Genomic DNA, 144,179 nt, shown 5'->3' with positions numbered 1-144,179 from the left:
TCTGTAACCATGAATCACTCGGTTATAGGGACAGCTTGAGCAGAACTTGTCTTGCCGCCTTTCTCCAAGAGGGTGACGTAGACAATGTGATTGCTCCTTATGTAAGCTGCACTCTGCCTGCCAGTCTGCCTGTTTAAGGAAAACTTGTTTACTGGGTTATTCTGTTTGCTGGAATTAACTACCTTAAATATCCATTACATTCTGCAAGATTAATTTGTGTTCAGGTTTTTCAAGGCTTTGGCCATGAAATCAGAGGCAGGAGGGTTTTTGATTTCTATTCTTGGGGGCCTCTTTCCCTGTTTACTCCTCTGGTAGGAGTCATCATGCCTCTTCCTTTGAAGCTCAGACAGGAGGATATGAATAATATAGCCTGTAAAGACTGAATGTCACCCACTCATTTCTTCAGGCCTGCTGTGTTTACAGCATCCATCCATTCATTCAGTAATTATTTAATGAGCACCTACTCTATGCTAAGCGCTGGAGATAACCACAGTGAACAAAAACAGTCTCAGCCCTCAGGAAGCTACCCTCTAGTGGAGCAGATAAGTGTGGAATGTAATGGGTGCTGTGAAGGAAGACAAAGCTGGATTCAGGATGAGACAGACATTGGTGGGGAGGCCTTACAAACAGCCATGAAAAGCAGAGAAGCAAAAGGCAAAGGAGAAAAGGAAAGATATACCCATTTGAATGCAGAGTTCCAAAGAAGAGCAAGGAGAGATAAGAAAGCCTTCCGCAGTGATCAATGTAAAGAAATAGAGGAAAACAACAGAATGGGAAAGACTAGAGATAGCTTCATGAAGACTAGAGATACCAAGGGAAATTTTCATGCAAAGATGGCCACAATAAAGGACAGAAATGGTAGGGACCTAACAGAAGCAGAAGATATTAAGAAGAGGTGGCAAGAATACACAGAAGAACTATACAAAAAAGATTTTCATGACCCAGATAATCACGATAGTGTGATCACTCACCTAGAGCCAGACATCCTGGAGCGCGAAGTCAGGTGGGCCTTAGGAAGCATCACTACGAACAAAGCTAGTGGAGGTGAACAAAGCTAGCTAGGTGAATTCCAGTTGAACTCTTTCAAGTCCTAAAAGATGATGCTGTGAAAGTGCTGTACTTGATATGCCAGCAAATTTGGAGAACTCAGCAGTGGCCACAGGGCTGGAAAAGGTCAGTTTTCATTCCAATCCCAAAGAAAGGCCATGCCAAAGAATGTTCAGACTACTGCACGATTGCACTCATCTCACACACTAGCAAAGTAATGCTCAAAATTCCCGAGCCAGGTTTCTACAGTACGTGAACCACGAACTTTCAGATGTTCAAGCTGGATTTAGAAAAGGCAGAGGATTTAGAAATGATCAAATTGCCAACATCCGTTGGATCATTGAAAAAGCAAGAGAGTTCCAGAAAAACATCTACTTTTGCTTTATTGACTATGTCAAAGCCTTCGACTGTGTGGATCACAACAAACTGTGGAAAATCCTTCAAGAGATGGGAATAGCAGACCACCTTACCTGCCTCCTGAGAAATGTGTATGCAGGTCAGGAAGCAACAGTTAGAACTGGACATGGAACAACAGACTGATTCCATATCGGGAAAGGAGTACATCAAGGCTGTGTATTGTCACCCTGCTTATTTAACTTGTGTGCAGGGTACATCATAAGAAACACTGGGCTGGATGAAGCACAACTGGAATCAAGATTGCTAGGAGAAATATCAATAACCTCAGATGTGCAGATGACACCACCCTTATGGCAGAAAGTGAAGAAGAACTAAAGAGCCTCTTAATGAAAGTGAAAGAAAAGAGTGAAAAAGTTGGCTTAAAGCTTAACATTCAGAAAACTAAGATCATGGCATCTGGTGCCATCACTTCATGGCAAATAGATGGGGAAACAGTGGAAACAGTGGCAGACTTTATTTTGGGGGGCTACAAAATCACTGCAGATGGTGGCTGCAGCCATGAAATTAAGGCGCTTACTCCTTGGAAGAAAAGTTATGACCAATCTAGACAGCTTATTAAAAAGCAGAAAATAAATTTGCCAACAAAGATCCATATAATCAAAACTATGGTTTTTCCAGTAGTCATGTATAGATGTGAAAGTTGGACCATAAAGAATGCTGAGTGCCAAAGAATTGATGCTTTTGAACTGTGGTGTTGAAGAAGACTCTTGAGAGTCCTTTGGATTGCAAGGAGATCCAACCAGTCAATCCTAAAGGAAATCAGTCCTGAATATTCCTTGGAGGGACTGATGTTGAAGCTGACACTCCAATCCTTTGGCCACCTGACACGAAGAACTAACTCATTGGAAAAGACCCTGATGCTGGGAAAGATTGAAGGTGAGAGGAGAAGGGGATGACAGAGGATGAGATGGTTGGATGGCATCATTGACTCAATGGACATGAGTCTGAGTAAACTCCAGGAGTTGGTGATGGACAGGGAGGCTTGGGGTGCTGCAGTCCATGGGGTCACAAAGAGTCGGACATGACTGAGTGACTGAACTGAACTGAACTGGTGGGGAGATAGAATGATCAGATGGAATTCTCTGAGGACAGAATGACATGAGGTGAAGAGGCAGCCCAGGCAGCCAGGAGAGCCAGCGCAAAGGTCGGAAGCACAAGGGTCCTCGTGCTCATGGAGTAGTGCTGCTCTCATACCAAACAGTGTCACTGAGAATTTGGCAGGACCTGGTATCTGACAGTTACCTGAGCAGACCTCGTAAGTCCACGAGTTCAAGAGGACTGGCCCAGATCTTGAAATTCCTCTGTTAGTCTTTGGGTTTTGCCCACAAAGGCATATAGGTCCCTGAGAAGTGGCTTTTGTGATTATCATTATGTCCTGGGACTAAATTTCAGAGTCCTAAGAACAATGGCTTCAGGGAGTCAATTCAGTATCATGTTGGGAAGGCAAAACCACTTTGCGGCATGTACTATCTGGGAAAGAAGGAAAGGACAGGAAATTGCAGAGTTCCTGTGTTATAGTGGATCATTTATCTTCTGCTGCCTCAGTTTCCTTAATTGTAAAAGATGGGAAATAATACCTACTTAGACAGTGAAAGCAGGAAAGTGCTTGGGACATGTAGGTATTTGACAAATGTTTGTTCTCACCAGAACACTGACGTTTATCTAAGAATTTTATTTTAAGGATTTTATTTCTAATCACCTTGTGGAAATAGGATGTTTTTTAAGAGAAAGAAAACTAAAGTTTAAAAGTGTTAATAGCTTCTGAGAACTTGAGCCTACCTCCAAACAAGAAAGATGAGGAAAATACCCTTATCTTCTTTAATAAGTCTATAAGCAAGAACCACAGAGGTGGTCTGGACCCATGTTTGAATTTGTCCCCATGAAACCTGCATTTTGTATTATCTGATTGTTTAAAACCAGAGTTTGAAAAATAAGCGCCTCCCTAGCAAACACTGATACAGCAGAGTTACTTTACCAGCTCAAACACAAGTGCACTGGAAACTAATTAATCCTGGAAAGTAAATTCCTGGAAGCCATATTGTCCATAATCAGGAATAGCGTTTAAAGTGAGAAGCAGCTGAGCTTCATGGTTAAGAGCACCAGGTCTGGAGTCAGACCTTAGTGCAAACTGTTTGACCTTGGGTTTAACCACTCTTAGCCTCAGTTTCCTCACCTGCAAAGTAAGGATGATAAGAATGTCTCATTAGGTGGTTCTGATAAGTAAATGAGATCATGCATATAAAGCATTTAATATAATTCTCAGCACTATAGTAGGAGCTTATTAAAATGTTATTAGTGTAACCTGAGTGTACTGCATTCTGCAACCTTCAGGAGAGTGATACTGAGACAATGGGTCAAAAAAAGCCTCTCGAGAAGGTGAATTTTGAGTCAAGCCTTGAGTGATGCAAAGGACCAAATAGGCCTTGTGAGGCTCTAGGCAGTGACTCAGAGTACAGGCAGAAGGAACAATAAGTGTAAAGGCCACCCCAGGTGTGCATAGAGGGCCAGCAGAGTGCAGGGAGTGTGGTGAGGGAAGGGACTGTGGAAGAAGATGCTGTCTAAAGGGTAACGAGGAAACTTGCAAGCAGGAATGAGAAATCTCGATTTCATTCTAAATATGATGAGACGTTAAAGCCTGGATTTTCAGACACCTTGAGTCCGAAATGCTCTTTGGATATTCAGGGAAAATGTTCCAGGCAATTGAATATTGAGCCTGGAGCTCAAGGAACAAGTAGGTAGGGGGTGCTCATGCAGATGTATGACTTATCAGCTTTTTATTAACACTTCAAGCCAAAGAACTGAATGGAATGACCGAGGGAAAGATTATAGACCGAGAAGAGGGCTGAGGCCTGGCCAGGGGCTCTTTCTGTCTTTTAGAAGACAGAAAGAAGGAATATTCAGCCGAGAAGACTGAGAAGGAGCAGCTGATGGGGTGAATGAAAACTTAAGGGTGAAATAACCTGGAATCCGAGGGTTGAAAATGCCTTCGGAAGGAAAGAAACTGCACAGAAGCTGAGTCTGATGAGGACGGTGTTGTGGCGTCTGGATTCAGCAAGATGGCGGCTAACGGTAACGGGTGAGCAGGTCTGGCGGATTTGTTGGTGGCTATGGAATGCTGACTGGACTAGGTTCACAAGAGGAAGGAAAATCCCGAGAGAGACTAGGAGAGGAGAAAGCAGAGGCAGAACGTCTAAGTGTATTAATTTGCTAGGGCTCATAACAAAGTGCCACACACTGGGTGGCTTAAACACTAGACATTTATTTCCTCACAGTTCTTGAGACTTGGAAGTCCAAGATCAAGGTATAGGCAGGCAGGGTTGATTTTTTCCTGAGGTCTCTCACCCTGACTTGCAGATGGTGGCCTTCCCTCTGTGTTGTGTCCTAATATTTTCTTCTGGTGAGGACACCAGTCATATTGGACGGAGGCCCACTCAGACTGCTTCCGTTTAATCACCTCTTGAAAGGCCCTTTTACGAATGTAGTCACATTCTGAGGTGCTAGGGTTTATGGCTTCAACATATGGATTTCAGGGCAAGGGGGCACTTATCACTAAGCAATTCCTTTTCAGGAATTTTGCTGTGAAGGAGAGCAAAGGGCTGCACTGGAGGTGACAGGGGAGACAGGGAGGTTTTGTCTTTATTTTGGATTTTTACTCTGGGAGAAGTTCCAGCCACTGGTACTGCTGGTGAGAAAGGCACGACAGAGAAGCTGAGACCACTGTGAGGGAGAGAGGGGGTCAGTACAGAGTCCTCAAAGCTCTGAGAGGGGATGGGATCAAGAGGTGTGAACTGACTTACCCAGGTCACTAACTTGTGAGTGGTGGGGCTTGCACTCGACCCAGAGACTCATGGTCTCGCCAGCTACATTTCAATACCAGCAATAACTGTAGGAATTCCCCAGGAAAGGAGCAGAGGATCACGATGGAGTAAACACAAGCATTCGTGGACTTATAGCTGTCCCAGCTACCTACTAGGCCTGCACTCAGGGGTTGGCTGAGTGGTCTTGGGTCCACGGAAGGGGAAGGAGAAGTAGGTGAAGCTCTGTCCGACTGATCAATGAGCTGAAACACCCCCAGAAAGTCCAGTTCCACCGTGGTTGAATATTTGGAATCTGTGACCCAGAACTGGCCTATTTAGTTGAATTGAACTGGGCTTCAGGTCACCACCAGTTTCAGCCAGTTACATCATCAGCTTTTCACATGCAGATTGCTACCCTCTTTCATAAGCCCAAGGAACCGGTGGCTTTGTGATTTTGCTTTTACAAGCTCTCTTATCACAGCATGTGTGTGTTGGAGTCCAGATGTTAAACAAATCAATCAGTAAATAAACCTTGGCTTCACATTTTGTACAAAGTTAACTGACACATGGACACACAGTCTCTAAGCTGCTCATAGCCTCTATGTCACGGGGTCTCTGAGTGAAAACACTTCATTCTTTTTTTTTAAACTGCTTTATTGAAATATAGTTCAACTGTCATAAATTTCCCTCATTTAAATTGTACATTCACTGATTTTTACTGTATTCACAGAGTTGTCAGCACTTCCTTCCTGACACTGTGGTTTTCACCTGAGCAGACAGGTCACACCCCCAGTGTGACACACACACAGTGCTAGTACACCTCTGCTATTTTAATCATGGCCAGTTCCTACCCTGAGAAGGTTATCTGAAGGCAAATGCAGATCTGACTGTGACTTCCCTGGTGCCTAGTGAGCAGCTGATGAACTGGCCAGGTTCACTGGTAAAGACCACTCAGTGTCTGTTACATGAGAGACTGTTGTGGAATAAATAGATTGAGTGAGCAGGTTTTACTACAGGGAGGCATGGACACTCTACTTGGAACTCAGACAATGAGGTCTCAGTATGTTTAATCCAAACGGCAGAACACCAAATCCCTTACATTTGTTCCACATCTTCTTACCAACCCTTTCCCCTAAATGCTCCATTTCATTATCCTCCGAAGTATTTGTTTTGAAAGTACGTATGTCCTCCTTCCTCTCATGGAAACCACCTGTAGCAGCAACCACTGGGACTGCTGCAAACATTTGTTTTTGATAACAGTGTATTTTGAACGTCTGTGGTTTCAATTTCTATTTTTGTCCCTTACTGTCATAACTTTTCGATCTTTTTATGCCTTTTATGGGTAGTTTTGCTTTTCCCAAGCATTTGCAATCTGCTGAATGTGTCAGCTACATAAACTGTGAACTAAGAAATTTATAATTTCAAAATCAGTATAACTGTCCATGACTTACAGCTCTCAAGATGTTTCCATCTACACTATTTAAGTTGATCCTCACCACAACTCAATGGTCAGAAAACCAAGGTTTCCTGGCTGGTCAGCAACAAAAGTTATAGTAAGAAATGGGTGATCTGAATTCTAGTCTAGGATTTTCCCCTTCTAGAATACTGGCCATCATATATGACTATGGTTCTCCAACTTGAGCTGAATCAGAATTGTTGAGGGAGCTTGATACAACAAAGATTGTGAGCTCCACCCCCAGCATGTCTGATTCAGTAGGTCTGGGCTGAGAGCCAAGAATGTTATTCACATCCAAGCTCCTCCAGTTTCTCCCCTGCCTTCCCCTTCTAGCTTCCCTTGCAGCTAGGGGTGGTCATGTGACATATTCTGGCCAACGAGATGTGAGGAGAAGTCTGGGAAAACCTGTGCCTTCCTAATGTAAAGGGACACACTTGGCCTTTCACCCTTCCTGCTTCTTGTTTAGAACTTATATGGAGTGCTTGGAGGTACAACAGCATTTATGAACAACACACTGAAACTGGGAGGACAGGAAGATAGGAAGAGGCTAGGTCTCTGACAGCCCTCGGTTGCTTATCTCCAGATTTCTCTTCAAGTGAGAAAAACAAATCTCTGTTTAAGCCACTGTAGTCAGGTTCTCTGTTACTTGTAGTCAAAAGCATACCTACTCAATACAGAGAAAGAAGGAGAGAAGGGTGAATGAGGATCTGGGGCACTGCACTTAACAAGCATTTGTGAGGCTCTATTCTGTAGCTGACATTGTGCCAGGTGAATGAGACGTGGTTCCTGTTGAAAAGGCCGCCATGTAAATACACAAATAATAACACATGTGAGTATTACTCAGCCGTGAAAAGGAGCCATGTTGGGTCATTTGTAGAGATGTGGATGAACCTAGAGTCTGTCATACAGAGTGAAGTAAGTCAGAAAGAGAAAAACAAACATTACATGTTAACGCGTATGTGTGGCATCTAGAAAAATGGTACCGATGAACCTATATGCCAGGACAGGAATGAAGACAAAGGTGCAGACAACACACATGTAGACATGCAGAAGGGAAGGGGAAGGTGGGATGAATTGGGGGATTGGGGCTGACATACCTACATTACCATGTGTAAGACAGCTAACTAGTTGGAACCTGCTGAATACCACAGGGCGCTCAGTTCGCTGCCAAAGGGGTGGGATGGGAGGTGGAAGTGGGAGGGAAGTCCAAGAGGGAGGGGATATATATGCACATATATATGTGTATGTAAACATATATGTGTGTATATACTTTCATTTCATTGTACAGCAGAAATTAACACAACACTGTAAAGCAACTATACCCTGAAAAGTTTAAAAAACAAAAACATATGACAAGCACAAAGGTAGAAGCAAAATGTTTTGGAAACCCAGACAAAGAATGTTTCCTAGGGAGGTCAGTGAAGGCACCTAGGAGGTGACATTTTAGCAAAGTCCTGAAAGAGAAATAAAATTGCCAGAGAAGAGGGAGGAAAGAAAAGCTCTATGCACTGTGTTGCTTCTCACCCTTTACCCTTGGGGGCCAGAGGCTGGCCCAGCTGCGGATATATTGGGACAAACTGCCTGCGGAGTCCACAGCTATGCAGGGAACTCAAAGTCCAATGAACCAGGAGTAAAGTTGTCAGGATTGGCAGGAACTCCTCGTTGCAGTTCAGGGAGCCAGAAATCTGGGGCTGAAAGACCAGAGCAAGAGATCAGAGGGCACATGGGCAAGGGCAGGGCAGGAACCCAATAAGATGGGCAGACATTTGCTTCTCAAGCAGGTAAGAAACTCAGGGCACCAAACACCCCATTTCATGATTTCTTGTCATTCAACTTCATTTTCGCTCTCAGCCCCCATCCTGTTAGGCTTGCAGGAAATTCAGTCTTAGTCTTTCCTGTGGCTTCCCCCTGCACCCCAGGCTCTGCTGAAATCCTGGTCTGTTACTCAGCCAGCAGGGCCCCGCATCCCCCTTTGCTGCTGTCTCTGTGACACATGAACCCTGGCTGCAGGACCCCGTCGCCCTGAGATATCATGACTATTTCCACCAACTGCCCAGTACATCCTCCGGTGCTTCTAGAAAGCAGGGCTCAGGTCCCTGCTGCTGGCAGGCCCCGGAAGCCCCTCTCTCCTCTCCCCAGGCCCAGCCATCACTTCTTGGTTTGGGGGAAATATCTCTCTCTGGTCAGTTTCCACTAGGGATGTACCCTCCCCACCCCCACCTCATTCAGCTCAGCTGACTTAGGGCTGGGGAAAGATGAGCCAGGAAGGGAAGTGTCTGCAATCCAACCCTGTTCCCCTGAGACCGGAGCAGACCCTTTTAGAATGGTGAGGGCAAAAGTGGAAATGCAGGGATAGAAGTTTAAGTTTTCAATTATTGGGCCACATATTAATGGTGGTGCTGTGGTATAATGGACGGCGCACACACATCCCAGGAGGTGTGGGGACAGAGTCAGGGAAAGCCTGAGATGTCTGGAGGATGGTGAGGAGGACCTGGGGAGGGAGAGGGGACACCTTGGAGGACCGTTCGTAGAATTTGGATTTTATTTGTAGGCATCAGAATTCAGGGAAGGCCAATATGCTGTGTTGACACAAAACTCTTTGTTTTTCTTTTGGTCATGCCACAGCATGTGAAATTTCCCCAATCAGGGATCAGACCTGTGCCCCGTGCACCACCAAGATCTTTTTTTCTTGTTTGTTTTAAAGGGGCAGCTCTGATGGAAAACAAGTTGTGGAGAGCCTGTGCTTGGCCACAGGAATAAGCCAGACAAGGCCGGGTGAGAGTTTAAATCAGGGAGACAGAAAAGTGCAGCCACGGTTCTGGGATAAAAGCAACAGAATCTGGTCACTGGTGGGCTTTGATGGAATAATGGGGGAATAACAGAGAAGTTGAAGGAGAGTCCAAGGTTTCTAGCTTTGGAGACAGAGTAAAGCCATTTACCTGGTGGTGAGAGGACAGAAGGCAGAGGAGAGGGTGGGAAGGGTGACGGGGAGGAGGTAACTAAACATATTTAGTGCTGGTTTTATGCCAGGCATTGTTTCTGTATATTTTTGTCATAAAAACCTACTTATGAAAGTAGTGGTATTATGCTCATTTCACAGGTGAGAAGGCTAAGGCTTAGAGGCGCTGCTCTTCCTCCAAGCTTGCTTGGAGAGTGAGTCAGGGCTAGAAATGACACCTGCCTGACTGCAGAATCCTTGCCGTCCCCACCTGCTCCTAAGTGCCCCCCAGTGGGGATATCTGAGTCCCTTGGGAGCTTGGGAGAGAGGCAGAAGGTGCAGGCATCATTTTGGGAGTCTTTATGATGTAGATGGTTCCTGAAACAGTGGGAGCAGATGAGACCAGCTGGGAGAAGTGTGTGGCACAAAAAGAGAAGAAAAGGACAGACCCTGGGGAAGTTCACAGTTAAGGGTTACATCAGCTCCACTACAGACAACAGATTTTAATTTTCTCATAACAGAAGTTCTGATGGGGCTGTCTGTATGTTGGCTTCATTAGAGAGTCAGGCACTCGTTTTTCCTTTCGCCATATTTAATGTGTGCATTTCCTTCTCAAATTTACCTCAATCACAAAACGGCCACTTTAGGTCCCACTATCCCATTTCAGGCAGAGGGAAAATGGAAGAGGCCAAGAGAAAAGTATATCTTCCTGTCAAATGAGTCTGCTTTTAAGAAAGTCCTTCTAGGAGACCTACTCCATAATTTCTGCTTACATTGGCCAGAATTTAGTCACTTGACCTAGCTTCAAGGAAGGCTAGGTGATGCAGTTCTTTAGCTAGGCCTGTTACTGCTCCAACTAAATTGTGGTTCTTCTTAAAAATTTTTTTTCCTTTTTGGCTGTGCTGGGTCTTCACTGTTGCAAGCAGGTTTTCTCTAGTTGCGGTGCTCAGGCTTCTTATTTCTGCAGTTTCTTTTGTTGCACAGCATGGGATCTGTGGTGTGCGGCCTTCCGTAGCTGTGGCTCTCGGGCTCTAGAGCGCAGGCTCAGTAGCCATGGCGCATGGGCTTAATTGCTCCATGGTATGTGGTATCTTAGTTCCGGGACCAGGAATCAAACCCTGAACTGGAGGTGGATTCTTAACCAATGGACCACCAGGGAAGTCCTAAATTGTGGTTCTTTTGGTTGAGAAGAAGGGAGAATGGAAACTGGGTAGGCAACTGTAATCTGCTGTAATGAGTTAGGCAGAGGAAAGAAGAAGATAAAGAACATTTGGGGGCATGGGAAAGAATGACGCCATAAAAAATGTAATAGTTAGGATGCTTTTAGTTTCAAGTTATTGAGAACTCAGCCCAAGCTAGCTTAAACTTTGCTCAGATAACCAAAAAAATGAAGAGTAGAGCTCGTATGTTGGTTGGGGCTCTGGTTTTGCGTATTTTCCTGGCTCTGCCCCCTCTTCACTGACTTTGCCTCCTAGTTGGTTTCACAAAGGGTAGTAAAATAGCTGAAATAGTCCCAGACTCACACATGCACGCCACATTGTCCAGAACAAGACAGGCCATCTTTTTAGCACGAGTCCCGAAATTCATTCATTCACCCAAAAATATTGCTGGGTAATGTGGTATGCACTTTTCTAGATGTTGGGGATAATGTCAATCAAGCAGATGGATTCTGGCCCCAATGGATCTTGTTTGAGTCATCTATTGCTGTGTGACATATTCCAAAACTGAGTGTCATAAGACAGCTAACATTTGTTATTTCCCGGTTTCTGTGGGTCAGAAATTTGGCCATGGCCTGACTGGGGGACTCTCCTAAGGCTGTAATTAAGATATCAGCTGGGGCTGCTGGGGGGACCTGTTTCCTGCTCATTTGTGTGCTGTTTGCCTCAGGTCATCCCTGACTGTCAGCCAGAGACATCAGTTCCTGGCAATGTGGGCCTGTCCTCTGGGCTGAGGGTTGAGGTGAGGGGAGGTACAATAATTAGTGGTTTCTGTAACCTAATCTTGAAAGTGACCTCCCATCCCCTTTTCCAGGCTCCATCTGTTTTGAAATAAGTTGCTAGGTCAAGCTTACACTTAAGGGGAGGGCATTACCTCAGGGCTTGAATACTGGAAAGTGGGGGTCATGGAGAACCACTTTGAGGCTCTCTACCCCAGGGCTGTATTCTAGTCAGTGGAAACGGACAGTAGACACAGTATATCCTGTGTAAGTGACAAGTGTAATGAAGGAGAAAAATAAAGCAGAGTGAAGGAAGGTGTCCCTCATGAGACGACTCGAGTAGTGTCTAAAGCAGCCCAGGCAGGGAGCCATGGATGTCTGTGGAGGAGCGTTTCAGGCGCAGCCGAGGGCAGGAGCAAACTCCCTAAGGCGGGAGGGTGCTTGGCACCGTTAAGGAATCACAGGACCAAAATGGCTGGAGCTGCGTGAGCAAGCAAGGAGAGGGAGGCAGGGTGGGAGACGGGTTATGGACGGACATACGGGGCACAGTAAAATCTTTACTGGAAGGTTCTGAGTGGTGGTGTGACAGGATCCACCTTACTTTTTAAAGGCTGTGTGGTGTGTGAAACAGATGATACAAGGGCCAAGAGTGAAAGCTGGGATTCTACAGCAGGAGCTCGGGTGGGACATGATGGCGTCTCGGGTTGGGTGGAAGTGGGCAGGAGTGATTGGATGCCAGACATGTTTAATAAAGCTTGTGGATAGACCGGATTTAGGGTATGGCAGAGAGGAGTCAAAGAAAACTCGGGCTTCCAGCGCGAGCACCTGTGAGGATGGGCTTGCCATTTGCTGGAATGTGATCGGAGGAGCATAAACGAAGGATCTACTTGCAGTCATGTGAAGTTTGAGGTGCCCGTTAGATATCCAAGTGGAGGTGGTTGCGGAGGAAGTTGGAGTCTGGAGTTCAGGGGTGAGGTCCAGGTTGGCGATAGAAATTTGAGAGACATCAGCATCAAGTTGGCGTTTAAAGCCGCGGGACTAGATGAGATTGCTCACCTGGTGTATATGTCTCAATGGACAAGACATCCCTCAGAACTTTTGCACATGGGAGAATGAGGAGAATCTGGTAAAGGGGATTGAGAAGGAGAATCTAGTGAGAAACAGCGGATGGTGCTGGGGAGGTGGGCAGCAGGCTTCATGCCGGTGGCCACAGAAAGTGGTGCTCTCCACCTTCCAGATGCCTCCAGGGAGTCTGGGGGTGGGGGGCAGTGGGTGGGCCACAGGACTTGAAAGGTGGTAGAAGGTCATTGATGATATTAGCAAAGGCAGTTTGCAAAGCATCCTGGAGTCAACAGCTGGATGATGGTGAATTTTGGAAAGAGTGAAGTTTAGGAAGAGACCCATTGGGACCCATGGGGTCCCACTGGTGTGACCCTCTCTTTTAAGAATTTCAATGTTAGAAACAATAACAGCATGAGGGAAAACACTCATTAAATTATAAAAAATTGGTTAATGTCTCTATCAACAAAAACACTGTAAATTAAAACAGCCCAAAGGAAGAAGGAAACCTCTTAGTAAGTATAACAAGTATTAGAATCTTTATAATGGGAAAAAACTCATGCAAATTGATAAAAAAAATACTAAGACCCTAACAGATAAATGGACAAAGGACTTGAACAGGCTGTTCACAAATGAGGAAATATAACAAGTAAACAAAGATAAAGAAAAATGTTTGGCACCATTAGCCAGGAAAGAAATACAGAGTAAAACCACAGGATGATGTGTTTTAGACTATCAAATTAGTAAAAAACTGTTTATACCCTTTAACCTAGTAATTCCAGTTTCAGGGAATCCTAAGAAACTAAGCCAAAATGCAGATGAAAGAGCCGGCCATAGCTCTATTTACAGTAGTTAATAAGAGGAAATAATCCAAATGCTGATACCAAAAGAATGACTTGGAAAATTTTGGTACATTCATAAGTGGAATATTAATCAACCATATATACCATATACACCCAAAATGAGACAAATTTGTGGCAACTGTGTCTTAGTCCCTGTGGGCTGTTAGAGCAAAATACCAGAGACTAAATAGTTTACAGACAACGGAAATTTAACTCTCACAGTTCTAGAGGCTGGAAGCCTGAGATCAGGGTGCCAGCATGGGTGGCAGAGGGGGCAAGATAGTTCTTTGGGCCCTCATATGTAAGAGCACTGCGCCCATTCATGAAAGCTTTACCTTTGGGGCCTAATCACCTCCCAAAGGACACACTCCCTGATGTCATCATTTGGGGCATAGGTTTTCAACATACTGATTTTGGGGGGAGGGGACACAAACATTCAGACTGGAGCATACTGGATAAGGCCTGTATCGTGTTAACTGAAAAAAAGAGTAGGACTTAAAATGGTGCCTATCTTATATTCTCACCTAAGGGGAAAATATTTATAGAAAAAGGGAAACCCACCACAGTGTTGTCACAAAGGAAGCCTGGCTGCTTTCTTTCCTGCAGCACACCTCTGTTGAGCTCTGTGCTGATCTCTCTTGGCCAAGTCCTGGGATTACAAAGATAATTCCGAAAATCTGCCCTCGAGGAATTTGCATCAAAATTTAAAAACTGTCTTGTGGGAGTTAACAGTAAAGTCTTAAAAAATATGAAAAGAATTGGGGGAATTCCCGGGTGGTCCAATGGTTGGGACTCCATGCTTTCACTGCATGAGGGCCTGGTTTCCATCCCTGGTCCAGGAACTAAGATCCAAAAAGCTGCACGCGGCAAGGCCAAGAAGAAAAAAGAAAATGAAATATTGGCATCTCAAAATATCACAGCACAAGTGAGTCCAGCCACAAATTGAACATCAGCCACATAGATGGGCCTTTGGTGGCCCCGTCCAGACCTGCAGTTCCAGGGTTAAAGGTAATAGGGCATTGGGCACGCAGACTTAGCTGTCAGTTAACAGAGAACCAAGTGCTGGAGTTGATATGGCCTTGACCCCAAGAGAAGACTCAAGGAACAGCTAATGGAATTGGAAAATGAAGCTGATGCTTCCTAGCAGGACGTGTTGTTTAACTTCCTGCTCTAAAAGGCCTGGTGCCCAGGAGTACCTGAAACCAAAGATGAGTCATTATTCTTCCCTCTGGGGTTGCGTCTCCATCCCACCTGTTTGACAAAGACTGGCTTGGAGTTCTTACTCTTCTGTCGGGATCATTTCTGCTGGAAATGTTACTGTTTTCAGGTTTCTCATGGGTGGAAAAGACAGAGAACCATACCTTCTATTTCTACAGTCCTTTACATATATTTCAAAAAAAATTCTGACTCACCAGCAAATTGAAGAATGGTGTCAGTGGTTGTGAAACCAATTCTGTTATTTATTTTCTGATAGGGCCATCTCAACCTTGAGTCCTTCACCTATCAAATTGCAGCCATTTGACAAATACTAAATAAGAAAAATAATGGCTCTGATGATATCGGGCAGAAAGCTCTCCTGGAAAGCTGTGTTCCGAAAAGGTGAAAGAGGTTATTTTCAAAGTGAATAAGTGTTTTAGTCCTAGCAAGATCGATTTAGAGAGCAAAGGCAACATTGTTAAAAGAGTCCATCTAAAGGAAAATGAGTTGCTGTTTGTAAAAGTAAGTTGAACTGTCAGTAATTATCATGTAATGAGGACTCAAATGTCTAAAGACAAACTGCCTGGGTTCAAATCCTGGCTCTGCCTCTTACATTATATTGATAGCTGTGTGACCCTGAGCAAGTTACTTAATTTCTCTGTGTCTCAGTGTTTTCCTATAAAATGGGGACAATGATAGGACCTACCTCATAAGGTTGTGGTGGGAACTAAATGAGTATTTTGTAAATAGCTCTCAGCAGTACCCGATATGACACTTGCTGCATAGTGAAAGTGAAAGTTGCTCAGTCATGTTCGACGCTTTGTGACCCCTCAGACTATATGGTCCATGGAATTCTTCAGGCCAGGATACTGGAGTAGGTAGCCTTTCCCTTCTCCAGGGGATCTTCCCAACCCAGGGATCAAACCCAGGTCTCACACATTGCAGGCAGATTCTTTACCAGCTGAGCCACAAGGGAAGTCCAAGAATACTGGAGTGGGTAGCCTAGCCCTTCCTCAGGGGATTTTCCCAACCCAGGAATCAAACTGGGGTCTCCTGCATTGCAGGCGGATTCTTTATCAATTGAGCTCTCATGCTTGTTAAATAAAATCATGAATAAACTAAAAGTAAATGCTATTTTTTCTTGCTATCACTTGTTTAAATAGCAATCACCCCCAAAACAAGCATATGAAATACTTCCATAACAACAATGTATTGAAGTATTATTCATCTAGGTTTCTTCTTCCTCTAGCTGTCCTGTTCTCCCCCTTTCAAGCAGGTAGCCTTGCTCTCTTGTGTCTTTGGCCAGAGGGATTCATTTGGAGCAGGAAGCCCAAGGGATGAGAAGGTGACTGAATCCAGGGGCTCTTCCAGTCTTTAAGGAAAGCCTAAGCCTGTTGAAGTGATGGGTGATACTGAGTATCCCCAGAGCGGTGGAGGTGGGTGAGGCCTGGGAGTGTAAGAAAAGAGGAGGTGGGGGAGAGTTTCTGGAGATTGGCCTAGCAGCTGGGAGCCAGTGCAGGGCCTCAGGGGTGGCTGTTCCTCGGGGAATGGCTGTTCTGTGTGCTGGGAAAGGTAGCACCATCTTCCCATGCCGCGTGGCCCAGAAGTTAGGCACTCCAGACTCCTGGGATCCTGGACTAAGATAATGTCGGCCTTGACTGTGAGAACACAGTGGTTAGTGCTGACCAATAGAAACAATCCGAGCCACATTTGTAATTTCAAAGTTTCGAGCTATAGAATCTAGCTCCACCTTAAAAAAAATCCATGTTAATAAAAAAACAAAATTAAAGGACACAGGTGAAATTAATTTTAATAATATATTTTATGTCTAAAATTTTATCCTTTTGACATGTAATCAAGCACTACTGAGATATTTTACTTTTTTTTTTCCTGTGGGCCTGTGAAAGCTGGTATGGTGTTCACACAGCGTGTCCTCATCCAGACTGGCCCATTTCCAAGTGCTCAGTAGGCACATGCGGATGATGGCTACCATGTTGGCCAGGCCAGGCTAGAGGCTCTTGTTTTCCTGGTTGCAACAATTTCCTGGATTCTAGTATGACCCTGACAGGGAAAAGGACTCTGAATTGTTTACCCAAGAGGTATTTATGGAATGCCTACCATGTGCTAGGCCCATCATTCCCCAAATGTGGGTCAAGGAACTCTTGAAAGCTGCAGTGAACTCAAGGAGGCTTCAGGGAGTGTTCTACATTTTTGAGGGAAGCCTTGTCATTAGGCCAAACTATAGTCCTCTCAGATGCCATCCATCTTTGCAAAGCTGGGTTCTCAGCAGCTGCTGTGATAAAATGCTCAAGTTCTATAGGGAAATCAGTGTGAAACAGGAAAGGAGGGTGGAAATGAATAGGGCTTGGGAATCAGAGTTAGGTTGATTAAAAGGGAATTTGAGTTTCCCTGGTGGCTCAGAGGGTAAAGCATCTACCTGCAATGGGGGAGAACTGGGTTCGATCCCTGGGTCAGGAAGATCCTCTGGAGAAGGAAATGGTGACCCACTCCAGTATTCTTGCCTGGAAAATCCCATGGATGGAGGAGCCTGGTTGGCTACAGTCCAAGGGGTTGCAAAGAGTTGGACATGACTGAGCAACTTCACTTTCACTTATTCATAGAAGGTGATATTTCTTACATGCCAGACTTTATAGACATTAATTTATTATACACCTATGCTGGGCTGTGAGCTGTTATTTTAAGAGAATATTTATTTTAAGGGGTGCTTGTGGAAGTGAGGAAAGAAGATATCTTCACGGGAAGTCCGGGAGGTCCTTTCATTAGATCTCAGGGCTAGAATAGGACACTGGTGTCTCTGCACCTGTGGAGACTGGTCACTGGTCAGGAACTGGAGATCACCTGGGGCATGGCTTGGCTTTCCTGACTGGGTCACCTCCTTTGCACCAAGAATGAGCTGCTGTCCAACCAAATCTGTGTCTTTTCTGAGTGTCTTTTGGTTCTGTCCCTGAGAGAGTCAATTCCTAGGCAGGTTGATAAGTCTGGGGTCCTTGAGGAGGAGAAAATGGTCTGGAGTTCTCCAGGAAGAGAAAAGTTCAAACCTCTTTTTCTTTAAGCACAGAGCTGATCATTGCACAACAAAACAACTCATCTTGCTCGAGGATATGTTTTGCCTTAAGCTCTGTACCAATGATTATATAACAACAGTGTATACTGCTTGAGGACATGTTTTTCCTTCTTGAGAACCTTCTGACTAATCCTGTCATCTTAAAATGTATATTACTAGTGAGTCTGGTAAGATCTTTCTATTGTTGGTCCTAATTCCATTATCTCGATCTGATCTCTGGTTCCTCTGCCAAAAATTGCCAACATCCTTAGGATTATCGAAAAAGCAAGAGAGTTCCAGAAAAACATCTACTTTTGCTTTATTGACTATGTCAAAGCCTTTGACTGTGTGGATCACAACAAACTGTGGAAAATTCTTCAAGAGATGGGAATACCAGACCACCTTACCTACCTCTTGAGAAATCTGTATGCAGGTCAGGAAGCAACAGTTAGAACTGGACATGGAACAACAGACTGGTTCCATATCGGGAAAAGAGTACATCAAGGCTGTATATTGTCACCCTGCTTATTTTACTTGTTTGTAGAGTACATCTTGAGAAACACGGGGCTGGATGAAGCACAAGCTGGAATCAATATTGCTAGGAGAAATATCAATAACCTCAGATATGCAGATGATGCCACCCTTATGGCAGAAAGCAAAGAAGAACTAAAGAGCCTCTTGATGAAAGTGAAAGAGGAGAGTGAAAAAGTTGGCCTAAAACTCAACATTCAGAAAACTAAGATCATGGCATCTGGTGCCATCACTTCATGGCAAATAGATGGGGAAACAATGGAAACAATGGCAGATTTTATTTTGTGGAGCTTCAAAATCACTGCAGATGGTGACTGCAGCCATGAAATAAAAAGACACTTAATCTTTGGAAGAAAAGTTACGACCAACCTAGACAGCATATTAAAAAGCAGAGACATTACTTTGCCAACAACGGTCCATCTAGTCAAGGCTATGGTTTTTCCAGTGGTCATGTATGGATGTGAGAGTTGGACTCTAAAGAAAGCTGAGCACCAAAGAATTGATGCTTTTGAACTGTGGTGTTGGAGAAGACTCTTGAGAGTCCCTTGGACTGCAAGGAGATCCAACCAGTCCATTCTAAAGGAAATCCATCCTGAATATTCATTGGAAGGACTGATGTTGAAGCTGAAACTCCAATCCTTTGACCACCTGATGCGAAGAACTGACTCATTTGAAAAGACCCTGATGTTGGGAAACATTGAAAGTGGGAGGAGAAGGTGATGACAGAGGATGAGATGGTTGGATGGCATCACTGACTCAATGGACATGAGTTTGAGTAAACTCCAGGAGTTGGTGATGGACAGGGAGCCCTGGCGTGCTGCGGTCCATGGGGTCGCAAAGAGTCAGACATGACTGAGTGACTGAACTGAACTGATTTATTTTAGAATAACTAGAACTATTTTGAAAGAGTCATGTAGGAGGACTCAGTCTAAGCAACTTCAATGTTTATTTAATAGGTACAATAATAAAAATTGTGAGGTATGGGTGGAGGCATAGCCACAGAGATAACTGAAACAAAACAGAGGACCCCAAAATAGATCCACACAAGTTGGGCCAGCTGATGTTTGATGATGATGAGAAAGCAATTTGATTGATGAAAGGTAATCTTTTCAACAAATGATGTTGGAGCAATTAGACATCTTGAAGGAAAAACCCTCCCCAAACAAACAAACAAACAAACAAAAACACTTGGGCCTATGCCTCATACCTTATACAAAAATAAACTCAAAATTGATCATGGACTTAAAAGTAAAATGATAGAACTTTTAGAAAAGAGTGTAGGTGAGAAATCTCAGAATCTAGAGTTAGACAAAAAGTTCTTAGACTTAACACCAAATGTAAGATCCATAAAGGGAAAAATGGGTAAATCAAAATGACAAACCTGCTCTGAGAAAGGCCCTGTTAGAAGAATGAAAAGAGAAGCTACAAATCAGAGCATACTGCAAACTGCATATCCTACAAAGGACTGGTATCTAGAACATATAAATAAGTCAAAACTCAACAGTGAAAAATCTAATTAAAAAACAGTCAAAGCACATGAAGAGACATTTCACCAAGGATGATATACAGATGGCAAATAAACACATGAAAAGATGTTCAACCTCATTAGTTATTAGGGAAATGCAAGTCCCACAGTGAGACAGTACTACACATTTATCAGAGTAGCTTCAATAAAACATAGTGACAGTCCCAGATTCTGGTGAGAATGCATAGAAACTGGATCACTCATACATTGCTAGTAGGAATGTAAAATGGTACAACAACTCTGGAAAACACTTTGGCTGTTTCTTTTAAAATTAAACATGCAACTACTATGTGATGCAGCATTGTCCTCCTGAGCATTTATCCAGAGAAATGGAAGCTCATTCTCACACAAAAACCTGGACACGAGTCTTCGTGGAAGCTTCAATTCTTAACAGCCCAGAACTGGAAGCAATGAATATATCTTTTGATGAGTGAACAGTAAGCAAGCTGTGGTACATTCATACTCTGGACACGACACAGCAGGGCAAAGGAAGAGGCTGTTGAAATAGGCAATGACCTGGATGAATCTCCAGAGAACTATGTTGAGTAAGAAAGTTAGTGGTGAAAGATTACACATGGCAGCATTCCATTTATGCAATATTCTTTTTTAAAAATCAAAGTATAGTTGATTTACAATATTGTGTTAGCTTCAGGTGTACAGCAAAGCAATTGAGTTACATACCTATATTTTTTCGGTTATATTCCATTATATATTATTACAAAACATTGAATATAACCCCCTGTGCAGGTGTGCATGCATGCTCCATTGCTTCAGTCGTGTCCGACTTTTTGACCCTGGGGACTGTAGCTCGTGAGGCTCCTCTGTCTATGAGATTCTCCAGGCAAGAGTACTGGACTGGGCTGCCATGTCCTCCTCTAGGGGATCTTCCCAACCTAGGGAACGAACCTGCGTCTCCTGCATTGGCAGGTGGATTCTTTACTGCTGAGCCATGAGGAAAGCCCATAATTCCCTGTGTTATACAGTAAATCCTTGTTGCTTATTCTCCATAGTAGTTTGCAGAATAATCGCGTAATCTAATTATCCTCCGGAGAAGGCAATGGCAACCCACTCCAGTACTCTTGCCTGGAAAATCCCATGGATGGAGGAGCCTGGTAGGCTGCAGTCCATGGGGTTGCAAAGAGTCGGACACGACCCTTCACTTTCACTTTCAGTTTTCACTTTCATGCATTGGAGAAGGAAATAGCAACCCACTCCAGTGTTCTTGCCTGGAGAATCCCAGGGACGGGGGAGCCTGGTGGGCTGCCGTCTATGGGGTCGCACAGAGTCGGACACCACTGAAGCAACTTAGCAGCAGCAGCTAATCATCCTATACTCCGTCCCCACTTTAATAACTGTAAAATTTGTTGTCTATGTCTGTAAGTCTGTTGCTGTTTTGTATATAGACTCATTTGTACTATTTTTTATATTCCACATATAAGTGATATCATATACTATTAGTATTTCTGTCTGACTTAATTCACTAAGTATAATATTCTCTAGGTCTACCCATGCTGCTGCAAATAGCAATATTTCATTCTTTTCAATGGCTCATTTATGTAATATATATTAATATATACACTATTGATATATGTTCTATGTCAGTCATCTGTTGATGGGCACTTGGGTTGATCCCATGGCTTGGCTATTGTAAATAATGCTGCTATGAATATTGTGATACATGTATCTTTTCCAATTAGGGTTTTCATCTTTTCTGGATACATGCTCAGGAATGGGATCGCTGAACTACATGCTCACTCTTAGCTCTTTCAGGAACCTCCATGCTGTTTTCCATGAAGGCTGCACCAATTTACATTCCCACCAACACTGTAGGAGGGTTCTCTTTTCTCCATACCCTCTCCAATGTTTATAATTTGTAGAATTTTTTTATATTTGTAAAACATTCCTGAAATGACAAGAATGCAATTATAGATATGGAGACCAGATAAGTGGTTGCCTGGGGTTAAGGAGGGGATGGAGGGGAGCATGGATTTAAAAGGACAACAGGAGGGATCCTTATGATGATGGAAAAGTTCTGTATTTTGACTGTATCAGTGTCACTGTCCCAGTTCTGATCTTGTACTACAGTTTTGTAAGGTGTCACCACTGGGGGAAACTGGTGAAGGACACCTGCTATCTCTGTATTATCCCTTAAAACAGGTTGGATGCATGAGACAAGTGCTCAGGGCTGGTGCACTGGGATGACCCGGAGGGATGGGATGGGGAGGGAGGCGGGAGAGGGGGTTCAGGATGGGGAACACATGTAAATCCATGGCTGATTCATGTCAATGTATGGCAAAACCCACTACAATATTGTAAAGTAATTAGCCTCCAACTAATAAAAGTAAATGGAAAAGAAAAAACTGCCTGTGATCTCAAAATTTAAAAAGTTGAACCAAAAAACTTATTGCTAGGAATGTCTGCTATACTTCCAGGTAGAAATCTCACGCAGATTAATGGGTTATCAGTGAGGGCCTGGCCCAGGACCCCTCAGATCCAAGTTTACTGGTGGATGGAATTTTTCAGAAGGTCTTGTTAGACTCACAGTGCTAGTGGCCTTCCAAAACTAAATTTACTCCCTTTATCATTGGCAAAATGAAATCCAGAGTATATAAGATATCTGGAGAAAGCTGCATAAATCCAGATGATTTTATAGCCCTAAAAGTGGGAATCAATGGAAATATGCATTATACATATATGCATATTTGCATATAAATATGCAAAATATATGTATGTAGCAAGAGTTCACGGCTATAAAACAGTTTGGAGAATGCGTCACCTGTGTGTTTCAGCTCTCAGTTCCCAGAGAGAGAGCAGCTTCCGGTTGGTAACTGAGACACGGTTGTAGTGGTGGCTGGTTCCTTTGGAAGGCAGAGTGAGTGACCATCTGTTGATCCCCTCCCCTGCACTAGCGGCTTTACATTATCTGGTTTAATCTTCAGCCCTGTACTAGGAGGTGGGTAATATTACTCCCAGAGCAGACTCTGAGTCTCTCAGTGCTTCAGTGAAGACATTTGCCTCTAGCATTGCCCTGAGCTTCAAACCCAAGGTGTTATAGGATAAAAAGGAGTAAGTGCCAGCCTGAAAGTCAAACCTAGGCCTCCAGAAAGCCAGCTCCTTGCTGCTACCCCTCCTGCCTACCAAGATCATCACTTGTGTGTATATGTGCTGTCATAACGGTGTAATCCAAATGCTGAGTTACTCCTAGGAGAGGGCAAGTGCTTCTCTGCCCTCCTACAGCTGCTGGGGTCAGGCAGAGACAGGGAGGAGGGTGAGATGGAGGTCCCCCTTTCATTCACACTCTTCAAGTGGTTTCTTGAGTCATAAAGCTGTCTTAATTCATCATTTTAGCCTCACCTCCTAGGGTAAGGTGGGGAAGGAGAAAAGAAAAGATGGAGGCACAGTGAGATGTCTACTGAACTATTCCTTCGCCCAGGGTCTCCAGGTGTACCCTCACAGAAAGTTCCAGAGATATCTCCCAGGCCCCAAGTTCAAATCCTGCCAAGACTCAGGCAGAGATGAGCCAGAGCAATGAGATAGAATTCACAGATCTCCCGTGACCTGCAGCTTCTGGTCAGCTGGAAACTTTCTTTGTTGACCTTGTCCAGACACCACACTTTTGTGTGGTGCTCTGTACCTACATATACACGGTGTAGGGCAGGATTAGAGAAAGGGAAGGAGAGAAGGCAGGAGGAAGAAAGAGGCTGAATGAATTCAGCCTCTGGGAAGTTAATCATCTGAAAAGACGACCATCAAGGTCATGTCCAGTCTGATATTCAGAACATTATTAATTTTTTCTGTCAACAATCATTTATTTTCATCATCTTTAGCTGATTCTTGCTTATGATCATCTATTGTCTCACAGTCTCATGTTTTCATTTCATGGAAATAATTCCCAGCAGCTGAAATCAACCTTGGCTGCACATTGCAGTCACTGGGAACACTGGAAATACTGATGCTTGGGTCTAATCCCAAGGAATTCTGACTTCACTGGGCGGAGGTAGCAAGGTCTGAGAAGTGACATTGCTCAGTCGTGTCCAACTCTTTGCCATCCCATGCACTGTAGCCCACCAGGCTCCTCCGTCCATGGTATTTTCCAGGCAAGAGTACTGGAGTGGGTTGCCATTTCCTTCTCCAGAGGATCTTCCCCACCCGGGGATTGAACCCAGGTCTCCCGCATTGCAGGCAGAAGCTTTACCGTCTGAGCTACCAGGGAAGCCCACCTAACGAGGTCTGGGGAGCAGGTAAGTCAGGTCTGGGGAGCAGAGGACAAGACAGCTCCTTGGTGATTCCAGCATGCAGTTGGGGCTGTTGTCTACGAGGATCTGAAACCCCCAATTTTCGAGTTCTCATTGAGCTGCTGATTGTTGTCTCAGGTCCAGGTTCCTCCTTGTGTTGAGGTTTTTGGATGGTGTTAGCCTTTTTCAGAAGCTGGGTGAGCTCACCTTCCTCCCCCTGGGTTATACCTCTGCCTACACCTCTGTGGTTTGACTGCATCAATTCCCATGTAGACGTTATTTCATGGCGTGTCTCTGCTTACCGTGTGGTTTCCCTTCTCCACCTCTTCAAGGACTGCTGCTCAGCTGTTATGGACTGGGCCCTTGCTTTTCTCCAAGAGCGGCTCTGTTATCTTTCACTTTCCCCCTTCTCCTGCTTCCATCCATTCTTTCCCTCCTCCTGACTTCCTTCTTTCTTTCCTTTCCATACTTTTAAAAATTTCTTCTTGGGGTCTTATGAAGAAGTGGAGATTTCAGCATGAGTTTAGTCCACATTCTTAACATCTGGTGATTTTACTTTTTAACCACATGCACTTCCTGTGTTATTTCCCCACAAATGTATTGCTTTTGTAATATCTTTTAAAATATTTTAATATATATATGCATAAAGTCTAGGTAATAATCTGTAAAACTGTTTATGCTAAGGAAAAAAGAAGAAATACGTGTAGGAGGATGACAGCATGAAAATAAGACAGTGACATAAAACCAACTTTATGCATGGAAGACAGACTAGGATGAAATAACATAAAAAAATAGTGGTTTTGTTTACATGGTGAGAGTATATAATTACTTTTTTATTCTTCATGTATTTATATATTTTATATATATATATTTTTAAAGAGCATACTTTTTTCATAATGGGTGGGAAAATTGAACCACTCATTTTAAAGGAGATTAGTCCACTGTAGAAATAGCCCGCTTTAAGAAATGACCTGTGGGAGACACCCAGGCTCAAAGAAGCTGACTGGGGTGTCTCCTGAAGGCGGTGTGTCTCAGAAGAAAACTAACACCCTCAGCTGTACTGTAATGTCTCGGGCATGAAGCCCTGGTTTAGTGGATATTTGTTTGCCTCTCTTCCCCATTTTTCCAGCAAGAGTGCCTTTTATCTGTTTGGGCATCTAGCCCATCATCAAACTACAAAGTGTCTGGGCTCCACCTTTGCCTCAAGAGTCACGGCACACGATCAAGGCCCACAGCAGTCAGCGTGTTGCATTCTTTTTGCCTCGTGATTGGCCAAAAGTGAGCAAGTGATTAAACCAGTTAAACTGAAGCCACTAACTACTAAGAGGCTCTTTTTCCCCAGGTGGAACTTGAACTTGAACTTTGTTGGTTGCAGGAGATATAGCCATCCTGCTTCCCAGTGGAGCCTGAGAACTCAGCAACATACAGAGAGGAGGCGATGATCTGAACCCCAACTTAGCCTTGTTGACGCTGGCCCTTCTGCCCTTAGATTTTTCATTTACGTGAGTCGACACATTTCCCAAGTCATGCTGAGTTGGGCTGTTAGACACTTATAACCAAAATAGATCTACAAACTGTGCTTGTGGACATGCTCTTTAAAAAGGAGGACTACAGAATAAAAATGTGTTGCCATCTATCCACTGCTTTCTTGAGAGAGCTGATTCTCTGATTCCTGACCCCTATTCCTTGGGCAGGTGTGTCTCCCCCGTGGAGAAACAGTTATTCATTTGGTTAGCCTACCTTGATGAAAGTATCTCACCATGGCACCCAACTCCGATTTCTGATCCCAGATTTACTAAACTGTCCTCTGATCTGCCCTTTGGTCCCTTGACCGGGCTGACGACTAGGTAGGCACTCTCCCATTGCCCACAAACACACTGGCATGACGTGCCCGGTCAGCCTCCACTGGGTTCGATTAAGCAATTGGTTGCTTAACCCTGATGTTCTGACTACAAAGCTGAGAACAGTCCCAGCTTCGTGATGTTCCACCATGACACAGAGAAGCCAATCAACTTAAGTCTCCCTTTATCCACTGTATAGCACAGGGAACTATATTCAACATCTTAGGATAAACCATAATGGAAAAGAATGTGTATAAAAATGTATAAACCTAACTCACTTTGTTGTATAGCAGAAATCACCACAACTATGTAAATCAACTATAGTGATAATAAAAAATAAATTTAAAAAGTCTCTTTACCGTATTATCTCTTTTTAACTTTGACAAGGTCATTCACATAAAAAGTGGACAGAGTGTGACTATCTAGTATGTGGCCCTGACAACACATGTGGGTTCTGGAGCATGGTAGACTTGGGTTTGATTCTCCTGTTTTTTGTATAGTCTTGGGCAGGACCCCACCCCCCTAAACCTCTGGGGTTTTTTGTTTGTTTGGTCTTTTTGGGCAAGCCATGCAACATGATGGATCTTATTTCCCCAACCAGGGATCAAACCCATGCTCCATGCAGTGGGAGCACGGAGCCTTAACCACTGGACTGCCAGGGAAGTCCCATAAACTTTTGTTTTGATTCCTATACTATAATGGAGATAATATTCCTCATGGGGTCATCACAGAAACAAAATAGAACAATATACACAAAGCCTGAGCACAATAAAATAATAGCTACTTAGCAGAGGATTTTCTAGAAAGCTAATAAAAATTCAGGGCCCTGGGGAGGGATCCTGGTAATGTGTTCATATGAGCATATGTTTATGTAAAATTTGCAAATTTAAAAATGTGTTTGCAATTATTTATCTTAAATCAGGTCCTCCCAATCTTGTACTACTATTATCCCATTTAAACCTCGACACAATGCTGTGAGATAGATAATATTGTTACTATCATTTTACAAATGAGAAAAACTGAGGTTTATGGATACTAAGTAAATTTTCTAAGACCACACTGTGAGTGGTGGAACCAGAATTTAAACCCAGGCAGCCTGCATTCAAGGGTGTCCAGGGCCCATGGCTTAAGCACTCTACCTCGTTTCCCAGACTTGCCTGGGCTAAAGAGTCACCAGTGAGTGAAAGTGACAGCGTCAGTCGCTCAGTCCTATACAGCTCTGCGCCACCTCATGGCCTGTAGCCCGTCAGGATGCTCCATCCGTGGGATTCTCCAGGCAAGAATCCTCGAGTGGGTAGCCATTACCTTCTCCAGGGGATCTTTCCGACTCAGGGATCGAACTCATGTCTCCTGCATTGCAGGCAGATTCTTTACCTTCTGAGCCACCAGGGAAGACCCTATTAAAGCGCACGTTCAGGGCTTACCACAGAGTTAGCAAAATAGGATTGATCTCTTGGGAAGGCACTAGGGAATTTATTTTTAACACGCCTCCCAAATGAATCTGGTGAGTGGGCAAATTACTGCTTTTCAACCTGTTGCCTCCATATAATAAGGGTTCAATACTAGTTAGATAAGATTGTAATAAAAAGTTTTTTTTTTTTTAATAACAGCAGCCTCAAACTTGAAGGTTTCACAGTGGAGGCAGAATTTAATCTAAGCCGTGGGGAACAGACAGAACTTTTCAGAGAGGAAACAAGGGAGGAAGCTACACTCTGTTTATCTGGCACAAAAGAGTGTGATAAGACGCCGCCTAAGCAGTTCCCTGTTTATTAACCGAAAAGACATTTCACTTAGATCACTTGAGCAGTTGTTATCTCAACTAAAAAAATTTTGTTAACTGTTGCTGCCAAATTTGGGTGACAGTTGAATCAAAGTTATTATTAATTTTTAAAAATGAATGTTTTCTGGCTTAGTTGAGCAAATGTGGATCCCGCCTGACAAAGGCCCAAAGGGCCAAGGAATTATCTAATTGAAAGAAAACAAGTGCTTATCAAAAATGAACTTTAGGACTTCCCTGATGGTCCAGTGATTGGGACTCGGCTCTTCCACGGATGGGGTGGGGGTGGGGGGGCAGGTTTGATCCCAGGTCAGTTAAAAAAAGAAAGAACTTTATGATGAACTAGGATAAGTTCACACACTACACTGGCACTCTTTTGTCCAAAGTAAATGGAAGACTGAAGCTTCATTGAGCCTGGGGAAGCAAAGAAGAAAACCCTGCCACGGGGCCTGCAGATTTTGTGTCTAGACTGAGTGGAAGTTAATTTCCAATGGGCAACATCCCACTTGAATGTTTACTATACTTTTTCTTAAATTCATAGCCTTTGGCTTCAAAGGTTCTGAACATGGAGAACAATTCATATTTTATTTAAGGAAATTCTAAACATAGACAAAAATAGAATAGTGTAGTGAATTCTCCCATGTACCTTTCACCCAGTTTCAACAATTATTAACTTTCAGTAATTTTGAGAAGCTGTTTAAAAATCCATAAAAATCAGTGCTTAGAAGTTAAAGAATTTGAAATGGTTAAAGCAGTCATTCAAATAATTGGGGGGAGGAAAATAATGACTTTTTGGTAAATTCCTTACATGACTTGGGTAAGAAACAGAATAAAGAGAACATTAACCTTTGGGGTAGCTCTTTAGTGTAGTATCACTTCTTTCAAATCCCCCGCACCACCACCAAATGAAGGGAAATGTTTTCTATTACACTTCCTTCTGCAGCCCAGAGGATAAAACGGGTTCACTCGCCAGACTTGAGGCTCTGCAGACCCCGTACTAGACCCCATGAGGAGTTCCCTAGCTATGGCGGACTGAAGGAAGAGTCGGGAAGTTTGACCACTTGTTGTCTCTGCTGACAGAGTAGTGTTTGAGTGACATTTAAAAGAGTGGACTCTACAACTAAATGCAGGTGTGGAAGGAGACAGAATCCCAGGCTGAGGGAACTGTGTACAAAGATGGGAAGCAGGAAGTGAAGGTGAGTTTGAGGGTGTGGTTATATTACAGTGTTTGTGATGGAAGGCAATTTAAGAGCTGGAAGAATCTTAAGTTGACATCATGGGGCAGAGGTCTGCAGACAGACCTGTCTGGTTACCTTATGCCTTGTCTGACACTGCTGGTTGCCTACCCAAGTCATTCCCAATGTGTTTTCCTTGCTGGTAGAACTGCCTCCCTCTCTAAAGGCTGAAATTGCCAGATATTCATTACTAGACTCTCCTGCAGCTAAGGTATAGCCATGTGATTCAACTCTGGCCAAAATGGACTGAAGGGAGATCTGCAGGCGGACTTACGGAAAGGAAGTTTCTTACTTAAGGAGGAAGTTTCCTCCTTAATGAAAAAGACTAAAGCAAAAGCTTCTTTTTACCTTTGAACAAAGTTGTATGACAGTGTGAGGTTTGGAGCTGTGGCAGCCGTCCTGTGACCACGAGGGCACAAGCTGTGGATGAAAACCAAGGTGTTGAGGATGTCAGATGAGGAAGATGAAAAGTGACTTAGTCCTTGAAGACATCATTATGCCACTCTGTTTATGATACCCTGTATTTGGAAGCTTATGTTGTGGATATTGACACGTTTTCCATATTAAGTCATTTTGATTTTCTTAACACCTGGATTAACATCAGCCCAGAAAACAGGAAGAAAATACAGTTGTCCTTTGTATCTGTGTGGGATTGGTTCAGAACCCTGCTACGCCCAAGCACACACACACATACACACATTCCATTACAGATACCTAAATCTGTGGATGCTCAGATTGTATAGAACCTACACACATCATCCTGCACACTTTAAATACCTCTGGATTCCTTATATTACCAATGCAATGTAAATGATGGTACATGGTAAACTCAAGTTTTGCTATTTGAAATTTTCTGGAATTTTTTTTCAAATATTTTTGCTGCATAACTGGTTAAATCTGTGGATTCAGAACTGTGGATATGGAAAGCTGACTATAAATAATTCCCCAACTTAGATTATTTCTCTTTTGCAGCCTTAACTTTTTTAACTGAATATTTAGAACATATAAGTATGCATAAAGCGTAATAACAATTCTTTTGCATTTTTGAAAAATTTCATGTCTAGCCAAATCATGCATGAAAAGTACAAGTGTTTATGGGAAAAACAGAAAAACTAGGAACAGGCCACTCAAAATCTTAAGAAGTTAGCAAGTAGAGCCCTGATAAAAATGATAACCATTCAGAAAACTATCCTAGCACAGTTCTCTCTCCGTTAACATTTGCAGTCAACCACATGGCTGCAAAAAAAGTTTGCAGCCTTAGAGTCTGGCTCCTCCTTAAAGACCGGAGTCCTAAATTTGCTTCCAAAGGGACTCTTTTCTCCCAAACGAAAAATATAATCTAGAGGTAGCGTTCTTAATTCACATTATTTAAAACTAAGGAAAAATGTCTTCATCACTTTCTCATCTGTACTCCTAACTTCCCTAGACGGATTAAAAGAGCGAAAAATGTAGAGGCTCTTAAGCCACTAAATCCACCACTAAAGGAAGGTGCTTCTGTGGGGTTTCTAGTTCCCCCCTGTGGTGCTCAAATATGATGAAGGCTTTCTCTTTGCGGGAAAGCCTGCCCCAATGACTTCAAAATAACAACATACTGGAACAATCGCACATAAACCAGCTTGGTTTCTGTGTTATATCATCACCACTCCTTACACATCTATCACATGTGAGCTAGTACCGTTAAAACAACTTCAGTGTGGTTAAAATGGTAAATTTTATGTCACATATATTTTACCACAATTAAAAAAAAGACTAACCAGGCACAAGAAACAGACTGGGGACTAAACAGAGCTCTTGTTGATGTGGGTTATATCTATCAGTGTTTAGTAGTCATTAAAACGAAGAAATTAAAAGAAATAGACATCGCCGTGAACAGATGGTGCCAATAACACCCATGTGTCCACCACTCAGTTTCAGAAATGAAACTCCCAAATGGTGTTGAATTCCCTTGTGCGTCGCTCCCTGAATGCATTGCTTCTCTGTCACCCAGAAATAAAACTACTCAGGATTGAAGACTTATTATTCTTTCTGGTTTCCTAAAATATATGTGCTCATGGTCAGTCGCTTCAGTTGTGTCTGACTCTTTGCGACCCTATGAACTGTAGCCCACCAGGCTCTTCTGTCCGTGGGATTTCCCAGGCAAGAAGACTGGAGTGGTTTGCCATGCCCTCCTCCAGGGGATCTTCCCAACTCAGTGATCGAACCCACGTCTCCTTCATCTTCTGCACTGCAGACAGTCTCTTTACCACGAGCCACTGGGGAAGACCTTCAAATACATACATACATATATAATCTGTATATAGCATTTATATACATATATAAGATATATATATATATATATATATATATATTTATCTGTGAACATATAGTTAAAAAATTTTAAGCCACTGTGAAAACTTTTATTAATTATTCTTGATTTAAAAGGGCTTCCTAGGTGGCACAGTGGTAAAGAATCCACCTGCAAATGCAGGAGATGCAAGAGACACAGGTTCTGTCCCTGGGTCAGGAAGAACCCCTGGAGGAAGAAATAGCAATCCACCCCAGTATTCTTGCCTAGAAAATTCCATGGACAGAGGAGGTTGGTGGCTGCAGGCCGTGGGGTCGCAGAGTTGGACACGACCAAGAGACTGTGCACACGCTTGGTTCATTCACCCTTACAGGTGCCCTTGGCCACTCATTCTTTCCAAATCGGAGCTGTGTTCTTATCAGCACTTAATTAGCATGCCTTGATGCCTTGCTTCCAGTTCCTTCCAGAAATTTTATGGTGGGACACTGTGAGATAATAGAAAATATACATTGGTCTTTGCCCCTGGCTTCTGACACAGAGCTCCTGAAATATCTGTAATTTCCTGAATGCCGGGATCGTCTCTTGTTCTAATGGAGCGACTCTGGGTGGGCTCCTGGGTGGTTCCCGGTTGACAGCCGGTCACCTGAAAGAACAAGCCATGATTAGAAGCTTGGAATGTTCAGCCTGGCCCCCCATTCTCCTAAGAAGGAGGAAGGGCTGAAAATGTAGTTAATGATCCATCACACGTATCCGATGAAACCTCCATAAAATTCCAATAGTACAACTTTCAGAGAGGGTGACACACTCCAACTCCATAGGAACAAAAGCGCCTGTGCTCAGAACCCCCCTAGACTTCGCACTAGATATCTTCTCATTTGACTGTTCATTTGTATCTTTTATCATGTCTTTAACAAACTGGTTTATCTAAGTGTTCCTGAGTTCTGTTGAGTTGCTGTAGCAAATTAACTGAATCCAAGGGAAAGGGTCATTGAAACTTCCAAGCTACAGCCAGTTGATCAGAAGCACAAAAAGCACTTGGGTTTTCAGATGACTTTCAACTGGAGTGTGGTGTTGTGTGTGGGTGTGGGTGTGTGCGTGTGTGGTGAGGAAGAGAGGGCAGTCTTGTGAGACTGAGCCCTGAACCTGTGGGATCTGACGCTATCTCTGGGTAGATGGTATCAGAGCTGAGTTAAACTGTAGGCCACTCAGCTTGTATTGGAGACTTACTCGTTGTGGGGAAAACCCCACATGCACTTGGTACCCAGAAGTGTCAGAAGTTGTTCTCTGTGAGTAGAGAAAGAAATACACAGGAAATAGACTGAACTGAGATTTTCCCTTAAAATAGGAAAAGGCTAGAGTTTTCATTTTAGACACACAGGTCTCCCCACAAACCCCACCCATACATACCCTTCTGTTCTTTCCCTGGGAGTTCCCCCCTGAAGGAGGTCTGTTGTCCAGAGGTGCTTGTCTGTAGATGCAGTATGTCCCTAGTCATGCCAAGACGGAGCATTCCATTAGGAGACACACTAGAATGAGAAAATGTTTACAATTAGATCTTAGCACACACATTTTCACAGGAGGGGGCGTAGCCACTATCGATTGGAACAGTCCTGGCTGGTGGATCTGCCCAGTTTTAGGCTGGTCAGCTAACTGTGGTTCTGGAAGAAGCAGCCCTGGTCTCTCTGGTGAAGAGAGGAAAGCTGGGGACAAAAGAGGAAGTGAGAGTTGAACTGCAAAAACTCACTGAGGTTGAAACCTCAAACTGGTATTCTGCACAATAAGGTCGGACAATGCTTTTCCTGTTTATCAGCCTCCTTTGCTTAGCCTGACTTTCTAGGCTGGTATTGAGTTTTGAATCTTTTGAGTTAATTTATTCACCTTCATTATCCTTAGTATATGATATAGATTGAATGTTCCTGTCTCCTTAAATTCATATGCTAAATTCTAATCCTCCCATGTGATGATATTTGGAGGTGGGGACTTTGGGAGGTGATTAGGTCATGAAAGTGGAGCCCATATGAATGGAATCAATGCCCTTATGAAAGGGACCTCTGAGAACTCCCTTGCCCTCTTCTGCCATCTGAGGGCACAGTGAGAAGATGGCCATCTATAAACCCTGATGAGGGTGGATGCTCATCAGACATTTGATCTGCCAGCACCTTGATTCGGGATTTCCTAGACTCCAGAACTGTCAGAAATAGATTTCTGTCATTTATAAACCACTCAGTCTATGGTATTCTGTTACAGCAGCCTGAACGTATCTTCATAGTACTGTGATTAATGCATTTAGATTGTTTTCCTAGTATTTCCAGTATTGTTTCATTTATACACACATCGGTTTCTATAATGTACAACATTGGTTAACTATTTACAGAGGACTCATCACCAGGCACATTGCTGCATGTTACAGAAACCATTTTTAAGACTCAAGTGACTACATAAAGCTTATGAAGAAGTCTAGGTTGGTTTTATTTTATACCATATGGGGTGAAGAAAAAGAAATGTCCATAGAGCTCATTAAGGGTGCTCTTGCCAGCTGCTGAAAATAGGAGTTGGCTGATCTTGGAATTTGGTTTAGAGTTGGACAGATTTGCTCTGTTATAGGCTCAAAGTTTTGTCTGAAGTGATTTTCTTTTAAAATTGAAAAAATCTCTGTATATAAAAAAATTTTGTTTCATTATAGTAGCTTCCATTAGAATATCCCCCTGCTAAGGGCCTCATCTAAGTGTATAAAACTATTAGAGAATAATCAGGATGACATTCATAACATTTGCATGTGGCCTGTGGATTCTGGAGCCGGTGTGTTAGCAACTGAAGCTGAGTAGTCAATTCTGATGTACTCTTTTTTTTAAAAATATTTATTATTTATCTGGCTGTGCTGAGTCAGTTGCAGCATGTGGGATCTTCAGTCTTCATGGAGATATGCAGGACCGTTAGTTGCCACACGTGGGATCTAGTTCCCCAGCCAGGGCCCAAACCCTGGCCCTCGTCATTGGGAGCACAGCGTCTCAGCCACTGGACCACCAGGGAAGTCCCTGTTGTTCTCCTTTCTAATGAGGACCTACTCTTCCTCTCTCGACTCCTACAGGCCCGTCCTAATGACCTATGACTTGTACACAGACAACAATAGAGAACAGAGACATAGACTCAGAGGAAGGGATGTGGTGTTGGTGATGGCTAGGCTCTACAAAGAACCATGCTTTTTGTTTGCTTTAAACTTTTTATTTTGTATCAGAGTATACCTGATTAAAATCACAATATTATGATGGTTTCAAGTGAACAGCAAAGGCATTTAGCCACACATATACAAGTATCTGGGATTCCCAGGAGGCACTAGTGGTTAAGAACCTGCCTGCCAATGCTGGAGATGTAAGAGACGAGGGTTCAATCCCTGGGTGGGGAAGGTCCCCTGGAGGAGGATATGGCAGCCCACTCCAGTCTTCTTGCCTGGAGAATCCCATGGACAGAGGAGCCTGGCGGGCTACAGTTCATGAAGTCAAAAAGAATCGGACATGACTGAAGCGGCTTAGCACACACCATACTATAAGAGTTCTCCAGGGATAATTGGCATTTACAGAGACCCAGAGAGGCAGAGCTGCTTACAGCTGTGTGTGTGAAGGTCAGCTAGAAGGGAGCCGTTTAAAGTTCATGAAAGTGATGAGAGGAGAGAAGAACAGCTCGACTGCATGCTCCTTGAGGTCAGGCATTGTTTCTTGTTCTCTTTGTAATCCCCATGCCTAACAGAATATCTGGCTCAGTAAATGTGAATAAATGAATAAATAATGAAGAATGAATGATGACACTAATGAACCGAGGGTCACTGAATGAAAATGATGAGATGCCTTCACTCAGTCAATAAACCATTTTACCAGCCAACACATTCAGTTTCTTGCTTTGATACTGACAGTGACTAGGGGTTTGGGATTTGTACTTACTACACTGCCAAAGGAGGGCTAATTCTCTTTAAAGTGTTACAGATCGCAATAGCTCTTGTTTCTTCTCAAGACTTTGGAGAAGGAAAGTCTTACTCTATCAAGATTTTGTCAGCGTCATGGCTAAGATTCACTTTATCTTGTATTAGTTGTGATGAGCCAAGGAGAGGGTTGGACTTCAGAACAAAAGCATCATAAGATCTGGTCTGTTATGCTGGGAGCGCTGAGGGCTTATGGGGCAAGTTGGGAGGTTTCCTGCAAGATGAGAGCAAGGCATTCACAAGGTGGTTTGGAGTTAGAGCAACAATTTTGGGTGGTCTCAGCATCATGAGTCACTGTGATGGAGACAAGAGTCACAAGCTTTGGGGAAAAGCAACTATTCTATTTTTCCAGTTTTGCCAGTTGGGAAAAGACCCACGAGTTTGGCCCAAGTTGGCCTCCTGGCAAACCAGTGACACTTGGAGCTGAAAGCAAGGGGGAAAGTAATCCAAGGAGAGAAATTTCCACTTCCTGCTTTGTTTCTTTGAGACTCCCCCCTCTTTTTCTTGTTAGAACTCCCAAAGCTCTGATTAGAACCTCTGTGAGGGACCACTCAGGTCTTACAGGAAACAACCATGACCATGTGACTGAAGGACTTTAGGATCTGTATTGCTCAGAGCAAGAACTGCTACGCTCAAGGCCTGGCTATTTCCATTTAGAAAATAAATCTAGCTTAAGAAAATTTCCTCCCAACAGGGCAAAAAAGATACAATTAGTTAAGGAAAGATCTAGAACACACAGTGTAACTTAACTGGGTGCCAGAACCTTCTCACAGATGGAGGAACTACAGATTTTTTTCCTTTGTACTCAGATAATCCAGGAGACTTGGCAGCAATGATAGCAGAAGCCTTATCCAGGAAGGGACCTTTCTTCATCTTTTATTTCCCTTCCTACACCCCTAGTCACTTTCTTGGACAATGTGTTCAGGAACTAAATAGCATAAACCCTCAATGTCAAAAGCCTCAACAAAAAATTACTTGCCTACGGAAACTGTACTACCAAAAAAGTAGATTATTTTCCATCTCCTCCTCCACTTGCTTATTCCAAAACAGACATCGGAGAAGCTAAGAAGCCAACAAAGGAACAGATAAACACAAACTGCCTTTAAAACCAGTCTACTTAGTAAAGACTCTCTCCACATCCCTGGGCCCTTGTTTGTGTATAAACACCTTAAAATATGTTTGGCTGTAACTTTTGATTATCCTGCCTTAGAGATCATTCATTTTAGATTGTAAATCTGAAGCCCAGGAGGGCCCGTGTTTATTCAGGGGACAGTCTAAATGATGTTACACCATGGGTTTTGGAGTTAGGCGGTTACGCTGGAATGAGGCTCCATGTGTATCAGTTGTGTAAGCTGATAGTTGGGCAAGTAAGTTACTTAGTTTAATTCTAATCTTCATCTGTAAAATTGGGATAGTATTACAATAAAACTGGCCTCAGATTTGCTATACGGATCAAGGATACTGTGCATAGAAATGAGAAAATAACCAAGAATAGTCCCACCTAAGTTCCAGTCTACACTCTTCTCCTCAGATAACCAATTCTATTTGTTTTCTTATCCCTCCAGAAGGTTTTTATGCAAGCATATGCACATTAAATATTTATATATAATATATACATTATATATATATAAAAATCTATATATATCTGTATAAAGAAAAAAAATATATAAATATAAATATATATAAGTGTAGTCTTCTTTTGCCTCCATGCTTACATAAAAGGAACACACAGCTGCTCTGTACCTTTCTTTTCACTTAATCTATCTTGGAAATCTTTCCAAATCTCTACAAGAAGAGCTTCCTCATTCTGTTTTTTTTTTTTTTTTTTAAACGGCAGCATGGAGATTCCATTGTGTGACTCTAGCACAATTTATCTAACCATCCCTTATTGGAAGACTCTTGGATTATTTCCAGGCTTTTCTCATAACAAATAAAGCTACAGTGAATATCCTTGTACACAGTGTCATTTTGCAAGTGTGTGAGTACATCTGGAGGGTTTAGACCTTTGTAACTTTTTCAGAGAACTTTATTGGTATATGACTTAGGTTATTATTATTATTACTTTGCCAAATTGCCCTTCCAGGGTCTGTGCCATTTTGCATTCCTGGCAATGTTTGAGAACATGCACTAAACTCCTAGCAGTGAGTACTTGTAGAAGGTAGGGGTAGAAGGCCCAGAGAGGATCTTAATTTTCTTTCTTTAAAGATTATTATATGTTAAACATTTTTTTGCATATGATATTTTATATTCTTATGGTGAAATATTTTAAGAAGTAGAAACACATGGTAAGAATGTAAAGTTCTCCTCGGCCAACACTGTTTTCTCCTTGCAGCCAGTGGCTCCTTCTCAGCCCCCTCCTCCTTGAGATCTCCAAAGATCTCTTCCCAAGATGCTCTCCTACTCTGGCCTCTGCGACATAAATATTCTTCTGGTTTTCTCATATTTGCCTGATTTTTCACCACCTTGTCTGGCTTCTCTTTCTTCTCTTGCCTTGAAAGATGGCCTAAAAACAGACAATATTTATTGAATGCTGATAATGCATATGAACACCAGAATCCCAAGCTAGAGGGAGCTTAAGATCTCAGGGGTGTGGCGGGTTTTCAGAAAAGGTAGTGGCCCACAGTTCCTCCTGCCTCTTTAAGTGTGTGCCTCCGCTAAAGCTGCCACAACAATACCACAGACTGAGTGGCTTAATCAGCAGGAATCTATTCTCTCACAATTCTGGAAGCTAGAAGTCTGAGATCAAGGTATGAGCTGGTTCTGAGGCTTCTTTCCTTGGCTTATAGACGGCTGTCTTCACGTTCACGTGGCATTCTCCCTCTACGTCCTAATGTCTTCTTCTGTGTCCTAATCCCTTCTTCCTGTAACTGGGAACAAGGCTACCAGTTACACTGCTTAGAGCCCCACCTGATGGGAAGGGCATCAAAGTCAGCTGTCAGTGAGCACGCTTACTGTTAGGGACCGAACTGTGCACCCACACAAGTCATATATTGAAGTCCTAACCCCCAGCACCTCAGGATGTAACTGGATTTGGAGAAAGTCTTTAAAAGAGATACTTAAGTTAAAAGGAAGTGTTTAGGGTGGGGTTTAGGGTGGGCTCTGACCCAGGATGACTGGCATCCTACAAGAAGAACAGCTCTGCACACAGATACAGAGAGAAGAGCACGTGAAGACACAGAGAAGCTGGCCATCTCCCAGCCAAGGAGACAGCCCTCAGAAGGAACTGACTGTGCGCACACCTCCATCTTGGACTTCCTGCCTCCAGAACTGTGAGAAAACTAGTGTTTGTTGTTTAAGCCATCTCCTTGGTTATGGCAGCCCTAGCTAGCTAATACAGAGAATTATGCCATTTGCTATACAATAAATCAAGAGAAGAACTTACTGTAGAAAAGAACTTAAGTTAAAAAACATGAACCAAAAAGGACCATCTCAGGGTCCCTGTCTGAAAGTGAACCCCGTTTAGGGTTCATCCTCTGGGGAGATAAGCGTGGCCGATACAGTGGAAGGGAGTCAGTTCCCCTGTGTTTCCACACACAGATACAGGGCAGGCCCCAACCTGGGGCCAAGGTCACCCCGCCAGGATTTCAGGGGAAAAAAAAAAAAGAAGAAGAGAAAGAAAGAAATAGAAGAACAGAAAAAGAGAGAGAGAGAGAATGCAAGAGACAGATTTTGAGCATACAATGTAAAAGGGAAAATGATCTTTTCTTTCACTAACAGATTTTTATCACCAAAACTTGGAACATATATTTTAACTCAGAATCATTTCAGTGACTTTAGCAGAGGACGTTTTGCTGGGTTTTAAAAAGTTTGCAGATCTTCTCAGCCATTCTTGTTACAACAAGTAGAGTAGCTGGCTTTTAATTAGTTGTCTTATTAAAAGGATTCACAGGGCTACCTATTATTAGCGTATATTATTTTTCTCAATGCTTCAGACACTTTGGCGTTTATTTTACTGTTGCCATAGAAACCCAAGTCTGTAATAAGCAGCTCTTTTAATTCTGACAATTAGGCTTATATAAAAGAATATTTTAATGAGATGAAGAATTTGGAGGGCCCAGCCAGAGGACTGGCGGAAGAACCTTGTTTTCCAAAAGGCTACAAAATTGATTTAGATTATCCTTTGTTACAATTGCCTTCTTCAACAACTGCTGAGTGTTCATTAGTCAGGCCTTCGTAGGATCTGCATTTTTCCTAAAGATTGGAGGTTTGCTTATTTCATAAAAACTGTAATTCCACCCACCCCAGTCTCCCTCTTATACCCAGACAGCTCTCTGGCTTAGGGGAGATGCCAATTCTTTTTGCTGTAAATCAGAAAATGTCTAGTTTTACCTTCAGCTTCACAGAAGAATAAAGGCTTTTAAAAAAATATGAGTCAAAATAAAAAAATATCAGTCAAGAAAAAATAATTATACCTTTATCAGTTATGGATTATTTAGAAGCCATAAATCTTGGTTTTCTCACATTCATTGCTTATAAAAATATTTTGGAGTAATATTTATTCATTAATTATAGTGCTCTATAGTCCATGCACATAGCACAAAAATCAAGAGACAGATAGTGAAATATAAGTCTCCTTTCTATGCCTGTCCCCAGGTGGCAACCATTGTTACCACTTTCCTTTGTATTCTTCCAAAGCTATTTCTGTGGGCGCACACACACACACACACACACACACACACACACACACACAGGTGGGCAGTATACATTATTATGCCTATTGTGCTATATCTTGCTTTTTTTCACTTATTACTGAAAATCTGGATGCTCAAATTTGGGTGTGATTCTATTTCATTACACAAGGAGCTGCCTTGTTCCTCACAAAGGCCTTTCCCTGTAATTATTTGATAGTCACATACTGAATGTGGTAGACATCGTGTGAGACCCTGGCAATGCGAAGGTGAAGACCACAAAATCCACACTTTCTGGAGAACACACTAGTAGAAGAGGTGGCTGCCTGTGAAGGGATCACTGCCCAGAGCACAGCTCTGCGATGTGTCAGCTGGAAGCAGGCAGGAGGGGAGGCAGGAAGAGGGACAGAGGGGTTCATAGGAAAGATGCTTGAGCAGCATCTTGAAAAGTAAGCTGGGGGATGAACTTGTAAAAGAGAAAGAGACTCACAGACTTGGTGGTGGACAGGTACACACTGCTGTATTTAAAACGGATAACCAACAAGGACCTACTGTGTCGGACATGGAACTCTGCTCAAAGTTGTGTGGCAGCCTGGATGGGAGGGGAGATTGGGGAGAATGGATGCGTGGATATGTATGGCTGAGCCGTGTCACTGTTCACCTAAAACTATCACAACACTGTTAATCAGCTATATCCCAATATAAAATGAATTTTTTTTTTTTTAGGTAAGCCAGGAGCCCCAGGCAGACAAGGCCAAGGCCATGTCAGGTAGAGGGAACAGTAAGTGCCAAGTCCTCTAGAGTAGAAAACAGCCTGATGTTTTTGGGGAACTGACAGTGCTTTGTTATGGCTGGGACAGCAGGGTGTGTGTGTCTAAGTTGAACTAGATCAGTGACTCTCAAGCTTTTTGACCACAACCCCAAGTTAAGAAACATGTTTTACTTCATCACAGTGTGTGCAAAACGGAAACAAAATTTTATGAAACAATTCCCTTATTATATGTACTCTGTTTTTTTCCTACTGGATTCTATTCTATTTTTTATAATGCCAGTCATGATTCACTACACTGATTTCACAAACCACTAATGGGCACTATCTGTAAGCTGGGAAATTATGGAGTATTTAGTGTCTAAAGACTCTGATAGTCTATAAAGTAGTCAGCTTTCCCTGATCTACGTGACTGTGTGCGTGCGCACAGTTGCTTCAGCTGTGTCAGACTCTTTGCAATCCTGTGGACCGTAGCCCACCAGGCTCCTCTAGTCATGGGATTCTCCAGGCAAGAATACTGGAGTAGATTGCCATGCCCTCCTCCAGGGGATCTTCCAGACCCCAGAGTCCAGTCCTCGTCTCCTGCACTGTAGGCAGATTCTTCACCCACTGAGCCACCAGGGAAGTCCTGCGTGACTGTGAGCACTTGTTAAATAAGACCAGATTGACAAGAGTCAAGAAGGCTATTTATTCAGCACCTACGATGTCTTAGGTGTTGGACTGTCTGCTGGAGGTGCAGGGGCAAGGGAAAACAAAACATGGTCCTTACCCTCACAAAACTAAAAATTGTTCTCACAGACGAATTATTTGCTGCAACAACTTAAAGATGCATGTTTCATTATTAAAGTAAAATATGGCTATTAAAAAAATTCAAACTATGGAAAAGCACATAACATACAAATCCCCTATTCTCATAAGCCAAATAGAAAAAGAAAAAAAAAATCCATTTACTTTTTCATGCATAAATTTCTGTGTTTATTTCATTAGCAAAGAAGGACTAAATTTCAGGCTGGTTCAATCTCTGACCCTTTGGGAAATGTTTTGGGGAGTGCAACCTGGTTTCTCAGAGCTTGACTACCCCTACTATGATCGCTAATTTTATGTATCAGCTTCACTGGGCTAAAGGATGCCCAGGTAGCTGGTAAATAATTATTTCTGAGTATATCTGTGAGGGTGTCTCTGAAAGAGATTAGCATTTGAATCAGCAGACCGAGTAAGGAAGATCACCTTCACCGATGTGATGGGCCTGAACAGATCAAAAGGCAAAGGAACAGATCAAAAGGCAAAGGAACAGATCAAAAGGCTATCTACTTTCTCAGCTGAGATAGTCATCTTTCCCTGCCCTTGGATACTGAGGATATTGGTTCCTGAGCTTTCCGACAGAGACGGGGACTTGCCATCAGTCCCTCCCCCATCCTCAAAAGCCAGTGGGCTCAGACACAATTGTGCTGTCAGCCTTCCCTGCCCTCTGGCTTGCGGACTGTAGACTTCTCATCTTCCAAAGGACATGAGCCAATCCTTATGATAAATCCTCTCTTACATGTTTCTATATATCCTGTTGGTTCTGTTTCTCTGGAGAACCCTAACATAATTCTCTTGAGAGAGTAGGTCTAATGAAGTTTTTGCTCCGGAAAAGTTGAGGCCCTGAGCCTTTGGTGCTTTGCCTTGGTAATGCCGCTTTGCTCAGTTCAGTTCAGTCGCTCAGTCGTGTCCGACTCTTTGTGACCACATGGACTGCAGCATGCCAGGCTTCCCTGTCCATCACCAACTCCCGGGGATGGGGCGGAAATGCCACTTTGTGATGACATCCTATTAGGCAATCAGCCAGCTGGTTCCTCCACATCTTAACTGCAACAGGAAGGCTTTCAGGCAACAGAGGGCACCGAACAATGCTGTAACTACTGACATGACATAATCACTTTGGGTGTCTTTGCCCAGATGCGTTTTGCCTGATTCCCCCAAGGCTTCTAGAGATTAGACTAAGTAGGAGTCCTGGATTCTTGCATAAACTTTTACTTCCATTTGGCTGTCCGGGACTAGACTCTTAAACTTCTAAAGAGGGCAGAAGAGGAAATAATGTGAGGAAGTTGGATATGATCACACCTTGAGAGGGAAGATTTGGTTTGAGTTGTTCACCATGCAACACTCATTCCTAAAACAGCTGCAGACTGCCAGTCTCTGTTTGGGGGACTAAGGGTACCTCAGGATTGAACAAAGTTCTACCACCCTATTTAACTCAAAGAGCTGGAATAGTTGGAACAATGTCAGCTTCAACTAGGGTTCTCCACTGTTCTCCGGAGAAGCAGAGCATTTTACAGCCGTTGTGTCTACCCAGGGTGAGACACACACAGAGGATCAACTTATCCTGCCCTTATTTAGTTGGAAAGAAATTTGGAGATGATGAAAAGAGGATTTAGTGCCTCCTGCAGTTGCTAAATTATGTTCAGGGAAATGTCGTGTTGGACTTTATTTACGAAGCAGTTTTATATTTCCAGTGTATTTGGTTCCTGATCTATTTATAAAATGTTTCCGAGCTTGTTCCGCATTCTTTTGACACTTTCTGATAAAAATATCTTTTGCTCTCAGTCTAGAGCTTTGTTTTTCCATAAGGGATATATGTTACTTTCTTTCTTTATTCATTTTCTATTCAGGCCAAAGCAATTCACAACATTAACTGAACTTGTGCCGTGAGCATCTCAGAGCAGAAAGTGAGTCTCATCTATCTTTCTTTTTTCTGTCTGCACAATGGCTGGCACACAGGAATTCAGTTTTGAACAGTTAACTTTTATTGAGTTACTACACAGACTTAAATCCTACCTCCAACTCACTTGTTCTCTGATGGGAACAGATGACCAAGAACACAACTAAAATATGCAGCAGAATCTATAAAGTGCCACCAGGAGTCATGAGTGATCACAATTGATTTGGGGGTTTGGTAAAATTTTATAGAAGTAAATGAAATTTAAATTGGACCTGGAATGATTCTTAGGGTTTTAACATTTATTTTGTGTTATTGAGTACTCTTTATGCCAGGAGCTGGGATACAGTCTCTGTATCTAGTTGACGACCTACAGTCTAACAGAGGAGATGATGCATATCCCTCGAGACCTGGTTAGGGGCAAGTAAACAAAACCAGCTCATGCCACCTTGAGGAGAAGAGGCACTTGAATGGCATGTACAACTGTGAGGCCCAGAAGGGCATCAGGGATAAGTGGGTCTCAGAAATCAAAGAATGTAATCTCTGTTTGGGCCTCCTCTTTTTTCCCCATTACAACTGGGCTTCCTCTGTGTGGTAATGGTTAGAAACCACGGTGTGCAAACTGGTCACAGATGATTTCTGCCTTGCATCATCTCAGCTAGTAGACCTAAAGAAAGAGAGAGCTCTTCACCTTCCACAGACATGATCCTGCAAAGAGATGCTGACTGACCTGGTTTGGGTCATGCACCTATAATTATACCCAGAGAGTGCTGGTGCCACACTAGATCCACAATGAATGAAGGAGGGGTCACTTTTTAACTACAGGGTAAATTTGTTACCAAAGGGAGGGAGAGGCCAGGGAGGAAGAGATGTTGAGAAGATGAACACAACAGATAACCTCCACAAATGTTAACAAAAAACTACAACCAAATGTGCTGTAATAGAGACGAGTGTTTAACACCACAAGAACACTGATAAAGGAGGGATTTATGTCATGGAGAGAGCATTCCTGAGGGAGCAAAATAAGTAAATGAAGCCATAGAAGTAAGAAAGCACTAGAGATACTTATTGTCCAATTTGGTTCAGCCCTGGGTAGGTACCCCTGGTGGCTCAGCTGGTAAAGAATCTGCCTGCAATGAGGGAGACCTGGGTTCTATCCCTGGGTTGGGAAGATCCCCTGGAGAAGGGAAAGGCTACCCACTCCAGTATTCTGGCCTGGAGAATTCCATGGACTATATAGTCCATGGGGTTGCAAAGAGTCAGACATGACTGAGCAACTTTCACTCAAAAACTCACTCAACTGGGAAGGTATACCCAGAAGAACAGAAGGGGTTGAAGATAATGGTGAAGGTTTTGGAGATATGTCTGAAGTGGTGACCTTAGGCCCTTTGGGAGACAGGCTTTAATGCAAGCTCAGTCTATACTTAAGTTGGTGGGTTCAAAGGGAGTAATGGGGTAGGAATCATAATTTGAAAATGCTCCCCTGCCAAGCATGTGCGGCACACATCAACGCTCTATGCATCCCACCCGCTGACCCCTGCCTGCCACTCCTCCCCCACCCCCAGAGCCCTGGGCCCCCAAGGAACCTCCCCGTGGCCTCTGCCTCTTCAGCTTTAAACTCTCCTGCACCTCCAATTCCATATCACCTGGGAAAACTCTAAGCCAGGACAAGCCCTTCCTTCTGTGCTTTCCGCATATCAGACTCCAGGAGCTGAGCAGTGCTTCAGGGCAAACTGGGTGCAAGATAAATTCAAGATGGCCAGCTTTCAAAGAGCCCTTTGCATGGTCAGACAACTCACCTTTGCTTTTCTGTTCATTTTCTTACATGTTGATCTCAACTCTCTTCTATTATCTTAAACCTTTATCCTCCTTTCTAATCCTCTGCTACCTCCGGCTAGTGGATCTCACCTTTCACTCCAGAGAACTGAATCTTCTCAGCTTCCCACCTCCCTCATCTCTCATTCTCTTCATATGACTTTAGCAGTGCATTTCTCTTGCTGTCCCAAGCTAACCCCTGACCCCAGGCTTTGATCTCTGCTGCCCCACCTCAAAGTTATGAACCTATGTTCATAGTTTTCCAGACACTATCTATCAGATCTACCCACCTCAAGCACCTTACCCTTAGCTGATCCCTTCATTCTTATGCAACTACTCTTTTTAAACTCTTTCCCTTGAACATCAAACATGTTCAACTCTTTCCTCTTACAAAGGAAAAGTCCCAGGTCTTTAGCCCCCTCCAGCCACTACCTTATCTTATTCCTCCTTACTACCAAGCTTTTTGAAGGACTTATCTGCAACCATACTCTTTCACTTATTTTCTCCTCTTTCACTTATTCCTCAACCCACGGCATCTGACTTCTCCTGCCATCTTTCATTGACTAGTTCTTGCGAAGTGAAATCAGTTCAGTAATTCACCTTTAACATTCTTCACTGCTTCCTCCTACCGGAAACTTTCTTTTCTTTGCCTCCACAATGTCACACTCTTTCTTTCTTCCAACTTCTCTGTTATCTTTTTATTGTAGTAAAATGAATGCAAAATTTGTGTTTTTAGCTATTTTAGGTGTACAATTCAGCGGTAATAAATGCATCCATGATGCTGTACAACTATCGCCACTAACTCTTTCCATATTTTTAAAAAATATAAATTCTGTACCCATTAAGCAATAACTCCCATATCTCCCTTCCCTAATCCCTGGTAACTTCTAATCAACTTTCTATCTCTATGAACTGGCCTGTCCTAAACACTGTATATAAGTGGAATTGTACAATATTTGTCCATTGTGTCTGGCTTATTTCACTTACCATGATATTTTCAAGGTTCATCCATGTTGCAGCATGTAGTAGAAATTTATTTCTTTTTATGGCTGAATAATATTCCATTGTATGGATATATCACATCTGTTGATGACCACTAGTGTTGTGTCCACCTTGGGTTATTGTGAATGGCACTGCAGGGAACAGGAGCATGCAAGTAGCTGTTTGAGTCCTTCTTTGCATTTCTTCTGGATATACACCTAGGGGTGAAACTGCTGAGTCATATGATAATTTTATTTTAGCTTTTTGAGGAAGCTCCACAGTAGCTGGGCCATTTTACAATCCCACCTGCAATGTATGAGGGTTCCAGTTTCTCCATAACCTCACCAACACATATTATTTTCCATTCTTTAAATTATAGTCATTATATCGGTTTGCTTGAGCTGCCATAACAGAATGCCACAGACTGGGCGGCTTAAACAACAGAAATTTGTCTTCTTACAGTTGTGGAGGCTGGAAGTCCAAGATTAAGATGCCAGCAGGGTTAGTTTCTGATTAGGCCTCTCTTCCTGGTTTGCAGAGAGTACTTTCTTGCCCTATCCTCACATGACCTAAAAGGCCTCAAGTCTAGTGTCTCTTCAGGGCTACTGAGTTAAGACTGCACCCTTATTACTTCCTTTAACTTCAGTTACCTCTTTAATTACCTCAGATAAGCAGATGATACCACTCTAACAGCAGAAGGTGAAGAGGAACTAAAGAGCTTCTTGATGTGCGAAAGAGAAGAGTGAAAAGCTGGCTTAAAACTCAACATTCAAAAAACTAAGATCCTGGCATCTCCATCACTTCATGGAGAACAGAAGGGGGAAAAATGGAAGCAGTGACAGATTTTATTTTCTTGGGCTCCAAAATCACTGCAGACTGTGACTGCAGCCGTGAAAATAAAAGACACTTGCTTCTTGGAAGAAAAGCTATGACAAACCTAGACAGTGTATTAAAAAGCAGAGACATCATTTTGCCAACAAAGGTCTGTATAGTCAAAGCTATGGTTTCTCCAGTAGTCATGTATGGATGTGAGAGTTGGACCATAAAGAAGGTTGACAGCCAAAGAATTGATGCTTTTGAATTGTGATGCTGCAGAAGACTCTTGAGCATCCCTTGGACTGCAAGGGGATCAAACCAATCAATTCTAAAGGAAATCAGTCCTGAATATGAATATGCATTAGAAGAACTGATGCTGAAGCTCTAATACTTTGGCCACCTGATGTGAAGAGCGGACTCACTGGATAAGACCCTGATGCCAGGAAAGATTGAAGGCAAAAAGAAAAGGGTGCAGCAGAGATTAAATGGTTAGGTAGCATCACTGACTCAATGGACATGAATCTGAGCAAACTCTGGGAGATAGTGAAGGACAGGGGAGGCTGGTGTGCTGCAGTCCATGGGGTTGCCAAGAGTCAGACACTACTTAGCGACTGAAAAACAAAAGGCCTTATCTCCAAATATAGTTACACTGGGGGTTAGGGCTCCAACATATGAATTCTGGGGGACACAAGTCAGCTTAACAGCCCTCCTAGTAGGTGTGAGATGACCTCTCACTATGATTTTCTTTAGCCATTTTTCTATCTCCTTTGAAGATTTAACCTCCTCCACTGTTGCTGGCCAGTCTCTAAGTTGTGTCTGACTATTTCACCCCGGGGACTGTAGCCCACCAGGCTCCTCTGTCCATGGGGTTTCCTAGGCAAGAATACTGCAGTGGGTAGCCACTTCCCTCTTCAGGGGATCTTCCCGGGTGAAGGATTAAACCCACATCTTCTGCATTGGTAGGTGGATTCTTTACCACTGAGCCACCAGGGAAGCCTTCAACCTCCTCTTCCAGCTATTAAATGTTGGAGATGTCAAGACTAGGCCAGAAGCCCTGTCCTCTTTCATCCCACACTTTCTAGGCCAACGTGCTCTCCTCTACAATGTCAGTTACTTGTCTGTGACTCCCAATTTTAGAACGCAGGACTGTCTTCTGAATTCCAGACTCCTATAACCAACTCTATTCAATATTTAGATGCTTTATGTATTTGTATACATTTAAATAAACTCTTCTATAGTGTCTACTATGTGACAGGCACTGTTTTAAGTTCTTTACAATTAGCTCATTTGCTCCTCATAAGAACTCCATGAGAAAGGCAATATTCCTAGTTACAGTGAGGAGACTGAGGCTAAATGATTTAAGCTAACTTGTGTGCGCTCCCACAGCTGGTAAATAGCAAAGCTAGGTCACTCCAGAGCAGATGGTTCCGTACTGTAGTCCATGCTCTCAATCATTTTGCTATACTGCTTCTCAAATAGCCCCTTCAGCTCCATTTCTTCAGGGTCAAATTTCTGATTTTCATGCCTGTATTAGTTTGTTATGGCTACTATTACAAAGTCCCACAAATTGAGTAGTGTAAATAACATAAATATGTTGTTTTACAGTTTTGGAGGCTAAAAGTCCAAAATCAAGGTGTTGGCAGGCTTGGTCCCCTCCAAGGGTGATGAGAAATAATCTGTTCCATGCCTCTGGCCCAGCTTCTGGTAACCTCAGGCATTTCTTGGCTCATCAACGGTGTTCTTCCTGTGCTTTCACATGATCTTCCCTCTGCACATCTCTGTGTCCAAATTCTCTGCCTTTTTTTTAAGCTGCACTGCGTGGGCTTGTAGGATCACAGTTCCCTGACCAGGGGTTGCATCAGTGCCCTCGGCAGTGACAGTGCAAATTTCTAACCACTGGACTGCCAGGGAATTCTTTCCCCTTTTTAAAAGAACATCGAGTCATTTTGGATTAAGGCCCGCGCTAATGACCTCATTTTAACTCTGTAAACAAATAAGGTCACAATCTTTAACCTAATAGAGAGACTAAAGTCCTCACCCTGAGACCTACATTCAGAGGTACTGGGGTTAGGACTTTAGCCTATCTGTTTTGAGGACACACAATTCAACTGATAACAATTTCCAAATCTGGCCTACCGTGTTTCCCTAGCTCAATGAATACCTCAATCACTCATTCAAGTCCTGGGAGTCATCCTGACACTTCACTTTCCTCAGCCCCACGCCCAGTGCCCCGCCGAGTCCTGTTATGGGTGCGTAAATCACTCTTAAGATCTTCCCTGCCCTTCATCTCCACTGCCACCATCACAGGTCGTGAGCTCACTCTCTCACCTGGACTTGCATAACAGCCTAGAGCTGATCTCTACCCGTCTTCCATTCAGCCTCCATATTGCACCCAGAGTAAACTTCCCAAATAGTTCTGACATCTGACTTGTGTCCAGCCCTATCCTTGTTCCCTCCCTGCGTGAAAACTCTGTTGGTTTCTCACTTGCTGTTAAGGTATAAACCAAAATCCTTAACCTGGCCCATAAAACCTTCCCCGTTGAGCCCTGGGCCCACTCCTGGTTTCACTAAAGCCACTGTCCTTCCAGAAGGCCTGTCCTCCACTGCATGTCTCTCGGTTCCCTGGATGAGGCTTTCTCCCTCCCACCATGAGCAGGGAGGGCACTTTGCCCACAGTGTCTTCTGCTTAAATATGCCCTCCAGTTCCTACCCTCCACTCTAATCTCCTCCTTTGTCTCTCAGATACTGTCCCTTTCTTGAGGAAGCCTTCCTGACTCTCAAAGTTGACTGAGTGTGCTCCACTCTATTCTCTTATTGGACTGGGTTCCTTTTCTTCGCAGCTCTTCTTCCATTTGAATGAGGCTCGTTTGTGTTTTGTTTGATTTTTTCTCAGTGGCCTCCACCCAAGTATAAGCTCCACGGAGGGAAGATCCATTCTGCTTACTATTGCAGCCACCGTGCCTATCATGGACCTCACATCCAGTACATATTTGTTGAGTGGATGACCAGAGAGCTGGTTATTCTCCATTTGTTGCTATTTGATTCATTCTGCACAGGGAGGCTGACCCTTGCAGATTTCAGACTTGGGGCTGGCTGGCTTCTGAGTCCGAGCAGAGTGCTGTACCAGCAGATCAGAGAGAAAGAGAAGAGAGGCATCTTAGCTGCCTGCCTCCGTGACTGTAGCTCCCAAGGGATGGCAGATCTGGAACAAGCTGGCCCTAGGCGTGGTCATTGCTTCCCACTGCTGCTAGTTTCTGAGTGTCTCTGCATTACTTAAAAAAATTTTTTTTTACTGTGTCCGAAACTCTGTGAGTAGCTCTCCTTTGACCCTAGCTGTAACAGATAGAGATCAGTTTTAAATCTATTGTCCAAGCAGCAGGGAGTAAGGGCCTGAACAGAGGAGACACTCAGAAAAGAAAGATGGGGATAGATTATGATAAATAAGCTCAACAAACTTTAGTAACTGAGTCCACATATGAACTATACTTTCTGACAGCAGGCATTATATTTTGCTCATTCTTTATGTCAATGCCTAGCTTGTAGTAGGTACTCAATAAATATTGGTGAAATAATTGACTGGAAGGGTTGAAGATGACTCCATATTTCAATCTTGGGTGATTCCCCTTAAAGAAAGGAAAAGTCTGGTTAATTTGCAAGCAGTAGTTAAAATACCAGCAAGAAAGACACAGAATGATACTGAAGAAAGAGTATGGACCCAAAGTCCAACTTTCCTACTTGATTTTGGGTAAATGACTTGAGATCCTTTCTTTGAGATTGTTTCATTATTTGTAAAATGGGAATAAAAATCCCCAGCTCACAGTGCTGCTAAGAGGAATACTTGAGATCATATGTATAGAACATATATCCATCCTGAGAGGGCCCTTCACCTTCACATCATATACTGAGATGTGACACAGAGATCCAAAAACATCAGGGACCATTTACAGGGAATTTGAAGTTGTTCCTTGTCGCCATAAACCGGGCCCTTAGTTACCTGTATGTGTTATACTTTTTCCTGGACTCACACTGTGGATTTTTAAAATCTTACTTCCACCTGTATTTTGTGTAATTCTAGAAGGTTACAACTTGTGCTGTTATTACTCAGTAGATCCTATTTTAGCATTTAGGACTCTGGACTCCCCAGGGTGGACATGAGCCTTCCTCCTTGTATTGTGTTTTCACTTTGAGCCCTTAAGACCATCAGGAATACACTGCCCCTGGAGCAGCGATGAAGTTCAGACTCGAACATTCCTTTCACCCTTGGTGCCCTTTGTCTCTTCTCTAAATGTCTCTAGACCAACTCCTATTGGTCTCAAAGATATAGTTTCCCCCATCCAACTAGACAGTTGGCATCGTATTTCAGTCCCAAAATGGTTGTTCCCAACACTCTGTACTGGATTTGCTGAAATAACTATGAATGCTTCCCCAGCAGTTTTGGGAACTGGGCAGACAGAAGGAAGAAGTTCCCTTTCAATATATTTATAATTCAAATGACCTCTGTTGACCTCCTACCCAGAATTAACCTTCCCTTCTAACCCAGAAGAGTTGACTTTCCTATTGTTTTGTCACTCCTTTCTCCTTTAAGGCATTTCTGTAAGACTAATCTTTTAAAGAATCTTACATATCCGGTTTTATTTGAGCACTCCAGGCCTCAGGGTTCAAGAACATTTTTCATCATGCAGTTTACTCTGATTGAACATTCACAACTTCTCACACATGCTGCTTCTCTAAGATTACCAAGACTAGTTAGTGACTTCAAATTGAGAATGCATGCTTTAAAGACGCAAATATTGAATATTTTAAATATGTATTAAATAGGTTGTAATAGTACTCATGGAAGCCCATAAAATTAAATGTGAAGGAAAAACAAAAAGATATGTATTGAGTCTTCATTTGGTGCATGCAACTCATTTTTTCCTACAATTTCCTTATTTCCAGATTTCTTAGTCATAGTATCTTAGGGTTACGTAGAAATGTTCCTGCTACATCATGGAAATATTTGCATTCTAACCAAATAATTTCAGAGCTTCTCAAAAGCTGAGGGAGATCCTGGTTGCTTCCATTATTTTTTGAGGTCCCCAGAATATTAAACTTTTTTTTTTCTGGCTACGCTGCACAGCTTGTGAGATTTTAGTTTCCTGACCGGGGATCAAACCCAGGCCCTCTGCAGTGAAAGCATGGAGTCCTAACCACTGGACTGCCAGGGAATTCCCAAACTTTGTTTTTCCCTAATAAAAGTTGGTGGTGTTTTGAATGTTCACATTTTAACAATTGATGCCTTTAATACAAAAGAAATTATGACACAAGACAGTTGTGCAAGTCAGAAGGTAATGAAAAGATTTAACTTTTTAACACAAAAGGTGGTGTGGTTTAGTCAGGGATCTCAATTTTGAATTTGGATGGGGGTGTCTTCTTTCAACCACTCTATCAGAATATTTTTGTGTAAACTCCTTTGGAGGTGAGTCAAAAGCCCAAATTCCAGGCCTTTTGTAAACATGGAGCCTGAGCCAGAGAGTCTTCCAGCTCTGTGTCCTTTCCTCTTCCTCCTTCTCTCACTCACATTATTATTTAGTAATACACCATGAATTAAAGATGATGATCATCAAGTCTTATCCATGTATTCAGAGGTGTAAAGAAAAACTTTGAATAATCCTAGCTTGGGGAAATTTCAACAAAGGGCAACTTCTAAGGCTAGTTTCTCCCCCAAATGTGGAAGCCTAGGTTTTTCTGAGCTAATTTTTTTAGGTGTTGGCTTGACATGTCTTGTTTAGATCACAAACTTTTTACAAGGAAACTACTTATTTTGAGCTATTACTAAAAATAGCAATGAATATTATTGAGTAATTCTTATTTGAACTATTTAAGATTGAAACAGGAAAACAACTTTCCATTCATGATATGGGCAACACTAACATTTATGCACATATGTTTATAGATGTTGGAATATCCTATACTCCATGATTCTGAATAGACACCATCACTGTCATTGAACATATAATATACATATATATGTATATTAGTAAATATTCACTCAAGTGATTGCCTTTGACTTAAAAAATGCTGTCTCAATTTTAGCAGCACAGAGAAGATAACCTGACCGTCTGCATGTAATTCGTAGCTGAAACCACCCTTTTGTGTAGACAAGTTCTATGGTTTCAACAGAAACCAGATATAGGTGGACTTAGGTCAGCAGCCACCTTGCCCCGGGAGCAGTGGGTCAGTGGGTCACTGGAAGGGAGAGGGTGGATGGTACAGCAGACTCTCAAAGCAACGACTGAAAGGTGTAGGGACCGCGGTCTTCCTAAGAGGCTGAGAAATCTCATCATAACCTCATTTGCCCCAAGCTGGCCCAGGTACAAAGTGGATTAATGAAGGTGAAGCAGACTGGGGCTGAAGGGGAGCTCCTACTTTTTTCAAAATGAGAAAGAGACAAGTGGAGATGTAATTTCAGCAGAGATGGCAAAAGAGTGCAGAGAAAAGAGCATTTAGAGAATAAAGGGAATTGACAAGTATATTCCCTTAATAAATACTCAGAGAAGCCATTTCAAATGTCAGCTTCCTTGTTGATAGATTTAAAAGTTTATTAAACAAGTAACAACTATTTATTGTTTCAAGTTACACATTTCTGAGCTTGTTTGCTCTTCTTAACAAAACTCAGAACGCCCCTCTCCCAATAAATACACTGCACTGAATTCATGATTGCCTCACAATTTCCTCAGCACATAGACCTAAAAGGCCAAGTGGCCTCGTGTGTTGTTTTTTCTGAAAATGAAAATGGAACTGTCCTTTCAACAAATACAATTGGTGAGTTGAAAACAATGAAAAGAAAAATACATTCAGTTGAAAAAAACCATAAGATCCCAAACACTGAACTTTATCGTCTACTTCAATAACCTAAGCGCTAGTTTATCTAGATGGGAGTTACCACCTAGTATTATAGTCATTCTGAATAATACAAACACAAGTTATAATCACTTGGAATGTTAACTGTTTTTACTAAGATGGTTGCAAAGCTGTTTTTTGTTGTTTACTTATTTGCTTTTGTAACTGGAAATCTAGATTACAACTTTCAGTTGCTCTATGGACCAACTCTCTGGTGCAAAGTTAGGAGCTTTATTTAGAATAAACTAGGAGGTCTTTGTTTTATTCTGAAATTAGGTTTCCATTGCTCATAAAAGGTACAAGTTTTTGTATCACCATTTGCAGGTCTTCTCCCCCTAGAATTTCTCTCATTTCTCTTTAACAACAAAAAAGGAAAGAAATATGTTCCTAAGGAAAAGTACGATTGTTTACTCAGACAAAGCCAGTTGTCTCTGAAGTTAAGCAGTGACTGGGTGGCACAGGACAAACCGGCAATTATTTGGTTTTAATTCCTGAACTTGAAATTAAAGTGAGAAATGGTTTCTTTCAGAGTCTAAAAAAAAATCCCACTGGGTTAGAACTTTGGCAGGGGCAAACGAGGGGTCTCTGGTTGCGCCAGTCAGCTCTCCCGGGAGCAGGTGCTGACAGAGGGAAGTGGGGAAGGGTTTCTGCGGAGGAAGAGCTGAGAAACAAAAGGGAGGGAAGCCATCTGACCCAGGCTTCGCTTTGTCAAAATGAGAGGCGCTCCGCCTGTTCAGTACAGGGGTCCCCTCTCTGGTGGAAATAGCTGGGCCCTGGCCGCCGCCTGCCTCAGTCACTGCTGGGGGCTGCCCTGGAAAGAGCCAGCCCTCACTCCAAAGCCCGGAGTGGCCGGGGCAGGTCTGGGGAGAGCACATTGTCGCATTATGGGAGCACCACCCGGTCTCCAGCATCCTGCTAGACCCAATTTCATCCCCCTTCTAGACCCAATTCCATCCCCCTTCTAGGGGAGGCTTTGCTTTCCCTCCGAAACCCCTCAAATCTTCCTTGATCTTCACCTCCTCCTTACCCCTAGGAAAAGTCGAGGTTCTTCTCACTTCCTTATGCAGAGCACTTCAGTGTGATAAAAATACCTTTTCTTTCTCAGTGGGAGGAGTCATTTCTTCTATTCAAAGAGGGCTGCCTGGCATTTTCCCTGGATATGTTATAAATATACTTATTAAGCCACTCCCCGAGTATGAGAAAATGGTTGTGGCAATTCTTGCTCTAACCAGCACTTTCCCCTTTTTAATTATAAACAGAAACAACTAGGGATGGTTAGAGCACAGCGTGAAATTTGAGAGCAAAAGCTGAATTTACTGCCCAGTGTTCCTGCCCATTTGACTTCTCACTTTCCAAGCTCACCTCTAGAGCTAAGGGTTTACTTTCATCAGAGACTGGTTTAGGGTGGTTTAGACTGGTAGAAGCTAAGAGTGACTTTCTTAAATATTCGTGACTAAACAGAATTAGGGAATCAAACAACATTCTTTGCCTCCAGTTGATATTTGATAAATGTTGCTTCTGCTACTTAATTGATAATTAATTCTTTGAGAGCAGGAATTTTACTTCACAAACTCAAAAGTACAAAAATATCATATTCCTGATTTGTTTAAAACCAAATGAGATCCCTATGTCTTTCCTATATTGAAATTCTGAAGCCTTATTGATATATATTATTTTGAAGACTGCCTATTTTGTAGGAGAGAAACCTAAAGGTAGGATTTTTAGGTCAAAAGGTCAGTGTATTCTGAAATTGGACATACAGTTCCACATACGATCCCACACTCAGAAGTTTGAGAGTGCCTGGTTGTTCACACCCTCACCAGCCTGGAAGTTATCAATCTTTTCAACTTTTGCCAAGCAGATGGGCAAAAATTCAATTTTGCTATTATTTTAATTTGCATTTCCCTGGCTACTGGCAAGATTGAGCAACCTGTTATGTTTATGCGGCATCTGCACTTTCTTTGATCTACTGGGTCACCTGTCTTCTTATTTATTGATTTCTAAAAATTAGCATTATGTAAGTAAGGGCTCTTAACTCTTTGTGTGTGTGTGTGCGTGTGTGTGTGCTGCAAATACACTGATAGTTAATTAATCACTTGTTTTTTGACTGGTTGTGGGTTAAAAAGACACAGACCCTACCCTCAGCTCATATTCCAATGGGGGCATCAGATGAAAGACAGATAATGATAACACAACTGGACAGAGTTGTACCTGAGGGGGCACCTCTAATATCTGCAGCAGGCAAAATTTGCTTTCGCATTAATATTATTTTTTAGTGATGAAAACAATGTAACTTCATTGAAGGCCACCGGCATACTTTTATCATGAAGTCAGACAAAACGATTACTACTGCAGGATTTTACCAGAGCTTGACCACTCATAAACTTGTTTAACTTCTACCACTTCTCACATGTCCCCTCTCAACCTACCACTCCCAAATTCCATTCTTCCTTAGAGTGTTTCTGTCCACCCTTCTATTTTCAAAGGAATGGTATGTTAGTTTGTGACAGAGATTTTTTTATAGATCTCCAGTAAGTCTTAGACTCTTTAATACACGTATTAAAGCCATCTGAGAAGCTTTAGTTTCTTCAAATAGCTGACTATGCACAAAGAAGTTTCAGACTTTATATTTTAAAATAGGAGAGCCCATTTTCCTATGTAGTATTAACACATTTAACAAATTTTGATTGCGTACACCCTATATACCAGGCACTGTTTTAAAAACTGGAAAAAAGTGGGAGAAGGTGAGGGTGGGATGATTTGAGAAGGTAGCATTGAAACAGGTATATTATCATATGTGAAACAGATCGCTGGTCCAGGTCTGATGCATGAGACAGGGTGCTCAGGGCTGGTGCACTGAGGATGACCCTGGGGGATGGGATGGGGAGGGAGGTGGGAAGGGGGTTCAGGATGGGGAACACATGTACACCCATGGCTGATTCATGTCAGTGTATGGCAAAAACCACTACAATATTGTAGAATATTAGCCTCCAATTAAAATAAATTAATTTTAAAAATCTGGAAAAAAAACCCAACTGTGGATATAATATTACATCTACATGCTCATGGGACTTATGTCCCAGTTGAAGCAGAGAAAGGCATTAAATCAGTATAAATGTAGTTTATAATGACAGGTATATACTATAAAGAAAAATAAGATAGCTTAAGAGGAGTGTTATGGGATGAATTCTGTCCCCTCGAAAAGATGTTGAATTCTCAGTACCTGTGAATGCGACCTTATTTGAAAATAGGGTCTTTGAAGATGATCAAGTCAAGATGAGATCATTGGAGGAGGTCCTAATCCAATATGACTGGAGTCCTTACAAAACAGGGAAGTTTGGATACAGTGACAGACATACACATGGGGTGAATGTCATGTGAAGATGAAGGCTGAGATTTGGATGGTGCTTCTATTAGCCAAAGAATGCCAATGATTGCCAGCAAGCCACCAGAAGCTAGGAGCAAGGTATGGAACAGATAGTCCCTCACAGCTTTCAGAACAAACCAACTCTGCCAACATCTTGATCTCAGACTTCTAGCTTCCAGAATTGTGAAACAATACATGGCTGTTGAATCAAGCCATCCAATTTGTGGTACTTTGTTGTGGAAACTAATACAGAGAGGAAAAGTAAGATTTTTAGATGGGATGATGAGGGAAGTTCACATATGAACAGAGAACAGAATATAGTCAAGCAGGTAAACTGGGAGAAGCTTGTACCAGGGGAGGAAATGTCAACTGCAAATAACCTCTGATGGCAGCATGCTTGGCCCTTGTGAGGATCACCAAGGTCAGGATTCCTGATGTACAGTGAGCGAAAGGCAGGGAGAGTGGGAGGAGGTCAGGTCAGACCATGTAGAGATCTACTGGCCATGTGTGTGGACAGTTAGCTTTTTTCTGGGCACCATAAGAAGCAATTGGAGGGCAGTGGGCAGATACATGATGTCATTGTTGTCACAAGCAGCAAATTTAGTTTCCTATTAAGCAGAATACAAGGTCCAAGTTCCTAATTTATGATTTCAGTTATGTATCTGTATTAGCCAGTGCTCTTGGAGTTGTAAGTAACAGAGGTTCAACTGAAACTTGACTAAACAAGGGAGGGAACTTAACTAGATCACAAAACCGAAAAGCCCAGGAGTAGTTTAGGCTGGGCTGGGGATCAGCCCTGAGCATCAAAAATCTGTTTCATGTTTTCCTTCTTTCAGTTCGGCCTTCCTGTATGTTGACGTCCCTCACAGACAGGTTTTTTGTCTTTATGTGGCAAAAGGACTTCTCGCAGCTTGAGACATTTATGCTTCTCAGAGCTGGAAATCCCGATTTATATGTAGTCCTACAATAAGTAGCGGTGATTTCTAGAGATAGTTTTTTGATCAACTGGCTTGGATCATGTGTTCACCTCTTTGGCAAGGGAGCCCGTGCACAGCCTGAATGATACGGTGCATGAGAAGCATTCACCAACAGGAAGGGTGATGTCAGGGCCACCATGCTGCCCAGCTTCAGAAAGCTAATTCAGGGTGTAGTGCATGTGAACGGGCCCTCCTGGAGGCAGGGAGTGCACAGCCCAGAGAGGTCACACATGGCAGTCCTGGCTTCTGTAACCTAAAGAACGGCAAAGGATGTTGAGCAGGCAAAAGGAGCAGGTATCCCCAGTACATCTAATTATAACTTTAAGAAAGTGCTTTTTTTCTTTCTTTAGGACTGTTTATGACAAGTTCTTGGCTGGGCTTTGCCTTATTGGAACAAAACGTGACTCATAAAGTGCAAATCTACAGTAGATAAGTAAATAGATTTATTTAATTTGTCTAGGGACAGCCTCTTAAAGTTAAGGAACACAAATAATCCATCTTTGATGACAGTACTATAAATGGAATTATAATTCATAAGTGCAGTGGCTCTTCCTTTCTCAGAACTTCGTGCATTCATTTATTTCACGACTATTGGTTGGGCCCCTGATATTGATAAGGAATTCAAATATAGTGGGAGAACCAAACAAAACTGATTGCCAGCCTCATAGGTGACATGGACATTGGACAATGAACATAGGTATAAATAAACACTTTATGTTGTGATAACTATGGGGCTTCCCTGGTAGCTCAGATGGTAGAGAGTCTGCCTGCAATGTAGGAGACCTGGGTTTGATTCCTAGGTCAGGAAGATCCCCTGGAAAAGGAAATGGCAACCCACTCCAGTATTCTTGCCTGGAGAATCCCATGGGCAGAGGAGTCTGGCAGGCTACAGTCCATGGGGTCCCAAAGAGTTGGGCATGACTGAGCAACTAACACACACAGGATTATGATAAAGGAAAAGAACTGGGTTCTATCAGAGAATTGACAGGAGGTTAATTTAGACTTGAGGGTTAATTTAGACTTGGATCAGAGATGTATCTGAGGTTGTGACATTAAAGCAGTTTGCTGAAGGATAAATGGGAATTAGCCAGATGAAGAGTGGGAGAGGCAGGCAGAGTATTCAGACAGAGGGACCAGTATTTGTGATGGCCTTGAGGAATTGTGGGTTTTACCAGACATCCCTGGCCAGGCCCAGGGCATTATCCCAGACATTTCCATTTCTACTGATTGTTGCTTTCCATAATATTTCAAATTACACCAAATTACACACATTCCCTTTTCATCATTACATGGTAGAATGAAAGTTTAGATTTCCCCCTCTGATGATTAAATATTTGTATATACTAGTGTACTAATACATGAGGATCACAAGCTGATCAAAAGTCATCAGAAGGTAGAATTTGTTAAAGGAGGACTGTAATTATTGCATGCTGACAATATGTTTTCAAGTGTTTCTTAGTAATTTAACATTTCAGTTTATATGACTCTGGCAGAAAAGAAGATGATGAAAAGATTTAGAAAAAAACAGAGGACACCAGGTACCTACAGGAGTTTAGTATTTAAAGGGAATTCTCTGAAGTTCTCTCCTGGCATCTGCTAAGTGAAGGAGAGAAACATGGGTGCTAACCATTGGTGAGGAGGTAAATCTTAGATGTCATGGTTCAAGCCTTGATTAATCAGAATCCCAAAAGAAAACAGATGGCCCACTCAGAAGAGGCTAAATTGGGATGTTTTATATACAAAGGGACTGTTTTCAAAGCTGTATGTGTGCAGGCTTAAGGCACTTTTTAATGAGCCTGTAATACCCAGGCCCACAGGGATGAGAAGAAGAGATGTTTCCTGGATCCAAGAGAGAGACAGAGAGAGACAGAGACACAGAGTCGTGTATCACTGCCACTCTATATGAGAGAAGCAATGACCTTTAGTCGAGGGACACTGCCAGCTGGAGGCAACTTTATAGGAAGGAAACAAAGGGATGAAGCAAACTGACCTTCTTCTTCTTCCCTTCCTCTGACTTCTAGTTGAACCCAACCAGAAGGCAGAGTCACGAGCACCCACTGATGTGGTCCATACGGATCAATATTCCAGGAAGAGTGCAGGATGGAGAAGACAAAGAGGAGATCTGACCCCAAGGAAGAAACAAATATTTTGCCACCGTTCTCAAGAGGCTTTCCATCAACCCCCAGGTATACAGCTAGTCAACACCATGCTGCCTGGAATCCATCCAGTTCTTGTTGACCATGTTTCATTGTCATGAATGTGCATGGATGTGTATTAAAAAATACCAAAAGTGCTTATCTGTTCATTCCTAGGATACCTTGCAAACTGGACAAGTAGTATCAACTCCTGCTTTTCAAGGTTTAGACCTATTTGCTTTTTTTTTTTTTAAGTGCAAGCCAGTCAATCCCTAAAAATGTACAGCCAAACAGACTTCTGCAATCAGGTGCCTTTGGAACAATTCCCTAATTAAGTGATGAGATCCTTGAAGAAAGACATTTCTATCATACTGCTATCACCTTCATTACTCATCTTGGTTTTTAAATATTACAGAAATTTTCAAATATGAAAAATAGTATAAAGATCATGTATACTCATATCTACTACCATAATTTAGAAAATGTTAATATTTTGATGTTTATTTCAGAAATTTTAAATAAAATATCACAGGGTGGAAGGCTTCTTGTCATTTATTATCTCTATTCATTCAATAACTTTCATTTTAAAAACATGTATTGAGCAACGACTTGCTGCTGAGGCTTAGTCGCTTCTGTTGTGTCTGACTCTGTGCAACCCCATGGACTGCAGCCTGCCAGTCTCCTCTGTCCATGGGATACTCCAGGCAAGTGTACTTACAGTGGGTGGCATGCCCTCCTCCAGGGGATCCTTCTGACCCAGGGATCCAACCCGGGTCTCCTGCATTGCAGGTGGATTCTTCACCACTAAGCCACCACGGAAGCCCAAGCAACTACTTACTCTACCATAAATCCAGGGAGTAAAAACAAGTAAGACTGAGACTTGTTTCCTTTCCTCAAGGTGCTCCCAATCTAGTAGTGTGGGAACAGACAAGGAAACACCTGGGAAGATGTGTGGGAGTGGAAAAGAATTTAGATCCTACGACTGAACGACTAAGAACAGCCCAGATGCCGCACACAGGTAAAGATGCTCATTAAATATAAATTGTATTGAACTGATCTTGGAAGTTGTGGTTGCAAAACCTAATGCAAGTGCCAAAAGAGAAAAGAAGAAGAGAAGAAACAGGAGGAGATGGAGAATGAAGGCAAGAAGAGAAAGAAGTGACATCATAAGCTCTTGGGCTCCTATTTACCCCTACAGCAAACTGGTTCCAAATAGGAAAAGGAGTACATCAAAGCTGTATATTATCACTCTGCTTATTTAACTTATATGCAGAGTACATTATGAGAAACGCTGGGCTGGAGGAAGCACAAGCTGGGATCAAGGTTGCTGGGAGAAATATCAATAACCTCAGATATGCAGATGACACCACCCTTATGGCAGAAAGTGAAGAACTAAACAGCCTCTTGATGAAACCGAAAGAGGAGAGTGGAAAAGTTGGCTTAAAGCTCAACATTCAGAAAACTAAGATTATGGCATCTGGTCCCATCACTTCATGGCAAATAGATGGGGAAACAATGGAAATGGTGACTGACTTTATTTTTCTGGGCTCCAAAATCACTGCAGATGGTGATTGCAGCCATGAAATTAAAAGACGCTTACTCCTTGGAAGGAAAGTTATGACCAACCTAGACAGCATATTAGAAAGCAGAGACATTACATTGCCAATAAAGGTCTGTCTAGTCAAGGCTATGGTTTTTCCAGTGGTCATGTATGGATGTGAGAGTTGGACTATAAAGAAAGCTGAGCGCTGAAGAATTGATGCTTTTGAACTGTGGTGTTGGAGAAGACACTTGAGAGTCCCTTGGACTGCAAGGGGATCCAACCAGTCAATCCTAAAGGAAATTAGTCCTGAATATTCTTTGGAAGGACTGATGCTGAAACTCCAATCCTTTGGCGACCTGATGTGAAGAACTGACTAATTTGAAAAGACCCTGATGCTGGGAAAGATTGAGGGCAGGAGAAGAAGGGGACGATGGAGGATGAGATGGTTGGATGGCATCACTGACTCAATGGACATGAGTTTGGGTAAACTCTGGGAGTTGGTGATGGACAGGGAGACCTGGCGTGCTGTGGTTCATGGAGTCGCAAAGAGTTGGACATGACTGAGCGACTGAACTGAACTGAACTGAACACTACACTGAAAAGCATGATGCATTTTGGGCTTCCCTGGTGGTTCAGATGGTAAAGGATCCACCTGCAATGCAAGAGACCCAGGTTCGAACCCTGGGTTGGAAAGATCCCCTAGAGAAGTGAATATCTACCCACTCCAGTACTCTTGCCTGGAGAATTCCATGGACAGAGGAGCCTTGTGGGCTAGAGTCCATGAGGTCGCAAAGAGTCAGACATGACTGAGAGACTCACACTTTCAATACTCTCCAAAATCAGGTAACTGGAAGGCTTAATGAAATGAGTTGTGGAAACTTTTCACAAGGGGAGCTATTCTTTTCAAGCTCGAATTTCTTCACATTCTGCCATTCTTAAAGTGGCGGGTTAGGTTTTCCAGTAGCAAAGAGTGCAAGTCTATATAGCATCTTGGTGCAAATTTGGAGGAGTCCCCCCTCGAGGCTCATGCAGCCCTGCCAACTTGCGCCTCTGGGTGAGAGCAAGGCACCCTTCACACTTGGCAGCCCGAGACCACCACTTACTCCCAAGCCCAGGCATGTTTGTGCAGTGCGCAAACTGTACAACCAGGTACCTTGATTCCGGTGCCAAAAAACATGGCTTCAGAACAATGCATGGTTTCAGAACAATGAATGCATGGCTTCAGAACACCTCCCAATGCTGGGAACTCAGCCAGGCCCTGGAAATAAAAAGAGGAATAAAACAGAGTCTACTCTTGGAGCCTGGGAAGAGGGCCATGTAAACAGATTACCACAATAAGACCAAATAACGTGATCAAAGAGAAACACACACACATCGCTACTGAATCACAAATTAAGGAACCACTCATTTCTCTTGAATGCAGCTGTGGTCAAGGAAAGTTCAGAAAGGAAGAGGCATTTGAATGGGGATTCAGTGGGTGATGAGTGGAAGTCTATGGGGTGGGAAAAGGGGATTGGGATATTTGGTAACGAGGGTAAAGCTTGAGTTTCTTCTGCTACCCCAAACTCAGGAAAGCCTCAGTTGCAGCTTTATCTCTTGATCTAGGACTTGGGTCTCACTACTTCTGTTGGGTTTGTCTATGTCTTTTTTTGGCCTCTGGGGTGATCCAGACACCTCGGCAGTGGGGCTTATATAAACAGAGTAATAGAGAGTGCTTTTGCCAGCATAGCTCTGTCGAGCATCTGAGGAGGCAGGAGGTGACTGGTCAAATGCTGGATTTGGGAGCATGGCCAAATGGCCTCCTTGTAGACGTAGCGCACAAGGACGTTCCAGGAAGAGGGCACACCGTGATCCCACAGTATTTTGTTTGCCAGATGGAAATCTCCTTAGTGACAAACATGTAATTTGCCTGTAGGTGTGACCTTTGGTTACACAACAGAATTGTGAATTAGCTAGAATATCATGTTTGAAAGACCTAGACTGCTTATTTCCCTAGAAGGATCAGTTAGTTTGGCCCAGAAAAGCTGTTCCAAGACCACAGATAACATTTCTGACTCTAGTGAATTTTTTCCCTTGTTGGCACATTGCTACTGGTTGCTAGAAGACACGGCACCTCACAAGCCATCATCACTCTCAGAGAAGCAACTGTGTGTGTGTGTGTGTGTGTGTGTCCTTTTGGCAGGAAGTCAGAGGCATCTTTTCTGGGTTGTTAAGGGAGAGAGTCATGTGCAGGCATCAGATAGTATTGCGGTACAAGGGTCAGAGGCAGGGAGCTTTCAGGGAGCTTTATTTCTTCCCCTGCAGTTAGGCACTGTGACTTTGCTGTGATGCTCTGAAACACCCTTGTCCTCTGAACCTGTTTGTGCAGTTCAAGGCAGACAGGGAGCTTCACTGGGCACTGGTCTGTGCAATCGCATCGTAATAATAAAGTTGCTGACGCTCTTTTTTACTGATTAGCTCCAAACTAGCTATTCCAGGCCACACACTCATAAACCCCGTTCTCCTTTCAAGACCGGAATGTTGAAATAAAAGGTGGTGGTGAGTTATATAGCACCAGCCCTCAGGAAGTGCCCGAGGGCCCTCCTTGCAACAATCTGATAACCAGAGAAAGCACTGAGGACTGCCTCGCTGCCTGTGTGTGTGATCCCCTGGTGCCCTAAACCCTGCTCCCGAAGCTCCCAGTGACTGAGAAATGGAAAACTCTAGCCCACATTCGCACCTAGGAAGAAGTCATCAAAGAGAACGTGGGGCAAGCTCAAGCGTACTTTGTAAACCCAAAGAGAACATTCCTGCAAAGTAGGCAGGCACATTAAACCATGGCAGGCCAAAGAATGAAGACAAAGTGCTGTGCCAGCCCATATTCAAGGATCCTGTTGAAGGGGGATCCCATGGTGATGAATATCATTGGGAAAGTATCACATACCAAAATTCCCTCAATCACCCTATAAAGAATTCACATTTTTTGGTTCAGGAATGTGAAAAGGATACCCTCATTCCATCAGCTGCTTATGTCAACAATCTAGGTCATTATTTATTTCTCTCTTTTCTCCGTTACTCCCCCTGCCACCCATGATTCTGTCTGTAAGTCAACTTCCAAATTAGATGTTGATCTGTCCACCTCTGTTTATCTCTAAGCCATGATCCCAGTCCATACAATAATCTCATGCCCAGCTGATCTCAAGAGGTTTCTCCATACTTGCTCAGCCTCCCCTCCACCTCTGATTTCTGTGTGGGAAGGTCTTTCTAAGTATAAACAAATGTAAGAAATTAACAAAAGAAATGTTCTATAGATTTGATAAAAAGCTTAAAATTTTAAACATCAAAAAATCACCACACACACCTTTAGCAGTACGAGAAGGCTCAGTATATATATTTAGCATATATGTTTAAATATACTTATATGTATATGTGGTTCTGTATTAACTTATTCAGTGAACATGCAACTTTTAAAATAAAAATTACATGCAATAATAAATAAAAAATTACATAGAATAATACATGTTACACATGACTAAAATTAAGTAACAAACTGGAAAAGTATTTGACAAAAATATGATAAACACTTAAAACACATTTGATAGACAGTATATATAAGTTCATATAGCTCATTATGACTTAGAAAAGACCTGAAGCTGGGAAGGGTTGAAGGCAGGAGGAGAAGAGGATGACAGAGGATGAGATGGTTGGATGGCATCACCGACTTGATGGACATGAGTTTGAGTAAACTCCGGGAGTTGGTGATGGAGACGGAAGCCTGGTGTGCGGCAGTCCATGGGGTCTGCAAGAGTTGGACACGACTTGAGCAACTGAACAACAACATATAGCTCAAAAAATATTAGGACCATTAGCATTAAAATGGATACGAGGACTTCCCTGGTGGTGCAGTGGATAAGAATCCGCCTGCCAGACGAATGGATAAGGAAGCTGTGGTACATATACACCATGGAATATTACTCAGCCATTAAAAAGAATTCATTTGAATCAGTTCTAATGAGATGGATGAAACTGGAGCCCATTATACAGAGTGAAGTAAGCCAGAAAGATAAAGAACATTACAGTATACTAACGCATATGTATGGAATTTAGAAAGATGGTAATGATAACCCTATATGCAAAACAGAAAAAGAGACACAGATGTACAGAACAGACTTTTGGACTCTGTGTGAGAAGGCGAGGGTGGGATGTTTCCAGAGAACAGCATTGAAACATGTATATTATCTAGGGTGAGACAGATCATCAGCCCAGGTTGGACGCATGAGACAAGTGCTCGGGCCTGGTGCACTGGGAAGACCCAGAGGGATCGGGTGGAGAGGGAGGTGGGAGGGGGGATCGGGATGGGGAATACATGTAACTCCATGGCTGATTCATGTCAATGTATGACAAAACCCACTACAATATTGTAAAGTAATTAGCCTCCAACTAATAAAAATAAATGGAAAAAAAAAAGAATCCTCCTGCCAGTGCAGGGGACACGGGTTTGACCCCTGGTCCGGGAAGATCCCACACGCTGTGGAGCAACTAAGCCTGTGCGCCACACCAGCTGGGCCTGTGCTCTAGAGTCTGCGAGCTGCGACTACTAAGCCTGCAGAAGCCTGGAGTCGATGCCATGCAACAGGAGAACTCAGCACAATGAGAAGCCCGTGCACTGAAACGAAGGGTAGCCTTCACTTGCTGCAACTAGAGAAAGCCCATGCGCAGCAACAAAGACCCAGTGCAGCCAAAAATGAATAAATAAAAATAAATAAAAATTTAAAAGTGCTCAATACATGCTTCTTAAAAAAATAAAATAACAAAAAAAAAGTATTTTGAAAAGCTACCAGATCTTTTTTAACCAAAAATGGGTAATGATGCTAATAGTGAATCACTGAAAATTAAATACAAATAGATAAGCAAACAAAAAATGTTCTGTCTCACTAATAATCAGATATCAAAAAATTAAAAGTTGAGATATAACTTTTTGCCTATTAGAGTAGCAAGACTTTTTTTTTTTAATTCAATAAATCTATCATTTTCATCCAGTTTGTAGGAGTATAAAATTTCTTTGGTAAGAATTCTGGCAATGACCGATATCTCAAAAGCTCACAATTTACTTCTAGGGATTTATCATAAGGCAATAATCACAGCTACGGGAAAAGATTCAACTATAATGGCTTATTGAATAATTATTTATAAAATCAAAAATTGGAGAAAATATACGTCAGCTATAAATTTAACATAATTCCAATAAAAACACCTTCAGAATCTTTTTAGTAGAAAAAAACTGATCCAAAAAGTCAAATGAAAAAATAAACAGGAATGGCCAGGAAAACTCTGAGAAGAGATAAGAGCAATGAGGACTAAGAGTACCAGACACATATGAAAAATATTTTAAATCCTCAATGATTAAAAGAGTGTGGCACTAGAATGTTAATAGAGACAAACAGAACAGTATGGACACAAAACACATACATGAATTTATTCTGTGGAAAAGGAAGCATTTCAAATCAAAGGAGGAAAAGATGGGCTACTGAATAAATGATGGTAAGACAACTAGACAGGTATAAAGAAAAAAGTTGGATCCATGCCTTTGTAATACTTACTCCCTCCAAAAAATAATATATATAAATACATATACAAATATAAGTATAAACGTATGTATACATAGGATCTGTAGAAGTGCTGTAGAAGGAACGAAAGTACTAGAAGAAAACAAGGGAGAAAAATTAGTCAAAAGAATTTTAAATCAGAAAGGCCTTTCTAATAATGACACAAAAAGAGCCACAAAAGCAAATATTGATGTGTGACTATACAAAAATGTATTACAAAATTTCTACATGGCAAGATTCCACAATAGAAGTGAAAACCAAAAACAAACTGGGAAAAAGTTGTGATCCACCGTCTTGACCATTCCTAGCATACAGGTCTGTAGCATTAAGTACATGCACACTGCTTTGAGAACTTCGCCACCATCCATCCCCAGAATTCTTTTCATTTTGCAAAACAGACTCTGTTCTCATTAAATAGTAAGGCCCCATCCCTCCCTCTGCATTATACTTCCTCCCTCTATGAACCAGATGACTCCAGGTACCTGATGTAAGAGGAATCATGTCATAAGTGTCCTTTCGTGAACTGGCTTATTTCATTTAACACCATGTCTTCATGGTTCATCCATGTTGCAGCATGTGTCAGAATGTCCCCCCGTCCTTTTTAAGGCTGAATAACATTACCTTGTATGTATAGCTCACATTTTCAATCCATTCATCAGTCGATGAACATGTGAGTTGCTTGGAAATTTTGAAAAACACTGCTCTGAACTTGGGTGTACAAATACCTCAAGTCCTCACTTCTGTATTTTTGTACTTCAAATTTTTTTGCACCTTGGAAATTGCATTAGTAATCAACTGCTGTATAACAAACCATCCCCAAACTGGATGATTTAACAACAATGATTTATTATTTCTCCTGACTCTGTGGGTTGGCTGGGTTGTTCTTTAATTTGTTTACTTGGCCTCAGTCACATGGTGGAATTCAGATGGGAGATCCAGTGGGCACAAAGGTCCAAACTGACTTCTTTCACATGTCTGGCAGTTGGTCTTGGCTTCTCCTGTCTGGTTTTCTTCCATGTAACTTCGTATCCTCTAATAGGTTAAATCACTTTCCTTAGTGGCAGACTCAGAGAACTGTTCAAGAGGGGAAAGCAGAAACTGCAAGGTTTCTGAAGTGCAGGCTCTGGAACTTGCACAGTGTCACTTCTACCTTCCGCTGCTCAAAGCAAATATCAAAGACAGCTCAGATTCAAGGGGTGGGAAACAGACTCTATCTTTTGATGAGAATAGCTGCAAAGAATCTGTGATCATATTTAACCTACCACAGGAATAGATTACCTATTCAAACATATTAAATAAAAATGTTTATAAGTAAGTCATAATGATATGGGAAAATTCATCTCATAGTATTTTAAAATGCAGAGGGAATACTTGTATGTGAATTAATAATTTATATTGCTAACACCACTGTCTCCTGGCTTCCCTGCTGCCTCCTTGAATACTCTATTTTGATTCTTTTCTGTTTGTTTCTACTAAAGATAGTGGCTTAATTCAAAATGGTTTAAATAGTAAAGAATATGGATTATTTCACATAATGAACACTTCTGAAGAAGGGCGGCTCCAGTGGCTGAAAATGCATCTACTTCCTAATGTCGGCAGGGACCTGTGTCAGCATTTCAGCTTGATCCTCAGACAAGTCTCCCTCATGGCTGAAAGATGGTTGCTTCAGTAACAGGTGTCCCATCCACCCATCCAAAGGAAGAAGGGGTGTTATATTGAAAAACCGTAAACATGTTGAAAAGTTGAGAGCGGTGCAACCCAGATTTAACTATTGATAGCACTTTGCCACAGGCTTTCCAGGTGGCTCAGTGGTAAAGAATCTGTCTGCCAATGCAGGAGATGCAGGTTGGATCCCTGGGTCGGGAAGATTCCTTGGAGAAAGAAATGGCAACCCACTCCAGTATTCTTACCTGGGAAATCCCATGGATGGAGGAGCCTGGTGGGCTACAGTCCGTGGGGTCGCAAAAGAGTTGGACATGACTTAGTGACTAAACAACAGTGACAAAACATTTTGCCACATGCCATAATTGCTTAACCTCTCTCTTCCACTCTGTGGCTGATACATGTCTACATGTGTATGTTTTGTTTCCTGTGTCATTTGAAAATCAGGTGCAAATATCACAACTCCACTCCTACATAATTCGGCCTGTATTTCCTAAGAATAAAGATGTCTTCTGTAGAACTACAGTCTCACACTGAAGAAAAATTAACACTAATCCTTTAACATCACTTGATGTTCAGTCCCAATTTCAAATTTCCTCAGTTATCCCTAAAATGTGTTTTGTAGCTTATGTAATTCAAGCCAGAATCCAATCGAGTTGCATATATGGCACTTGGTTTTTGTTTCTTTGGTCCTTTTAAATTTAGGACATTCTCCCAATTTTTTTTAATGACAGAAACTAAATGTTACCATTTATTCCATTTTCATGACTATAGGCATTACAGGGCAGGGTGAGTAAATAAGGCAAGTAAAGTGACCTCTTTTCTCTCCCCACCCCCCATTTGATCATATGCAGCATTTTGGCCTTTTTATGATAAACAGGTGGATGTAATTCATTGACTTAAGTTGAAAGCTGGCAGCAGTAAATCTTTGTAATTTAGGATTTTCCTCCAGAGCCACTCCAAGGATTTTAATTCCTAAACTACACCATGCGTTCTGAAATGGTGTTCACTACAGCATTCATGAAGCTTTCATGTCTTAATAGGAAATCTGACACCACTTGTTAAGGCAGGGAACTGTTTAAAGCCATCTTCCTCTTGGCTAACCCAGTCCACCAGCAATCACAGTAAAATGACTATATGAAAATAAAACTGTGCTCCCAAGCATTGACTGGAACTGTTGTGCTGGGGACCCTTTCTGGAGTATTAGCTCCCTCAGAGAAAAGAGATCTTAACTAGTTGCTTCATGAACAAATAACCCCAGTAGAGTGGACAAAATGGCCTTCAAAGAATGACTCAATGTCAGGCAACCTTAGTCATCCTGACAAGCTTATGCATGTTTTCATACAAGATGCATTTAAAACTGATCCCACACCAAGTATTGCAACCATAATCCCAAATAATCCCATTATTTAGAACACAGAGTTCCTGCTGAGATGCCAAAGCCAGAAATCTCAAAGCAAAGTGATGGTTCATCATCTTTTACAAATGAGAGAAAAATAGCAAGGAGGAAAGGAAACTCCTCCCTCCTAAATTCACCAAATCAATGCTAACTTCAGTTTTAATTGACATGATCCAGAGACCTCAATTTCCTGATTTGAGGAGTCCACTCTCAAGGTGACTGTCAAGGTCAAGAAGAGCTTTCAGGCTTTTCTTTGCCATGGCCCTTGAACTCCAGCCCTTCAATAGGAATCTCCTTCTCCTTCACTGCTTTCTGAATACACTGATGGCAGTGCTTGAAGAAGCTGGGCAAACCCAGTGACTGAAGCACTGGACACACTCGAGCTTCGTATCAGTGCAAGCCTCCCCTACACTGTTCGTGGTGTCAGCATCTTCCCAATGTGTTTTCTCACTGAGTTTTTCTTTTGAATTATTTTGATGTGCTTCCTCACGATGTCGTTTATATTGCTCCTCTTATCTCTGCATTTCTTATACACTTCAAAATTGGATTTAGAAGTTTAAAGAGATTCTTGTTAAATCTCTTTGGCAAGAATGTTTCATAAGTAGTACAGTGCACCTTATGTCTCCTTTTATCATTGTTGTCCAGTCGCTAAGTTGTGTCTGACTCTCTGTGATCCCACGGACTGCAGCACGCCAGGCCTCCCTGTCCTTAAGTATCTCCCAGAGTATGATCAAACTCATGTCCATCGAGTTGGTGATGCCATCCAACCATCTCATCCTCTGTCATTCCCTTCTTCTCCTGCCTTCCATCTTTCCCAGCATCAGAGTCTTTTACAATGAATCAGCTCTTCACATCAGGTGGCCAAAGCATTGGAGTTTCAGCTTCAACATCAGTCCCTCCAATGAATATTCAGGACTGATCTCCTTTAGGATTGATTGGTTGGATCTCTTTGCAGTCCAAGAGACTCTCAAGAGTCTTCTCCAACACTACAGTTCAAAAGCATCAATTCTTTGGTGCTCAACCTTCTTTACGGTCCAGCTCTCACATCCATACGTGACTACCGGAAAAACCATAGCCTTGACTAAATGGACCTTTGTTGGCAAAGTAGTATTTCTGCTTTTTATACACTCTCTAGATTTGTCATAGCTTTTCTTCAAAGGAGCATCTGTTTTTAATTCCATGGCTGCAGTCACTGTCTACAGTGATTTTGGAAACCAGGAAAATAAAATCTCTCATTGTTTCCACTTTTCCCCCATCTATTTGCCATGAAGTGATGGGACTATATGCCATGACCTTAGTTATTTGAATGTTGAGTTTCAAGACAGCTTTTCCACTCTCCTTTCACCTTCATCAAGAGGTTGTTTAGTTCCTCTTCACCTTATGTCATTAGAGGGGTATAATCTGCAATCTTGATTTCAGCTTCTGCTTCATCCATCAGCATTTTGCATGATGTACTCTGCATATAAGTTAAATAAGCAGAGTGACAATATATAGCCTTGACGCACTCCTTTCCCAATTTGGAACCATTCCACTGTTTCATGTCCAGTTCTAACAGTTGCTTCTTGATATGCATACAGGTTTCTCAGGAGGCTGGTAAAGTGGTCTGGTTTTCCCATCTCTTGAAGAATTTTCCACAGTTTGTTGTGATCTATACAGTCAAAGGCTTTAGAATAGTCAATGAAGCAGAAGTAGATGTTTTCCTGGAACTCTCTTGCTTTTTCTATGATCCAATGGATGTTGACAATTTGATCTCTGGTTCCTCTGCCTTTTTTAAATCTAGCTTGAACATCTGGAAGTTCTCGGTTCATGTAGTCCATGTACTGTTGAAGCCCAGCTTGAAGGATTTTGAGCATTACCTTGCTAGCATGTGAAATGAGAGTAATTGTATGGTAGTTTGAACATTCTTTGGAATTGTCTTTCTTTGGGTTTGGAATGAAAGCTGACCTTTTCCAGTTCTGTGGCCATTGCCAAATTTTCCAAATTTGCTGGCATATTGAGTGCAGCACTTTAACAGCATCATCTTTTAGGATTTGAAATAGCTCAACTGGAATTCCATCACCCCTACTAGCCTTGTTCATAGTAATGCTTCCTAAGGCCCACTTGACTTCACACTCCAGGATGTCTAGGTGAGTGACAACACCATCATGGTTATCTGGGTCATTAAGGCCTTTTTTGAATAATTCTTTTGTGAATTCCTGCTGCCTCTTCTTAATCTCCTCTGCTTCTGTTTTGTCCATACTGTCTCTGTCCTTTATTGTGCCCATCCGTGCATGAAATGTTCCTTTGATAGCTCCAATTTTATTGAAGAGATCTATGGTCTTTCCCATTCTGTTGTTTTCCTCTTTCTTTGCATTCTTTACTTAAGGCTTTCTTATCTCCTCTTACTATTCTCTGAAACTCTGCATTCAGTTAGGTACATCTTCTGCTTTTGCTTATCTTTTCTCAGCTATTTGTACAGCCTCCTCAGACAACTGTTTTGCCTTCCTGCAATTCCTTTTCTTTGGGATGGTTTTGATCACCACCTCCTGTACAATGTTTCAAACCTCCATGCATAGTTCTTCAGGCACTCTGGCTACCAAATTTAATCCCTTGAATCTATTTGTCATCTCCACCATATAATCATAAGGAATTTGATTTAGGTCATACCTGAATGGTTTAGTGGTTTTCCCTACTTTCTTCAATTTATGCCTGCATTTGGCAACAAGGAGCTCATGATCTGAGCCACAGTCAACTCCTGGTCTTGTTTTTGCTAACTTTATAGAGCTTTGCCATCTTCAGTTGCAAAGAATATAATCAATCTGATTTCAATATTGACTATCTGGTGATGTCCATGTGTAGAGTCTTCTCTTGTGTTGTTGGAGTCAGGTGTTTGCCATGACCAGTGTGTTCTCTTGGCAAAACTCTGTTAGCCTTTCCCCTGGTTCATTTTGTACTCCAAGGCCAAACTTGTCTGTTACTCCAGATATCTCTTAACTTCCCGCTTTTGGATTTCAGTCCCCTAATGAAAGGGATATCTTTTTTTGGTGTTAGTTCTAGAAGATCTTGTAGGTCTCCATAGAACCAGTCAACTTCAGCTTCTGTGGCATTAGTGGTTGGGGCATACACTTGGGTAACTGTGATGATGAATGGTTTGCCTTGGAAACAAACTGAGATCATTCTGTCATTTTTGAGACTGTACCCAAGTACTGCATTTTGGACTCTTTTGTTGACTATGATGGCTACTCCATTTCTTCTAAGGGATTCTTGTCCACAGTAGTAGCTACAATGGTCATCTAAATTAAATTCTTCCATTCCTGTCCATTTTAGTTTGCTGATTCCTAAAATGTTGATGTTCACTCTTGCCATCTCCTGTTTGACCACTTCCAATTTACCTTGATTCACAGACCTAACATTCCAGGTTCCTATGTAATATTGTTCTTTACAGCATTAGACTTTACTTTCACCACCAGACATATCCACAAAAGCCTTGTTTCTGCTTTGACCCAGCATCCTTTAATTAGGGAGGCTTTTTTTTTTTTTAAATTCTCAGAAACGCCATAGTGGACTTTTCCACAAATGTCCTTGTCCAGAGGAGGTAAACATGCGTGGTCCTCGGCCAGTCACTGGTGATGTACCTGTGCAGACTGAGGACGGTACCTGGCTCCTTTGACACCTGTACAAAGAGGCTTTTGTCTGGTGGAGGAAGCAGACAGTTCTTTCTCCTGCCCCCTTCTGCGTTCCATGGTGCCATCTTCACCTCATGTCTGACATCCACCACTTTTCTCCACTTCCACTACTACACCTGTCCAAGTCGCCAACAGCTCTGACCCAGTTTGCAGCCATGAACACCTAACCCCTCCCACTGTTTCAAATCTATTTGCCAAACAGTCATCAGAGATGTCTTTTAAAATCTAAGTCCCATTATGTCAACTCCGTGTCCTTCCTTAAATGGCTTCATTATGTTATTCTTTAAATGGCTTCCCAGTGCACTTAAGATAAAATCCTCCACTCTCAACCTAGCTTACAAAACATCACATCATTTGGCTCCTGCTCACCTCTCCAGTCTCAAATGGTCCACCTCCTGCACACTCAGTGCGTGCCAGCTACACAGGCATTCACTCTGTTCTTCGAGTGTGTTTTACTGATTCAGGACTCCTGGACATGAAGTTACACCTTATGGAATGCTACCCCACCCCTCCTTCCTTTGCCTGGCGGTAGAATATAGCAGTTGTTACAGCTCAGTTATGACCTCCCACCCTCGCCTGCATATGTTGAAGTCCAAACCTCCAGTACTTTAGAATCCAGCTTTTAGAGAGAGGGTCTTGAACAAGGTGATTCCAGGTAAAATGAGATCATCAGGGTGAGCCCTAATATAACTGGTGCGCTCACAAAAGATGAGATTAGTACACAGACACACCCAGAGGGAAGACCATGTGAAGATACAGGAAGGAGGCGGCCATCCAGAAGCCAAGGAGAAAGCCCTCAGAAGAAATCAGCTCTGCTAGTACCTTGATTAGGATATCTAGCCTCCGTCAAGTTGAGAAAATAAATTTCTGTTGTTTAAGCCCACCCTGTCTGAGGTATATTGTTAGGCAGACCGAGCAAACCAACAGAGTAGTTAAGTAGGTGAGTTCTAGAGTAAACTTCCTAAGTGTAAATCCTGCCTCTACCCATTTCTAGCAAATGGTTCAAACTTTCCTTGCCTTAGTTTCCTTTTCTATAAAATGGGGATGATAACAAGAGTACCAGTAGTGACAACCATCTAGTATGCCCCAGATCAAGGGGTTTCCTGGGATGCAGGACTCTCAGAGCTAAAACCTGAACCAAGTGTGTGCAAGCTCAGTTGTGTCCAACTCTTTGCAACCTGATGAACTGTAGCCCACCAGGTTCCTCTGTCCACAGAATTCTCCAGGCAAAGATACTGGAGTGGACTGCCATTCCCCAAAACCTGAATGGTCACCCTAAACTGAATATGGCTGTTGTGAGATTGAACAAATATCTAGAAGAATGTCTAGTATATGGTAAGCACTCAATAAGTAACAGATATTGTTATTTTCATTAACTATATTTCAGATCTCAGTTTAACTGTCACTTTCTCAGAGATGCTTTTCTTGACCACATAATCTAGGTTAGCCTCCTAGTTAAATTCTTTCATAGTATATGGTTCTTCTTAATTAGGGGTTCTGAATACTCATTTTCTTCATTTTCAATAATGGGACCCCTGATTTCTAACTGGGCACATGTCTGCAGGAATAAAGACTATTTCCAGCTTTTGTTGTAGAAAATTATGTTCTAACCAATGGGATATGAGTAGATGGGATATGTACAAATGCAAGGTTGTACCCTTAAAGTAGAGGGTTCTTAACCCAAGGAAGCTGTGAATAGAATTCATAGTGGTCTATAACCTTGAGTAGGACAAAACCCCCAAAACCGACATTTTTAATTTTACTAACTGCTACTAAAATTTATCATTGGTTTCAATTATGAATATAGGCAACGAAGTGCAAAAGTATTGGGAGTAACCTTGATCTTGTCACCAAATGAAATTACAAATAGTTTTTTATATTGCTTATGTTCATCATGACTATGACACTTGAAATCAGACTCACTGCTAAATATTATTTAACATTGAGGAAGCACATCTATTGTTACATGCCATGGCACAAAAATGATTAAGGAACTCCTGAAAGAGAAGGGTGCGTGCCCCTTCCCCCTTTGACTCTTACTGCTGACTGGCATGTAGACTAGCAAGAGGCCATCTTGGACATGGAGATAACTGTACCCTTCGGATGATGGAACAACCAGACTGAAAGAGCCTAGGTGTCTGGGATCCTGGAATCTCCATGCAACCCTATATTGCTTATACCTGAACTGATACTTGAAAGAAGAATAAAGGTCTACTTTGTTTACAGCAGTGTTATTTTGTATCTTCATCTGAGTAGCGGAATCTATGTTCTTATTAAAGCAACAGTTACCACATTTTCTAATTGCATATTTAGTTGTGATGATTTTTGTTTGTTTAAATGATTTTACCACTAAGAATAAGTTCTTGGAGGACATGGAGCACATTTATTCATTCTGGAATCCTAGCAACTAGTACAGTGTAGACACAGAGTAGATTCTCAATAAAAGTTTCAAAATGAATGAAATAATAGCATAAGAAAATGCACATCAGCATGTTAGGCTAATCCAATAACACTGCACAGGCAGTAAAAACAAGTAAAAAGCCTATGCACAAAGAAAGAGGTGGGAAGAAAATACAAAATGTGGATAGTAACTGTTTGAATCATAGGTTTTAGCATGATTTTTTTCCCTACATTTGCCTATATTTTCCAAATCTCCTTTAATGAGATTTTTTTAAAAAAGAAAATACATATAATCAAAAACATGTAACAAAACAAAGTGGACTGAGGAGAAGTTAGTTGATCCCTGAGAGCCATGGAGAAGCTGGAGGTGATGGGTGCCGTATTGTCATCTGGGGAGATTTAACCAACTGTGGCCTGGTGCAGACCATTTACTATATACTCAAGGTGTCATATAAAAGCCAATACGTGGACTTCCCTGGTGGTACAGTGGATAGGAATCTGTCTGCCAATGCACCCCTGCACCACCCGTTCGATCTCTGGTCTGGGAAGATTCCACACGTTGTGGAGCAGCTAAGCCCACGCACCTCAACCACTGGAGCCCACGCTCTAGAGCTCATGCTTTGCAACAAGAGAAGCCACTGCAATGAGGATCCCCACTCGCCACAACTACAGAAAGCCCTAGGGCAGCAATGGAGACCCTAGCACAACCATAAATAAATAAAAGAAAGACTTAATTAAAAAAATAAAAGTCAATAGGTCAGACTGACTCATTATAAAAAGCAAAACTCACTTCTTAACAGAGGTCATGTAAAAAATAAGAAGTGATGTAATATTCCGGAACAACGATGCACAGCTCTTTACAATGTAGCAATAACCACAGGACAATCTTTATTGAGCTGAAGCTTGGAAATAAACACTACTATATTTCATTCACAGTTACACAGATGGATCAGTTATAAACTGATCAGTCATAAACTCAAAGATAACAAAGTAAGCAACTGTCACTTTTAAAGGCCAAGTTAACAAATTGTGCTTCTGTGGTCATTTATTTTTTGATGTTAATTTTTGGGTTAAGCACTGAGCTTCTGCCTTGATATAACCCTAAATGAAGAAAAATGCATTCATATTTCAAATATATTGATTTTAATATCAAGAAATTACACTATGGAAATATTTTCATGTACTCATAATTCTAAAAAAATGAACTTCAGTATTAGTAATAGATGTTCAAAAAAATGTTAGTGACAATGTGTTATCCACAGAATAATTTTAAAACTTCTTAATTTTCCTCTATCCTGTTAATTGAAATTGTACTTTCAGGTTTCAATATCTACAGGTTAAAAAAAAAATGTACAGGCTTATAACATTTATGAGAAATGGCTATGTTTTTTGATATAGATTGATCCGCCTGGAGACATGAAAAGAAATGGGTCCATCAGAAAGATGTGAAACTGGGTCCTGGAAACAAAACAAAAGAGAAGTTAATGATAACAAATGATAACTGTTAAAAAAATAATTTTGAACAAAATTGTATAGTCTTGATTCTCATACAGATGTAAAATCAACACATGTTAAAATTTCAGGACTTCTCTGGTTGTCCAGTGGTTAAGAATCTGCCTGCCAATGCAGGAAACACTGGTTTGAATCCTGGTTTGATTCCCCATGCCTCGGGGCAACTAAGCCCACATGTCACAACTACTGAAGCCCAGCACACCACAGGGCCCACACTCTGCGACCAGACAAGCCACCACAGTGAGAAGCCCAGACGTATCAACTCGACAACAGTCCCAACTCCCTGCAACTAGAGAAAGACTGCTGTAGCAATGGCGACCCAGCATAGCCAAAAATTAAAAATTAACTTCATTAATTTGTGGGGGAACCAGTAAGATCTTACAACCAATTCAATGAAGTATTCAAACTACTAGACATATATAGGCAGTCAGGAAGCTTAAGTAAATCTGTTTAATAGATAAGAAACAGGTACAATCGGATAATATCCACAGAATAGTAATCGACAGAATCTCCTATGGATATAATCTGCATAAGTCATGGACAAGAATTATTTGCATTATCAATATTCTGCCATTTACAGAATTATAAAACAGTTCAAAGACAGTGAAAGGCACAAAGAACCCATAAAATAAGACAACCTGGACAGTGTCTAACTTTCCATTAAGACACCCAGAAATCTTTTTGGTCCTTTTAAACAGTCTTTCTTAATGTTTTCCCTACATAGATGACTTGTTTTGAGTGCTATTTATGGGTCAGGCAAGGCCCTGGATGCCTTAAACATATTAACTCATTTAATTCTCACAAAAACTTTGGCTTCTATTATTATTACCATTTCACAGTGGAGGAATTCGAAGCACAAGAAAAGGTCATTCAAGGTCACAGAGATAATAGGAAGTAGAGCCAGGATCTGATTCCAGGTAGTTTTGCCGTCATGGATGTGAATATATGACGGAAGAAGAATTGATAGGACCTGACCAGTTAGATTACATTAGATATACAAGAAAGAATAGGTAAAGATGATTCCAAAGTATTTCTCCCCTGATTGTGAGAAGGGGCACATTGTCCAGACAAAAAGACTAAGAGTTGAGATGGAAAAGTCCAGCTAGGCAGGAGACCAGAATTGCAAGTGGAAATAAGCGATTTTTTTTTTTTTTAATTGAGCAGGTTTAAACTCAGTGCTAAAGGACAGAAGCCCAAAGAGAAAAGAGAACATTATGCAGGAGGGACTGAGATCCTGTATAGGCTGAAGAGGCTGTGTCAGGGAGTAAAACAAAGGCAGGGTGAATTGGCTGGAGTTATTAGGCCCAGAAAACCAGAACTCTCCCTTGGGTTTAAGGAGAAACATTAAGCTGGAGTCACAAACGCTTGGGTTGAGGCTGAAAGGTAAAGCTTTAAGGTAAACCTGAAAGGAGGACCTTTAGCCAACAGGCCATAAAGTTTGTCAGTTAGAGAAGAATCATGATCAGAGGTACATTTTAGAAACATCTAGTGTGGCTCCTTGGAAGAAAAGCTATGACATACCTAGACAGCACATTAAAAAGCAGAGACATTACTCTGCGGACAAAGGTCCCTCTAGTCAAAGCTATGGTTTTACATGGTAGTCATGTGTGGATGTGATCATAAAGAAAGCCGAGCGCTAAAGAATTGATGCTTTTGAACTGTTGTGTTGGAGAAGACGCCTGAGAGTCCCTTGGACTGCAAGGAGATCCAACAAGTCCATCCTAAAGGAAATCAGGAAACATTCACTGGAAGGAATGATGCTGAAGCTGCAATACTTTGACCACCTGATGTGAAGAGAGGACTCATTAGAGAAGACCCTGATGCTGGGAAAGAATTAGGGCAGGAGGAGAAGGGGACGACAGAGGATGAAATGGTTGGATGGCATCACAGACTCGATGGACATGAGTCTGAACAAGCTCTGGGGAGATGGTCATGGGCAGGGAGGCCTGGCGTACTGCAGTCCACCGGGTCGCAAAGAGTCGGACGACTGAGCGACTGAACTGAACTGAAGAGTGTGGCGGCAGCAGGAAACGTCTGGTCAAACCTGGGGGCAGGAAGTGTTATTTGGATCCAGATGTAAGCAGCTTGGACCAGGTCTCGGGTCCTGGCAACTAGACCCAACCGTAATATTTGACCGGCCTGAGGTTAAGAGGGCCTAAGGAGGCTCACAAGCCATGTAACAATTGTTTAAAAGTTATAAATCAAGCTAGTATACTGTCAAATTATTCTCCATTCTCCTATCTCGATAAACACACCTTCAGGAGGGCCTGGAAGGGAAGGGGAGAGCCTGGGAGGAATCCTTGGAACTCAGGCGGGGCTTTTCCTGAGGAGCGCGGCGGCGGACGACAGCGACACCTGGCTCCTCTCCGAGCGGCGGCCGGAGGTCGCCTTCCTGCCGCCGCGCACTGCGCGGCTAGACCTGCCGGGGGCGTGGCCGAGCGTAGCCGCGCGCCGAGAGCGCGGGGTCGAAGGACACGCGGCGTCTGTGTCATGGCGGCCTCCACGTTGGGCTCGGCGTGGGGACCTCTGCGGCTAGGCGTCCCCGGCCTGTGTTGCCGCCGACCACTCCGGGGCCTGTGGGCGCGCGCATGGCGGCTTTCGGAGCCCGTGGCGTCCGGGCGGAGCGTGGCCGCTGCTAGTGGACCTGGCGCCTCGGGTACTGACCGCTACTGCTTGGAGCTGCTGCGGTGAGAGCCCGGCCTGTCCCGAGGTCAGGGAGCAAGGCCGGAAGGGACCCTCGTGGGCGCGGCGGGCCTCGGGGCCGACCTGACCCTTGGCGTTACAGTGCGTGTATCCTGGGGTCAGCCCCGGGTGTGGAGTGGGAGTGAAACCACAGGAGTTTTCACATCGGTCCCAAAATTGTGGCAACATTACTTCGTTTGTCATATTGCTTGAGCCTTATCTTTAAAGTTTTTACATGAATAGCTTTTTTAAAATGTGAAAGATGACTAGTAATTAATTTTAAGTAAGCAGTGGCTAACTTTGAGTTCTTCCTGTGTCTCAGTCAGGCATTATGCAAAGTAAGTTTACAAGTAATCAATCTTCGCCACAAGTATGACGGACTAGTTGTACACTCCAAGTTTAATGAATTAAAGCATTTAGAACAGTGTCTGGTACAAAGCAGGGGCACAGTGAGTACAGTATAAACTGTATTATCTTATCTAGCAGCTATGGAAACAAAGATTTAGAGAGAATTCAGGAAATTTACCCGAGTTCAGTGGAATCTAAGCCTCATAAAGTCAGAAGCTTAATGACGATTTTGTTCAGGTAACACGTGAAAGGCCTAGCACAGAGTGAATTGGACGAATCAGGTTACCTGATACATCTCGGCAGGGGCCTGTCTTGGATTCCAGGTCTGACTTGAAGGATGAATGGTTTAAAAATACACCCCCCCCCCCCCCACTCTGCTGCCTTTGATTAATAAAGAGTGGCAGAAAATCTCAAAATACCTGATCTCAAGGGCTTCTGAGAAGTGCTAGAGTAGTTAACCACCCTGGATTTGATTGGGCTAGTAAGTCCAATTTTTAAAAATTCCATTGTAGCAAAATGTAGTATAATGACAGAATTCCCATGCACTTCAGTGTTTTGTTTTTAATTGCTTTAAAAAATAGTGTACCTATCCCGCCTTGTTTACTTGTTGATTACTTTTGGAGAAACAAGGTAGCATTAGTGGAAATCAGGGCATTAAAAATTGTAAAAGCCAAAAAAGTTATATTCATTTTTATATAGTTTAAAATGACCACTTTTTGATAATAAACAGTTTAGGTTATCAAAATGTACGGTTACCATCCATATTCACTTGTTCAGTGCAGTTTTTCTTTGACACCAGTAGTGTCCTCTAACTTTCCTATCCAGGGTTGAATCACTCTTACAGATTTCTTATATATTCTTTTAGTAATAGTCTGTGGATATCGCATAACAGCTTTTCTCAAATACATATTTACAAATGGGGAGACACTTAATCTGTCCATGTTGGTAATTAAGTGGAATGGAGGCTGTTGACTAGTGATTTATTGAAAAGCAGGCAGACCTTATCTGATTTTATTAATGCTAGTTGTGTCACTTGGGAAAGTTAATTACCTTAAGATTCACCTATTTCCTCATTTGTAGATTTCTACTTCCACTTTATAAGGTGGTTGTGAGGGTTAAATTACATGATGTGCATAAAAATTCAGGCACATAATGACACTTGAACAGAGGATTAGAAGTTTAAAATGAAATGAAGCTTGAACAGAAGATGAGAACTTTTCGCTTCTAATTGTCCATTAATCTTTGCAAAATTTGGACTCTGAAATTGTGTGTGCAGGATTGTTTTGGACATGTGTCTTATGCAAAGCTTCCAAATATCAGAAAAGATACTGTATAACTTCAGGTTAGCCTGCAGGGGTTCTTCTAGGAATCAAGGTTCTTGGGAAAAATCTCAAACCCAATTTATTATATGTAGGTTTCTTGGGATCTGGTTTTGAGAAACAGTTCCTTAGGCCTTGCGTGTGTGGTAAGTCAGTTCAGTCGTGTCCAACTCTTTTGTGACCCTTTGGACTATAGCCTGCCAGGCTCCTCTGATGGTGGGATTCTCCAAGCAAGAATTACTGGTGTGGGTTGCCATGCCCTCCTCCAGGGGATCTTCCCGACCCAGGGGTGGAACCTGCATCTTTGTCTTCTTCGTTGGCAGCCGTGTTCTTTACCACTAGCGCCACCTGGGAATCCCCTAGACCTGGGGATTAATGCTCTAATAAGGAGATGAGGTGCTACTGGTGATATCTGGAAGTGCTCCAGCCTCGCTGAGGAACCACTTCTAACTTTGTGCTTCGGCGGCACAGGTCACTGGAATTAGCGTAGGCAGTCTTAGCACTAGTTATGCTTATTTCTCGTATGTCTGTGTCTCCCTGCTAGACTGAAGTCTGTACTGTCTTCGGTGTCTGGCACAGTGCTTGGCACGTTGTAGGCACTGAATGAATGTTTGAATGAATAAATGAAAAGTTATTGACCCTGTTGCTGTATAAAGCTATCACAGTATAGGATTTCTCACTATCGTTACAGTTCTGAGGTAACTGGACCTTGCTTAGCCACTTACAGGATATCCTTATATACTGGTAATCTATGTTTATAACAAATTATCCTGATCAGTGCAGAAATGGGTCAATAGTATATTCTGTTTAATATGAAGAATTGGGTAATATTGTTTAGAAAAATTTCCAACTAAAATTTTAATTTTAAATTTTTAAAAAGTTATTAACAGGGCAAATCCTTAGCTGTGTAGACTATCTTTATTTCCCAAAGACTGTTACAGTTCTGTTATGTCATTGTTTTATTTTTCATTTTCCTGTAAGTAGCTGAAAATATTTCACATATTGGTAATTTTTTAGGAGATATGAAACAGGTTATCAAGCCTCATTTAATGTTAGGAAATAGACATGACTGATATAATTTGTCAATAACCAGTTGAATGATGGAAATTAAGATTGTAGTTTTGATTCCTATTCAGTTTTTCTCACTGTTCCATATTAACTTTCAGGTGTTTTAAAAACTTTTGACGTGTACAGACTTTTTATAATAAAATTTCAAAATATTTTCATCTCTATATATTAAAAGTGTAAGCTATAAAGCTCTTTTGCCTGAACCCTCCATATTGTAGCTGAAACTTCGACTGGTGAGATTTTCTAGTAGAGCTGTCTTGTGATAGCTAGGTTGCTGCTGTTCATGACCTCTCCCTTTAGTCTATGTGGAAGTTGGGCAGGGATTGTGAAGTTTAAGTTCTCTGCTAGCCACACAGCAAATAAACTCCGTGGAATGACGTTGGACCCATTTAATATTGAGTATTGTTTTTATAGGAAATACTGTTACAGTAAGGTTCCAGCATATTACAATGAAAGTAGCTTTGTCAGTAGGCAGTCTAGTAAGTACTTTATACCTACATCGTCCTAGAATGAATATAGTAAGGTCTATATTTTTTTAACTTTTCAGTTTAAAGTAATTTCAAATTCACATAAAAATTACAGAGATAGCACACAGACCTCCACTACACTCATCATGGCGATTTCCTCCTTATTGACGTTCTGAACCACTGAGAATAAGATGTAGATGACCCGTTACCTCCCTTATTATTTACTGGTGTGTATTTCTTAATACACAAGGATTCTCCCCCATATTATCATAGTACAGCCATCAAAATCAAGATATTAAAATTGATCCAATATTGCCATCTAATCCAGACTCTGTTCAACTTCTGCTAGTTATTCTGTTATGTCTTTCATGCATCCAGGATTATGTGCTACATTTAGTTGTCAAATGTCTTTAGTCTTCTCCAGTCTGAAACAGCTTCTCATCTTTCATGAACTTGATTTTTTTTTAGAATCAGTCAGGTTCTCTCAATAAATCAATTGGATTTATACAATTTTTGCAAGAATATTACAGAACTCACGCTGTGGTTTTCTCAGTATCTTATCAGGAAGCACAGTATGTTGATTTATCCTATTACTGTGGGGTGAACTTTCTGTTCCTTGGTTGAAAGGGTGTCTTTCAAGGTTTCTTTTAAATTTAATTAATAAAAAGTTAGTAAATAATATTTATTTGGTGAGGAGATACTTTAATACTATGTAAATATCCTTTTCCTGTCAAACTTTCACTTGTTTAACATTTTCAGACACTGATACTGCCTGAATCAGTGGTTACCTTGATATTCAGTTCAGTTCAGTCGCTCAGTTATGTCCGACTCTTTGCGGACCACGCATGAATCGCACCACGCCATGCCTCCCTGTCTATCACCAACTCCCGGAGTTTACTCAAGCTCATGTCCATCGAGTCGGTGATGCCATCCAACCATCTCATCCTCTGTCGTCCCCTTCTCCTCCTGAGCCCAATCCCTCCCAGCATCAGGGTCTTTTCCAGTGAGTCAGCTCTTCGCATGAGGTGGCCAAAGTACTGGAGTTTCAGCTTCAGCATCAGTCCTTCCAATGAACACCCAGGACTGATCTCCTTTAGGGTGGACTGGTTGGATCTCCTTGCAGTCCAAGGGACTCTCAAGAGTCTTCTCCAACACCACAGTTCAAAAGCATCAATTTTTCAGTGCTCAGTTTTCTTCACAGTCCAACTCTCACATCCATACATGACCACTGGAAAAACCATAGCCTTGACTAGACAGACCTTTGTTGGCAAAGTAATGTCTCTGCTTTGTAATATGCTGTCTAGGTTGGTCATAACTTTCCTTCCAAGGAGTAAGCATCTTTTAATTTCATGGCTGCAATCACCATCTGCAGTGATTTTGGAGCCCCCAAAAATAAAGTCTGACACTGTTTCTACTGTTTCCTCGTCTATTTCCCATGAAGTGATGGGACTGGATGCCATGATCTTAGTTTTCTGAATGGTGAGCTTTAAGCCAACTTTTTCATTCTCCTCTTTCACCTTCATCAAGAGGCTCTTTAGTTCTTCTTCGCTTTCTGCCATTAGAGTGGTGTCATCTGCATATCTGAGGTTATTGATATTTCTCCCGGCAATCTTGATCCCAGCTTGTGCTTCTTCCAGCCCAGCGTTTCTCATGATGTACTCTGCATATAAGTTAATTAAGCAGGGTGACAATATACAGCTTTGACGTACTCCTTTTCCTGTTTGGAACCAGTCTATGGTTCCATGTCCAGTTCTAACTGTTGCTTCCTGACCTGCATATAGGTTCTCAAGAGGCCGGTCAGGTGGTCTGGTATTCCCATCTCTTTCAGAATTTTCCACAGTTTACTGTGATCCACACAGTCAAAGGTTTGGCACAGTCAATAAAGCAGAAATATGTGTTTTCCTGGAACTCTCTTGCTTTTTTGATGATCCAGCAGATGTTGGCAATTTGATCTCTGGTTCCTCTGCCTTTTCTAAAACCAGCTTGAACATCTGGAAGTTCACGGTTCACATATTGCTGAAGCCTGGCTTAGAGAATTTTGAGCATTACTTTACTATTAAGAGCTATCAAATGGTGATTTTAAAAAATCCAGTCATGTCTTCTAGATTTATCAGTTGACAGGTACTGGTTGTCAAGTTTTTCCTTCTCTGTGTTTGTTTACTCATTCACATATGTTGGTCTGGGCTCATCGGGTCCTGTTGCAGTCTTTATTCTGGTTGTTTTTTTGATGCTCAAATTGTGCCCCACTTGGCCAATGAGAACTTGATCAAGCCCGTTTCTTTGGCCTCTGACAGGTCCCTCCATTCTCTGAATGTTTGCTTACTTTCTATCGAGATATTTCAGGCTTATCTTGTATTTTCTGTGCACCAGTCCTGGAGTCAGTCATTGCTTCAGGGAGCCTGAGTTTCTTTCAGTGGAGAGATTGAGGTCTATGTGTCAGTTATGGGGTGGAAGGGCAAATGTCATTGTTTGTAGGCTTTCTCAGCAGGTGCTGAAGGCAACCGCGAGTCAGCGTGTGTGCACACACATGGGCACACTCTCCCCCACGGCGCCCCGTGGTGTTCTCTGTCTTTATGTCTTCTCTATATGTAAATATATGTCTGTGTATTCATACCAGGACTTACTGGAACTGTTTTCTAGATTTCTGTATCTGTAGCTCATTTGAATTCTTACTACTAAAACCAAAGTGATTCTGAAATAGTTAAAATAATATATATTATATGTCAAAATAAATTAATAGAGATTGATTATTGTAACTGCTGTGAAATTGGAGGCAGATACATTTTTTTTTGTAATTGTAGAGAAACAGATATAAAATATAGGAAACTTAAGGCCCATTTTGAATTGAAGCCTTGTTTCCAGTTCATTTTGGTCAGTATTTTTTCTGTGCCACTCAGAAAGTGAAAAGTAATTACCTTTTTCTGCTTATTTGTTACAGGAAGCGAGATTATGAAGGCTATTTATGTTCGCTGTTACTCCCTGCCGAATCCAGAAGCTCTGCTTTTGCACTGAGAGCCTTCAATGTGGAACTGGCTCAGGCTGGTATTAAAATACCTTATAAATTATTTGCAAAAATTGTGATATAACATCTTTAATGCTGAATAATAAAGAACCATATTTGTAACTTATATGTTAGACATGCTTAAGGTCTCTGCTGGGGACTTCTTTCTCCTGCTTAACAATTCAATTCCAAAAATAAAGCTAGCTAATGAACTTAATGTTTCTGGAAAGACCAGTCTGGAATTTCCTTTTCTAAGGATATTTTAAACTATGCAATTAACATTGTCTATTAATTGAATAGGTTAATCGGAGTATTACTGCTTATTCTCTACAATATTTGCATAATTTGCATGTATATAGCAGTTCTTCAGAGCACTTTTTGAAATGAGTTTTAACGTTAAAGTTTTTAACTTTAAAGGAAATTGAAGTAATTATAGCAAACCCAAATCTTATATCATACTAACTCTTGTCTAAAGAATAACGAAGCAAGTAGAGAGTCTTCCCTTTGTTATAATGGAAAGAATGTGTGCTGAGGTACAAGATAAATTGAAATGGAGAGGGTCATTGAGGGAGTTGAGATAGAATGGCCTTAATTTTCTCCGTAAATTAAATGGAGAGATCAGTTATTGAGAGTGAGGGAGCGTGGGAGGGTTGGGGGTCTTGAAGAGCATGGCAAGTTTTGAAGCAGCTTCTCTGGTGAATGTGATAGGAGGTGAGCTGGGAACGAATAAAAGGATGTGAGTGTGGCACTGAGGCATGACGAAGCTTAGACTTGATGAATCTGCAGAGTAATTGAGCCCGGCTGTTTGTCCTCGGTGTGTTTCTAGAAGTCATGGTTCTGTATTTTTTTCACTTTATCCTTTTTCAGATGTAAACTACACCTCACCATCTTAAGTCAGTCACCACAGTTTAAAAATAAATAATCTCCATTGTGATCTTCCATTATAACTTTAAAATAATAAAAAATTCCATTTTTAATAGATAAATCCTCCATATTTTCCCTAATTCTTTGTCATATAAGAGTGTCTTGCTGCTTTTTCTAAAAAATTTCATTGAATTCAATTAGGCAGGCATTTTCGCTCCTGCCTGCCGCTCCAGGCAGTGTGGTCCTGGTTGCCCCTTGACCCCGTGGCCCCTTCACAAGACTTCCGTCTCCCAGCAGCTGTCTGTCTTACTGTTTGTTTTTGCACACACACCTTGTTCGTTCATTCTTCATTCAACAGGTATTGTCCAAAATATGCTCGGCACTATTTTAAGTACTGGGTTATACAGCACTGAGTAAAGCATGCAAATCCTTGCACTCAGGGAGCAAATAAATTCTGTATAGAAGAGTCAAGGAGGTTAGGGAAGGTTTGGTGTAAGAAAATACCTCACTGAGAATGTGGCATTTGAGCAAAGATTTGAAGGCAGCAAAGAAGTGTAAAATACGTGGCTACATAGTATTCCAGACAAACGGAGCAGCAAATACAAAGGTCCTGAGATATGTGTGCCTGACATAATCAAAGAAAAGAAGGCCAGTGTGACACAGCAGAGAGGGAGGGATGGTGTGGGAGATGAGGTTAGAGGCATCTGGGCCAGAAAGGTAAGGTCTTGGAGACCACTACAATCACTTTGGCATTTACTCTGAGTGAGATGGAAAACCATTGGAGGATTCTGAGCAAAGAGACCATCTCTTGGTCATGTTTTAAAAGGATTACCCTTTAAAATTTTTTTTTAGTAAAATACAGTTGGTTTATAATATTTTATTAGTTTCAAGTGTTCAACATGGTGATTTGATATTTTTATAGGTCATATTCCATTTAACATTATTATTGGTTATATTCCCTGTGCTGTATAGTATATTGTTGTATCTTGCTTATTTTATACATCCTAGTTTGTATTTCTTACTCCCCTATCGCTATCTTGCCCCTCCCCTCATCCCTCTCCCCACTAGTAGCCACTACTTTGTTCTCTGTATATGTTTCTCTTCTTTTCTTGTTGTTATGTTTATTCATTTGTGTTAACTTTTAGATTCTACATGTAAGTGATAACATACAGTATTTGCCTTTCTCTAATTATTTCACTAAGCATCATATCCTATGGGCCTTTCTTGTTGCAAATGGCAAAATTTTATTCTTCTTATGGCTGAGTAATATTTCATCGTGTGTGTGTGTGTGTGTGTGTGTGTGTGTGTGTGTATGTAAACTGTTATCTTCTCTGTCCATTTATCTGTTGATCATCACTCAGGTTGTTTCCACATCTTGACTATTGTAAATGATGCTGCTATGAACACTGGGGTGCATATATCTTTTCAAATTAGTGGTTTTGATTTATTTGGATTTATTATATTGGTGCAAAAGTAATTGCAGTTTTGCATTGTTGAACTTTGTTCTTTGATACTAGAATACATTCTTAAGTGTGGTATGTTATACATCATTTTAATGCACATTTATCACTTTTTTTGTGCTAATTATTACTTGCTATTTATTTTATATTTATTTCAGACTAGGGAAATGCTGTTAGACAAAAAGCAAATTTGAGCAGTTTTCTTATTCGAGTTCAAAATGGGTTGTAAAGCAGCGGAGACAATTTGCAACATCAGCAATGCATTTGCCCCGAACTGATAACATACAGTGTAGTGGTGGTTCAAGAAGCTTTGTAGAGGAGACAGGAACCTTGAAGATGAGGAGCACGGTGTCAACTTCTTCAGCCAACAGAAGTTGCCAACTGCCAACTGAGAGGATCATCAAAGCTGATCCTTTTAAAACTATAGGAGAAATTGCTGAAGAATTCAACATCAACTGTTCTATGGTTGTTTGGCATTTGAAGCAAACTGGAAAGGTGAAAATGTTTAATAAGTGGGTGCCACATGAGCTGACTTCAAATCCAAAAATTGTCTTTTTGAAGTTTCCTCTTATTTTGTACAACAGACCGTTTCTTGGTTTTATTGTGACCTGAGATAAAAAGTGGATTTTGTATGACAGCTGGTGACACCTGGCTCAGTGGTCGCACCATCAGTGCACTGGGACTGTCTTGTCTCCACATTCGTGCCAATATTTCTTAATTTGTGGTCTTTTTGATGATAACCATTCTAGCAGATGTGAGGTGATATCTCCCTGGTGCTTAGGGATGTTTCAGCACCTTTTCATGGACCTCTTGGCCGTCTGTATCTCTTCTTTGGTAAAGTGTCTATTTAGGTCTTTTGTTTGTTCCTTGATATTGAGTTGTATGAACTGCTTTTGAATTTTGGATATTAACCCCTCAAAGGATTATTATTTGCAAATGTTTTCTCCCATTCAGTAGGTAGTGCAAATGTAATTATTGATAGGTGTGTACTTACTGGACTTACTTCCATTTTATTACTTGTTTGCCAGTTGTTTTTGCAATTCTTCTCTGTTCATTTCTTCTTCATTTATTTCTTCCATTGTAGTCATATGATCTTCTTTTGTACTGTGCTTGGGTTGCTTTCTTACTGGTTTTTGTGTATCTGTTGTAGGTTTTTGATTTGTGGTTACCATGGGGTTGTGTATGTTGACCAGTGATTATATCTACTTGACTTAAACTGATAGTCTTTTAAGTTCAAACACATTCTAAAAGATCTACATATTTACTTCCATCCCTCATATTTTTATGTTTTTGTTGTCACACTTTTCATCTTCATGGCTGTCTCTTTATTGTTTATTGTAGTTATGGTTGCTTTTATAATTTTTTTTTAATCTTCATATTAGCTCATTTAAAATGATTGATCCACAGCCTTTACTGTAAGATTTTTCTTTACTAGTGGGATTTTTTTCCCTCTATGAATTCTTGCTTCTTACAATCTTGTTTTCCACTTGAAAAAGACCCTTTAATACTTCTTGTAAGGTTGCTTTAGACTGGTAAACTTAGTTTTTGCTTGTCTGAGAAGTTCTTTATCTCCTTCATTTTGAAAGATAACATTTCTGGGTAGAGTATCCTAGGTTGTAGGTTTTTTCCTTTCAGCTGTTTAAATATATCATGCCACTCCCTTCTGGCTTTCATAGTTTCTGCAGAAAATATCAGCTGATAGATAGCCTTACAGGGATTCCCTTGTGTTTGACTCTGTTTTTCTCTTGCTGCCTGTAATTTCTCTTTAACTTTTGCTATTTTAATTACGATGTGTTTTGGTGTGGGTCTCACTGGGTTCATCTTGTTTGGGATTCTTTGTGCTTCCTGTAGAAATCTGTTTCCTTCTTCAACTTCAAGAAGTTTTCAGCCATAATTTTATCAAATGCATTTTCTACTGTTTTCTCACCCTCTTCTGGGATCCTTATAAACTGAATTCTAATACACTTGATGTTGTCTCAGAGGTCCCTTAAATTATGCTCATTTTTAAAAATTTGTTTTTCTTTTTGCTATTATGATGGGTAATTTCCATTTTTTCCCCCCAGATCACTTATGTATTCTTATCTATCAGCTAGTCTGCTATTCATGCCTTCTAGTGCACTTTTCATTAATGGTATTCTTCAGCTCTGACTGGTTCTTTTTAATAGTTTCTGGTTCCTTGTTTAAATTCTTAGTGTGTTTATGGACTCTTTGCAAACTTAGTTAGCATTCTTTTTACTATTACTGTGAAACTGTATGGGGTAAATTATTTATCTGTGTATCACCAGGGGTTTTTCTCAGTTTTTTTCCCTTATTCTTTCACTTGAAACATATTCCTTTGTCTTTTCATTTTGTATAACTTTGTCTGCATGAAGTTAGGTGAAATGGTTACCTGTCCCAATCTTGAAGGGATATCCTTTTGTGGGGCTGTCCCTATGCAGTCTGTGTGTGCCCAATTATTTTGGTGGGAGAGCTGGATCTGAAGTGAGTGTAGGTCACATCTTCTCTTGGGGTATGCTGGCAGCTACCACTGTGGTGGGAGGTAGGGCTAAAGATGAAGGGGCTTAGCCAAGCCAGTTGTGAGCTGGGGCTTATCCTGGGCTGCTCCTTTGGCGGTCATGGGTGCGATCAGAGCTCCGGGTCCTAGACACAAGCTCTAAGGATTGGTCTGAGCTGGCTCCCCTCCCTCTAAGTGTGTGTACTGCTCTCCTAGTGGAGAGCCGGAGGGCCTGGAGCAGGCAGCTGGGTGGGCTGGGGTGCATGCTGGAACAGTCTTGGAAGCCAAACAGAGCCCGGGCAGTTTTCAGCCTGCAGCATGGTGTGCGTGCTGGCTCGGGTCCAGGCTGGCTTCCTTTTCTCTCAGTGATAGCCTTTGCCTTAGTGGAGGGCAGTGCTGGATAAGGGGCTGGAGCAGGCAGCTGGTCAGAGCTCAGGCACTTTTCTGTCTGCAGCCTTGATGCAAATCCTGGGAGTAAATAAGCTTGTGCAGAGTCTTGGTTTCTTACAGCCCTCCAGTAAGTCCCACTGGTTTTCACACCAACTAAGGGTAATTGTCTTCCCAGGGTGGATCCCTGAGCATGTGTGTGATATTCCTCTCCTCTTCTGTGTCCCCTGCTAAGGACGCAGGTCCCAGCCTCATCGGTTTTCCTCCCTCCCTGCCCAACTCCATGTGCATTTTTCTTTATAGCCTTGGTTGCAGAAGAGCCTCTTTTTTTTTTTTTTTCCCACCAGTTTCCAGGTTGTTTTCAGCAATGTAGATGTATTTTTGATGTGTTCATTGGGGGAAAAGTGAGCTCAGTGTCCTCCTGAAATGATTAGTCTTTTAAAAAAGTTTTTTTAACTTATTTTTTCTTTTCAATTATGTTTTTTATAGGGTATTGAGTATGGTTCCCCGTGCTGGATGAGAGGACCTTGTTGTCTATCCATCCTATATATGATAGTTTGCATCTGCTAGTCCCAAATTCCCAATCCATCCTTCCCCCTTGGCGACCACAGGTCTCTTCTCTATGTGCGTCTATTTCAGTTTTGTAGATAAGTTTATTTGTATCGTATTTTAGATTCCACAAATAAGTGGTATCACATGGTATTTTCTTTGTTTTTCTGACTTACTTCACTTAATCTGATAATCTCTAGGTTTATCCATGCTGCTGCATATGTCATTGTTTCGTTCTTTTTTATGGCTGAGTAACATTCCACTGTATATATGTGCCCACATCTTTAAAGGATTACTCTTGATGCTGTATTTAGAATAGATCATATGCCATGGGATCTGAACACTGAAAGAGACCCACCCAGCACTAAGACCATTAAAAAAAATTTTTTTATTTGGAAATACTTTCATGTGCACACGAGTAAGAATAGTACAAGGAATACCAGTACGCCCTTTTGTTAATATTTGGCCCCATTTGATTTATCAAGTTGTTCCCCTTCTCTCTCTTCCTTCGTCTCTCCCTCTCTTTTTCTCTCTCTCTGTATACACACACATATACATGCACACACATTCGTGCACTATTTTTCTTTTTATGAATCATTTTACTGTAACTTACTAAACCATGGCCCTTTACTCATAAACTTGAGCTGTATTTCATTAGCACAAGAATATTCTCTTTCATAACAGTTACCAGTTTGAGTAAATTTGAGACAGATACACTAGTTTTATTTAATCTACCTTCTGGTTTCCAGTTCTGTCAAACGACTGAATGATGTTTTTATGGCATCTTTAAACCCTTTTGTACAGGATCCAAACTAAGATGGTATATTACATTTAGCTTTCATATCTCCTTTGCCTCCTTTTATCTGGAGCATTTCCACAGCTTTTCTTTGTCTTCTATTAAACATTGACATTTAAAAAACCATATTGTTCCTTTTAAAATTTTGACTATTTCTCATTTGGAGTTTATTTTTTGTCACAATTAAACATTTCTAGTCATACTTAACTGTTTTAATGGTGTATGTCCTTCTCAGGGAATCACAACGAGGCATGACACGCTTGTATGCCTCTTACTGGTGATACCAGTTTTGGTCACTGGTCAAGATGTTAATATTTTTTTCCTGTTGAATGTGAGGAGACATTTTAAGACTGTGGTCCTCATCAAAAGTTACTTCATATACGGCAAATAGGTACATGAAAATGTGCTCAGCATCACTTTGAGAGAAGTGCAAATCAGAACCACAATGAGGTGTCACCTCACACCTATTAGAATAGCTGTCATCAAAAAGACAGGAAATAACAAATGTTGAGGATGTGGAGGAAAGGGAACCCTCATGCACTGTTGGTGGGAATGTAAGTTGCTGCAGACGCTGTGGATGATGGTATGAGATTCCTCAAAAGATTAGAACTACCACAAAATCTAGGCATTTCTGGGTATTTAGCCAAAGGAAATGAAAACACTAACTTGGAAAAATAGTTGCACCTCCTTGTTCATCACAGCATTATTTACAATAGCCAAGACATGGAAGCTGCCTAAGTGTCCATTGGTGGCTGACTGGATAAAGGTGTGGTCTGTCGGGACCTCCCTGGTGTACAGTGGATAAGAATCTGCTGCCGGTGCCGGGGACACAGGTTCCCCTGGCCCAGGCAGATTCCACACGCCATAGGCAACTGAAGCCTGTGCACCACGGCTGTTGAGCCCACGAGCTGCAGCTCCTGAAGCCTGAGCGCCCTAGAGCCTGCCCACTGCCGCCCGAGGCCACTTGCTGCGTCCACTGAAACCCGTGCACCCTGGAGCCTGCGCTCCGCCACGGAAGCCACCGCAGTGAGAAGCCTGTGCACCGCACCAGAGTCAGCCTGGCTCACGCAGCTCGGGCACGCCCGGGGGAAGCAGCAGAGACCCGCTGCAGCCGAAAATATAAATAAGTAAATATATTTTTTAAAAAAGATGAGGTATATCTCCCCAATGAGTTATTACTTACCATAAAGAAGAAGGAAATCTTGGCATTTGTAACAACACAGGCAGGCCTTGAGGGCTTCATGCTACGTGAAATGAGTTTGACAAAGACAAATACCATATGATCTCACTTACATGTGGAATCTAAAGCAAAAGCAAAACAAACAATTCCCAAGCTCATAGGTAAAGAGAACAGATTGGTGGTCTCCAGAGGCAGGGGTAGGAGATCGGTGCAATGAGTGATGGTGGTTAAATGAGTGAAACTTGCCACAGTAAGTGAATAAGGCATGAGCATGAAATGCACAGCTAGTACTGTTACTGTGCATTTGAAAGTTGCTAATAGAGCAGATCTTAAAAGGTCTCGACATCCACAGATTTCTAATTTTGTGTGGTGATAGTAGATATTAATGACACCTATGGTGATCTTTCACAATATATAGGTAGGTAGGTAGGTTTAGTCGCTCAGTCATGTCTGACTCTTTGCGACCCCATGGACTGTAGCCCACCACTCTCATATCAGATCATATTGTATACTTAAAACTATGAAACTGTTGTGTGTCAATTATAGCTCAGTTAGAAATAAAAAATTTTCCTCCTAGATTTAGCATGCATTGATGATTCTTGCCAGAACTTAATAAGGCCATTCTTAATCAGTAGTAAGTTAGGGAAAGAATCTAACAGTCTTCTTTTAGAGTTACTTAGTGAATAAACAAATGAGTTTTTAAAAATGTACCACAGTAAAATTTGCTTTTTGTGGTGTATAGACCTATAGGTTTTGAAAACTGCTTAAAGTCATGTATATACCAGCAGAGTTGTGATACAGAACAATTCCATCAACCTGAAAGATCCCCAGATGTGTCCCTTTGGAGTCAGCCCCTACCCTCGCCACAGTCTTCTCCATGTACCTGAGATAAGCTTCTACCTTTTTGAGCCACAGTTTCTGTACTTGTAGAATGAATGTGTTGGTAAGGACCCTGTGAGCTTGTTCTGATGATGGTGATCAGGTAACATCTGGTACAGTACTTGCACAGGGCCTGGAACTTGTAGACGTTTGATAAATAATATTTCCTTCTCTGCTTCCGCTAAAAAGCTTCTGGTTCTATTTCCTAGGTTTATCTTCAGACTTAAAAAATATTTGTGCTATCACTAACCAAGTGAAGATTGTTTTTCTTCGCTTCCATTTATTTTTTAAAACTTCATTGGAAAATTTCAATCATGTCTAGAATGAAGTATATCCATATACAGAGAGAGAAGTATAATGAACCCTCATGTACCCCATCACCCACCTGCAGCTGTTACTTACTCATGGCCAATCTTGTTTTTCATCTTTACTCCTCAGCCACATCATCCCTACCTCCAGGTTATTTTGAAGTTAAATTTCAGATGAATTTTTCCATCTGCAGATATTTCAATTTGCATCTCTAAAAGAATTAACTTAAAAAAAATAACACTACTATTATTATACATTAAAAATGTAAACATTTAGTGTTCAGATTTTCCTAGTTGTGTCTCTCTTTAAATCCGGATTCAAATAGGTCTATATGTGACTGGTTGATATTTCTTAAATTTCTTTTAAACAAAATGTCCCCCCTCCTTTGTTTTTCCTTATAACTTTTTTAGAAGAATTGCTCGTATTTTTGAATGCAGACCTTGAGAATATTTTTGACTAATCACCAAGTAATCTGTAGCTTTTACTTAGGTAACTCATAATGGTGACAATTTAACTGATATATAACTTCAAGGAAAAATTAAATGCAGAGAAGACTGAATTATATGATTTTGCAGTTATAAATAGTGATTTCTGAGACTCTGAGTAGTGCAGTTAATGTTTTTAAACCCTGTTTATAGATTAAGGACTCTGTCTCTGAGAAAACAATTGGACTGATGCGAATGCAGTTTTGGAAGAAAACTGTGGATGATATATACGGTGACAATCCACCACATCAGCCTGTGGCCATTGAACTATGGAAGGTAAAACAAAAACAGCTACTTTTCATTTGTATGAATGTTATTTAAGCATACTTTTTGTTACATACAAGTTGGATAGTGGCAATGGGCAATCTGTCCTGAAAATATTCTTGGGCTCATGTAACGTTCAGATATAAGTTAGTTTTGACAGAATTTAAAATCATTAACAAATAATTTGCACACATCTTTAGTGTGTTTATTAAAAGAAGAAAGAGGAATTTGGTCTGTTTATGTTATAAATTATTTTCCACATGTTTGGTTGCAGAATTTAAACCCTACAAATTTTGAAACAATGACAGGTAAATTTTCTATTCTGTCTGCCAAGTATCTCCTTATTCCAGTGCTTTAGTTCATACTCTGGACTGTAGAAAATGATGATGCATTGATCTTTTGTGCTCTTATCATTCCTAAAGCTGCCTTGTCTGGTTTCATAGAATTGCCTCTTTGTTGATGAAGTTTAGGTATCTGAGAATGGAAGCTATGGGCGAGGTTGTTATTTGTACACTGAGATGTATTTAGTAGTTAGTTTTACGTTAAAGCTGTATGGATTCCTCATTCACAACTAGCCTTAACGCAGTTTAGAAATACGTTGAACTAGGAGCAGAGGACGGGGTTTTTAGGCTCCTTCCGTCGTTGATCTGTGTCCACATTGTCGTATTGCGAGTGCCAGAAGACAGCGTCTGTCCCTGGAGCCTCTGACAGACCTGACTGGTACACCCGTTCTCAGGTCTGTGCCCCAGCAGAGGCAGGCCCTGTTTCTGGGCCCCAGATTGACTTTACAGAACCTCAGTGATTGGAGAGCCAGGCCCCTCCACCAGGGAGGAAAAGTGGATGGGAAGCTCTTGAGTATCCAATTAATTGTTTCCCTTTATTCATCCCACTTCAAGAACCTCATCCTGGCTGACTCAGTTTAGAGGAAAGTTTCTCCAAAGTCCAGAAACTGCTTATTTTATATGCAAACCTGACTTGGGTTAGAAGTTTATGCTAAGACTTGTATTGAAAATTCTGGCCTTTGTCAGGAAATAAGTTGAAAGATCAGAGATTTATTTAACATAAATTTATCTTGTCTTGGCCTCACTTAAATGCCAGAAGACATATCTGAATTACAGAATGTTTTACCAGATGTATGCCAGTTTGTCCAGTTTTATTTATTTATTTATTTTTTCCATTTATTTTTATTAGTTGGAGGCTAATTACTTTACAACATTGCAGTGGTTTTTGTCATACATTGACATGAATTAGCCATGGATTTACATGTATTCCCCATCCCGGTCCCCCCTCCCACCTCCCTCTCCACCCCATCTCTCTGGGTCTTCCCAGTGCGCCAGGCCTGAGCACTTGTCTCATGCATCCAACCTGGGCTGGTGATCTGTTTCACCCTAGATATACATGTTTCGATGCTGTTCTCTTGAAACATCACACCCTCGCCTTCTCCCAGAGTCCACAAGTCTGTTCTATACATCTGAGTCTCTTTTTCTGTTTTGCATATAGGGTTATCGTTACCATCTTTCTAAAGTCCATATATATGTGTTAGTATACTGTAATGGTCTTTATCTTTCTGGCTTACTTCGCTCTGTATAATGGGCTCCAGTTTCACCCATCTCATTAGAACTGATTCAAATGAATTCTTTTTAATGGCTGAGTAATATTCCATGGTGTATATGTACCACAGCTTCCTCATCCATTCATCTGCTGATGGGCATCTAAAAAATATGGAACGCTTCACGAATTTGCGTGTCATCCTTGCGCAAGGGCCATGCTAATCTTCTCTGTATCATTCCAACTTTAGTATATGTGCTGCCGAAGCGAGCACCAGTTTGTCCAGTTTTAAAAGCTGCTTATATTTTGGTGATTAATGTTGGCCAGCTCTCTGATATGACAGGTATTGCAGATGAACGTGAACATTTGAAAGAAGCAGGTAGTGTTCAGAGCGGTTGTCCCGATGGCGTGTTTTTTGCTTCTCCGCCTTCTGCTGGAGCACGTGCTTGTTGCGCCGCTGTCCCGTCAAAGTTTCCATTGATTGCTTGAAGAGTTTCGGGTTCTGTAGAAGGTTAAATTGGGGAACAGAAGGTCCATTCCTGCCGCACTGTTTCATTGCTGCTTTTAGAGCACAGAAGAGATGAATTCCTATAATTTCTAATAATTATAGCCACGATTTTTATTCCATCTGGCTCCTATTTCCAAAGTTTTGATACCTTTATTCAACAGGTTTTTAGCTTCTTATAAGTATGTGTTTTTTAATCTGGATCTCTGATTTCCTTCAGAATCAGACAGAACTCTGTTTTGTGGTCAAGGAACTGCAGCTGTTACAGCATCAGTCGAGTAAATAGGAGTCTTGACTTTTCAGTGGTTTAGTATCTACTGAGTACTTCCATGTGCCAGGAATGGTGCTTGATGGTGTGGTTACAAAGATCAAACAAGCCCTGCCCTGCTCAGACATGTACAGAACAAAAGGAGAGCAAGGCTGAGGTGACTGAGGTATCCCAGGCTGGCCCTTGGAACTGGGGAGAGAGGCCTGTGGGGGTGCTGCTGGGTGATTGTAGCAATGCTGAGAGCACTTCCAGAGCAACTCTGTGCAGCCCTCACAGCTGCTGCTGCGTGCCTGTCGGGCAGAGTGGGCTCCGTTCTGCCCACTTCCATCCTTTGCCCCATGGATGTGTATTGATGGGCCTGCCAGCCTTTACATTAATATCAGTGACATCTTAGAGTCTCAGTTGAAGTGTAGGATATCCCGGAGACTTTATGTTTCATTACTATATTTCTCGTGAAAATGTATTATACCTGGTGTTGACTTGGCCAAAAAGCAGTGTTTAAAAACTTATTTGGAAATAACTTCAAAATTTCAGAAAGGTTACAAAATTAAAAATATTGTAAGAACACTTCTGGGTCATTTACCCAGATTTACCTGTTGTTAACATTTTATCCTATTTGTTAATTATTTGTATGTGCTCACTCACGAGTGTGTGCTGGCATGATCTCTATATATTTTCACACTCATAATTTTTTTAAAAATTATTTGAGTATAAGTTGCTTACATTATGTCTCTTTATCCCTCAATACTTTAATATTTCCTAAGAATAGAGACATTGTCTTATTTAACCAGAATAGTTATTGACTTTAGTAAATTTAACTTTGAAATAACTTTCATCTGATTTTCCATTCATATTCCAATTTTGTCAGTTGACCTAATAATATAAATTAATGTATTTTTCCCCTCCAGTGTAGGATCCAGTCAGGTATTTTTAGTCATATCTCTTTAGCTTACTTTAAGCTGGAACGTTTCCATAGCTTTTCTTTGCCTTCTGTGACATTGACATTTTTGAAGTGTATGACCTCTTTTTGTTTTTGTAGTAGAACATTGCTCATTTTGCATTTGTCTAATTTTTCTCCTGCTTAGATGGTTCTGGTTGTGCGCTCTTGGCCAGAATACTGCATCGGTGATGTATTCTCGGAGTGTCACATCTGGAGACACGTTCTGTCCATCTGTCCTTTATTGGCATTGTTCATTTTCATTAGCATTCAAGATGTTGCCCGGTTTTCCCAATGTGTAACTACTGTATAATTAGAATTTCCCTTGCAACTAATCAACTTTAAGACAATGCAGATATCCTGCTCCTCATCAGTTTCCTGTGAAACATAACATGTACTGATGGTTCTTATCCAGTCTTTACTATTATGATTACAGAATGATAATGTCCCAACTCTAATGCTTTGTTCACATTTACCACTTGGCACGCTACTGTAAGCAAGTGCTCTCACTCTCCTACGTTATTTATTTGTTTATTAATTATTGGTATAAACTCCTGAGTTTCTTTTTTTTTTTTCAGTACTTTATAACTCATTGCTTGCATGCGTGCTCATTCGCTTAGTTGTATCCAACTTGTTGAGACCCTATAGACTGTGGCCCACCAAGTTCCTCTGTAGAATTTCCCAGGCAAGAATACTGGAGTGGGTTGCCATTTCCTCTTCCAGGGGATCTTCCCAACCCAGGGAATGAACCCACGTCTGTTATGTCTCCTACATTGGCAGGCAGATTATACCTCATTACTGTACTTAATTATTTGGTATTCAAATAGTCCCATATTTAGATAACGAGAGTCCCTTCAAACTGGCTCCAGTGTCCTAACATGCCTCCTATCTTTTTTTTTTTTGCACTTTCTATTTTCTGGCACAATAAAATGGTTTAGGATCCTCTTGAATCTCCCTTGTTCCAGCTCTGGAATCCCCTTTTTTAGAGTCTGTTTCCTTTGATGGAAATGGTATTAAGAGCACTAAGTGTGCTCTTTCTTAATGGAGTGTCTTTACTTGTAAGATAACATTGTACCCTGCAGATTGTTTCTTTGGAGCTTTGTTACCCTTTTCTTTTTTATAAAGTGGTTATTTTCATTAAATAGGGTCTTCATTTTATGGGGGAAAAATTGTAATAAGCATAGAAGTTGAGGCATATCACGTAGAGAAGCTTGTTCTGCTTAATTCTTGTTTTTTTTGTTTGTTTTGAAAGTGGATTCACTGATTACTAATAGTATAAGGAAAAGATTAGTGAAAAGGTTTTGGATATATTATCTTTACTTGAAAATGTTTTGAAATGTTTTCTAGAGACATTTTCTTTTTCCCTAGGTTTTTAACATAGCTGGTGATGAGTTATTACAAATGTCCCCTGGCCTGGTTTTGTATTTGGTTTGTTTATGTTATTCAGGTCTACAGAAGTCATTTGTGGTACTTTCTAAAAACTTAAAACTTTTTTTTTTAGGCTGTCAGAAGACATAATCTGACTAAAAGATGGCTTATGAAAATCATTGATGAAAGAGTAAGTTGCAGTTGCTCATGTCTTGTTTTTTCTCCTCCTTTAACCCTTAGGCTACTTCTTCAGGGAAGAAATGTTTTAATATGTATATTATTTTGGAGGAAGGAGACTTTTAGAGAACTGTACCATTTCATCTGTTCTCCGTCACTGCATGCCACCTACCTCAGGCTCCTATCCTGGTACCTGGAGACAGACAGGCAAACGGGCATCCAGGCGGAGGCATGCATGGGCATATCATACTCTACTATTTTGGTGTTTTTTAAATAATAGAAAATTTTCAGACTTATATAAAAGTAGAGAGAATAGTGTAATATACTTTCACGTATCTGTCACCCAGCTTTAATAGTTATAAACCTGTGTCCAATGTTATTTATTTTCTACCAACTTCCCTCACTAAACCCTGTTGATTAAAGTAAACCCAAGACATGTTATCATTTGATCTGTAAATATACATGTAACTTGAAAAGATAAAAACTTGTATAAAGCAGATAATCAACAAGAACCTATTGTATAGCACAGGAAACTCGGTGTTCTGTAATAACCTGAATAGGAAAAAAATCTGAAGAATAGATGTAAGTATATGTATGACTGAATCACTTTGCTGTGTACCTGAAACTAACACAACATTATAAATCAACTCCAATGTAAAATAAAAATTGAAAAGAAAAAACTTGTATACAATATAACTATAGTGTGATAATCAGACCTTAAAAAGTATGGATAATTCCTTAATATCATCAAAATGAGAATAGTTGTACATATATCATTATATACATCCAATGCTTGAAGCGCTGTCCAAATAGAGTGAATAAAGAAAGTCTGATGGTTCTAGCAAATAGAATCTTACACTTAGAACTAAGTTCTAGTTCCAACCAGGCTTGCAGAATGCTTGATGACTGGGACTGATCTGTGTCTTCTTTCTGACACATTGTTGGCTGAGTGTCCTTGACCTAATATTTGTCATACACTGTTGTCATGAAAATGTAAGTTTATTTAGTTTATTTGGATATAATCAGTTAATAACCATAGGCTACAGTAGTAATAATATAAGCCAAAATGAGATAATGACTTTTACATTTTAAAATTCTCAGTTGGCTTACAGAATTAATTAGTACGAAGAAAGTCTATTTTTCAGATGTCTTCTGTTTTCATGATGTAAGAAAATGTGAGAACTCAAGACAGATAATGAAAAATCTCTCTTTTTTTATGAAAAAACAAAACAATTTTTCCATTGTTTAATGGAAAATGACATTTGGCATTTGCATAGAGGGATATATAAAAGTAAAAGATTGGATCAGTATTTATGCATTGATCTATAGATTGAATGCAATCCCTGTAAAAATTCCAGTTGCTTTTTTTTTTTTTGGCAGAAATTGACAAGTTGATCCTAAAATTCATATGGAAATGCAAGGGACCCAAAGTCATTAAAAGAATCTTAGAAAAGAAGAATGAAGTTGAAGGACTCTCATTTCCCAGTTTTGAGACTTGATCACAAAATTACAGTAATCAAACTGTGTAGTATTGGCCTTCCATAGACATATTGATTAATATATATTGATCATGTAGCTCATATATATTGGCACGGAATAGAATTGAGAGTTCAGAAGTAAACCTGTATGTTGATAGTCAACTGATTTTTGACAAGGGTGTGAAGATAATTTAGTTGGGGAAAGAACATCCTTTTCAGCAAACAGTGCTGGGACAGTTAGATATCCACATGCAAAAGAATGATTTTGGTCTCCTACCTCATTCCATATACAGAAACTAACTCAAAATGGATATAAATGTAAGTGTTAAAACTGTAAAACTGTTGGGAGGAAACATAGGCATAAATCTTTTTAAGTTTATGTTGGGCAGTGATTTCTTAGATATGATACCAAAAGCACAGGCAATAAAATTAAAAAGTAGATAATTGGACTTCATCAAAATTAAAAAGGTTCAGGAAAACAAAAAGACAATCCACAGAATGGGAGAAAATACTTAACAGTTACATATATGATAAAGGACTAGTGTCTAGAATATATAAAGAACACATAATTCAACAATTAAAAATAATCCAGTTTAGACAAGCAGAAGATTTGGATAAACCTTTCTTTTAAAAAGATACATAACTAAGTAGTAAACACCTGAGAAGATGCTCAACATCTTTTCACTCGGGAGATGAGAATCAAAGCAACAGTGAAGGGCCTTCCCTGATGGCTCAGGGGTGAAGGATCTGCCTGCCAGCGCAGGAGACACAGGTTGGATCCCTGGTCTGGGAAGAGCCCTCCTCCGGTGGAGCAGCGAGCCTCTGCGCCACGACTGCTGAGCCTGTGCTCGAGCCCACAGCTTGCAGCCACCAGGCCCACGTGTTGTCACTGCGGAAGCCCATGCGCCCTAGAGCCGGGGGTCCACAACAAGGGAAGCCACCGCAGGGAGAAGCCCGCACGCTGCAACTGGCGAGCAGCCCCCACTCCCCGCAACTAGAGAAAAGCCAGCACAAACACGCAGAAATAAACAGAAATTTTAAAAAGCAAACCACAGTGAGATACTACTTCATACCCATTGGGATGGCTCTAATAAAAAGAATGAAAATAGTTAAGTGTTGGTGAGGATATGGAGATACTGGGACCCTTCGTACAGTGCTGATGGAAATGTGAAATGGTGCAGCTGTTTCGAAAAACTGGCAGATTCTTCAGAAAGTTAAACATAGAGTTATCATAGACCTGGCAATTTCATTCCTAGGTTGATAAGAGAAATGAAAACATGTGTCCTCGCAAAACTTGTACACAAATGTTCATAGCAGCATTATTCATAATAGTCCAAAAGTGGGAACGACTCAGAGTCTATGAATGAGTGAATAAACATATGATAGAATATTATCTATGTTTTCTTCACTTAAAAGGAATGAGATACTAACAGATGTGCCAACATGGGCGAACCTTGAAAATATGCTAATTGAAAGAAGCCAGATACAAAATGCCACGTATCGTATCACTGTACTTTTATAAAATGTTTGCAACAGACAAATCCATGGAGACAGAAAGTGGATTAGTGTTTTGTGGCGATCAGGAGAGGGGAAAATGGGAAGTGACAGTTTCATACATACAGGATTCTTTCTGAGGTGATGAGAACATTCTGGAATTAGATATTGGTAATATTGCACAACTTTGGAATTTACTACAACTGTGAAATTGTATACTTCAGAAGATTTTATGTGTGTGAATTGTTTCAGGTTTTTTTCTTTTAATGTGAAAGGTCTGGAGGATATTTTTCCCCCCTGGGAAGCTGGTGCCAGTTTCTCCTAGTTTTAAAACAGGAGGAAGGGGTGGAGGAATAATATTACTTTGGCTATGGAGTCTTTTTAAATGTATTATAAAAGTTGCTAGATGTGCTTGTTCTAAGATTTACGTTTTTCTCTTTCTTGAATATAGTATATTCTGGTAATCAGCCGTTACTTTATGGAATATGGTTTCTTCTGTGCGGGAATGGAGGTGCAATAATGTCTGAAATGCTTAATTAGATAGGAGCTCAGTTAAGTAATTTTCTCCATGATATCTTAGACTTTGTTATTGTTTGGTGGCTAAGTCATATCCGAATCTCTTGCAACTCCATGGTAGACCGCAAGGCTCCTTTGTCCATGGGCTTTCCCAGGCAAGAATACTAGAGTGAGTTGCCATTTCCTTCTTCAAGGAATCTTCCCAACCCAGGGATCAAACCTGTGACTTTTGCCTTGGCAGGCAGGCTCTTTACCACTGAGCCACCAGGGAAGCCCCCGCCTTAGACTTTGCTGTCGTTTAGTCATCCAGTTGTGTCCGACTCTTTGCCACCCCATGGGCTACAGCACACCAGGCCTCCCTGTCCCCCGTCATCTCCCAGAGTTTGCCCAAGTTCATGTCCATTGCATCAGTGATGCCATCCAGCCATCTCATCCCCTGATGCCCTGTTCTTCTGTCCTCGTCTTTCCCAGCATCAGGGGCTTTTCCAGTGAGTCAGCTGGAGGAGGAAATGGCAGACCACCACAGTATACTTGCTGTGAGAACCTCATGAACTGTATGAAAAGACCTTAGACTTTAGAAGCAAGTAAAAATTAAGCCAACCCCACGTCCATGGTGATTTGTGCATTGAGATTATTCCTGAGGTGGTATTTTGAGGGGTGATTTGTAAGTAGTGAACATGTAGGACTTTAATATTTTTATTTTATTTTTATTGTGTAATAAACAGTTCATACTAATAGTTTTAATTATTTAATAGTCATTTCTTTAGGGGAAAAATTGTGCATTTTAAAAATAAGTTATTAACCATTCATCAAACAAATAAAGCATTTTGTTTATAGGAAAAAAATTTGGATGACAAAGCATATCGTAATATCCAGGAACTAGAAAATTATGCTGAAAATACACAGAGTTCTCTTCTTTATCTAACACTAGAAATATTGGGTAAGTATTTTTTTTTCTATTTTATACTTTTCTTTCTTAAAGAAAATGCTTTTTTTAATTGAAGTATAGTTGATGTACATCATTATGTTAATTTCAGGTATACAGGAAAGTGATTCAGTTATATATATATATATATATTATTTCAGATTCTTTTTCATTGTGGTTATTACAAGATATTGAATATAGTTCCCTGTGCTACATCCTTGTTGTTTATTCTGTATATAATGATGAGCATCTGTCAGTCCCATGCTCCTCATTTATCCCTCCCACTCCTTTCCCCTTTGGTAACCTTAAGTTTGTTTTCTAAGTCTGTAAGTCTGTTTCTGTTTACTATCTCACGTTAGCTGCCTCCGATTGCCCTCAGGGCATTCGGGCCCGGTCCTTACCCTAAGCAATGCCGCCCGCTCCTCTCTGGTGGCGGATGCGGGCGTCTGGGGTACTTCTCTGCTGGGAGTTGCTTTTAGGCATGTAATCTGTGGGTTTTATTTATTTTTCCTCCCAGTTAGGTTGCCCTCCGAGATTCGAAAACTTCCCCCAGACCCGCCCGTGAGAGGGTTTCCTGGTGTTTAGAAACTTCCTCTATTAAGACTCCCTTCCCGGGATGGCTCTCTGTCCGTAGCTCTTTTGTCTCTCTTTTTATCTTTTATATTTTGTCCTACCTCCTTTCGAAGACCATGGGCTGCTTTTCTGGGCGCCTGATGTCTTCTGCTAGCGGTCAAAAGTTGTTTCGTGAAGTTTGCTCAGCGTTCAGATATTCTTTTGATGAATTTGTAGGGGAGAAAGTGGTCTCCCCGTCCTATTCCTCCGCCACCTTGGCTCCTCCGTCTGTTTCTGTTTGTAAATAAGTTCATTAGTGTTATTTTTTAGATTCCACATGTAAGTGGAATTACATAATGTTTGTCTTTATCTGATTTACTCTACTCCGTATGATGATCTCTGGTCCATCCATGCTGCTGCAAATGGCAGTATTTCGTTCTCCTTCTATGGCTGAGTCATGTTCCGTTTTGTGTATGTGCCACACCTTCTTTATCTGTTCATCTGCTGATGGACATTTAGGTTGTTTGGTGTCTTGGCTATTGTAAATAGTGTTGCTATGAATATTGGGGTGCATATGTCTTTTCAAATGAGAGTTTTCATCTTTTCTGGATATATGCCCAGGCGTAAACTTGCTGGATCATATGGTAACTCTGTTGTTGGTTTTTTAAGGAACCTCCATGCTGTTAACATAGCACCTTTTATACTTCACTCTTTCTTAATTTGACAGTCTAGCCAGTTTAATGTTAAAATTTTTCTTTGCACCAACTATAACGGACTAACTTTTCTTTTTCTTTCGAGGTAGAAAGGGAATATAATATATACCTTTCTTTGGAATGGAATGCAGACTAGTGAAAATACCCAGATTCTCATAGAAGTACTTTAGCTGCCTCATGCTATAATTAATAATCTGGTAATTGCAGATGATTTTACTTTTTTATGCAACCCTTACTGTTTGGAAGACCTGTGACGTGACTCCTTTCTTCTCTGTCAATAATACTTTCCTATGTTTAAGACAAAGGTTGAAGAAATAAAACTCTGTAAGTTTTTATGAGATTTTTCTTTAAAAAAAAAAAAAAAAAAAACCTCGAAACCATGGAGTTTAGATATTTTTGCTCCTTTGACTCTATTCTAAATTGGTGAGCGCTTATTGTCATGAGGATTGTAATGGAATTATTTGGGGCAAGGACAGTACCATCCATTTGAAGAAAGCAATATGTCTTTATGTCAGCCTAAAAGAATAATACAAGTCCTTACCCAATTTCCCAGGCCTGTTTTGCCTGCCCATTCAGTGACATGTTTGCCAACGCAGTGAAAGGAGGGAGCAAGAGCAGAAAGTTTGTTAAGCATATACTTAAAATGAGGTCATGGAAATTGCACTGAGGAGAAGAAATGTAAGACTTGCAGTGTTTTCCACAAGAGCTGATTAAAATTCCAAATGTGCTCTTGGTATGCTGTCGTTTGAGGAAACTTCTATATAAAAGTTGACATTCAGAAACCTGTTACTGGTAAATGATCAGCTTGTCTTTGTGCCCAGTTTTGCTCACATAAATTCTGTTTTTCAGATATGAAACACAGGATAAACACCTTTTACGTGTTAAGGTGATTTTCCTATGCTGCTTGTATTGACTTGTTATGCATTTGAAGAGAAAAGAGCAGCCTAATTGTTAGATTTCTGAAATCATAGGCATAAAGGATCTTCACGCAGACCATGCTGCCAGTCACATTGGAAAAGCACAAGGCATTGTCACTTGCTTGAGAGCCACACCCTATCACGGTAGCAGAAGAAGGGTTTTCCTTCCCATGGATATTTGTATGCTGGTAAGGCTGTCACTTGTACTCCTAATCATTTACCTTAAGAATATGGGGAGGGACATTCTCTTCTTATTTCTTTAGTCTGTAACTTCTTTGAAACGCATGCTTATTGCATTTTTGCTCTAGAGTTATCAAGTCAGAGTTTTATCAGTCAGGCATTCTAGGTCCTGGTGGAGCTGTGTGTAAGAAGGTCCAGAGAACCTCACTTGGTGTAGCTTCACTCCCTTCCCAGCAATTACATAATTAGTCCTAGTGTTCACCTTAGCCTGTTCTTTTAAAGGAGGAAGTAATCCTTAGGAAAGAATACTGTTTATGAGGACCTTTGTTTTCTGGATGAGGTTCATTATTCTGTTCTTTTAAATTTCTTAATCTGTTAGTTTATTTTGTTCCAGATACAGCTGTTTACTTAGCATCTTGTTGCATATTCTCCTAGGAGAGACAGTGTGTTTGTGTGTGACACGTACATATAGCTATATTTTAAAAGCCAGAAGAGGCATTTTACTGTACACATTGTTCTAACACCTGTTGTCTTGAGCTGAGTTAGTTTTAAGTGTGCTTTTTGATTCCTAACATAATGCGCGTTTTCCTGCGTAGCATGGTGTTTCACAAGAGGATTTTCTACGGAGGAGTCGAGATAGAAACGTGCGAGATGTGGCGTATGACGTTGCCAGCCAGGCACAGCTGCACCTAAAGCGCGTGAGTAGCCCCCTTCGGCGGAATCACTGAAGAGACCATCATTGCTAGCCGTGGCTACTCCTAAGGCGTGCTGGTAGCATTTTTTTAAGTTTAACAGTGCATATCCATTGCTCACTGAAATCCCAGCAGATGTATCTCGGGGACTACTGTAAACTTTTCCCACTTTTAAAAATCCCCCTCTCCTCCTCAGCTTCCTCAGTGAGGCTCCTCTGGGACCCATCCGCCCACTGTTACTCTGTCTCTCTGGGGAGAGTGTGTCTTCCTGCCTGGTCAAGGCTGACGCCTCTCCTCTTCCGCCCTTCCAGGACTCCATCCTCAGCAGTTCCCAGCTGGTGTTTTTAGCTGGCCTCTCCGACACCGTGCCCTGTTCATCTTCTGGTTTGTTGCTACTGCTTTCATCGGTGGCCCGTGAGGCCCTTCTCTTTCTTACTTTTCCCTCCCAGTTAACCCTTTTTGAAGACATGTTCTACGTTTATTTTTACCTCAAGCCCTCACCACTGTGATCTTGTTCACTGGGATATAATTTGGCTTCCATCCTGCATACTCTAATAACCACCTCTAGTAAATCATTTCCTGTTGCCACATTTGAAAGAGTATCTGATTTATTGCATTCTTAAACCCTCTTGGTAGCTTCAACCTGATTGCTTCCAGGATATGAGTGAATGCTATAGGAATCGCCGGGGAGTCCAAAGGGCTGTGCCTCTCCTAGGGCTCAGTCTTATTTCATACCTGCGACATCGCCTAAGAGAGATTTGTAAGAGGGAAATTGTGTCACCAAAACCATGGTGGTCTTTGAATCTTGCAGGTATACTCATTTGCAGGATACAATAAAGAGCAAATTTGTTGCAGCAAGTATTTTTGTAACTTACCTAGGTTGCTCAGTCAAAATAGTTTCTGAAATTAAAATTTCCACTTAAGTTATTAAAGCCCAGAAAGTACAAAGAAGTGATTCTCAGATTTAATACTTTGTGGTTGTTCAGTTGTTCAGTCATGTCTGACTCTGCAACCCCGTGGACTGCAGCACGCCAGGCTTCATTATCTCCTGGAAGTTGCTCAAACTCGTGTCCATTGAGTCTGTGATGCCGTCCAACCATCTCATCCTCTGCCATCCGCTTCTCTCCTCTTCAGTCTTTCCCAGCATCAGGGTCTTTTCCAGTGAGTCAGTTCTTTGCATCAGATAGCCAAAGTATTGGAGTTTCAGCTTCAGCATCAGTCCTTCCAATGAGTGTTCAGGGTTGATTTCCTTTAGGATTGACTTGTTTGATCTCTTTGCAGTCCAAGGGACTCTCAAGAGCCTTCTCCAACACCAATTGGAGAAGCATCAATTGGTTCTCAATTGATCAAAAAGCATCAATTCTTTGGCTTGGTCCAGTTTTCACATCCATACATGACTACTGGAAAAACCACAGCTTTGATTATATGGATCTTTGTTGGCAAAGTAATGTCTCTGCTTTTTAATATGCTATCTAGGTTTAATACTTACCATTACTTTAATATTTAGCAACTAATTCCGCCATAATAAGTCATTAAAAAATAAAGAGTGTCTGATTTAGGGAGGGTAGATGTTTTATATGTATGTATGTGAATGTATATACATACATATATACATATAATGAGTTTCCCCGGTGGCTCAGCAGCACAGAATTCACCTGTGATGCAGGAGATGCGGATTCGATCCCTGGCTCAGGAATCCCCTAGAGGAGGGCATGGCAACCCACGCTGGTGGTGTTCTTGCCTGGAAAATCCTGTGGACAGAAGAGCCTGGCGGGCTACAGTCCATGGAGTCGCAAAGAGTCGGACACGACTGAAGCGACACATAACAGGAAGAAGCAACTAGACTTGATAACTGGTTAGATTGTAACAGGGTCAGGGAGCAGGAAAGGCAAAGGTTTCATGAAGTTCTAATATAGACTCTGCTGGTGCCAGTTAGAGACAGCAGTAGAAAAGCAGTGGTGTGCTGGCTGCTGATCAGTAGCCTTCTGGGCATCGCTGAATTTAAGGGGATTCGGGGACGTTTAGGGAGGGGGGCCAAAATGCAGATTGTAGGATGAGGACTCTAAAAGGAGGTCAGAACTGGAGATACAGCCTGGGGAGTCATCCAGATGGAAGGCTTAGGTTAAAACTCCAGGTGCGGATATGCTTTTGTCCAAAGAGAGCGTATATTTAGACAAGAAGACCAAAGGCCGAACCTTGAACCCACCTCTAGTTCTCAGGTAGTCAGAGAAAGGGCCATTTATTAGGAAGAAGGAGAACTCGGAGTCAGTGTCTTGGAAACTGAGGGAGGAGCAGATTCCAAGAACGGGAAATACTGAAGTCCTGCACTCCTCCGAGAGAATGAGAAGAGGGGTATGCTGCTCAGTAAATTGTGAATGATCTTGAAGAGAGCAATTTTAGTGGATGGAGTAAGACCGGAGTATAGTGCATTGAGAAGTGTGTCAGGGAGTTTAGTTTCTGTTGCTGTAAACAAAGGCCTGTAGACAGAAGTGGGCTTGGGGAAGGTGGAGGGTTGGCATTACCCCAAGTGGGTCGAGGCTCTAGTCCAGGGCAGTAGGAAGCTGGGTTGGATAGGTGAGATTGGATTCAAGATGTGAAGGCCTTGAATTCTAAGATGAGTAGTTGAGACATGATCTATCAGTTCAGTTAAACAGTGACTTTATGACATTAATTTGGCTAATTGTGTGGCATGAATTAAAGGTTGGGGAACACAGACACAGGAACCATGGCTGGGAGGGTCTTATACTCATCTCGATGAGAGAGGCTGACGTCCAGGCTGGGGAGGTGCTGGGACTGGTGTGCAAATACAGTTGACCCTTGCACAACCCCAGGGCTTAGGGTGCCGCCTTCCACGCTGTTAAAAATCCACAGATAGTTTACAGGCGGCCTTCTGTATCCAGGGGTCCCCTGTGTGTGGGGGCAGCAGTGGTCCAAGTTGTGGCAGCTGGAAATGCCAAAACCAAATGTCAGAAAGAATAGAATTCTTGGGACTTCCCTGGTGACTTCCAGTGACTAAAACTCCATGTTCCCAATGCACGGGGCCTGGGTTCGGTCCCTGGTCAGGGAACTGGATCCCACATGCTGCAACTGAAGGTGCTGCATGCTACACCTAAGACCTGGCAGGGTCAAATAAAATGAATAAAAAAAAATTTTTTTTTTAAAGAAGACTAGAATTCTTAATATACTACCTTTTCCTGATATCTTTAGGTTTGGCAAGTTAATCTCAACCAGCAAGAGATAACTTTTCTTGTTTTCAAGAAACGCCCTAGCTATGCTGTTTGAAACTGCTGGTGTTGCTTTGTGTCCACTTTCAGAGGGAGAGGGTTAATTTCCAGAAATACTTGTCTTTCAAACCAGTTTCCTTTTGTCTTCCTTTTTAGGCTAGGTCCTTCCACAGAAGTGTTCCTGTGAAAGCATTTCCTGCTTTTCTTCAGACTGTAAGTAGATTAACAGAGAAAGTTGTTTCGTTAGTAAAGCAGATATGTATAGTCTTTTTTTTAAAATAAGGTTTCCAGTGCAGTTCTTTAGTTTGTAGTATTTGCTTTTGTTTTCGTCCCTTAGGGTGGGTTTTATTGGTTAACATTCTGCTCTTGGTGAAGGTCGTGCCTGTGTTCCCCAGAAGCAGGTGAGTGAAATTGTCATAAGCACTGACTGCAGCCAGGCCGCATTGGTTTGAATCTGCTTTGTCACTTACTGTGGAACAAGTTCCTTAATCATTGCGTTCCTCAGTTTACCCATAGGTAAAATGGGAGTCACAGGAGAAACTGCCTCATAGGAGTGTTAGGCTGCTTCTAGCCATATAAGTGTGACTTAATGGTGCACTTACTAATTTTTTTCTCAACAGTGACCATATTGTAGCAGTGGTTCCTGAAAGTGCAGTGCTGAGCTGGCTGCATCAGAATCATCTTGGAAAGCCTCTTCAAAAATACTGATTCCTGGGGTCTTCTTACTAAGACTCAGACTCTTGGGGTTGTAGGGGGTGCATTCTTAAGAGGATTTGCGATGATTTTTATTTTTTTAATTACCCGGGTGATTCTGATGTGTAGCCAGGTTCAGGAACCATTGTTGTAAAATACGTTAAAAAATGAGAATAACTTCCGGTCAGTAGTACCTACTATGGGAAACAGGTTCTGAGCTAGATCATCTCATACATTATTCTTCAGTGTGGTTTCCTTCATTTTGTAGACCAAGGTTCAAAGATTTGTGATATTTGAAAATGGAAAACTCAAGCATTTTCTACAGTACCAAACATACCTTCTACCTTTCTCCCTAAAATATGTTCAAAGATTCACTTCTGTCCCTTGACATCTTTTGTCCTAAGTCTCAGATCTGAGTGTTTGAAATCATTTTGTTTCTTTACTGAGTTTACTTATTATGAAAGTAATACATTAATATTTTAGATGTTCACATAACAAGAGGCAAAAGAAGAAATTGGAATATTTTCTCAATTCCATCCTTTCCAGAGATAATGTCTGTTCATCTTTTTGGACTTTTTATATTCATATAATTATATATGTGTTTTTGGTATAAATGAGATGTCAAGCCTCTCTTTCTATGTCAACACATTCTAAATCACCATTTTTAATTGTTATTTATTTGATCATTTGGTGATGTACCATCACCTGTTTTGATTTATAAGCCCCAAGAAGATTAAAGACTGTTTTGTTCACATTTGTGGGAAAAAAAGTTGTTCTCAACTCTGGTTGTCTGTCAGAATCACTTGGGGGAGCTTTTAAAACAAAACAATGTTGGACTTATCTCTAAACCAACTAAATCACAGTATCTAAGAGGTGGGATCTAGGCATTGATACCACTTACAAGTTCCCCCAGAAATCGTGAAGTGCATCTAGGCCAAGAACCAGTCTCTTGGGCTGGTGGCATGGTCCCTGGGCCGGCAGTATCCGCCTGGGGTCCTGTTGGAGATGCAGATTTGGGGGTCCACCGCAGACCTAATGGATCAGAGACTCCTGGGGTTGGAGCCCAGTTCTCAGTTTCCAAACTGTGCGAGGAGAAAGTGGCGGGACAGTTCCGGGGAGCTGCTGCTGTCCTGCTCCTCATTCCAGCCGGGGCACGTCTCACCCGTGTGTGGGGCATCTGTTCATTACTTTCTTCAAAGAAAAGGTTCTGCTGTTTAAAAATGACTTGAAAATGACTCGTCCGGGGTAGCATATGTTGTTCTCTATAGACGAGGTTTTCAGAAAAGTGAAGTGCTAGTGAAAGTCGCTTAGTTGTGTCTAACCCTTTGTGACCCCATGGACTGTATGGAATTCTTCAGACTAGAATACTGGAGTGGGTAGCCTTTCCCTTCTCCAGGGGATCTTCCCAACCCAGGGGTCAAACCCAGGTCTCCCGCTTTGCAGGCGGATTCTTTACCATCTGAGCCACAAGGGAAGCCCAAGAATACTGGAGTGGGTAAGCCTATCCCTTCTCCAGCACATCTTTCCAACCCAGGAATCGAACTAGGGTCTCCTGCATTGCAGGCGGTTTCTTTACCAGCTGAGCTACCAGAGAAGCCCATGGTTTTCAGAAGTTATATTAAGAAATTATAAGGTCTTTGAAAATTTCACAATGAATTTGTTACGTTGAACAATTTATTTGCCATTAGCCAGACTTTGCTTGGAGAAGGAAATGGCAGCCCACTCTGGTATTCTTGCCTGGAGAATCCCATGGACGGAGGTGCCTGGTGGGCTGCAGCCCATGGGGTCACAGAGTCAGACACGGCTGAGTCACTCACTCACTCGCTCACTCAGACTTTGAACCCAGTCCTGATCTGTGAATGCTTGCTGCTGCTGTGTCGCTTTGGTCGTGTCCGACTCTGTGCAGCCCCGTAGACGGCAGCCCCGCTCAGTTGAGCTCTGAATTTTAAGGTCTGTTTCATCTGTCTTTTAATGAAATCTTATGCTGATTATAAAAGCAGTATATTCTCATAATAGAGATTCAGACAATATAAAAAGAATATTAAAAGAAAATAATTATCATACCATAAGTGGCACAGTTCCTGGACCAAGAGACAAAAGCTATTTACTCTGTTTTGTTTTTTTTTTAATGAATTTCTGTGTGTCTTTAAAATCACACTTTATATGGTAGTGTCCTATTTGTCAAGCATCTAACCACATCATTAAAAATATTTATTAATATTTAATGGCTATATAATTCTTTATTATGTGCTTGCATCTTAATTTCAGTAACTATTCCTATAATTGGATATTATAAAGCTACTAAAATATACACAATAAAGTTCTTAGAGATGAAAAGTGAATCGCAATGTATTGAGTGATTCAGACAAGCAGGTTACAGCAGAGTCCCGTGGTCAGGGGTCCTCCCAGTGCAGGGGCGTGCAGGTTGACCCCTGGTCTAGGAGGGTTCAACACGCTGCAGGCAGCCAAGCCCGTCCCCAGAGCCAGAGAAGCCTGCATGCCACGGCCAAAAAAGTTACAGAACACTGTGAACAACATGAGCTTTTTCCCCAGAAAACAGAGAGAACATGTGAGAGTCCACTAAAATACCTTCAGAGGTTTTCCTTATATTCTCTTTTAAAGTGTTTTTTATTTGATCTCTACAAATGAATATGTCTATATAATGTATGCATGTATTGTGAAGCGTAACATAATTAATACGCATGAACTCACTGCTCCATCCAGGAACTAGAATATTGCTGTTTCATTGCGCTCACGTGCTTTCCCCATCTCATCCCCTTACTTCTGCCTTCCTCCTCCAGGTAGCTGTCCTGAACTTGGTATTTATTACTCTAAAAATGCTTTTCCCATTTTATATATTCCTAACCAGTATGTTGCTTAGTTTTGTTTTTGAGCTTTGTAAAAATGGATCATTTTCTGTTTATTTCTTCTAGGTTACACACACACACACACACACACACACACACACACACATAATGTTGCTGCGATTTATCCATATTATTCCATCTAAATACATTTTAATTTCACTACAGCTTAATATTTCATCATGTGAACATTTTATTTATTTGTTTCTGTTGAAGAACTTCTGGATTGTTTCCAGGTTTTTTGCAGCTGCATGCATTCATGCACATATCTGATGCGTGTATATAAGTTGAGAGTTTCAGAAGTAGAGACTGAATTTATATGTAAACTTACTCGTTGATAGTGTATGGAAGAAAATCCTGGGAGAAAGCAGAGTCCTGTGTGGGACACCAGGTTGTGCCGCAGAACTCCAGGGGGCGCTGTGCACATGGGTGAGAGGGCGATGGGACTGCTTCGCATTGTGCAGTGCCAAACTGGGAGCTTCTCTGTGTAATAAGGAAATTACTGCAATATGATAAAAATTTACAGATTAGTAACATTGAAAACCATGAAGAGCACGGCCCATCGACAGTGTCTTCCGACCTGCCCCCGCCCCCCCAATCCCAGGGAAAACTTTGCCCAGTTTTGTGTGATGGGGGAGCATGGCGTGACCTTTAAGGGACCTGTGGTGGTTCTCCCTGGTTGCAGATTTTCTTCTAACAAGAATATGGAGACTCTGAACTTTTTCACAAAATAACTGTTTTAAACAACTTGGGCTCCCGCTCATGGCACAGTGCATTTCTGTGGGGGGTGGGGTGTGTGTGTTCCCTTTTCCTTAATTGAAACACCCCTTTTGTATTCTACAGAATCTAGTAGTAAATCATTCCTTTTTTTACATTTTGACCAGAACACTATAAATTATGATCAGAATTGGCTTGATATTTCTAGTCCTAGCTCTGTGATACAGTTTTACTAGCTTCATAACTTCCAAACTTCTTAGAAGATGTCTTTATTTTCTCTCTCTTAAAAATTCTCGTTTACAGTCTTAGCATGCAGAAGACCATCTCAGGAAGACTAAAGTAGCCTTAATACCTGCTGGTTTTATTTTTGTTTCTTTAAAAGACTTAATCTGTATGATCTGGTGACGGTTATTCTCTTTTTCCAGGTTGCTCTGGAGGACTATTTAAAGAAAATTCAACAAGTGGATTTTGATCTATTCCACCCATCTTTACAGCGGAAGAATACTTTGCTTCCATTATTTTTGTATATTCAGTCATGGAGAAAAAGATACTAAAATAATTTCATGGCACTGATATTTATTAGTTTTATGAAAGTGTCCTTAGTTTAGGGTTCTTGTTGACACACAACAGGAACTACTTAAGGAGAAAATGAATTTATCGGGTGAGCGTGTAGGTCACAGAATGGATGGGAAGCTGCTGTGGGGCCCGGGGGCCAGGATTCTGCCCCAGGCCCAGCCCTTGTCGCAGCAGCGGAGCCCGTCCTGGGGAGCGGAGCCCCCGGGGGGAGCCCAGTTCCCGCTGTGCTGAGGCTGCAGGCCCTGCTTCTGCCGCCAGAGGGCAGGGGATGGCTCCTCCCCTCCCTCTCTCACCGTTCAGAGGACCCGGAACGGGCTGAAGTTCGGACTGGGTCTGTATGCTGAGCAGCCAGGCCCCAGGCATCTGGTACAGCTGGGAAATGCATTTATTTAAGAATCACGAAGAGTGAAGTGAACATCAGTATTTGAGGAGTGTCAGTCGCTATTTTGAGGTCCTTTATATCTCTTAACATTTATTCTTTCCCACCCTGTGAAAATCTGTCCATGATGATAAAATGACTTCTTTAGGGTAAGGTGGCAAGCTGTCAAGAGCTCCAGTCCTAATGTGATTTTAGGTCTTGGCTGACTTGAAGGCTTTTACTTTTTTGTTTTCCTTTCTGCTTCACTCTCTGTCATCGAGCATTATCATCATGAACAAAACTCTTCTTAACAAAATGTGTGCTAATGTAAATTAAATTAACAAAATTGTGTTAAAAATTCATTAAGGGGATACTCCGTTTTTAAAGACAAGTACACTAGTTGAGCTTCCCGGTAAAAAGCTCTGTGCCATGTGCTTTGACCAGTGTTCTCGCCTGATTTCCAAAACTATGAAACAAGGAACATTTTTGGTAATTAAAAAGTTTTAATTATAAAATACATACTCATTGCAAAAAGCAATTGTTTGCATCTTGTAGTTGGCAGATCTGGATTCTGAATGAGTCTCTAGCTCTCAGCACCAGAATTACACCCTAGTTTTCTTTTCCTGTCTATTCTTTTCTTTCCTGTCTTTTCTCCTGCCCACTCCTGCCTCTGTTGTACCATTTCTCTGTCCCATCTCGAGTCTTTGGTTTCAGCTATGAATAAGTGCCTGCTTCAATTGTGAATTAATGATGGCTTAAAATATTACATTTTTCACAAATAAAACTCAACACTGAGAGCTGCTTAAGAGCAGAAATACATTGTTTTATTCTTCTTGGGATCCGCCAGTTCTTAGTATGGCTTTTGATTTAGAGCAAGTGGAGGTTAATAAATGTATAAATGAATGAGCATACAGTGCAGTTGTTTATGTTAGTGTACTTTTGGTTTATACTGATGATGAAAGAAGCAAAACCCACAGAAATGGGACACATTTCCTGTTGGAATTCTGAATGGTCCAGAGTTGAAAAGTTCATTAAAGACGGTCTTTATTAGTAAGCATTGTCTTTGGATCTTACCAGGTTAAACTTGGCAGCCGTTGGCAACTAAGCATCTTAGTTCCTTCTAAGAAGGGTTAAGAAGAAGGGTTTAAACACTCAACTGGATTACTGGATTTTTCACTGGCTCAGAAGCCAATTTACTGTTAAGCAAATAATTTCAAAATGCTTTCTAAGTCCTTTTAAATTTGATGCTTAGAGATTTGGATGAAGTTTCCAATCTCCTAGAGACTGAGATAGGTTATTATTCATTGATGTTTACTGTACTATTAATTTCCTGGCATTAAAGATACTCCATTAGATGGTGCCAACATTGCTTTTTATTTTTCAGATCTGTTTTTTATTAGAGCATTTAAAGGAGTCAGATACAGTTTCAAACCATGTAAGACACATTTTGATACTGAATAGGTGGAGAGCAACAGATAACAAATGTTAAGTATTAATCTCAATGTAGGTAATGTTGCTTATCATAAAATACATTTGAGTAGTTCCCCAATCAGCTGGCATTATTTTTTCTGTCCTTTTGGTTAAACCTCTCCTTCTGATGAAAGTCAAATGTCTCCTGAGAAATAAAGCAGCAGTTGACACTTCGCACAGACTTGCACAGGTGATGTGCTCCGCGCTCCTTTGCTTTAATCTTCACAGTGAAGTTGGTCTTTATTTTCCGAAGGATAAAACTGCCTCAGTTCCAGGTCACGCGGCCATTAGAACTAGAGTTGGGTGCCAAACCCACATTAGTTCAATGCCAAAGCTCACAGCCCATACATTTTTTGCCATTCTTGAGATTGTAAAATAAACAGCCAAGTTTAAAGCTCAAGGGCACGACTTTTTTTTTCTTTTTTTTTTTAAGAAATAAGTATTAGTGCATAAATTTTAGGTACAAATTGGGCTAAAAAGTATATCTACATATATTCTAACTACAGATTAGAGAAGTAAATAGGCAATTGAAATTGATACTACGTGCTAGTCACTGGGTGTAGACAGGAGGGACACATAACCACTTTGGAGGTCAAAGGTTTCCCGGAGGAGGGGACATGTGAGGAATTTCAGGAAGCTGGGTTAGGAGTCAGGTTTTTGGGAAGGGGGTGCAGGTGGTGTGGGGAGGTCCCAGCTGAGGAAGCAGTAGGAACAAAGGCCAGGAGGCAGAACTGATACAGCCTCTAGCAAGAATCTTGAGTTTTTGGCTTCAGCTTACTTAAGTGAAAAGAATATAATGTTCAGAGTTCTTAGGAAAGTTTGTGACTAAAAACTGACTACATCTCCTAAACCAGTGAAACGTTTTGAATTAAGATCACCAACTTGGGAGTTTATATCTTGCCTGTTGCACCAGATGCCGTGGTGTCCTTGGGTTTGTTTTAGCTGCACTGGCCTGATGGATTGCCTTGTCCGGAAAGATCCACAGAGGTGTAAACATTATGCTGACAGTTACTGAAAACCAAGTGTTATCCTGCTGGTTGGAGGACTAATAGTAAACCACATGCATCCAGAATTGGGAAGGGTGTTGGAGATAGACTGGAAGGAGGGGAAAGGAGGTGGGGAGTGATTGTGAGAATACCATGAATATCTTAAACACTTCACTGTCCCTGCTTTCTTCTATACTGAACATGTATGTCTTGGGGTAAAACTGCAAAGTTCTTTCTAAAGAATTAGAACCTTCAAATGAGAAAAATGATTGTAAGCAAGGAATGTGATGAAATTTATGAAACGGTGAACAGATGGGCAGATTTTTTTTTTTGCATCAAGTCTGTATATACCGATTAAGAGTTTGTTCAACAACAAAAAGGAGTGATACTTGGCACATTGTTAAATATGTAACTCATTATGTAGTATACACTGAATAAAGGAATTTTGAAAGTTTAGATACAGTAGTCTGATGCTGTGAAGTACTGCTCTGAAGGAGCCTGACTGGGTTCAAGCTCCAGTCTCACCACTCAAACAGCCCTGTAACCTCAGCAAGTTATGAGAACCCTCCAGTGCCTTGTTCCACTTGTAAAATGGGAAGAATCACAGTATCAGCTTCAACATGTAAAAGGCCTAGAAGAGGGACCTACATGGAGTAAACACTAAATGATGTTGTTAACCTTAGTATATAGAAGACCGGCACACTTTGATTTTCAGGCATGGCGTTTAAAAAAGAAATTTAATGCCTTTAGATCAGACAGTTATCAGCGTGAGCTATTATCTCACTCCCAGCCTGATAAATTCATGTTACCTGCTTGCTCTGTAAGACTTGAGTTTGCAAACAGTGGTTTAGGAGAATTTGCGAATGATGGATTAATAAGTGATTACAAATAACTGGAGGCTGGCCCCACTAAGCATAGCCAAGAGTTCTCCCTGCAAGTGGACTGCATTTTAACTATTGTTTACCAGTCTCCCTTGCTCATCCAAAGTTCTTGAGTGCAAGACCATGTTCTGTTCATCTCTGTATCCCCAGAACCTATCATAGATCCTGTTGCTGCTCCATAAATCTTTATGGTCTGGATGAACATGCCACAGTATAAGGTGGGGTGGTGGGCTCCAAGAAAATGTTAATGGATTGGGGCTTATATGTAAGGGATGAACTGGGAGTTCATGTCAGAAGGTGGTGAGTGTACAGTGTATATGGCATTCAAGCATCTGGACTGTGGGGTAAAGTTGGAAAGATAAATTATAGACACATTAAGGTGTTTGGGTTTGGAAAATGGCATGAAATTTGGAAATACTGGGCCATTCACAAATGGTCCATAATACATGTATTTTGTATATATGCTTATGAATATTATTTGCATTATTTCTAGTATAATCATATTTAACAAGCATACCTTTTGAGTCAGATTTGAAATAGATTATTCTTACTTGATAAGTCTATGGGTTGACTTTTTATTACCCAGTATAGATACTGTTTTCCTTTGAGTCACCCTTCTCTCGTTGAACAGTCCTGCCTTGGTGTTCTGTGTGTTTTCCCTTTTATTTTTAATCACGATTAATCTTCACAGCTGCTTAGTTATATAATAATATCCTGTGTGTTTAAACACAGGCCTACAGATTTAATTTCTCAGAGAACAAGTTCAAGAGCTTTTTAAAACCACAAGATCTCTTTTACGGGTGCTACAAAGATTCTTTTGGAGCTCAACATTAATGATTTGAGAAGCTGTTTCATATATTTTACATTTGTTGCTTGTTGCAGTGGTTTCTATCCTGCGTTAATCTTGTAAGTGGACTAATAAGCTGAGAAAGTTCTCATTTAACATACAGACACCTGCTCTTCTCCTTTCTTGTAAGCTGTTCAATGTAGTTGTTAGATTTGCTTGAATCTTGGTTTGGAGGAGTGTGTAATATTCTCTTTACTGAGGGATCATTTTCTAAATTAATGTATTTTCTTTTTACGCAAGTAACCTACATGGGTTCATTACAGAAATCTTGGGGAGGAAAATGATGCAAAAGCATAAAGGAAAAACATTTTTAAAATCAAATTGAGGGCTCCCCTGGTGACTCAGTGGTAAAAAGTCCACCTGCTGAGGCAGGAAACAAGGGTATGATCCCTGATCTGGGAAGATCCCACACTCCGCAGAGGAATGAAACTGATATACCGCGACTGCTGAGCCCATGTGCCACAACTGCTGAAGCCTGTGCGCCCTAGAGTCAGTGCTTTGAAACAAGAAAATCTGCCCCAGTGAGAAGACTGCACACTGCAACTAGAGAAAGCCCAAGCGGCAATGAAGATCCAGCACAGCCAAAAATAAAATCATAAAAGTAAATCTATTATTATACCAGGTAAAAGATAAACCATTAACATAGTGTTTATGTCCTTCCAGTTTTTTTCCTTGGCATATATATGACATACAACATTGGTGTGTTGTGTAAAGTGTATTTTAGTCTGCATTTTAGCTGAGAAATACAGTTTGAAATAGCAATATTCTTTTTGTTCAGTAGAACATTTTAATTCAATGGTAATACTTTTTCTCTCTTATTTTGCAATTGTAGTCCAAATGTATCTAAGGCCTCTGAAGTCAAACTTTCCTTTAATAATCAAAAGTTTAAGCCACCATTCCATGTAATGTTCTGTGAAAAGCCAGCATAATAACCTTTTCCAATATTTATAAGGTTTTCCTGGGTAGAACAGAACACTGGATTTATGTATGTACTACTTGGAACAGCTTCATTTGCCTTTGTTTAATTACGGATGAGTTTGAACATCTTTGCATATATGTAAAAACCATTTGACAGTCCTTTAATTTTTTATGGCTTTTGCCCATTTGATTATAAAATATTTTTCTCCCATGATTTTTTTAGTATTTTTTGTGCTTTGATTTCTTACACTTAGGTCCAAGTGTGTGCTCAGTTGGTCAGTCATGTCTGACTCTGTGCCACCCCATGGACTGTAGCCTGCAAGGCTCCTCTGTCCATGGAATATTCTAGACAAGAATACTGGAGTGGGTTGCCATTTCCTACTCCAGGGATCATCCTGACCCAGGGATCAAACCCATGTCTCATGTCTCCTGCCTCTCCTGCATTGGTAGGAGGATTCTTTACACTGAGCCACCTGGAAAGCCTCGCATTTAGGTCCACATGGAATGACTTGGAAGCAGGATGTGAGGAACAGATCAGGTGAACTGATGCCATCAGCCGTCTTGAGCATATGCTCAATTTCTATCTGTATTTGAATCTGAAGTGTTATTTTAAATGTTAGAGGAGGTCACTTTTTGAAGACATGTTCTCATAGCTCCTTTTCATTAAAAATAAAAGACTGAGAAGTGAGTGGTCACACTTGGCTTGGTCACTTTTCATAATTTTTCTTTTTTTTAATTACTATTTGTCCAAATTGGCATATTTTGGAGTATCAGTCAAATTTTAGTCCACCCCATCAGCTTTCTCTTTCAACCACCTTGGTTTCCTTTTTCTCCCTTTGCTTTTCCCCTCCTCAAATAGTGGAAAGGTAAGAGAAGAGAGGAGGAGAATAAACTAGAAGCCAGTGAACCACACTGCACGTTAGCATGTCTGAGCAAAAACTCGAAACACAGTTCTAAATCATCTTGACTCTAAAATATTTCCATTTTGTTTTCTGATTGGTTAGCTCAGATATGAAACATAATAAACAAGAGAAATGGGCACTGTACTCAACCAAGGACTATGAGGCAGACTAGTAATTTAGCCCATCCAAACATATTCATTTAAATAAATTTTCAAAATTCGTTTAGTGTGGATGGAGCTGGTGCTGGTAAGGACTATTTTCCCCATTTCTGTGGATGTGGGACCAGTTCATGTCTACTGGTTATGTGAGGAGTTGTTTGTGGCACCTGAGTTCATGAAATGTATTTTTTAGTTCATTCTAGTGACGTTTCATGTCCTGTATGCACTGGTGCCGCACGCAGCTCGCCTTGTAAACTTGCTCTGGGGAGTTAGTTTTTCTCCCTAACTTTTTCATGTCTGTGCTGGTGAGTGAGAGATGATGGATGAGCAATAGATGTAATCATGTTGTGTCACCTGAGTGTCAGAGGAAAAATTAAACCAGTGTGTGCCTCAGGGTGCATGGGCTCTGCTAGGCCAATCCAGCTGGGTTCTGGTGAGAAACTGGAGGTCAGAGATACATATTTTGCTCTCACCAGAGAAGATTTACTACCGCGGCCAATCCCCAGCGCAGATGTCCTGGTCCTGGCTCAGAGAACGGTTCCTAGAAAAGACATCGAGCAGGATGATAAACGGGAGGGAAGGAAATTGCCAGGCGTGCTCTGAGGGATGACCACTTGGCTGACAGCCCACTCTCCTGTTCTCTCCATGGAGAGCTCCGTAGGCCGCTCGGAGAACTGAGCTTGGGTCTGCAGCTGCCCGGAGCACGGCGGTGTTTGGACCTGTCATCTGGGACACAGTGCGTCTTGTCACTGGGACGTTTTCTCCCACTATTAAAAAGCCCCTTAGCTCTTCCTTCTTTTCCCTTCTTTGTGCGAGAGAGAACTTGGAAGGGCCCTTTTCGCTTTGTGTGTGTCTTGGTTTTTACATTTTTAAATTTAATACCAACTCCTCGGATGGGAATTGTCTCTCAGTGGCATTACTGGGCTATAACTCCTCAGTCATTCAGTAGTGATTTACATCACTATGTAGGTTGACATGGCACTTCCTGTTTGGAGTTTCCTCTGTCCCAAACCAAGGAAGCCGCCCTAGGGAGTTGAGAATGCAATGAAATGGTGAGTGTGACCCTGTCTTGGGGCAGGCCTCTTCATTCTTCCTGGCAAACTCAGCAATTTCTTCTGCTACCCTGGTCACTCCTTTATGCACATTAGTGAGCACCTTGATCACAACTGCTCAATGTCTGCTCCTGGAATGCGTTGCCAATGAGTTTTGTTTGGAATCCTTAGCAACCTGACTACCCTGCTAGGAGATGGGGAAGTAAAGATGTCTATGAAACTAGGGTCTAGTAGAAAGAGAGCTGCTTCCCAGGTGGTGCTAGTGGTAAAGAACTTGCTGGCCAGTGCAGGAGAGTTAAGAGACATGAGTTTGATCCCTGGATGGGGAAGATCTCCTGAGAAGAGCATGGCAACCCACTCCAGTGTTCTTGCCTGAAGGGTCCCATGGACAGAGGAGCCTGGCAGGCTACAGTCCATGGGGTTGCCGAGTTGGACATGACAGAAGCAACTTACGCATACAGAGAGATGTAAACAAATAAGCAAAATAAAGCATCATCAGATCCATGATACAGGTATATAGAGGATATGTGAAGAGGGTCCAAAGAACAGTGTTAAACTCTATTGTAAGAACATACTAGAAAAGAATTCTTAGAGGAAATGATGCTTAAATGGAACCTGTAATGTAAAGTAGGCATTCATCAGGAGGATGAGGATTTGAAGAGGTGTTTGTGATGGATGGAACCATGTGACTACCTACCACCTGCTGTTTTATGAACCAGCATCACTGTCATTCCTGAAATTATTTGAGCTGGAGCTGGGGACACACGGATGGCAAGAGGCATGAGTCTCAAGAACCACTGGTGGCCATGTTTTCGGTCTCACGGAAATCTGAGAAATAAAATTCCTATTGAGAAGTAGAAATAAAGAGAATGGAAGACATCTAATTCATGGTTCTATGTCTTTGATTTCCACTAACCCCTTGTCCAGCCAACAGTTTGATTTTATGAATCCTCTAGGAAATTATTCCCTTTTGCTTAAGTGAGTTGTTATGTCATGTCCCTCTGAATCTCTGGTAAGTTTCTTTGCTCTAAAGAAAGAATAAGTAATATCCATTCTTTGTGCATGCTCAGTCGCTTCAGCTGTGTCCGACTCTTTGGCACCCCATGGACTATAGCCCGCCAGGCTCCTCTGTCCATGGGATTCTCCAGACAAGAATACTGGAGTGGGTTGCCATTTTCTTTACAATTACTTTACTTACTTTTGATTAATGAATGTTTGGTTGATATGTCTTCTTCCATCCTTTTATTTGCAACCTACCTATAAAGTCATATTTAAATGAGTTTCTTATAGGGAGCATTCGGTTGGGTTATATTTCCTAACCCATTTTGCCAATCTCTTTCAGTTGGGGTGTGTATTTATTTATTTTCTCGGTGTATTTAGGTCACTTATGTTTGATGTAATTATTGATGTTAGAACTTAAACCTGCCATTTTATTGTTTTCTGCTCTATTTATTATGCTTCTGTTTTATTTTTCTTGCCTTTTTATGGATCACTTGAACATTTTTTTGAATTCTGTTTTTATTTATACAGTTTTATTTTAATTTATATTATTCTGTAGATTCTTCTATGCCTGGAGTGTTTCTGAGTGTGTCTGTTTGTAGTGTTCTTAGTAATTGCTCCAGGTATTATTTTACATATGTACAATTTATTACAGTTGGATGGTGTCAGTGTTTTATCAGTTCAAGTCAGGTGTAGAAACCTTGCCTCCCTTTACAGCTCTTTGCCTTCCCCTGGTTATAATTGTCTTAAATATTTCCTCTACTCATATTTATAACTATATCATGCAGTGTGATAATTTGTTTCAATCATCAAATAATTTAGAAACATAGGGAAGGAAGTGTATTTACTCATAGTTTTTACTCTTTATGTGCTTTCTTCCTTTTTCATATTCCTAAATTCCTTCCTTTTCCGTTTCCTTTCTGTTTAGAGAACTTCCTTTAGCCATTTTCTTAAGATAATTCTGATGATGATGAACTGAACTTTCTTAGTTTTTCTTTAGCTGATGTCTTGATTTTCTTTCATTTTTGAAGGATAGTTTCACTGGATATAGAATTATAGGTTGACAGTTATTTCAGCACTTCACAAATGTTTTGCCACCCCCTCCTTGCGTCTGTGATTTGTGATGAGAAATCTGCTATTATTCAAGCTGTTTTTCTTCTTTATATAAGGTGTTGCTTCTCTCAACTTTCAAGATCCTTTGTTTTTAGGGTTGGTTTGTTGTTCAAATTTTTTATTATATTCAACAGCATAAAATTACACTTAAGTAAATATAAGAAGAATACTGTGTTTAGTTTTGTAAAGTTTAACTTGGTATGGGGTTTCTTTAGGCTTATCCTGTTTGTGATTTACTTACTTGTCATGATTTATTTAATGTATAGGCTTATTTTTTTTTGCCAAATTTGGAAAGTTTTCAGCCATTATTTATTCAAGTGATTTTTCAGCCTGCTCTCTTTCTCCTCTTCTACTGGGATTCAGACAATATAAAGTTAGATTTTTTGCTCTGAGTCCATAAATCACTGAGGCTCTGTTCATTCCCCCACCCCATCCCATTCTGTTTTCTCTGTATTGTGCAAATTGGGCAATTACTATTGCTCTATTTTCCAGTTCACAGATTTCCCCCCCCCCCCGCCCCCCCCGGCCAAGACCCCTCCATTCCACTGTTGAGCCCATCCACTTAATCTTCAGCTTTATATTTTTCAGTTCTTAAATTTCCACTTTTTTCTTTTTTATATCTTCTCTTTCTGTGCTGAGAGTTTCCATTTATTTGTTCAGGCTTTCTGTTTTTTCATGTTTCAAGCGTGTTCATAATTGCTTGTTGAAGCATTGAGGTGGCTGCTTTAGAATCTTTCTCAGTTAATTGTAATATCTCAGTCATTTTAGAGTTGGCATCCATTGATGTTCTTTTTCCTTTCAAGTTTAGATTTTCCTGATTCTTGGTGTGATGTGTAATTTTCAGTTGAAACCTGGACATTTTGGGTATTGCATTATGAGACTCTGGATTTTACTTAAACTTTCTGTTATAACTGGTTCTTCTAATTCCTGACAGAGGAAAGGAAGGGCACTGCCTTGTTCCTTCCAGGTTGGGGTAGAAGTCCAGTTCACCACTTGACCTCTGTTGACACTGGAGAGGAAAGGGGCTCCTAGGAACTGCTTGGCAGGGGTGGGAGGTTTGCATCCCATGATGCAGCCATCAATACCTATTACCCTGGCTGAGAGGGGTAGGAATTCCTTGTTATTGTTCCCCATGAGGCCACTGCTGACCATAAGAAAGTAAATGATCAGCCTCATTATCTCTGGGCAGTGGTGAAATCCTGACTCTCCACACTGCCTCCTTTGACGCCACCCCAGCTGGGATGGAGAGGGGTGCCTTATTACTGTTGTAGATGGAGTTTAGATGCCCCAAGTGGTGTACTGACACCACAGGGGCAGGGCCCATTATTGTCCTGAGGGGATGAAAGTCTGGCTCCCTGCAGACATCTCTGATGCCATCTCAGTGGGGGTGGGGGTGGGGATACAGGTGGGGTCCTTTGATGCACCCCACTAGCAGAAAGTCTAGGCTTCCACTCTCCCTTTGATGGTGTGAGTGGGAATGGAGTCACCATTTTTATCTGTGGTTTTTGGCTGGATTAAGTTGGTTAAAAGTTCTTACTCTTGTTAGACTTCCCCTTTCCTGTTATTTTAACTTGTGTTGGGGACTTTTTGTTTGTTTGTTTGCTCCTTTTGACATTTCTAGGATGCCAGCTTCTTCAGCTCCAGGTCTGGGAACCATGAGACTAAAAGAAAACACAGGCAACTCATCACTAGATTGTGCCTCAGATCCCAAAGTCCCTAGCCTGTCTGCATTTTTTTCTCTCCATATTTTAGATTTCCTCTCATGTTTTATATATAATGTCTGGGGTTTTTGTTGTTGTTCAGTTGCTTTGTCGTGTCTGACTTTGTGACCGCATGGACTGCAGCACACCAGGCCTCCCTGTCCTCCCCTACCTTCCAGGGTTTGCTCAAATTCATGTCCATTGAGTCAATGATGCCATCCAACCATCTCATCCTCTGTTGCCCCCTTCTCATCACGCCCTCAATCTTTCTCAGCATCAGAGTCTTTTCTAATGAGTTGGCTCTTCACATCAGGTGGCCAACGTTTTGGAGCTTCAGCTTCAGTATCAGTCCTTCGGATGAATATTAAGGACTGATTTCCTTTAGGATAGACTGGTTGGGTCTCTTTGCTGTCCAAGGGACCCTCAAGAATCTTCTCCAGCACCACAATTTGAAAGCATCAATTCTTCATCGCTCAGCCTTCTTTATAGTCCAGCTCTCACATCCATACATGACTACTGGAAAAACCATAGCTTTGAGTAGAGGGACCTTTGTTGGCAAAGTGATGTCTTTGCTTTTTAATAGCTGTCTAGGTTTGTCATAGCTTTTCTTCCAAGGAGCAAGTGTCTTGTAATTTTGTAGTTGCAGTCACCATCTGCAGTGAATTTGGAGCCCAAAAAAATAAAGTCTGAAAACAAAAGAAAAAAAAACTAAAAGAAAAAAAAGGAATAGAACAACAACAACAACAAATAAAGTCTGTTACTGTTTCCATTTTTTCCTCATCTATTTGCCATGAAGTGATGGGACCAGATGCCATGATCTGAGTTTTTTGAATGTTTAGTTTTAAGCCAGCTTTTTCACTCTCCTCTTTCACCTTCATCAAGAGGCTCTCTAGTTCCTTTCACTTTCTGCCATAAGGGTGGTGTCATCTGCATATCTGATTTTATTGATATTTCTTCCGGCAACCTCGATTCCAGCTTGTGCTTCATCCAGCCCAGCATTTCGCATGATGTACTCTGCATATAAGTTAAATAATTAGTGTGAAAATATACAGCCTTGACATACTCCTTTCCCAATTTTGAACCAATTCATTGTTCCACGTCCGGTTCTAACGGTTGCTTCTTGACCTGCATACAGATTTCTCAGGAGGCAGGTCAGATGGTCTGTTAGTCCCATCTCTTGAAGAATTTTCCACAGTTTGTTGTGATCCACACAGTCAAAGGCTTTGGAGTAGTCAATAAGGCAGATGTTTTTCTGGAATTCCCTTGCTTCTTGAACCTTGATCTCTGGTTCCTCTACCTTTTCTGAATCCAGCTTGTACATCAGGAAGTTCTCAGTGCACATACTGTTGAAGCCTAGTTTGAAGGATTTTAAGCATTACCTTGCTAGCATGTGAAATGAATGCAGTTGTGCGGTAGTTTGAACATTCTTTGGCATTGCTCTTCCTTGGGATTGGAATGAAAGCAGACCTTTTCCAGTCTTGTAGCCATTGCCAAGTTTTCCAAATTTGCTGGTGTATTGAATGTGGCACTTTCACAGCATCATCTTTTAGCTCAACTGGAATTCCATCACCTCCACTAGCTTCGTTTGTAATAATGCTTCCTAAGTTCCACTTGATTTCATACTCCAGGATGTCTGGCTCAAAGTGTGACCACACCATCGTGGTTATTTGGGTCAGCAAGACCTTTTTCGTACAGTTGTGTGTAGTTTTGCCACCTCTTCTTAATCTCTTCTGCTTCTGTTAGGTCCATGCTGTTTCTGTCCTTTATTGTGCCCATCTTTGCATGAAATGTTCCTTGGCATCTCTGAGTTTCTTGAGATCTTTAGTCTTTCCCATTCTATTGTTTTCCTCTATTTCTTTGCATTGTTTACTTAAGAAGACTTTTTCTCTTCTTGCTATTCTTTGGAATTTCTTATCTGTTCTTTGGAACTCTGCATTCAGATGGGTATATCTTTCCTTCCTTTTGCACTCTTCTTTTCTCAGCTACTTGTAAGGCCTCCTCAGAGAACCATTTTGCCTTCTTGCATTTCTTTTTCTTGGGGATGGTTTTAGTCATCACCTCCCCTACAGTGTTTCAAGCCTCCATCCGTAGTTCTTCAGGCACTCTGTCTATTAGATCTAATCCCTTGAATCTATTTGTCACTTCCACTATACAATCATAAAGGATTTGATTTAGATCATATCTGAATGACCTAGTGGTTTTCCCTACTTTCTTCAATTTAAGCCTGAATTTTGCAATAAAGAGCAATCTGATTCCAGTATTGATCATCTGGTGATGTCCATGTGTAGAAGAGAGTGTTTGGTATGACCACTGTGTTCTGTTGGCAAAACTCTGTTGGCCTTTGCCCTGCTTCATTCTGTACTCCAAGGCCAAACTTTCCTGTTACTATAGGTATCTCTTAACTTCCTACTTTTGCATTCCAGTCCCCTATAATGAAAAGGACATCTTTTTTTGGTGAAAGTTCTAGAAGGTCTTGTAGGTCTTCATAGAACCATTCAACTTCCATCTTATTTGGCATTAGTTGTTGGGATATAGACTTGGATTACTTTCATGTTGAATAGTCTGCCTTGGAAATGAACTGAGATCATTCTGTCATTTTTGAGATTGTATCCAAGTACTGCATTTTGGACTCTTGTGTTGACTATGAGGGCTACTCCATTTCTTCTAAGGGATTCTCACCCACAGTAGTAAATATAATGGTCATTTGAATTAAATTTGCCTATTCTGGTCCATTTTAGTTTGCTGATTTAAATGTCGATGTTCTAAAATGTTGATGTTCACTCTTGCCGTCTCCTGTTTGACCACTTCTGGGGTTTTAAGTTGTATTTAATGGGGGCAACATTAAATACAACTTAAAGAAAGCTGAGCACTGAAGAATTGATGCTTTTGAACTGTGGTGTTGGAGAAGAATCTTGAGAGTCCCTTGGACTGCAAGGAGATCCAACCAGTCCATCCTAAAGGAAATCAGTCCTGAATATTCATTGGAAGGACTGATGCTGAAGCTGAAACCCCAATACTTTGGCCACCTGATGCGAAGAACTGGCTCATTAGGAAAGACCCTGATGCTGGGAATGATTGAAAGCAGGAAGAGAAAGGGACGAGAGAGGATGAAGTGTTTGGATGACATTGCCGACTCAATGGACATAAGTTTGAGAAAGCTCCAGGAGTTGGTGAAGGAAGGGAAGCCTGGTGTGCTGCAGTCCATGGGGTCGCGAAGAGTCAACATGACTGAGTGACTGAACTGGACTGGATGGGGGCAACAGGGAAAATTACATCTACTCCATCTTCCTGGTAGCAGAAGTCAAGATATAGAATATCATGAAATGAAATATTTTATAAAATAGTTGGCTTCATGTTTTTGAAATTGTTCAGAGATTTGTTTATTGCTGGTGTGTTGACTCCCCCACTAGAACTGTTTCTGGCATATGGTAGGAACTTAAAAATATTCAGTGACTGAATCTCTATTTCAGTGAGAAAACTTAAGCACTTAAGTAATTTCTTCTTCAACTGGTAACTTCCCAAGTAATTTCTTCTTCTTCAAACACCCAACACAGTTGGGTCAAGTAAAGAGTGCAGTTAAAGAATCAGTGTAATTAAAAATAATGCTGGTGAGAAATTTAATAAATTTATTATACTCAGAAGTTAGACAGTGGAACGTCTCTCTGCACAATCTGAATTTGGACTGTCTGATTCCAAAGCCTGAGCTCTCAGACCCATCACTGGGGCACTCATGAAATTCAAGGCCCCTTTTGTTCCTTTAGGACAAAGGATGGGTGAGAGGGAGCCCCCACTTGAGACAATGACAGAGAGACAACAGAATGCTTTTCTACTGAGTTAACAATGTCCTTGCATTCTACTAGCAGTTGCCCAATGCTGTCAACTCTTCTGTTCAATGCTGGGCTTCCTGCCTAGTATCCTAATCACTCCTTGATTCCTGTGCAAATGGGGTTCCACTCCAGTTTCTCTTACACAGCTGCATTTTTTTCAGCTCCCCCACCCCAAAACCAAATGCAATAGTGCTTTCCCATTTATTTGCAGTGTTTCCTAATGCTACTCACCACTTCCCAGATTTCTCCCTACTCTTGACTTTCAGGATCCTTCACTTTCTTGATTGGCCTCCATCCCACTGATTACTTTTTGACTTCTCTTTTCACTCCCATCCTCTGACTGGTGCACTTCCTCAAGATTCTTCCTTTCCTGTCATTGTCCATAGTCTCGTTCTCAGCTTATTCAGTAAGTCTGGTAAATACACTCATTCATTCAGTCAGGGTTCATTTACTGAGCACCTGCTGTGTACCAGGCATTGTTCTATAGCAGGGAACAAGATGAACAATGTCCTTATTCCAGTAGAAGACACAGCAAACAATAACAGCAACAAAATCAGTTGGTTTTGGAGCCTTATAACATTTCAACAGTATTAATCAAACTTCTAACTTTTCATGTACATAATCTCAATTATCTATTAATTCTGAAATTATTAATAATAAAAATTTTGTTTTTCCATGAAGCTAATGCTTCCACCTTATTTTTATGCATGAGGTCTACTTTAAAGTTGTGCTTTCACATAATTGGTGATTTTTAAACATTTTTATTCATTTATTTAGCTGTGTTGGGTCTTCGTTGCCTCATGCTGGATCTTCAGTTGTGGTGTGTGAATTCTTAGTTGTAGCATGTGGGATCTAGTTCCCTGACCAGGGTTTGAACCCTGGCCCCCTGCGTTGGGAGCATGGAGTCTTAGCCACTGGGCCACCAAGGAAATTCCCATAATTGGTGACCTTAAAAGTCTGTTGATTTAAAAATATTGCTGATGATTAATTTTTTCTAAGGAGACTTCATTTGCAAATATCTCAAGGCAATGTAATGTATTCTTGCTGTTACACAATGACTCTGAAACCTGTCCAGGCACATACCAGCCACACAGTCTGGAACAAGTTACTCAGCCTCTCTGCACCTTCATTATTCTTGCCTCCAGGAGCCCCTCAACTTATGAACCTCCTGTCCAGACCAGGACTCAACTCACGAGTTCAAAGCAGCTCCCCCGAAGGACTGCTGTGTCCTAAGGGGAAGATCTTTTTTAGTTTTGAAAGTCATAGCAATCGGACAAGAATGTGGCTCTGGGACCAGGCAACTTGGTTTTATGTGCTGGTTCCCCTGCTTCCTAAGGTTTATCCCTTAGCAAGTTTATCTAACCTCTCCGTACCTCAGTTTTTTCATCCATAAAATGGGATAATGATAGTGCCTAGTCTAGAATTTTTATATTGATGAAATAAGTTAATAACTATGAAAGTAGTTAGAACAGTGCCTGGTATTTAATAAGGGCTACATTAATGAGTATTTGCTATTTTAATCTATTTATACACATAGTTCTGTCTCTTTAAGAGAAAACCAGGTCACTGGATTTTAGCTGTTGGACTCTTACTGCCATTAAGGTATGAAACTTGGACTTCTACATTTTGAATGCTTTAATGAATTCAGATTATCAAACAACCTTAAGAGAAGAAATACATTTAAAAAAAAATCTCTTTCAACTTTAGAGAATGAGCTTCTAAAAATGAATACTTGGTTTCTTTCCATTTTGAAGTATGAACAAAAAACCCAAAATTTTGTTATATAAACAAAACAAAAGGCACATAAAATCCCTTAATTCAGAGCTATATTTAAAAGAGAGGGCAGATGGCAGATAATTAATATACACTACAACTGTTAATGACACATACAAGAATTAAAATGTATCAACAGCCAGGAGCTGGGCAGAGAATGTCTGGCATCACAATTCACTTCTACAGCACTGTGCTGTGCAATTTAACTGCAATTACAAACAGAAAAACCCTCACGTCTCCTTTTCCTCAGATTTGTGGTTTTAAAGCATATCTCCCATGATTCCTTCCCATATTCTTTCCTCTCTAATCACCTTCCCTTGATTATTTGTCCAAGTCAGAGAGAGATAATACTTTTTAGAAAAGCAACAAGCTGTAAAAAGCAATGTCTTTATTAACAGGGAAACAATACTGGTGAAAATCCAAATCACCCAGAAGTTAAACCTACCCTCTTTGCCCAGTCAAACCAATGAGCATTGCATCTGTTAGTACCATATGGTAGGTTATCTGAGAGCCGAAGGCTGACTTCCGCAGCACAGAGGCCCACTAACCAGTCCGCTTTGCAGGCGTGCATACGACCCAGGTCTGTCCTGGAGGCTCCGGGCCTGCAGGGGTATTTAAGACATTGGCCACTTACCAGGCCTGACCCTGTGACCTTTGAAGCTTTTCTGTGAGGGCTTCAGGGAACTTGCATCCTGTTCAGTGGTCATGGGGAGAAGGGTTCACGTCCTGGAAATACCTTGCTTGGTGGCTCTGTTGGCTGGTTAAGTGGTTTCTGGCAGAATTCCTTTAGAGATGCCTTTGGATGGGAAGATGTGTCCCTGCTTTCAGAGGTGGAGGCTGAGGGGCCTGCGGAGTCTTGAGAGCCTGGGGCTGAAGTCATTCCTGACCCAGGGCTCAGCTCCAGCAACACCCGGGCACCTCTGGACCAGCCGCGTCCACAGGGCCCGCCCTCCGCCCTGGGCCTCGTTTGAGGCTGAGATCCTCTTAGGGGGCTTTTGGTGAGGACATGAGCTGTGTTGGCAGGAGGTTTCCTGCGGCAGGCATCCGTTTTCTTTCAAAACTTCTTTCACTCTACATAGACTGGCTTTACCTTATGGGGAGAGGAAAAACAAAAATTGCCTGTCTCCACCTCAGCAGTTTTTAATACTCCTGTGCCCAGAAGTTAGTCTTTGCATGTATATCAGCACCAGCATAACTCCTGTCTCCATGTTCAATAAGATGCTACATTTCCTCTCCTACCTCTCCTGCCTCCCCAGTCCTGGCCATTTACTAGGAGCCAGGGGCTTCCCTGGTAGCTCAGTCGATAAAGAATCTGCCTTCGGTGCAGGAGACTTGGGTTCAATCCCTAGGTCAGGAAGATCCCCTGGAGAAGGGCATGGCAACCCACTCCAGTGTTCTGGCCTGGAGAATTCCATGGACAGAGCAGCCTGGCGGGCTACAGTCCATGAGGTCACAAAGAGTCGGACGTGACTGAGCGATTGAACAACAACCCCTGAGCAGTGAGGGAGAGCAGGCATCCCTGGGATCTCTCCAGCACCTGGAGGAGGAGCCTGGCACCAGCCGGAAAAGAACACCCCTTGTGTAGGAAGGAGGGCACTGGGCGGGCAGGTGGTGAGGGTGTAATTGCAAAGGCAGCTGCAGGGACTATTGCAAGAGGTGGGAACACTGAGGCCCGGGGGGACCCCGTCTGGCCCCATCATGTGGGGGGGTCTCAGGCATCAAGCCCGGCTGCCCCTTCCACCAAGGGGACGCCAGAGCAAAGCCGCCAGGAGCTGTGCTTGTTTGGTTTTCAGCTTGGTTCTTGCAATGCACACACATCTAGCAGTGTTTGCGCCTGTTTTCTCCCCAGGGCCACCCAAAGCCCCCTGCAGAAGAACCTTTGCTTTCTACTGAAGGTAATTCAGGGTAAGCAACTCTGCCACTGTGGGACTGAAGACACCTGCATGCCCCATCACCTGGTCTGAGCTTCAGCCTTGGCCTGGCCCGCACCTCTGTCCCTGGTTCCCAGGTGTCTTTTTCTACCTGCCCCTCAAATGTCTACTCTACTCTCTCTACTCTTCCTAAGGGGCCTCAGGGGCTTCAGACCCCTCTCAGTTCACACTTTCCCCGCTGATTGCATCTGCTGCCCTGACTCCCTACAACACCCTTCACTGGACATCTTTTTGCATAACATTCAAAAATGAAGCTGGGTCTAAATCTCATCCGGGCTTCAAGGTTACAGAACAAATACAGGAGGATGAACATGCTGATACCAGGGGAATGCAACCAGCAAGACCCAGAGTGTGGGAAATTCTCTGGGCAAACATATTTGCTTCTTCAAAGAAAAATAGAAAGAGGAGTATGGAGTGGAGATCAGAGAGGGGGTGGACGGAGAGAATCCACAGAGTGAAAGAGACTTAAAAGAGTCTATCATCGATCCCAATCTGTGGTCTAATGTGAATCCTAATTCAAATAAATTGTTTTATAAAAAATGAAAATTTGAACCTGACTTGGTATTTGATTAAAAAAAATATTGTTAATTTTTAAGGCATGATAATGGTATTGTGCTTTTTTTTTTGAGTCCATTTGAAATTCTTAAATTTTGAAAGTCCTTATCTTCTGAAATATTTATTGGGAAAGCTATGAGGTCTGGAACTTGCTTCAAAATAACACAGGGAGAAATGGGTGAGGGTTGAGATGAAACAAGGTTAACCACAATCTGATCAGTGTTGAGGCTAGGTGACAGGAACACTGGAATTCGTCATGTTATTTCTACTTTTGTTTATTTTCAAAATGTTCTGTAATAAGAAGTTCAGCAAAAGAGGAAAGAAAAAAGTGGGTCTATTCCAGCTGCTTCCTCTCAGCACTTTGAGGGCCACATACAGGAATGTGAAGACCACCTAGTGAGCCTTTCTGTCGGTGAGTGCCCCCTCTGGCGCCCCCTGACCCCTCACTGGGCCTGGGGTTTCCACCTCTCTGCACTTCCCCTCCTGAATATTAACTAGGAGGGAGGCGGTTTCCTGTCTTGTCTGATCTCAGTATGTCTGAAACTGTCCAGCACCAGGCTCTCACCCCCAACTTCTCCTTTTCTGTTACCGATTGAGCATTTCCTTTGCCTCGATCACGGATGAAAGGCATCTGGCTGTCTCTGACTCCCTCCCTTCCTCTTCTCTCTGTAAATCTGCTTAGTCACCAAGCTCTATGCGTTCTTCTCTCAGTGTTTCCCAGACTCGTCTCTTCTTTTCACTCCCGTAGCTTTCGTCCAATGCCAGTTGTGGTTTCCCCCTTTATGTGACTTCCTTGCCCATTTCCTACCGTTCCTGTTCTCCTTCCAGACATTTCTCCCTGCCACCAACCATTAGCGAGGCCATTAAGTCTTGTATTAAGTCGCAGCCTAAGAGGGGATAGCATGATCTGGACTTTACAAACTCTAATTTCCTGCCCTCCCAATCGCAAGAGAGTTCCATGCAAAGAAGTTTGGAGTGATGATTATCAGGCACATAGCAAAAAAGACCTCACACCTCAAACAGAGTCTAATGTGGAAAACATTATTTCTCAATTGCTAAGCAAGCACATCTTCCATCCATTGTTGGTAGGTCAACAACACCTGGACTTGGACAATCAACCGAATCTAAGGTCACGAAGATCCCGTTCAAGTGGGTCAATAGATAAATGAAGAGCTCAAATGACAGAAGAAGAAAGAGTCAGAGATTCTTGCTAATTTTTCTAGTGTGCTCAATGGTAGAGCAAGGCGCCAAGTTTTGTTTTTTTTTTAAACAAGGGCATAAGATTTGACAAGTAAATTTCAAATTTAGTCACTCATTCATATGAAGCTATATAAAAGTGTACAAAAACAAATCATGCTTAGTGATACACTTTATTGAGAAAAAATTTGCATTAAATGAGATTGAAACATTAAATGGAAAATTTAACCTTTCGGGTCTCCTGGGCCAAACACGCAGCCTCAAAATGCTTGGGAATAGAAATAATTTCTGGGGAATTCCCTGGTGGTCCAGTGGTTAAGACTCCATACTTCCACTGAAGGGAGTGGTAAGTTCGATCCCTGGTCAGGGAACTAAGATCTCACATGCCATGTAGCACAGTCAAAATAAATTAAAAAAAATTTCTTTGATATCCCAAAATAGACATGTATTATTTTATCAGCCGAGGTCTTTTCCTGAGGAGAGATTTTCTCCTTCCCAGTTCAACCATAAGCATCTCTTTGGGCAGAAGTGGGTATGTGACCCAATCAGGGTTTTTCTGGAATTTTCCAGTTGGCTCTGGTGAGGAAAGGTCCTCTTTAATCTTTTTTCACCCCAACCCTCACCCACTTCTCCCTGAATTATTATTTTGAAGCAAATTCCCAACAGCTTTCACAGTGTGAATTTCAAAAGATAAGGACTCTAAAAAAAAAAAAAAAAAGTACCGTAGTATTACCCTGTCTTAAACATTAACAGTGTCTTCTTATATTATCAAATATCAAGTCAGGTGGAAATTTTCATTTTTTTAAAGCACAGTTTATTTGAACTGGAATTCAAGCTAGACCACGGTTGAGGTCGACAGTCTCAAGTTCCTCTAATGAGGAAGGCAAGGAAATTAAAGATGTACCACTCAGGCTGTGAGTCTCGTACTGTCAGCCCGCCTGAGAGAGCGAAGCCAGCACAAGAGCGGGCTGAGAAGCAGAGCTCCTGGTTCCAGGCATGCCCGAGGTCAGCTGCACCCCATCTCACCAGGTACTCACGCCTAGAAATCTTTCTGCTTTGCTAACTGCAGGGCTTTTTCAGTTAATTACCACGAGAGACTCTTTGACAAACACAGGTCAGTGGTTTTGTGAGCAGGGCAAGGTAACCACACAAAATCAAGACAATAAAAGACAGAGCCTCCTGCTGGGGCCATCTCCCAGAGGGCCAGTGGAATAAACAACCAACCTTTGGAAAGCTCTAGACAAGGGTGGTGACCTACCTACCCCTCCTAGAAACTGAGCTGATCTGGGGAGGGTGCTGATGGCCAGTGATGTGCTAAGCGAAGCGTGTCTCTCTTTAGCAGATGGAGCCAACTGGAAGCAGCTCAGAGCCACTGAGACGACAGGAGACAGCAGGGGTCACTCATAAACCAAAGTCACGCGGCACAGAAGAGATGAGAACAAGCAGGGAGCTGGGGCAGAAGGGGCCAGTGGGGAGACTCAGAGGTGCAAGTGGCCTCAGGCACCCAGAGCAGGGCTCCCGGTGAACCACTGTCTCCCTGGGAGGCTGGCTCTGCCGCTGATCAGCCTGCTTGGAATCTTTCTTTCTTTTCCTCAGTGGTCAGGAGAGGACTTTCGGTTCAGGTCAGTTCAGTTGCTCAGTCGTGTCCGACTCTTTGCAGCCCCATGAATCCCACAACGCCAGGCCTCCCTGTCCATCACCAACTCCCGGAGTTTACTCAAACTCATGTCCATCGAGTCGGTGGTGCCATCCAGCCATCTCATCCTCTGTCGTCCCCTTCTCCTCCTGCCCCCAATCCCTCCCAGCATCAGGGTCTCTTCCAATGAGTCAGCTCTTTGCATAAGGTGGCCAAAGTACTGGAGTTTCAGCTTCAGCATCAGTCCTTCCTATGAACACCCAGGACTGATCTCCTCTAGGATGGACTGGTTGGATCGCCTTGCAGTCCAAGGGGCTCTCAAGAGTCTTCTCCAACACCACAGTTCAAAAGCATCAATTTTTCGGCATTCAGCTTTCTTCACAGTCCAACTCTCACATCCATACATGACTACTGGAAAACAATAGCCTTGACCAGACGGACTTTTGTTGGCAAAGTAATGTCTCTGCTTTTTAATATGCTTTCTGGGTTGGTCATAACTTTCCTTCCAAGGAGTAAGCGTCTTTTAATTTCATGGCTGCAGTCACCATCTGCAGTGATTTTGGAGCCCCCCAAAATAAAGTCTGACACTGTTTCCACTGTTTCCCCATCTATTTCCCATGAAGTGATGGGACCAGATGCCATGATCTTAGTTTTCTGAATGTTGAGCTTTAAGCCAACTTTTTCACTCTCCACTTTCACTTTCATCAAGAGGCTTTTTAGTTCCTCTTCACTTTCTGCCATAAGGGTAGTGTCATCTGCACATCTGAGGTTATTGCTATTTCTCCCGGCAATCTTGATTCCAGCTTGTGCTTCTTCCAGCCCAGCATTTCTCATGATGTACTCTGCATATAAGTTAATTAAGCAGGGTGACAATATACAGCCTTGACGTACTCCTTTTCCTATTTGGAACCAGTCTGTTGTTCCATGTCCAGTTCTAACTGTTGCTTCCTGACCTGCATATAGGTTTCTCAAGAGACAGGTCAGGTGGTCTGGTATTCCCATCTCCTTCAGAATTTTCCACAGTTTATTGTGATCCACACAGTCAAAGGTTTGGCACAGTCAATAAAGCAGAAATATATGTTTTCCTGGGACTCTTGCTTTTTCGATGATCCAGCGGATGTTGGCAATTTGATCTCTGGTTCCTCTGCCTTTTCTAAAACCAGCTTGAACATCTGGAAGTTCACAGTTCACGTATTGTTGAAGCCTGGCTTGGAGAATTTTGAGCATTACTCTGCTAGCGTGTGAGATGAGTGCAATCATGCAGTAGTTTGAGCATTCTTTGGGATTGGAATGAAAACTGACCTTTTCCAGTCCTGTGGCCACTGCTGAGTTTTCAAAATTTGCTGGCATATTGAGTGCAGCACTTTCACAGCATCATCTTTCAGGATTTGAAATAGCTGAACTGGAATTCTATCACCTCCACTAGCTTTGTTCATAGTGATGCTTTCTAAGGCCCACTTGACTTCACATTCCAGGATGTTTGGCTCCAGGTGAGTGATCACACCATTGTGATTATCTGGGTTGTGAAGATCTTTTTTGTACAGTTCTGTGTATTCTTGCCACCTCTTCTTATATCTGACAGAATGTGGTCCACTGGAGAAGGGAATGGCAAACCACTTCAGTAGTCTTACCTTGAGAACCCCATGAACAGCATGAAAAGGCAAAAAGACAGGACACCGAAAGAGGAACTCCCCAGGTCGGTAGGTGCCCAACATGCTACTGGAGATCAGTGGAGAAATAACTCCAGAAAGAATGAAGGGCTGGAGCCAAAGCAAAAACAATACCCATTTGTGGATGTGACTGGTGATAGAAGCAAGGTCCGATGATGTAAAGAGCAATATTGCATTGGAACCTGGAATGTTAGGTCCATGAATCAAGGCAAATTGGAAGTGGTCAAACAGGAGATGGCAAGAGTGACTGTCGACATTCTAGGAATCAGCGAACTAAATTGGACTGGAATGGGTGAATTTAACTCAGATGACCATTATATCTACTACTATGGGCAGGAATCCCTTAGAAGAAATGGAGTAGGCATCATGGTCAACAAAAGAGTCCGAAATGCAGTACTTGGATGCAATCTCAAAAACGACAGAATGATGTCTGTTCATTACCAAGGCAAACCATTCAATATCATGGTAATCCAAGCCTATGCCCCAACCAGTAATGCTGAAGAAGCTGTAGTTGAATGGTTCCATGAAGACCTACAAGACCTTTTAGAATTAACACCCCAAAAAGATTTCCTTTTCATTATAGGGGACTGGAATGCAAAAGTAGGAAGTCAAGAAACACCTGGAGTAACAGGCAAATTTGGCCTTGGAGTACGGAATGAAGCAGGGCAAAGGCTAATAGAGTTTTGCTAAGAGAACGCACTGGTCATAGCAAACACCCTCTGCCAACAACACAAGAGAAGACTCTACACATGGACGTCACCAGATGGTCGACACCTAAATCAGATTGATTATATTCTTTGCAGCCAAAGATGGAGAAGCTCTATACAGTCAGCAAAAACAAGACCGGGAGCTGACTGTGGCTCAGATCATGAACTCCTGATTGCCAAATTCAGACTTAAATTGAAGAAAGTAGAGAAAACCACTAGACCATTCAGGTATGACCTAAATCAAACCCCTCATGACTATGCAGTGGAAGTGAGAAATAGATTGATCTGATGAACAGAGAGCCTGATGAACTATGGACGGAGGTTCGTGACATTGTACAGGAGACAGGGATCAAGACCATCCCCATGGAATAGAAATGCAAAAAAGGCAAAATAGTTGTCTGAGGAGGCCTTACAAATAGCTGAGAAAAGAAGAGAAGCAAAAAGCAAAGGAGAAAAGGAAAGATATTCCCATTTGAATGCAGAGTTCCAAAGAATAGCAAGGAGAGATAAGAAAGCCTTCCTCAGTGATCAATACAAAAAAATAGAGGAAAACAACAGACTGGGAAAGACTAGAGTTCTCTTCAAGGAAATTAGAGATACTAAGGGAACATTTCATGCAAAGATGGGTTTGATAATAAGGACAGAAATGGTATGGACCTAACAGGAGAGGACTTTAAGCATGGCCAATTATGTTTGAGACACTTGTCCCTTTTTATGTCTTTCTCTCCAGATTCAGCACATCTCCCCAGACTGGCTAAATAACTGAAGAGGACTGAGGTGAAGGCCAGGGCATTTGCCCACCATGCCCCCCCGGGCGCTGGCCTCCTGTGCCCCACCTCTGCCCGGCAGGCCTTCCTGTCCCCTCCCATCCTTTGGATCTTGCCAAAGCCTCACTTTCCCCAGGACAGCACATCCCTTGCTTGGTAGTGTGTGTTGAAGTTGGGATTAATTGCTTTTGCTTATAATCTGCCTGCAATGCGGGAGACCTGTGTTCAATCCGTGGGTTGGGAAGATCCCCTGGAGAAGGGAAAGGCTACCCACTCCAGTATTCTGGCCTGGAGAATTCCATAGAATGTAAAGTCCATGGGGTCACAAAGAGTTGGACACGACTGAGTGACTTGCACTTTCACTTTCACCTTTCACATGAGAGAACTTGATTAATTATTTGTAATATTAATTACTGTGGACCACAAACCCCATGGGGGGACAGAGGCCACTTTGCACTCCTCTGTCTTCCCAGGATTCAGCACAGGGCCTGGTACACAATAGATTCTTAGTGAAGGCCTAGATTCCAGTGATGCATTTAAGAGAAAGTGAGTTAGGTTTGCTCAAAGTCACATATCTAACAAGTGACCTGAGTGGAAAGTCAGATGAATGCTACTTAACCAGCATTTGGGCTAACACATGATATCGAACCCCTTTGGGGGGTTCCTGGGCACAAGGCCTATCTGTGCCCTCCGCTTCTTTGATTACAAGAAACAGCCTTCATCCATGACCTTCCCTAAGTTCCAAGGGGCAGATTCAAGCAGTTACTAATTAGGGAAGGGGGGGGATGGGAGACCAAGGAGAAACAAACAGTCAAGAGCAGACTTGGGGCAAGATCCTGTTTCCCTATCAGTGGATACACACAATAATATCTTTGAGGTGTTTTGCAGAGACCAAAACCCCTGCCAGGTAGGAGAAGTTAACGATCAGTGATGATAGGCTGCCCACAAGCGTGGAGACCCCAGAGCAGCTGGACCTGAAGGTGGATGCTGGACTCCCACTTGCCTCATCACCAACCCATCAGAAGAATGTCCGTGAGCTGATCTGGCCCTCTTTGAACAACTGCTATAAAACTTGTCACTGTCTTCCCTAAGTGAGGACACATGGTTTTTAGGGCATTAGTAGACTGTGGCCCCCTTTGCCTGGCAAAGCAATAAAGCTGTCCTTTTCTTCTTTACCCAAAATTCTGTCTCTGAGATTTGATTCTCCACTGGTGTACACAGAAGCTGAACTTTTGGCACCACACACAGACACACGGCCCCCAAACTCCCCAAAATTCCCTCAAACCTCACTGTGGACCTTTTCTCAAGAGAATGGAATATATTATGATTAAAGTCATTAGCTGACAGAGGTGAAAGGGCCCACTTGTTGCAAAAGCAGTGCTTAAGTTTTAACTAATGACAGTAAAACTTGACCGCTTAAATATATGCCCTACGAGACGATGAAAGTTGAAATTAGTCAAGAGAAAGCTGTCCTCAAAAGTCCCCATGGAAATGAAATATTTAGGGGTTTTCAGCCTTTTTTTTTTTTTTTTTGAGCAGAGGGGCAGAAACATACACACTGTCTTAAAAATAAGCTTCTAATTACATTATTAACTAAAAAGGCCACAGTTGATTCATGTTTTTACTTAATGTCTTTTTTCTGTTCCAGGATCCCATCCAGGGACCATATTACATGTGGTTATCAGTCTGCTTAGACTCCTCTTGGCTGTGACAATTTCTGACTTTCCTTGTCTTTGCCAACCTTCACAGTTTGGAGGAGTGCTTTATTTTGTCAACGATATCAGTATTTTGTAGCATATCCCTCAACTGACATTTGTCTGATGTTTTTTCATGACTAGATGAGGGTTA

At 41.6% G+C, this 144,179-nt stretch overlaps 1 protein-coding gene, 3 long non-coding RNA genes and 2 other non-coding genes across 7 annotated transcripts; 4 read left to right on the top strand and 2 right to left on the bottom strand.

The window, feature by feature from the left end:
* Window positions 1-77,834: 77,834 nt before the first annotated feature.
* Window positions 77,835-80,407, bottom strand: LOC139038404 (uncharacterized). Its single transcript, XR_011491366.1, has 2 exons — window positions 80,244-80,407; window positions 77,835-77,934 (listed from the first exon to the last, which is right to left on the bottom strand). It is a non-coding gene; the product is annotated as an uncharacterized lncRNA (long non-coding RNA).
* Window positions 80,408-80,464: 57 nt separating this feature from the next.
* NDUFAF6 (NADH:ubiquinone oxidoreductase complex assembly factor 6) lies at window positions 80,465-120,154 on the top strand. 2 transcript variants are annotated; one of them, XM_070477369.1, is made up of 9 exons: window positions 80,465-80,675; window positions 86,811-86,910; window positions 96,430-96,552; window positions 101,300-101,356; window positions 105,669-105,771; window positions 107,993-108,126; window positions 108,715-108,816; window positions 112,191-112,247; window positions 116,734-120,154. In XM_070477369.1, the coding sequence occupies exons 1-9, from the start codon at window positions 80,479-80,481 to the stop codon at window positions 116,860-116,862; spliced, it is 1,002 nt and encodes a 333-aa protein (XP_070333470.1). In that variant the 5' UTR covers window positions 80,465-80,478; the 3' UTR covers window positions 116,863-120,154. The 2 variants fall into 2 exon arrangements, with proteins under 2 accessions (XP_070333470.1, XP_070333471.1); XM_070477370.1 differs by having other exon boundaries at window positions 80,583-80,698; window positions 86,811-86,914.
* LOC139038545 (U6 spliceosomal RNA) lies at window positions 98,256-98,362 on the bottom strand. Its single transcript, XR_011491586.1, has one exon. It is a non-coding gene; the product is annotated as a U6 spliceosomal RNA (small nuclear RNA).
* On the top strand, window positions 109,422-109,556 carry LOC139038521 (small nucleolar RNA SNORA14). The gene has a single exon (XR_011491566.1). It is a non-coding gene; the product is annotated as a small nucleolar RNA SNORA14 (small nucleolar RNA).
* A 13,783-nt stretch (window positions 120,155-133,937) lies between the features above and the next one.
* Window positions 133,938-136,394, top strand: LOC139038496 (uncharacterized). Its single transcript, XR_011491535.1, has 2 exons — window positions 133,938-135,449; window positions 135,718-136,394. It is a non-coding gene; the product is annotated as an uncharacterized lncRNA (long non-coding RNA).
* Window positions 136,395-138,796: 2,402 nt separating this feature from the next.
* On the top strand, window positions 138,797-143,513 carry LOC110130264 (uncharacterized). Its single transcript, XR_002311790.2, has 2 exons — window positions 138,797-139,173; window positions 142,295-143,513. It is a non-coding gene; the product is annotated as an uncharacterized lncRNA (long non-coding RNA).
* Window positions 143,514-144,179: the final 666 nt, after the last annotated feature.

This window comes from Odocoileus virginianus, chromosome 15, assembly GCF_023699985.2.
Source record: "Odocoileus virginianus isolate 20LAN1187 ecotype Illinois chromosome 15, Ovbor_1.2, whole genome shotgun sequence".
Taxonomy (NCBI): Eukaryota; Metazoa; Chordata; class Mammalia; order Artiodactyla; family Cervidae; genus Odocoileus; species Odocoileus virginianus.
This window is presented reverse-complemented; position numbering and strand designations above follow the sequence as displayed.

Coding starts and splice junctions, on each gene's coding strand:
- NDUFAF6 (XM_070477369.1), top strand. CDS start 80,479: ATGGCGGCCTCCACGTTGGGCTCGGCGTGGGGACCTCTGCGGCTAGGC. Junction 80,676..86,810: donor TACTGCTTGGAGCTGCTGCG/GTGAGAGCCCGG, acceptor TATTTGTTACAG/GAAGCGAGATTATGAAGGCT. Junction 112,248..116,733: donor TTCCTGCTTTTCTTCAGACT/GTAAGTAGATTA, acceptor CTCTTTTTCCAG/GTTGCTCTGGAGGACTATTT.